The sequence below is a fragment of the Chionomys nivalis genome, chromosome 1 (genome assembly GCF_950005125.1).
Source record: "Chionomys nivalis chromosome 1, mChiNiv1.1, whole genome shotgun sequence".
Taxonomy (NCBI): Eukaryota; Metazoa; Chordata; class Mammalia; order Rodentia; family Cricetidae; genus Chionomys; species Chionomys nivalis.
This window is the reverse complement of record NC_080086.1, coordinates 127,714,133-127,858,311: the sequence shown is the minus strand read 5'-3', so window position 1 is coordinate 127,858,311 and position 144,179 is coordinate 127,714,133. Positions and strand designations below refer to the sequence as shown.

General features: G+C 44.4%; 1 protein-coding gene across 1 annotated transcript; it reads left to right on the top strand.

Moving 5' to 3' along the window:
* Window positions 1-24,656: 24,656 nt before the first annotated feature.
* On the top strand, window positions 24,657-142,486 carry Vit (vitrin). The gene is made up of 14 exons (XM_057778681.1): window positions 24,657-24,687; window positions 46,323-46,392; window positions 62,178-62,243; window positions 79,756-79,912; window positions 87,108-87,241; window positions 92,473-92,550; window positions 99,677-99,862; window positions 111,648-111,692; window positions 113,353-113,421; window positions 118,101-118,248; window positions 132,679-132,782; window positions 136,485-136,711; window positions 138,524-139,037; window positions 142,008-142,486. Exons 2-14 carry the CDS (start codon window positions 46,341-46,343, stop codon window positions 142,184-142,186), a joined length of 1,959 nt encoding a protein of 652 aa, XP_057634664.1. The 5' UTR covers window positions 24,657-24,687; window positions 46,323-46,340; the 3' UTR covers window positions 142,187-142,486.
* The last annotated feature ends 1,693 nt before the right edge of the window (window positions 142,487-144,179 follow it).

Sequence of the window (144,179 nt, the reverse complement as noted above, 5' to 3'; positions counted from 1 at the left end):
AGTGGTTAAGAGCATTGCCTGCTCTTCCAAAGGTCCTGAGTTCAATTCCCGGCAACCACATGGTGGCTCACAACCATCTGTAATGAGGTCTGGTGCCCTCTTCTGGCCTGCAGACATACACACTGACAGAATATTGTATGCATAATAAATAAATAAATATTTAAAAAAAAAAAGAAAGAGACAGGCTGGGCCTATGACAGAATTGTGAAACCTCAAAGCCCACCTCCAGTGACACTCTTCCTACAACAAGACCACACCTACTCCAAAAGGCCACACCTCCTAATCCTTTCAAACAGTCCCACTCCCTGGTGACGAAGCATAAGACTATATGAGCCCATGGGGGCCATTCTTATTCAAACAACCATAGACTGTAACAAGAATGATAAGCTGATGCATTTTATTGCACAGATAAGTCTTGTGAACATATCACTAGAAGAATCCAGGTGTAAAGGACACTGTATTAAATTATTCCATTTACATGAAATGCCCAGCATGGTGAATCCCTGGAGACCCAAAGTAGACTAATGCTTGCCAGGGCATGGAGGAGGGTATTAGGAAGGAAGGACAGCTCTGCAGAAGGTTCTTGAGGATGTGAAAAAAACCTCTAAAATTATGAATAGCTGCATAACCCTATAAATACCTTAAAATCATTAACCCGAAGCCTCAAATGAACAAGAATTATGAAAGGAGCCATGAGAAAAAGAAATTAGAATTTGGTTCCAGCGTACCCTGTCCTTCCTGTAAAGCTCCATGCTCAATTGCTTATCATTCTTATGCACATTCAAATTGTATATGGGCTCAATGATAGTTTGAGGCATTCCTCCAAATTACAGAGATGCACCTTCACTTCCCAACCTCTTTGGTTGTTGATGTTGTTTCTTTTTTAAAGACAAGATCTCACTACATAGAGCTAGTTTTCTTTTTATTTGTCTTTATGTAGATCAGGCTAACCTCAGATTCACAGAGATCCAACCTACTTCTACTTCTCAAGTGCTAGGATTAAAGGCATGCGACAGCACAGCACACCTTTATTATTTCATGTCTATTATTTCAGTCTTTTTTTTTGGGGGGGGGGATTTTCAAGACAGGGTTTCTCTGTGGCTTGGAACCTATCCTGGAACTAGCTCTTGTAGACCAGGCTGGCCTTGAACTCACAGCGATCTGCCTGTCTCTCTGCCTCTCAAGTGCTAGGATTAAAGGTGTGTGCCACCACTGCCCGGCTATTATTTCAGTCTTAACTACTGACTCTCAATCACATGTTACACATCATACAGTAATTATATTTGCATTGATATAGGTGGAACAGAAATTGGCTGCAAACTGATTAGAGAAACATGACAAAGTTCAAGGAGTGCTGACTATAGGCTGAGGCAGAGGCTGATAAAGATGAAGAGCATCTGTGTGGAGAAAGTGTTTAGATAGCAAACCCTGTTGATGCCACTATGGAGACAACCCATGAAGTCAGTATAAAGCTGAACTCAGGGTTATATTGAACTGTAATGTAGACAGAAGTTTCTGTCCTACTCAGTCTCACAGCCATTCAGTACCAAAGAAACATACAGAGGCGACTATTAATTATAAATTGTTTGGTCTATTAGCTCAGGCTTATTATTAACTTGCTTTTACAACTTAAATTAACCCATAATTCTTATCTATGTATAGCCACATGACTTGGTACCTCACTCAGTGAGGCATTCTCATCTTGCTTCCTCTGTGTCTGGCTGGTGACTACAGACTGAGCCTTTCCCCTTCCAAGAATTATTCTAGTCTGGTCTCCCTGCCTATACTTCCTGCCTGGCTACTCACCAATCAGTGTTTTATTAAATCAATACAAGTGACAAATCTTTACAGGGTACAAGAGCATTATTGGGGACTGTACCTTTATTTCTTGGCCACCTAGACCCAAATAATCACATAGAAACTATATTAATTACAACATGGCTTGGCCAACAGATTAGGCATATTCCTACCCAGCTCTTGTATCTTAAATTAGCCCATTTCTATGTATTCCGTGAGGCTGTGGCTTTCCAGTAATGTTATGGCATCTTTCTCCTTTGGCAGCTTCATGGTATCTCCTTGACTCTGCCTACTCTCTCTCTTTATCTCTGTTCAGATTTCCCACCTGCTAAATAGTTGACCAAAAAGCTTTATTTATCAAGCAATTAAAGCAACACATATACACAAGGACATCCCACATAATCTCCCTTTTTCTAGCTAATTAAAAAGGAAGGTTTTGCCGGGTGGTAGTGGCACACACCTTTAATCCCAGCATTCGGGAGGCAGAGGCAGGTGGATCTCTGTTAGTTCAAGGCCTTTTCTACAAGAGTTAGTTCCAGGACAGGCTCCAAAGCTAGAGTGAAAGCCTGTCTCCAAAAACCAAAATAAATAAATAAATAAAATAAAATAAGAAGGAAGATTTTAACTTTAACATAATAATACCACATATATAAAACAGTTATTAAGCAAGAATTATAGTTACAATATTTAGTCCATTTACATTTGGCAAATTAAGGAAAATATTTTATTATCTATACTTTTTGTGAGTTTTAATTTTGTATCTAATTTATCTTTTATCATATTTAAGGAAAACTATAATTATAATTATCTGTCTTCAACTCCATCAAAGACTCCAGAAGGATATACTATTACCTAAGTAAACAGGAAGAGCATTGTAAGCAACTTCCAAAGTTCTAGAAATGTCAGAGACTTCTCGCTGCCTGGACAGTCACCAGATCTTTTGTAACATTGGGGCATCCATCTTCAGCCTATAGACCCATAATATCTGCAGACTTTTCAGTGAAGCAGGAAATGCGAACATCTATTTTGTCTTGTACTGGCAAAGTTTGTCAGTTGCTTTCTCTGTGTCCTGCAGAATGTCTGGCAGTTTCTTCTGTGAAGCAGAAACCCTGAAGGACCATTCTGTCTTTTGGAAAGTTCAGCAGTCACTTTTCTGGAGGTCCTGCATGTCAAGTTCACACAGCATACCATAAAGCCATCCAAGCAAGAGCAGCTTCTTGCCCAAATGGCTAGCCTTGTCACATTGAAGGCACATTTCATAATGAGTTTCTTCAATGCGCATCAACCTCTCTGAAGTAATTGGTGCTGCCAGAAGCAGATATGTCTCACTGTTGAGAAAAGTCTAAGTTCTTAAAACATTTAAAATAACATATTCTTTAGGTCTTTGAAAGATTTGATGAATACCTATCCATCTGAAATATATTTCTGTACATCTACAAAACCTAACTAACATGACAACGGTCTGACTATTATAGATGACTATCTTTTAGTCATAATTTTTAATTATACTTTACATTTTAAATGAGCTGTATAAACATAACACGTTAAACAATTTACATATAACAAAATTGATCTTAAATTATGAGAAATAATGTTTCTCTAATATTATGTGGAGGTGAAATCTGGCTCTCAAAAATTTATTTATCTAGTTAAAGTGTAGACTTAGGTCTGTGGAGGTGAAGTCCAGGACTGGGTCGAGACAGAAGGATAGGGGACCATTTGAGTAGAGCCTGCCAGCGCTGGAGAAACACACCTGAGAGCCATGTGGTTCCAACCTACTTTTCTATGTTTATAGGGGAGGACCCTTTTTATTTTTAGAGGTAAGCTATGTATTGGTCTTAGTTTCATCAGTGGTGTTGGGCAGGTGTCTACCAGTACATGGCCACCTGCCTTTGTGTTTGCACTCAAAGCCGAGTCAAATGATCCTTGAAAAAAATGGAGTTATCCAGGACAAGAGGCAGCCCGAAAACCAGCATTTCACAGAGTACCTTGTGACAGAGCATGGTGTGGTCTCAACACTTACTTAAGAGCGGGCTCTGTTTCCCTTCTCCTCCTACACCCACAACTGCAGCTGAGAGACAGGCATAGGAATATAGCGGTGGGGCTGGAGCCAAGCACCTTGTCTCACTAGGCAGTACTTCTGAACGACACTGCAGCCCCAGTCACCGAATTCTCAAGAGCAGACAGTCCCTTTCTCCCAACAGTAACCCCCACAGCACTATCCTGTCTAGCTCCCCCAATTTCGAGCATCTCAAGATGACTCCCATTGATAGCTGTCCTCAAATGTGCCTACGGTTTCCATGGATGAGCACTTCCGGAGCAGTTCCAGAACAGCAGCCAAGCATCTGGGCGGGTCTGGAGTGGGAAAGTGGGTTGTACCTCCTTTGGCCTCAGGAGAGAGGCCAAGAGCGGGCAATAATGATTAGATTATGCTGTAATGATTATGGCCAGTGAAGGGAAACTTTAATGAAAAAACAAGTCACGTGCTGAGTCAGAAGCTAAGCAAGTTGTCTAGAAAGATGAGAGCAAACGACAACTTGAAGTCTGTAGATCTTAGGATGCTTGATAAAGAAAGCCGAATGTTGTTTATTTTTACATCTATCTATCTATCTATCTATCTATCTATCTATCTATCTATCCATCCCTAGGGATCGCACATGTGTGCAAGTACACACGTGGAGGTCAGAAGACAACTTTCAGGAATTGGAATCTGTTCTCTCTTTCTACCACACGGGTCTAGGTGACGAAACTCAAGTCATCAGGTTTGTCACCGGTCATCTCTATCCACTGAACCATCTTGCTGACTCTTCATCATCATCATCATCATCATCATCATCATCATCATCAAGCAATTCTTACAGATGTTGAAATTTTGCCAGGCCCAGGAGTTAAATAGATGAGTTTACTTTTTCCTTAATCCATTCTCACAAAGCACTTTGTCTACTCCATTTTCATGCATGTGTGTGTGGATAATTTCCTATTTCATCTGCCAACGTGCTCACGCTGACCCTCTGCCCAGGATGACGCCGAGAAATGTGCATTTATCAAACACACCATAGACGCAGCATACTTTTACTGTTGGCTTCATTTTGCCCCCGAGGAAAGCTATTTTTTCCTTTTAAGGTGTTTGCAGCTACAGAATCGGGGCAAGAGGCAAGATGGACCACACATGAAGAATCTGCACGCTGGTTGGCTTGACCTCACTCTTAAGTGTCGAGCCAGGAAGTTTGAAACTAAACCAAACTGCAATGCGTTTGACTGTGTGGTTGGGAATGACCTTGCCTGTGCAGAAATCATAAACTAATGTACCATAAGAAATCCTTTTCGATGAGAAGTACTAGTCGTTGCAAATAATGTTTCATATTTTTAAAATGAGTTCCCAAGGTAATATCTCAAGATAGATTCTACATGTTAATCAGCAGGCTGCCCAGTCCTGTGGCAGAAGGCAAGAGCTCTTAGCCTAACACCCCCACGCTGGAATCAGAAGCCTGCTCACCCCAAGATGGAGAGCCTCTTACCCAGAAAAGAAGCAACTGAAGACTGGCTGGGAGAACCACAGGAGTTGATAATGTGTCAAATAAAGAAAGAGAAGAAAAGGACCACAAAGTGAGTCCTGAGGGCACAGAGGGAAGTGGAGGAGGAAATGCCAGTAAAAGTTGGAGTAGGAAGCTGGACCAAAACCAGAGAATAGACACGGTTACGTGGAGGCCACATACAGGCGTCAGACCGAAAGACCAAGTTAGAGATGGGCAATAATTGGGGCCACCCACCAACCTTGTGGACGTTCTCAGTGTCTGCCACAGAGGCTTGGCTGCAGAGAACTGAAACCCACAACAGGAGATGGAGGAGAAAATGAGAAAGTGGGACTACATGCGCATGAACTTCCTGGAGATTTTTTTTTTAACGGTGATGAAGTGTGACTGTGCATCTAGGCGAGAATGTCAAAGCAGAGTGGGGAAATGTTGCGGCTACTGTTTTGAGACAGGAGCTTCTCGAGCACATGGGATACAGTGAGTACAGGGCTTCAGGAGAGGGGACACTGACAATGCCAAAGGAGACAGTGCCAAGGCTGAAATGTTTAACTCTGTGAGTAGACAGGACAAGGAGCAGATGTCAATTCTAAAAGAGAAAAAAAAAAAAAGATGATGTCGCTCCACATGCAGATAGTTTGCAGAATCTGTTTGTTTGTAGAAAGATGAGCTAGCTTCTTCTGGAATTGCTTTCTCAACCCCCAAGGAAAGCATGAGCATTGTTAACTCAAGAGATAGCAATGGATGCTGTGTAGGGGGCCATTTTGACGGTCTAGGAAGAGACTGGCCAGTGTGAAGTAGAATAGCGGAGCAAACCTATGCAGGGGACAGCAGCTGGACAGACGTATTAGCTGCTCCCGAGGAGTGTGGCTTTGAGTTCAATGTAGTTGACTGCAGATTGGTGCAGGGTTTTCCTGTTTAACTCCAGTTAACGGGATCCAATGTACTCGTCTGGGCTCCCTGGGCAGGGCTGCATGAAGGACTAGTTGTGGAGCTGGGTTCGGTCCCTTCCGAAATTCAATCACATTGTTATAACGAAGCAGAATGAGCCATGAAGTTTATAATATGTGACCATAGAATTCATTCCTGGGGGCTGGAGAGATGATTCAACAATTTAGAGCAGTTGCTGCTTTTGCAGAGGTCCTAGGTTTGGATTCCAGCATCCAAATGGTAGCTCATAACTACTCTTTAACTCCAGTTCAGGGGATCCAATGTACTCGTCTGAATTCTGAGGGCACCAGGCACACAGTGTACATACATACATACATACATACATACATACATACAGCAAAATAACCCTCATAGATATAAAATAAAACAAATATAAACAATTTTCTTTTAGAGAATTACTTTCCGGTAAGGACAGAAGTGTAGATATAGCTGATAGCAAACAGTATAAGGCAAGCCAACAAACAAAAGCTTGGCTCATTGACACTGAAGCTGTCCTTTAATTCCTTTATTTGTTAGAGCACAGATATCAGAGCCCTTGAACAGAATGGTGCAAAAATGCATCAGAGAATGAAACAGAGATGCTTAGCGTGTCTGATTATCTAGCACAGCAGGATTAAGTTCAAAAGTGAACTTGGGAGCTGCACGTGGGAGCACATACCTGTCCCCTCAGCGTTCTGCCAATTAAGGAATTTCTTACTCAAGGCCATTAAGGAGGATATTTTGGTAATGTCGATACAACAAAAATATCAGAAACACAAAAGATGAAGTCACATCACAACCACCGGCCATCCATGACCCTCTGGTGGGTCCTGCACTGGAGAGCCAACAGTCCAGAAAATACTGGGTGTGGACTGTCGATTAGATTAACATTTTATCCTTACGTAAACTCACAACACTGATGACTGTCCTGTGATTAGGTAAGAATATGTCTCTAGTTTTCTTTAATTATATTTATTTATTTGTTTTTATTTGCTCAGTGTGTTTGTGTGTGTGTGTGTGTGCTCATACACGCCACACACGTGTGCAAGTGGAGCAGAGAGGAAAACATGAAGGACTTGTTCTCTCCTTCTGTTCTCCAGATCCTATGGAGTGAAATCAAGTTTCCGGAAGTCATCTTTCCCTGCCAAACCATCTTGTTGGCCCCAGAATACACCTGTTCTCGTGAAATGCACCCGGAAGGATTTGGAGATAAAGAACCCCAGTGTGTGTGACTTCCCATCAAAGGGATGAGGGAATGTGTTCTATATGTAGGTTAGCGTAGCCTGTCCTGTTTAAAGACAGCACAAGCGGCAAAGAAAATGGGATAAATGTCAACAAAGTGAATCCAGGTCTAAGGAATATGGAGATGTGTATTAGTTTTGTTTTTGCTTATACTTTGTAAATGATATTATTTTCAAATAAAGTTAGCAAAGACTGTAGAACAGATATAATTGATATAATCATAGAATGTAATAACAGAAAGCTCCTAGAGATGCCATCACTTGAATCCTTCCTTACATAGACAAGAAAACTAAAACCAGACAAGTGTAGTGGGTTTTTATCAGGAACACACCAAACTCCAGCTTAATTCTGCTTGTAAAGTTAATAGTGTACCTCTATCCTATGACCTGAACGTTATACTCTTGGATATTTACAATACCAGTCTAACATCCTGGTCTACCATTGTGAGAGGCTGAGGATCGCACCTACCAATTGTTGTAAAATCCGTGTAATGATTCCAGATACACAACACGACAAACACACGTCTCCAAACGTTAGAAACAATTCCCCCTTATCTGTAAAAGCTTGAATAATGGTAATATTTAGTCCTCAAAGGTTGTTGCCATTGTTATTTTAAATCAAATTCACAAGGGAAACTTTTTACTTGGAATTTGCATTGTGGAGAGGCTTTTTAATATGTTGACTTGGTTTAGCTCATTGTTTGAATAAATCTGATGGAAAGTTTTAAATGGCATTCTTTATTGCTGCAAGGGAAGATTGACGTGGGGCTATAATGCGGAAATCTCCTCAGGCAGTTCCACTGATGGTGATATTGTACAGAGCCAATGAAAAAAATCACAGTCAGAGTGTTTACATTAAAAGACCTCTAGTCTTTGTTAATATGCTTTATTTATTCAATATAGAAATTTCTTAATACTTGATTTTTGCTTTAGCAGTCATCTATGAAATAACTCGTGGGAAAGAGCCATACACTACCTTTAATCACATACGTGTTATTCTTCTGTTCCTCATGTCTTCCTAAAAATTCCCATCTCAGGGCTGGAGAAATGGCTCAACAGCTAAGAGATCTTCTTGCCCTTGCAGAGTTCCGTTCCCAGTACCCACATGGCAACTCACAATTGTCTGTGAATCCAATTTTAGGGGATCTAACATCCTTTTCTGGCCTCCAATGGCACTGCATGCACGTGGCACACATACAAACCAGTAGGCAAAACTTCATACACTCAAAAATAAGAGATATTTTTAAAGTAAGATTCGCCTCTCTGGGCAGAAGAGATCACTCAGTGGCTAACTAAACGCCTGTCCACTGCTTCTCTAAGGGACCTGAGCTTGGATCCCAGCACCCACATCCAGGCAGATCCCAATCAGCCAAATTCCAGGTCCAGGGGATCTGGCTTTCTTTTGCGGCACCTGCAGGCACCTGTACTCCCATGCGCATGCCCACAGACATACAAATTAGAAAAACAGAAAGGAGGCAATGCTGCATCACTCCACCTTAGTCAGAGGAATTCTCTTGAGCATTCTGTCTGCTGGGACATATTTTCTCAGTTGCTCATCGGGGTTCATTTTCACTTTGACTTAGTTTAATGAGATACTCCGGTTGACCTTAGACCCTAGATACTCTATACTTCACGACGTTCACCATGGGTCTGCTTGTGTCCAGTGTCTCTGATGACAAGACAAGGTTAATTTTTATCATAGTTTTCCTACACTTATGGTGCCCATTTTCCTCCTCAGCATGAATTTTAAGCAGCTTGACCTTACATTTCTAAATGTATTTTTCTTTATATCTATTCTACCAAGGATTTCTGGGACTGTGGCTTGAGAATTTTTGTTTTCTTGATTTTTCTTTAAGTGGAATATTTTAACCATTTTTCCTTTTTTTGTATGAGACTCTACTTTTATGCATGCTGGTCATTTGATGCTGTCCCAGAGGTCACTAATTTTCTCTTCAATAATATTACTGTCTGTTCTCTCAACTGCAGCTACAACAATTACTGTGGACATGCCCCCCGAACTGATAAACCTGCCATGTCCAGCATGTGCCGATCCTGTTCAATGCATTTGCTTTTTCAGATATTATTCCTTCATCTCCGGAACCTCTGTTGGTCCTGGTCTTTGAATTACAGTTTTCACATTGTCGTTATCTGTCTGCATGCTCTGTAGATGTTTTAGCATCTTTTAAAGTTATCTTATGGTCCTTGTCTTCTAATTCCAAAATTGAGTTGTCACTCAGTCTGCGGCTGCTGGACACGCTGCTCCATTCTCATCTATGGATGGCATTTTCCTATGTCAATCATGTCTACATCTGTAAAAACTGTGCAATGACACTGAAATACCACGGATTACACGCTGAAGAACTCTGGATTTCATTATTTTCTTCTGAGGGGTATTACATTTTACTCAAGCAAAAATCACGGATGGATCACCTATCTCTTGATGGCTTGATTAGGTTTTAACGGGGTCATCTGTGTAAGCCTGGTCATGAAACTTCTGGTGGTTTTCTTAATTTTTGGAAAGTGGCCTTTGCTCCTAGGTCATGGCCCCTCTATGGGCTCAGTGGAGAAGCCGAGATGATTACAAATCTCACCTAAGTCGGCAGGGCAGGAGCTGCAAGGTCCGAGTCCCCAGATGCAGTGTGTTATCGGCCCTCGTCCTTATGTTCTTTTCCCTCTCTGACTCCTCAACAACTCATCCCACACCATCGGCCACAAGTCTGGAAGATGTTTATAGATGGCCCAGCTCCCTGACTATGGGCTTCTTAACCTAGCATAGCTTTATATATGAGAATAAGTTCTATGTCATCACTGGAATTATTTCCTCAGTCTTTGCTTGTGCTAAGGTACGTAGGAAACAATTTTCAGAAGTTGAACGCTACAGTGATTTTGACAGAGACTAGAATTCTGTAGTAGCCTAATGGCTCACAGCCGGGCAGAAATCATTTGGCAACAAGCAAGTTTCCCTCTTGGTTAAGGCTCTGAAAACAAAGTTCCTTACAGAAACTCATTATCTCTTCTCTGCCTGCGAGCCTTCACTCTCCACAGGTTTGCCCAAAGGAAGCGTTTGAGAGAGCTGAGGGTAGTCTCAGTTTTTGGCAGTTGTTCAAATATGACTGCAGGGGGTGAGACTTCTAGGAAGTTCTAGAAAAAAAAAACAACATCCACAGGAAGGCCAAGAAGGCTGACCAGAAACCTCTGAAGCTGTTTGCTGCTGGGGAGACTGAAGTTGGGGCTCACGTCCTGCCTAGTCAGGTGCACTTTGTCATCATCTTAGCTGCTCCACAGAGCCCTCAGGTCAGGGTCAAAGGTCACGTTCCCCCATGAGAGCAATGTTGAAATATGTAGTAATTTATTCATCAGACCTCGAACTCTATGATCTAACTAGCTACTTGAAGTAATTTCCCAGGAAACAGAAATGAGAGAAAGACATGTGCGGTGTCCTTCACCTGTAACCCCAGCACTCAGGAGGCTGAGGTAGGAGTCGAGGGCAAACTAGACTACATAATAAGATCCTGAAACAAGTATGCGGTGCGGTGGTGCACACCTGTAACCCCAGCACTCAGGAGGCTGAAGTAGGTGGATGGTCACATATTTGAGGCCAAATGAGACTGCATACAAGGCCTTGTCTCAAAGTGAGTTGGGGATAGGCACAGGAGAAAAAGAGGAAGAATACTTGGGTAGATTTCGTGAAATTTTGCTAAATCCTGGTGTTTGGGACTTCCCCTCTACTTGGACTTCTCCTGTTCTTCCACGAATAGAAGATGGGATCTGACTGAATCTCACATATCCGATGAGCCTTTGGCCAAAGCCATAAACATTTACAATCCAGTCATCAACTCAGAGTTCCCAAAGAGCATTCCAGTACTACTGATAGATATTAAAGAGAGTCTGAGCTATGAAGAAGAAGCAAGTTTTTTTTTTTAATTCCTCAAATGACATTAAGCGCAAACCATTGGACTAGCTTCGCTATCAGAATGAGCTAAGGACACTGGTCAACAGGCCAAGCTCAGACTTCTTAAGGACAAACTCTGTTTGGTGCCTTAGGTTTCATATGCAGCGAAGTATTCCCTTGGCACCAGAACCTATTTGCTGTGCCTTGGTTCCAAGGATCACATGATCAGATTTCACCGAGTTTGAGTGGAAGGAGCTTTGTCTGGTGAAATTCAAAAGCAATTTTTTCCTTTAAGCCAGTTATTTACTGGGATATTTGAGTGATTAAGATGAAAGTAAAATAGTGTAATCAGTGAATTTTTGATCGGTAAATTAAACAAGGCAATAAAATAGCTGTGCTTTTATAGTAGTTTGGTTTTATGTTTGTTTGTTTTGTTTATTCTAGATAAGCCTGGTGTTTAGTAACCCATTTTCACATAAGTATTGAGAAGAAGTTCTTCAAATTATTTATTATTTTGTAGGCTATCCAAAGTATCTAAAATATTAGACTTTTTCTATATCTGACCATCTAACTTTGGGGGGGATTATAGAAAGGGCCATTTCTGTTTTTCATTTAAAGAATTCTTTTTCATTTTACACACCAATCCCAGTTTCCCCTCCCTCTGCTTCTACTGTCTCCCCTATCTCCTGCCCATCCATCCACTCCTCAAAGAGGGTAAGGCCTCCCTTGGGGAGTCAACACAGTCTGGCATACCAAGTTGAGGCAGGACCAAGCTCCTCCCCTGAATCAAGGCATCCAAGCTCCATATGAGACCTGGAGTTTAACGGGGATAAAACTTAACTTTGGGATTTACGGAGTTCATGAAGACTCCGTTATTATAGCAAGCATCTTGTGCCCTAGCAGGACTGTCCTTGGGTCTATTGGTCACAAAAGAGTGAGTAAGGAGAATAGAGAAGGACATGAAGAATGTTCTAGTCAGGTAGGAAGATGCCGTGCCATCCGGAACAAGCAAGAAGAGCCGGCAGTCCCCCAACTCTGCCAGAGGCACAACAGGATGGCAGAAAGGCGTGGCAGGCCAGACGAGACACCCAAGCACCGATAAAACTCATCCAGGAGATTAGATTCATGGAGAATAACAAACTGGAAGGACAAGCCTGGAAACAAAGGAATAAATGAGAAATTTCCACACCTATCCAGATAAAAAAAATTGTGGCAATGGAATATTTTTTAGCTATGGAAAGAAATAAAGGACTAGACCATGCTACAGTACAGATGAACCGTAAGGACACCTTGCTAACCAAAAGAAGATGACCACAAAGGCCCTGTAGTGTCTGATTGTGTTGCAGTGAAACGCTAGAACTGGGTAATTTATGGAGAAGAAGTTGATCTTGGATGGCTATGGGCTGGTAGTTAGACGGAAGTGAAAGATGGATATGGGAGGTTGGAACTCTTCCTGGAGGGATGAAATGTGGTGATAGATGTGCCGCTCCGTATCTGAGAGCCTTTGAGTGAGCTGCATGCTGCAGAGGGATGGATTTGATGGTAGTAGCTCCGTTTGGAAATGCTCCCACTAGATGCATAAGTCCCTGAATTTGCTCCCAAACACACAACATCAATCCCTGCCTCCACCTACCAGACATTTCTTTTAATAAAAAATAGTGAAATGGAAGCAGGAGAGGTCCCAATGCTCTGATCCTGTCCTGCTGATCTGTGTGAATGGACACCAGAGATAGACACAGAATATTTGCTCTGAGGTGTCTGCAGAGGGTATCAGTAAGCTAAGGATGCTATAACAATGACCATGGGCTGGATGCTTAAGTAACAGAAATTTATTTCTTACGGTTCTGAAAGTAGGTGAAAAAACAAGGTCAAACTGCCTACACATTAGGTGGAAGGTCCTTTCTCTCTGTATTCACACATTGGAGAGAGAGGGAGAGAGAGAGAGAGAGAGATCTACTATATGAGGACACTAATCCCATGATGGGAACTCCCCCCTCACCCCTTATAACTTCACCTAAATGTAATTGCCTCCCCAGGGCTCATCTTCAAATGCCATCACATGGGCCTTAGGGCTCCAATACACACATTTGAGGGTAGTCAAAACAAAAGCAAAAACATTCAATCTACAGGAGAATTATTGAGGTGATGATAAAAATAGTTAAGAGAAATTATGACATGTTCAGAAACAAGACAGATCCTCCATAATGGTCTAACTCCTGCCTTCTTCCATCCTGTGTCCTTAAACATGTTTATCTGAGGGAACAAGAAGGCTGGGGCAAGACACTCAGGAAAGATTAAGGAGCAGACTGAAGTATCTTTGAAGGTGAAAGACTGTCAGTAAGCAAACGCTGAATACATATCCTGAAACTCAACGAGTCCAGTGATGTCTTTGTCTGAATTTTGAGAAACCTCTCAAAGTTAAGCTTATGGAGAGAATGTGCTCCCGGTTCCCTGGATCCATGAGATTGGTATGGCATGGTGACAACACCCTCAAGCTGGCCACTGGCCACTAACTTTGGGGTTTCCAGGAAGTGTGCATCCTCTTCACCGCCTGCCCTGTGGCCATGACCATCTTGATCTGCTCATGGTGCCCGCTTTCTTGTTCATCTACTAATGAAGTGGTTATAATCAGCTCTCATCATAATTAGGGTTCGTTTAAGTTCAAGTGCTTTGTAATTAATCTCTTATGCTAACTTGTTTTTGAACACCAATACATCACAAAATATGCGAAAGCAAAACAGTTTTTCTTGCCAACAAATTGACTGAAGCTTCTTTGGTTTATGAGCAAGGCGGAAGAGTGGATCAGGCTCCAAAAGAACTCTCGTGGCTGAAAACTGGCTCTTAGGCTGACATTAATATTTGTACTTGGAGGTGCTGGAGAGATATCTCAGTGGTTAGGAGCTCTAGCGCTTGCAGAGGGCATGGGTTCAATTCCCACCATCCACATGACAGCTCACAACTGACTATAACTCCAGTTCCCAGAAAACCGACCTCTTCTTTTGACCTCCTCAGTACAAGTATGGATGTATATGCAGGTAAAACACCAATAAACACAAAATAAGATATTTTGCACTTGGAAACTAGGAAAAGCAAGCCGACCCCAAAATATACCTTTGCCCATGCTTCTCAGCTAGCAAAGTATGTTATCTCAATTAGCCTGTCGTTCTTAATGAGAGATCAGTGGGAAGGGGAAGGGATTGATGGCTCTCACCTGTAATCCCAGCATTCGGGAGGCTGAGGGAAGAACATTGCAGAGAATCTGAAACCAGCCTGAGCTATGTGGTAAATTATAGGCTAGGCTACAGAGTGAGACCCTATCTCAAAATGTAAACAAGCAAAAACCATGAGGGGGTTAAGAAAGGAGGGAAGTCGGACGGAGAGAAGGAGAGAGAGAGAGAGAGAGAGAGAGAGAGAGAGAGAGAGAGAGAGAGAGAGAGAGAGAGAGAGAGAACACAATGTTTTATTTTTGTACCCGGTTAGCATGTCTTTACTCGAATGAGGATTTATGCAGCAAACTCAAACATTGCTCTGGATAACGCCATTTATTAGCGTCATTTAATCAAGAGAGACCTTGGGTGACATGTTTTTATTGTCCTTTATTTTATTGTTGTCTTTCCTGGGACGGTGCCTGTGGCCTAGAGTGTCCTTGGCAGCTCAGGGAAAACTATAACTTTGTCTTCCTTTTTTTTTTTTAACATGAGGAGTTATTTTATTCAACTACATAATTAAGCCAAGTTCCTTATTTCAGATATTCATTTATTACTATAACTTTGGATAATTCACCCATGATCTTCTGTGTAGAAAGGATTTTTTAACTGTTTTTTTATTCAACTATATATTTTTCCACTACTCTCCTTTCCTCTCCACTCCTCTTCTCCCTTGATCCACATGCTCCATATTTATTCAGATATTGTTTTTCCCCTTGTCCTATGTAGGGTAGATCTATGTATGTCTCTTAGAGGCTCCTTTTTGTTGTCTGTGTTCTCTGGCATATCTTTAAAAAAAAACCAAAAAATAACAAAAAGAAAGAAGGAAAATAAGGTAACAACCTATCTCAAAAGACAGCAATGCCACTTTGGGGCATGTACCCAATGGATGCTCAACCATACTACAAGAACAAGTGCTCAACTACGTTCACAGCAACATTATTTTTCACAGCCAGAACCTGAAACAATCCCTCCACTGAAGAATTGATAAAGAAATCATGGTACATTTGCATAATGGAGTACTACACAGTGGATAAAAATAATGACATCTTGAAATTTATGGGCAAATTGCTGGATCTAGAAAACTTGATAAAAGAGTGAGTTAACTCAGACCCAGAAAGACAAATAAAATATGTTCTCACTCCTAAGTGGCTTTTAGATATAAAACAAAGGACAAACATATAACTTTGTCTTCCTAGCTGTTGTCATTAGCATATCGCTTCACGTTTTCTCATGTGTAATATTGTTGGCACTTTGGGGCGTTGCTTGAGGATTAAATTAATTTATACAGGAAATGCGCCTAGTACAGTACCTGACTTCTGAATGTAGATTGAAGCCCCAATCCAGACTGCCGAGGAGAGAGGGAGAACAAGCCAAAGATGCTCCAGAGAGTTGTCGTTGCACTTGGGCTGTTGAAACTGGTGATTTTCACTCTGCAGCCTTGTCAGTCATGACCAGGGCTATGGCACACAGCACAGCACCTTGGTGCAAGGCACCTAGGGGGACGGCGGTCGTCACCCCGTGGCAAGTGAGAGAAAACTCACCCTTGCCCTAACCTTAGGGTCTCCAGGCTCACAGTTCTCTTGAGCCAGGAGACTTCCAGTCCAGGAACTCTACACATGTATGCTAGGACTGTGATGGTTGGAATGTGTCCCGCAAAAACCACGTGTTGGAAGTTAAATCCCCAGTGAAACAGGGTTTGGGGGGGCGGTGTAACTTTTGTGACGTGATTAGACCACAGGGGAGCTACAGTGGGTTCATGTCAACTGAGCAGGGCTTGAATGGCGTGCAGTGGCGTGTACATGCAACCTTAGTTACTCCAGAAATGGAGGCAGGAGGATCTCTTGAACTTAGGAGTTTGAACAACACAAGAAAGGCCCTGTCTCAGTAAAAAACCAAATGAAATAAAATAAAAGAGCACAGACTCAAGGCTGCTCATCTGGTCTCTTGCTTTCTCATGCCCTCTCTCAACCTGCTGCCTTACACTGTAGGAAGACAGCCCATGGAGACCCTGGTTAGTGGCCACCACCTTGCTATTTCCTTCCTCCCCCAACCTCTGGACTTGTGAGAAATTCCATTAGATTATAGATTATGCAGTCTGAGGTGTTCTACCACAACACAAAGCAGTCAAAGGGTCAGAGATTAAAAACAGGTTTTGGCCTTTTGGGTTCGTGTTATTTTGTGGTTGGTGGTAGTGGTTGGAGGTGGTGGTTTTGGTGGTAGTTGTTGGTGGTCTCCATAATGCTTGTCTCCCAGTCACTTTGAGGGAAGCTGCAGTAATTTCACTGTCTGCTGCAAGTACACATAGCCAGGGACACTAATCTTCACCTTCTGGGTATTGAAAGTTTTCCTTAAAATATCAGTACCAGAGAGGCAGACTAGAAATGGCATTTCAATATCATTTTAAATTTGTATTTCTTTAATGTTCTCATATGATTAAATGCTTTTTTTCTACATGTTTATTATCCACTTATTTTGTGCATGTGTGCGTGTGTGTGTGCGTGTGTGTGTGTGTGTGTGTGTGCATATTTGTTCACATCATGCACAATGGGAGCACACACACACATACATTGGCCTCTTTTCTTCCTGGTAGTTCATTGAGGTTTTCTCATTGATTTTTAAGTATATATATTGTTAGTGTATTCATCTTTTCTTATAGTTATCGCAAGCATGTTCTCTAATTTGATCATCTGCCTATTGATTTCTCTATGGTGCATGTGCAGATTTCTTTTTCTTTCTGGAGCACATTGCAGTTCTAATGCTAATGTTGCTAAGCCTATTGCGCTTTTCTTTGTAGCCTCTTCTTGGCTTGTGTTGCAATTTCAGTCACGTCTCCTCTGGGGCTTTGCCCACCAAACAGAAATCCTATTCATTGTACTCCGATGGGAATTCTGAGTCTCCACAGTGTCACTGCCGCCCCCTGGCCACCTTCGCCCAGACACAGATGTCACCTATTGTACACTTCTTCCCAAAGAGTAGCCTTCTTTTTTTCCATTTTAACATTAACACTGAAACATTATAAGAAATATGTTGATGTATGTGACTGGGCTGAGTGTAGGCTTCGTTGAATCCCTTCTATAGAGAGACCTGGGCCCTCTTTTGTGCCGTTTAGAAAGCACTTGGAGGCCCTCATTTGTGCAAGTGACAGGGAATTTGTTTACCTCCAGACACATTCACGCCTTCGCTCCCACCAGAATGCAGCTCCCATTGCTTCTCATCCACGTAGACTTACAGGCCAAGAAAGTGGGTACCATTAGAAAACCTTAGGATTTACCGTGAACTTCGTCTCCACCATAGCAGGAAATGCTGAGGAAAAGATAGAACTTCTGGAACCTCTGATCGTCTCCAATAAAAAGGCACAGGAAATTGTCATTAGTAATAATCATTTGCATAGCCTTCCTGGTGAATGGGGTCCTTTCTTAGCCAACTTTATCCCATCTGACACTCAAAAGAGCAAATTACTTTTTTCCTTCTGTAAATAAAGAAGTTGAGTGTTCACGAGCCAAAAGTCATGAATACAGATCTCCTAAAACAAACCGAATGCTATTTCTTAGTTATTTTCTATTTCTCCTCCAATTTTCCATTCATGACATCATCTTTTTAATATATGTTTTTATATTGAAATAATTTCAGATTTATGTGGAAAAAGTCTTATAAACATAGTTCAGAGAAATTTTTGCTATTTCTCTGGCTCCCTCAAATATCACCATGTCCTGTGGCTACAACATTATCAAAATGGAAAGTTACCCTTGGTGCACTACCATCCCTAATCCATACACTTCATTTACATCTCACTGGTTTCTCGTTACTGCTGTTCCTCATTTTTCTGCTCTGGGGTTGAATTTAACATTGTGTTGTGCTTAGATGCCATAGTGTCTCAGTTTCTCTAATCAGTCCTAACCTTCCATGACTTTGGTAGTTTCGAGAGGTATCGACCAGGAAATCTGAAAATGACTCCTTTGTTTGGATTTTTCTGCTATTTACTCAGAATTAAAGCCATTTATCAATTTGGGGCAAGATGTAACCGAGGGAATACGTGTTCTCTGTGCCTCGGTTAGGTATGCACCGCCAACTGCTCTAATTATTCAGACTGCTAAGTGTGATCACTAAGTTAGAAGGGTTCTTCCAGGCTTCTCTGCTACACAGGTCCTATTTTGACAGGGTCTTACTATGTATCCCTGGCTGTCCTCGAGCTCACAGAAATCTGCCTGCCTCTGTTTCCCAAATATTAAAATTAAAGGTGTACATAACCCTTTAAAGAGTGAATTAAAGCAGTCTCATTTTGTGTTGTAAAAGAGTGGCACTAAAATTTTCAACAGAATGATAGGACAGAGAGGACAGAAGAGGCCTGAGAGTCTCAGCAGGCTGGAAAGGAAAGTAAATATAAGATGTAAATTGGACCAAAAAAAAAAAATGACATCTACAGACACAGTTTGAAATTTAGAGGGAAACCCTTGCATTTCTGTGACATAATATGCAATTCCAAAACAATGGTGAGGGAGTGATGCACATAAAAATGTCATCAATCTAACGGAAGACAGGAAATGCAAATCAGCAAAGACAGAAAGTTAATGAAAGATACAAATAAGGTACACATAAATAACCCCAACCATGGCAATGATCACAATAAATATAAATGGATCAAATTTTTTAAAAATGCAGAAACAACCTAGGAAAAATTAAAAATCTAACTGAATGCTGTTGACGAGATATATGATAAGCATAAGGACAAAGAAAGGTTAACAGTGAATGAATGGCATGCCAATTGAATTACTGGTCCTGATTCCTCCTCCTCTCATAAACATTCATTCACTCTTTTGCCAAAGTCTGTCCTCTCTCCCCCCTCCTCTACCAGTGCTGGACTAGAACTCAGGACCTAGAACAAACTACTTAAATTTTCAAACACCGAGCTGCAGGCCCTAGCCTTTGCCATTTCCTTTTCATGGGCAACTAGTCCAAGGCCCTTGACTTTGTCCTCATGATAGAATTTTAGCTGAAAGAATGGGTCAGACCCATCAGGCCACTTCTAAGAACCCTAACCTTCTTATTGCCCTCTTATAGCATTATCGTTACTATGAGAAGATCTCTCTGGTATACGCTGTCCCCCAAAACAGAAGGGGACACTATATAGCAGAGACTTTCCAGCTGGCCCAAGGCCCACAGAGAGAAACACACCGCAGAGCAGAACACAGCCTATGTCAGCAGAGCTCCAGTTAACCACGCTCTGTGAACCCGTCTTTTATTTTCGATTTGACTGCTCACTGGGCATAATGATGAGCCACAGGCCTATAATCTCCTGCTCCCCATTGTGTACCCTGGCTATGCACAAGGTGCTTTTGTGCTTGCAAGCCTGCCAGGTCAGCAGTGCTACGCATTTGCTAGGATGCACAGGCAACTTTCCAATTCCTGTCGTCGGTCACTAACTAGGTCTTTTAACCTCTTTTATATGCCATGACAGTCACGGTGACTTATCTGGATTTATTTTTTTTGTCTGTTTATCCTAGATTATTGTGAGTATTGCCCAGTATTTACAGTGGGTCCAACTTGTTGGCTTCTGGGCAGCATTTGAGAGTAGAAATCTTTCAACCTTTTTTTTTTTTTTTTTTTTTTTTGCAGTTGGCTTTAATGACCTGAAGAAGAAGATGCATTCAAATGTCCAACCATCTCCTTTCCTTCACTGAATTTACCTTTTGCTCACAATTAGTGGCTCATGGTTAGTATGTAATTAATTTTTCCTTTGCCATGCTCTCACCCTCTTTCTTTTAGTCTTACATTGCTTGGCAAAATTCTCTGTCCATCTGTTCCCAAACCCGTAAGTTGCCCCATTCTTCATTTGGCTCCTGTTCTTGGAAAGGTAAATTCTTCTCATAATAACCTCTTTGCTTCTGACAACCATGGAGATATAAATTTAACGAAGGCTAATTGGGCTGGTGGATTTTCCATTTTCCTCGATGCCGCAAAGGTGTGTGCTCGGCGCTGCTCAGCAGCCTCTGGGACACGGAACTATCATCTGATTCCAGCAGTGAATTCCAGCTGCACAGGGAGAGCATCCGAGCTGTTACAGAAGAGTTCAAGGCAAATTGTATTTCTATGAAAAATTGATGTAGCATCAAGCACGATAAAACCCGAGATATTTCAGTGCGTCTGTTTTATGAAGGCATTTCTTCATAAAACTCTTGTGTTTTCTACCTGCACAGAGCAAACGTATCAGGCGTGTTGGAAAAGGCTGCCTCATTACATAGACTCTTAACTGCCAGCCTGCATTTTTAAAAGTCACATAAAAGAACGGCTGTGCAATGTGGAGATCGCCTCATATGCTATGGAGCAAAAACGGGAGAAAATGAGACAGTATTTTCAAGAACCATCAAGCTCACTGCTTATGACAACAATAAAAAGTTTCAACAGGGAACAGTCTAAGGAGAGACTGAAGTTTTTGTGCTGAGTACAACATAAGTCTAGGACACCAAGCTTTAGTGTATGTCAAGCGATTTTTGAAAGAGCATGCGCTTACAAGCAAACAGGGGTGACTGACAAGCAGCACTTTTCTTGAGGAAACCATACAGCCCAGTTTTACTCTCTGTACCCTTTCTATCCACCCAGAAGAGCCTGCTGTAGCCCAGGTTGGCCTTGAACTCACTACTTGCTGAGATGTCCTTGAGTTTCTGGTCCTCCTACCTCCTCCCCCGGTGCTGATGCTGGTGCTACAGACCTGCTCCACCACAGCCAGTTCGGGCAGTGCTGAGCATGGACCCTGGGGCTTAACGCACACCAGACAGGCGCTCTACCAACTGAACTACATCCTCCTCCAACCCCACAATTTTGATCTCAATTATATATTTTACCCTATGCCAAGCAAGGAGCAACCTCAAGGCTCTTCACCAGGAACCTGTGATACTGTGGCTCTGAAAACCAAGTGAGGATTTCCTCACAGTCACCAAGTTAGCTGATTTAGTTGTAGGCATTACTGCTGTTGCAGAAGTCCAGGAATGGGGAGTGGACACCGTTGGCTTCCATGAGGCTCTAGATTTTTCTTGGATGATATTTATTCCACAGATCCTGATACTTCACCCTCCTCACTATAAGTCACCATTTCTTTTTCCAATCATGCATTTAGTTCGTATTTGCTGTATGCCGAGGTTGCGTTGGATTCAAGAGCCAAGAATGCGTCTGTGAACAAAACAGATAAAGCCTTTCATTCCAGGTCTATATTTATCCTATATTCATCACAAACAAAACCAAGTGGAAATATTATTAAAGTCGATAAATACTGTAAAAGAAAAATAAATCAGAGAAGAGGAAAAGGAAATGTTTGGAGTGGGTGGGGTGGCACATTAAACAGGACAGCTAGGACTAGCCTCACTTAGCTGATATTTGCACAAGCCAAGAAGAAAATGAACGTGAGATGTAGTAGGAGCTGTGGGCTGCGTTCCTGCCGCCCCAGCTCATGGTCGCCTGGCTAGCTTATGCCCCAAAATGACACTCAAACTGTATTCTTTTAAACACTGCTTGGCCCATTAGCTCTAGCCCTTACTGGCTAATTCTCATATCCCGATCAACCCATCTCTAATAATCTGTGTAGCATCAGTCTTACCAGGAAAGATTCAGCATGTCCGACCTGGCGGCTTGCTTCATCGCTTCTGGCTCTGAGAGGAGCTGCCCTGCATCTGAGCTCACTTCCTCTTCCTCCCAGCATTCTATTCTGTTTACTCCACCCACCTAAAGGCTGGCCAATCAAATGGGCCAAGGCAGTTTCTTTATTAGCCAATGACCTTCCTCCATCAGTGAGAGCCACAAAAAGTCCCGCAGGGAAGACTGTGGGGAGGGAGGTGCAAGGCGAGCTCTAGGCCCTTTCTTGGGGTGCTCGTCTCTCACCCTGTGCATCTCACATTTGCTTCTTGAGTTCTCCGTGTGTTCCTGAGCTCACTGCATCATGCACCAGAGTGCATGGTGGGCAATAGAATGCATGTATTCAACCGTGTGCTTTTGGATTTCTGTCCAGAGTAGCCACCTTGACCTGCTCTCAGCAGAGTGACAAGGCCACATGTCTGCCATGAAGTCTAGATTCCTTTTTTTTTTTCGGTCAATATTATTAAAATCAAACAATGTTTCACTACTCTTTAAAGGAATTACTCTCTTTTGTTACTTTTAATTCAGTAAAGCTATATTACATAAATTTTGCTATTACAAAATTTTTGTCATTTTCGTTCACAATTTGGTAACACCATTCACATCTGGCACACTGGGAAACCATCGCTTCTGTTTCCCAAAATTCTCTCAATCCACACATCATGATTTTCCAATTTCCTTTATCTCTGAGAAGCTCTTCACATATTTTCCCACGCATTTATATTTTACTTGTCCTTTATTCACCTTAAGAATTTAAATTTAAAAGTAGTGAAAAGGGCAGTTGTAAGCATTAAATCAGTCTCATTGATTGAGAGTAAGGAAGCCTTAAATAATAAATACAATATCTTGTTCCAGTACGTGAATGAGTTTTGGGGAAACTGCTCACACTTTCTGAGGCTGAGGTCCCTTATCTGTAAACTGAAGCTGACATTACTGGCCCTTAAAGTCTTCTAAGTATCAAGAACATGCTACAAGCTATATATGTCTATACACTTCTAAGTATCAAGAAACGTGTTACATGCAAATGATAAGCACCACTCCCAGGGAAAAGTGCCAGAAAATATGCACTCCAGCATTTTTATTAGCTCCATTCAGTTATGCTTCAGATGAAGCCACCCTATCACGAGAGCAGGACCACCCACCTTCCGCGGGGAAGCATCTCCTGTTGTCCTGCTGCCACCAGGATTTGTTGAGAGAAGAAACAAGATTGAAAAATAATTTCAGGGCACAAATGGGAAGGACAAAAGGAAGTCTAGTTGGCATGACAGCCGAAGTCGTGAGAAGAGAGTGTCCCCACCCAGTGCCGGCAGATGAGGACAGGGGCATGCCAGGAATGGGAGAAGTCCTCTTCTTCAGCTGCGCGAGTGCATCCTCCCCAGCAGGAGGAGGAATGGTTCTTTGCTGCCCTCTGCCCCGCTGGAGAAAAGGATGTCACACCACACTGCTAGCCAGTGCAGCTTCGACACTGCCGGGTGGGCTTTTACTTTACTTTTGGGTTGGTTTAATTTTTTAATATGCTTATGTATGTTTTGGCTCCTAATCCCTTTAGTTCAGTTGATGTCACTAATGTCCAAGTAACTAAAATGGGCAGTTTCCCTCAATGATATGAGATATGCAAGAGATCCAAGAAGAGGGTTTTGGGTTTTTTTTGGGGTGGTGGTGGTGGTTTTCGTTTTGGTTTGGTTTTATGTTCTGTGAAACATGAGTCGGAGTTCCCGCTATTATTATCATGTGTCCTGTTACCAGCAGCCTACACTGCAATTATTTCATGGAGCTCGCCCTAAGCAGCAAGGATGGAAACAAAGCAAAGCAAACAGTAGCTTCCACAGAAAGGAAAAATGTGTGTTCTCTATGCAAAAGGGAGAGGCCAGTAGAATAAGCTTGGCGTGGTTGCAGTTTTCTGTCTTCAAACAACTCAATTCAGCTACATTCATTAGTGCTGAGAGAAAGAGAGACAGAGGGGGGGGGGAGAAAAACAACTGCTCCGCTTGGATAGTTTTAAAAACATATATTTTAAAAAGAAATAACAATTCCTATCTAACTCCTCCATTTCTGTGTCTCAGAATACCTAACTGTAGAATTCGCTGACTGGATGTGTGCTTTGGGTAAGAAAAGACTATTTAGAAATCCTTCGCTCAAAACAGCAAGTGGGAGTGGAAATTTGAAAGAGGACCGCCTGCCTAATTCAGCACTAAACCCAGTATGAGAGGCGTGTGTGTGTGTGTGTGTGTGTGTGTGTGTGTGTGTGTATGTGTGACAAAATGTGCCTTCCAAAGGGCTGAGAGGTAGATGGGAATGTTGGCTTTGCTCGTCTAAGAAGCGAAAGGTTCCTGGACCTCCTCTTGCTTCTTCTTTAGAATAATTTGGATGGGATTTGTGATGCAGAAAATCTTAAAGAAAAAAGGATAAGCCTTCTTTGTGGTGGAAAGCTTAAGGGAAAAAAGTCACTGCTTTCTTCAAACAAGGTATGTCTGGCGAGGGCTAAAGGTGTACATGTACATATGGCTGCTTTCCATTCGTAGTTATAAAAACATTACAAAGTACTTTTCATTGATAAACAAGCATAAATGCCGAAACCAGCCGGTAAATTTCAGTTTAAAGAGGATTGTAATAGAAGTAGATGCTAGTTAGCTGTAATCACCATATTGTGTGTGTTATAAATAAACAACGCTAAGCTATTAATGTTAGAACAAGGTTTTTGCTGTGTCACTAAAGCAACTTAATTATGGTTAAAGTAAGTTAAAAATGCGATATTTGTGTGGAAACTTTAAGTGACTTACTTCTTTCTCGCTTTCTTTACAACTTGTTTCCCATAAGGAATATAGTAACACTAGAGCAGCTCCTTAACGTGTGAAAAGCCGTGTGAGGAGTGAGCACAGGGTTGCGAAGCCGACTCTCCATTGAGGCAGGTCTCCTGGAATGTGGCTAGATGAGCAATCTCTGACTGTTTACAATAGCAGGGTTTGCTTAGGCTGAATGCTTCTCTTATTGATAAGCCTGAGAAGGGGTTGGCATTGTTAGCCTTGCATTGTTCTGCTTTGCCTAAGAAGAAAGGATGTGCAATCTCTTTTAAGTACGATTGTGTGGAACCAGTACAAACATGAAATAAATGCCCAAAGCACAGGTTAAACAGGGAATCCGACTGAACAATTAGACAGGAACCTTTGCTCCAAGCAAGTCACAGAATTTCTAACCAGCCCCAAAGCAAGGGTGGAATTCAAGATTTTTCTTGGAGTTTATTATAAAAATAAAAGTAGGCATTCTTGGCCACGGTGGTTGTTTAGGGGGAAAAATGTGTTTCTGCTAAGAAAACAATATTTACCATTACGTTGTGTTTCAATAAATTTGGACGTTTTGGTGGTAAAGTTATGAGGTTGTTTTTCCCTGGTCCCTTGAAGGATGGAATGCCCTGAAGCAAAGAAGGATCAAACACTGTTTGTTTGGGTTGTTTTTTTCTTTGCTGAATGTGTGTGTGTGTGTGTGTGTGTGTGTGTGTGTGTGCCTGTGTGTGTGTGCCCACTAGTAAAAAGTTGCAAGGGTTCTTCTTTTACTTATTAAATTAAAATATCTTCTTTTATCAAAAACAAGCATTAGACCAGGACTCTTTAAGACTACAAGGAATGCGTTTCTATTGCAATATGCTAACTTACCAGGTTCAACTTCATTTAAATATACCTGCTACCTCCCTTGCAACGGGAAAGGCTGAAAAGGAAATACCTCAGGAAGGCTGAGAACTCCCGCTCCGCATCTCTGCTGAAATCGCATTTGTGGCTGTCCTTCAGCAGATCTAATTATCTTCCCAGCAAGTTACCAATCGCAGGGAGAATAGGTTCTTTCAGGGAAACTACAGCGGATGGTTTGAATAGTGCCACAAGAACAGTAAGGCTTGTGCTGTTCTCCACTGTAATTCCTGTAAGACACGTGGAACACAGGAAAGCTGTGTGGTCTGACCCACTGTGCCAAGCCAGGAGTCTTGAATAACTCTAGCAGCCCTGCCTGAGCACTGTGCTCCCTTGAGAAAGACGTGGTACACTGCTTGACTTTTGTTACCCCTTTTGAAAAATAGAAACGGCAGTGCAAGCATCTCCTCCTTCCCAGGGCCAGCATGAGGCTTAGTATTATTGGTTGGCAGCTACAACAGGGGTTTGAAGATGAGTGTTTTCTATAGGCTGGTATTTTTCTATACAGTCAGAGAAAAATTCTAGTGGGCAGAGTCACTGATTGATATCCTCCAGGAACGTCCTCTTGGTGTGTACCCACGTAGCATCTCCTCCCCAAACCATCCCCCAAAGTGAGCCCCGTATTAGAGTAGTGGGTGCTGGGCAGAACACAGTGTTCTGTTGATAGAGGTTTCTGTCCCACCAGGTCCTGCAGTCCTTCAGTCCCAAAGAAACACATAGAGGTCTACATTAATTATGAACTGGTTGGCCTATTCACTCAGGCTTTTTATTAACTCTTATAACTTACATTAACTCATAATTCTTGTCTGTGTTAATCATGTAGCTTGGTACCTTTTATCAGAAAGGCATTCTCATCTTGTTTCCTCTGCATCTGGGTGACGACTGCAGACTGAGTCTTTCCTCTTCCCAGAATTCTCCTGTTCTGGTCCCCCCCCACCTATACTTCCTGCCTGGCTACTGGCCAATCAGCATTTTATTAAACCAATGCAAGTGACAAATATTTACAGGGTACAAGACCCACAGCAGAGGTCTGCCAGTAGAAGGTTATCTAATGACCCCGGAGACCTAAGAAATAGGTGCCTTCATTTCCTCATATGAACTATAACACAGAAAAGGGAGAGAAGATGTTCTGTTTCATTGTGCAGACTCCATATACATTAAAATAAGAAGTATTAAAACAGACTTACAGAAACTGTATTTGAAATATTTGTATTTAAATGACTAAGTAAAAATTGTGTGTGTGCTCTATCAACTTGACCCAAGCTAGAGTTAATTGGGAGGAAGAAACTTCAGTTGGGAAAATGCCCTTCACCAGATTAGTTTATGAGCAAACCTGTGGGGTATTTTCTTGGTTGACGATTGAAGTGGGAAGACTAAGCCCACTGTGGTGGGGCCACCCCAGGCACTTGGTGCTGGATGGTATAAGGGAGCAGGCTGGTCAAACTATGAGGAGCAAGGCAGTAAGAGGCATTCCTTCATGGCCTTTGCTTCAGCTCCTGCCTGACCTCCTTCAGTGATGGAGTGTGACTTGAATTATCTGCTTTCTCCACACTTTGCTTTTGGTCATGGTATTTTTATCACAGAGATAGGAACCTTACTAAGACAATAACATATGAAAATGAAATTCAACTGTTCTTCACCAGATAATTAAAGGAAGTATGTGTGTGTGTCTGTGTTTATCCACAGTATACTTAGGACAGGATGGTCCAAGTCGTAAACCTATGTGTCCAAATTTTTTCCTATTCCCTGGCATATACATGTGACTATTTGCATGTGTTCGTGTGAAGATAGTTAGATGTCAGAGTTTAAAGACTCTGTGAGAGACCAAGGCTGAGGCCAAATGGCCTTGCAATGTTAGGGGGCGCTATGGAGACTGTTCAGTCAACAGGCTCTGACCCTTCAAACTTTGATAAGCCGTGGGTCCCAGTGTTCTTATCTGTGAATTAATCCGTACCTCACCCTGTTGGCACCCAAATGTTAGCAAGTATTTTCATTGAAGTGATGACTTAAACAAGAAACCAGAGCTTGAGTGGAGCCAGTCATGTGTGATTGTCTTCAAACTCTTAAACATTAACTCTTTGGGCGGGATTAGCAAATGACTTGTGAGTTTTTGTGTAATTCTTGTAGGTCTTAGAAATCAGTTGCCACTCAGAGAGTCTGAACTTGTCCCTCACTCAGCTAGACAACTTTTGGTGTCTGAGAAAGCTCTTTGTCTCCTCTTCAAGATGTGTTTTTTTTTCTTTCTTTTTCTTTTTCTTTTTTTTTTCTTGTGGTGGCCTGAAGACAGGGAAATTCTTGAGTCTCCAAGTACCAGGAGGACAGGAGAGGGAGAAGCTACACAAGGAAAATGCTGCTTTATAGAGGTATTGGAAGTACTTGGGCAATAGCACTCAGATTCCATTCTTACAGAAAATGCATCAAGAGAGAAATCAGACAATCACAATAGACACCAGAAATCACTTTTTGTTTGTACTCGTTGTTAGACAGTAAAATCTTCATTAAACACCACACGCACACACACATACACACACACACATCAGCCTGAAATCACCCAGGTGAGCTCCTATTTTGCAGACCACAAGTAGAAAAGCTGAAGGAAAGAAAATCTCCCATGCCAGCATGTCCATGGTCACATGTTCACCACGGAGCAAGGGCTATTTCTGTTTTGTTTATTGTGTTTTCCATGGTTACCTCATCCATAACACAAACAGTTGTGGATACCGGTCATAGAATTTGTTATTAATCAGCGAGGAGCTTTTTCGTAAGCCTTCCCGAGGTCCTTAGGGATGAGTAGAAACGTTTGGGCTTCCTGGAAAGTATCCAAAACAGGCACCATCTGATGCTTGATGGAACCATCCATAAAAATTGCGTCACATAGCAATGTGGAAATGGCAAGGTTCCACAAAGAGCAGATGTGACAAGGTAAAAATCCACTGCTGAGCGAGGGATGTCCAAACCCTGTCCTGAGTCAAGCCTGCAGCCGGCAACATGCAACACAGAAATGCTGATGTGCTTTGGACTCGGCTTGAGAAGTTTTTATAGTCATATTTTGTTCTGGTCTTAGAATTTATATAAAATTAAAATTAGCTCCATTTCTAGTTCATATTTTTTTTTTCATTTGAGGTTTTTTCCAATTCTTCTTGAGGATTGTCAGGAGTTGTTTCTTGGTCATTTGACTCGTCAGGTAACACAACCTTCTAGAAAACTTTTAAAAGAATCGGTGGAGGGGCCTTACAAACCCCAAGAGAGGATAAAGGAGGAAAAATACGGAATTGCTTCCTTTCTAGGCATTCCAGTCAATTGGCAGTATCATAACGAAACACTGTAGACTGACAGCAAACATCAATTTCCCGCAGTTCTGGAGAATAAAAAGCCATGATCAAAGTGCTCAAAGGCTGGAGTCTGACACAGACATGACTTTGGGTTCATAAGCAGCCATCCTTTCATTGAGTCACCCAATGGCAGAGAGTGGATTTTCTCTTGAGTCTGATGCCATTCATGATGGCTCCCTTTCTTGACTTACTTCCCATCACACTGAGTGCTGGTATTTCCAACTGTGAGTTTTGGAAGACACGTATATCCAGAGTCTCATGCTGGGACCCTCCAAGTACTTAGTCAAATGGAAGCCATGAGTCCTTCTTCTCCATCTTAGTCCATTGTGGCTGCTGTAAGAAATGCCACAGACTAAGTGGCCTACAAACAGAACATTTTATTTTGAGTTCTGGAGGCTGAAATGTCCAAGATCGAGGCACCCATGGAGTCCATGTGTGGTGAGAGCCAACTTTCTGCTTCGTACACAGCATGCTCTCACCATGTGGGCACATGGAGGAGGGCAAAGGAAGAGTTGGGTGCCGTGTTCAGTCATTCACCACTTCATCCTCTTGAGACAGGGTCTCTTGCTGACTCTGGAACGAGGCTAGCAGGCAGCAAGCCCCAGGGACGTTCTTGTCTCCACCTCCCACAGCACTGAAGTAATAGACATGTGTGAACCACACCCAATATTTTCCATGGGGGTTAGGGATTTGAACTTGTGTCCTCATGCTTACCCGGCTATACGCTTGCTGACAGTGTCATCATCCCAGCCCCTGGTGCCTCTTCTGATGATGGTTTTCCTCCTATTCATAAGGTCTCTAGTCGTCCCCAAAGGCCCCAACTCTCAAAACTACTGCCTGTGGGGCTGGAATTGTATGTGAGCTTTGAGAGATGCTAACATTCAGATCACACCAGTTTCCTTCACCAAAATACACAAGAATCAAGCCATAACTTGCTCCAGGAAGCATCCTATTGAGAGATTCAACTGCTTGCTCTGTTGGGTTCTAAACTAATATCTAAGTGGTCATATTTTGTAGATGTGGTAATAGTGACGATGGCAGTGTGGACAGAACAACCACTCATCACCCAATGAGAACACTCAGGAGGCAGAGGCAGCCCGATCTCTGAGTCCGAGGCCAGCCTGGTCTACAGAAACAGTTCCAGGACAGCCAGAACTGTTGCACAGAAAAACCCTGTCTGGAAAAACAAAAACCATATAAACAAACAAGTAAAAAACAATGACAGCAAAACCCAATAGTATTAACAGCCTTTCATTCATTAACTCATGTAACCCTTATAATAAGCAGACAAGGGTTGATGCCATCTCCTTACACAGATAAATAAACTAAGACTGAGAAGTCCTTAAAGTTTGAAGTCCTAGATAATAAGATCTCAGGCTCAAATCCAGAACGCCTAATGCCAGGCTCGCGTTCTCAACACACGGGGTCTGGTTTGTTGTGGTTACCGTTTAAAGTACTTTCAGAACAGTCTCTGCTATCCTGAACACCTAAATTTCAAGCCACACTTCGAGAACGGCTGTCCATGTTGCAGTTGAGTCCTCTCCATAATAATAAAGAAAGGGGAAGAGAATCACAGGAAGAGATTGGTGTGTTGGGTTGCGAGTGTTCTTGAACAATCTCCTGATTTAAGAATCGCTTTCCAGGTCCTGGGGTGGAGACATGGAAGCCTTCTGCATAGCCTGTGTCTCCAAAAGATTTCCTTTATCTTCACTGCGGTGAAGTTAGCAGTTTGTTATAGAAGGAAGAAATCACTGCTCCTTAGAGCACAGACTAAAGAAAACCACTCTTTACATTGGCAAAACTTCAGGAATGACATCTCAAATTCTTTCTGTTGGTTGGAAGAAAGCTAACGTTTCATGTAGCGATGCAACAGAACTTGGTGGGAAATCACCATTCAGGCTGTCACAAGAAGAAACCCTGGTTCCTCCTCCTCCTCCTTCTCAGTTTTTGAAAGGGTGGGTTCTATTCCTTGAGGAAGTATGTACAGCTTCCAGGGGATCAGGGTTCTTTGTGTCCCAGACAGAGAAAACACGCTTAAGAAATAAAGGTGCAAGCTGGTTTACCCAGACCAGCCCTGCTTGTGTAATACTCTGAGGATATCTGTATTCGAACAGGAACGAGCCACTCAGGAAGGCCGAGATAACAATGTTTGACAACAGCAATCACTATTATTTACTGGGCCGCCTCCAGTGTGCACCCCCAGTTCTCAGAACTGGGGAAGAAGAGTGAACAAAGGAGCTTCCATTTTTAGGAGCTGCCAATGTTGGGGCATGAACTAGAAAGTGTGTGTGTGTGTGTGTGTGTGTGTGTGTGTGTGTGTGTGTGTGTGTGTGTGTGTGTGTGTGTACTGCATAAAACACAAGCAAGGAGTTTGGGGGATGTAGGAGCAGTGAAATGGGAAATGATTTTCATTGCACGCCTATTCATGAGAATAATGGGAAGTGCCATAAAAAAAAAAATCTCTGGGGAGAGCATTTCAAACTGGCAGATGGATCTAAGAGTCATGACAGCATGACTGAGTGGGTCTTGGGTGGGTCCTGAGTGGGTCCTGAGTGGGTCCTGAGTGGGTTCAAGTTTGGTAGGTCAGGGTGGTATTTGGAGCTGAGTGAGGACAGGAGAAATCGCGGATACATTGTAAATAAGCAGAAAGAAGGTGTCCTCCTAGTGCCTTCAACATTCCATGAATACCCACACTGTGAACTCGTGCTTGGAATAGCTCTTGCCTCTGCTCTGAATAAAATCTGATTGGGTCCTTAATATTTCAAGCTGTGCCCCAGAGGTTATCAATCACCTTGGTCAAGTTTTAACTTAATCATGTGAGGTTCATCGGCATGTTTACAATACTCGGCAGCACTGAAAAATGACATTGCAAGTGTATAAGTTATACACCGCATTCATGTGGGCGCTAACCAAATTCTCACTTTTGCTGTGTTATGCTTACTCTTTTCCCATTGGCCACTAACAGCCATTTACAGTTGCTAGGCTGGTACTGTTACAGTCTGGTGTCCAGATTCCCCAAGCTATGAAGTATTTAACAACTGTTTTAGGTCCCAAAAGACAGCTATGGGTTTTTTAAAGATGCCCTCATTTTACTGGGGATCTCTTACCTACAGTCAGATGGTTGTAGGTGCTCTGGCTTGGGGCTGCAGCTTCCCCTCAGTCCCTGAAAGGCTGGCGTTTTGTGTGCGGTTTCTTCTGCCTTCCATGTTCCTGATTCCGTAGCATCCAGTGACCCGCCCACCCCAAGAAGACTGTCTCACAGAGGGAGTCTGTTTTCTTGACTTTAATTTTGTTTTTGTTTGTTTGTCAGCTTGGTGGGCTGGTTTTTGACACAGTGTCTTACTATGTCGTTTTAACTGGCCTGGAACTTGCTGTGTAGACCAAGCTGGCCATAGACTGGCGATGGTCCTTCTGCTTCTGCCTCCTGAATGCTGAGATTGTGGGCATGTGCCAGGTGCCATGATGTCCAGCTACACAGGAAGTCTTGGTGGTTGCGCATTCTTCCCTGTGTTGATAGACAAGTCGATCATAAGTCAAAATCAAGTCCGTTGTGTCCCGAGTCTGAAGGACAACTACTTCCCAGTGATGTCTCTGGGAAACTAAACTGGGTTTCCAAAGAGGTGCAGAAACTGGAACCCAAGCTTGTTCCCTCCTCCACTGTCCCCACAGACTGGGCCATGCCAAAGGACAGGGAAGCCAAGAGAAGCACTCAGAGACTGGAGGCAAGAATTTCTGTAACTGTTTTGGCATTTTGCTCCCCTCCAGCCCCTTCCAGACGCATGAAGGGAGCATTCAGCTCCTCCCTCCCACCCCACTTTAGGCAACAGTATGAGGAGACCACCTTGGGACACAAGAACAGTCAGATGCCGGCACGGAATCCTGAGTCCGAGAGTTCCTCATTTTGACATCCCATCATAGTCAACTATGATATACTCAAGTATCTTTTTATGTAGGGGTAACAAGCCATTTGGATTTAAAAATGATGCCTGTGTGTCATTTTAGCCCTTGTGAGGAAGAGAACATGAGTTCAGACCCCAGTATGATTCTAATTATGACAAGTTTTATTATTCAGCGCGTATGCTTTACAGCCTGAAGTTTAACTATTGTCAAGCAAGCATTTTAAACGCGTCCGACACATGAGTCGTGTGAAAGGAAAGTGGGGATCTTGCAGCGAGTCATGGGATGTGAGCCTCTGAAGGCCTGCGGGGTTTGGGCTCTGACATTCAAGTTCTGGAATAGTCGCACAATCCTCAATAATCTTGAACAATTTAATCACATTCTCTACATTTCAATTCCCTGAAAAGCAAACGAATATTTTCTTTAGAATATTGCCATGAGAAGTAAGTCCCAGTGAGTGTGGCATATAGCACCGAGTGAGCTCTGGAAGGACAGTTGTTACGGGGTATTCCTTAAACTTCTAGAACTCTCTGTGACAAACCAGCCCCAGTGTCACAGGCCTATAGTTCTAGATAGTCAAGGAGGCTGATACAGGAGGATTGAGGCTGTCCTGGGCAACATAGTAAGACATTATCAATCTGTGGGTCACAGTCCCTTTGGGAGGTGAATGATACCTTTACAGGGTTTGCATATCAGATATCCTGCATATCAGATATTTACATTATTATTCACAACAATAGCAAAATTACAGTTATGAAATAGCAACAAAAGTAATTTTATGGTCGGGGATCAGCACAACACGAGGGACCGTATTAAAGGTCACAGCATTAGGAAGGGTGAGAGTTACAGCCTTATCTCAATAAAAAAAATAATAATAAAAATAAACAAATGAATAAATAAATCATTCCGTGAAGAGGAATAAAAGGACAAAACTCATGTCACATAACAAAAATTATAAGAAGAGGCACGTGGGTGAGGATAAGAGCTCTTTAAGGGCTAAGAACAGTCTGGTGTGAGGCTGGGTGGGTTCCCTTAGAGAATTTAGTATCTTGCTTCTAAACGAGCTCTTTCTGTTTGTCCCTGGCAATTTCCAGAGTTTAATCCTCCACAGCCCTTAATTGTTCAGCCACAGTCACTCCTCCACACCCTCCAGTTTCCACAAGCCTCTCCTCAATGGGATTCAAGAATGTGCCTTGACTCTGCTCTGGGAGAGCCGAAGCCCTGTCATCTGAGACGAACCCATTCTTTATCAAGAGGCAGTCGGGAAAGCATGGGTCACACAAACACACCCTCCTATTCCCACCTCAGCTGGAAGGCCGACCCAGAACTGGACATGTTTTTCTGCTCCTCAGGACTAGGGCCACATGAGAAAGCACAGAGTGTTCACGCCAGGGAAGGCTCTGGGGATCCCAGTTGAATCGAAACAGATACTCAGCGCTCAATTCACAGTAGATAGCCCTTGGCAGTCACTAACCGCAAAAGTCCAAGAGATAATTCGCAAATAGGAGGCAGAGCTAATGTGGTGTCAAACGCATTAGGTAAAGCCATCTCTGATGGGAGAAGTTCATGTTTAAGAGCTGCATGCGATTCTTTATAAGCCTTTCTTGGTTTCCGGGGTAACCACGACGTACTCTCTTGGCCCACCTCATTTTAGAGGGTCTTGTTTCCTTCCCCAGATTTCGAATGGCTCTTGGGAGGAGTTCTGTAGAACTCGTTGGTGCGTGCCTGCACACCAGCGTATCCCCCACTGGCAATGTGAGACCTAAACTACCAGTCCGGAATGTAATTGCTATTTGCAGCTTCCCTGGAAGTCACTATTGCTGGGAGCCTTTGTGGATGTGGTAAGCATTGCCATATGGCAGGTTCTTAACGAGGTACAAAACGATCGTTTCAAACACATACCAAAAAAGGCTTTCCCTTTTAGGGTTTCTGAAATGTAAAAAAAAACGCCACATAGATGAGTGGCAAAGGCGTGTCTGTCATTGAAACACACATGAGCTGTTTAATCCAACCCGATGACCATGGATGGGTACCTCTGCTGGGGATTTTCTCAGTGATCAAGATTGATCTGCAGACTAAGGAGATGGCCCAGTGGTTAAAAGCCCCTACTATTTTTCCAGAAGACCTGAGTCCATTTCCTAGTCCCTGAGTCAAACAGCTCCTATAGACATCAGAGGACAGACACCTCCCTTCAGGTACCACCCCTTCCACACACACACTCACAGTTTCTTTTGAAAACCAGCCCTTAAGAAAAGACTGCACCCATAAGGAGTTCCCACCTTATCCATCCATGTGTATGTGAGACTTGAGGGGAATCCCCGGGTGGTAATATCAGCTCACGCAACATTTTCATAAACATCAGGAGAAACTGCCAGTTACAGAGATTAGACAATTCTGACTCTTTATTTGTGGGAGGATGGCTTGGTCATTGGGGGGTGTTTTAGCTACTTAACTAGCTACCAGCCATGAGGTGCCAAAAACAGGGGTATTTCCACCTAGCCCAATTGTAGTAACCAAAGGTCTTCAAAGTTGTAAACATCCCTTGCTGGTGCAGTACTATCATGACCTAGGGAAACTCCACAGCAATGTAGCAGCGATTTGGGGGCACCCATTTCCAGAGTCACTGTGTCCCTTCACCATGCATCTTTCCAGACCCTGGCTTCAGGCTTCCACGCAGCCTCTCTAGGAAGCACCTGCTCTGAGGCCAACAGAGAATTGCATGCATCCTTCTCATCTGAAGCCTCGGGGGAAAAGAGACCTAACTAAAAAATAAACACGAGGAAAGGTTTTAATCCAAGCCAGAAACAGAAACTAACTCAAAACTGGCTGGAGTAAAAGTGTCCAGAAATATGTGTGTCATGCCCGAAAGCCGAGTCCAGCTGGATCTCTCTCTGATGGAAATGCGACCTGGGAAGTGGCCAGAAATGAAAGCGCAGCTCCCTGCCTCCCTGCCCCCTGCCCGAGACTGTGCCCACTGTCACCTCCCTCATCTAGTCTTGTTTTGTCATTTTTTATGCAGGGTCCCACGAGGTCTGCAGTTCAGCAATCCCACACATCAAGGCTCTCAATGTCTCAATTCTTGGGGCCCAGGGAGATTTCCAAGGGTCTAAGGTGTCTTTTCTTGCTAGATTATCGGGGTTGACCAGGTGAGCCACTGAAATTCAAGTGAATGTTCTCAGAGACTGTGTTTGAACTGTTGACGTCCTTGATCTTACAAGACTGAAGCTATAGATGTCTCTGGACTTTGAAAGTGAACAGCATACCAATAAGAGTGGAAATTTAGCTGGGTGGTGGTGCACACCTCTAATCCCAGCACCCAGGAGGCAGAGGCAGGCAGGTCTCTGTGAGTTTGAGGCTAGCCTGCTCTACAAAGCAAGTTCCAGTACAGCCAGGGATACACAGAGAAACCTTGTCTCAGAAAAACAGAAGAGTTGAAATATTCCCTCATAATAATTAGCTAATAAGTTATGGCATAGTTTGAATTGTACAATAGTGGCTATTTGAGAAGTCTGATATAATTAATACCACGTGTACTAAACTGGGAAGTTGGCCTTCTCAGTAAAGTGATGTGCAAGCATGAAGGAAGGCTTCCATCCCAGCCCCAGAACCCACTTTTGAAGCTGAGCATCATGGTGGCACACTCCTGTAATCCCAACACCGAGCAGTCAGAATCACGAGAATCCACGAGGACACTGGTCACCCAGCCTATCCTATGCAATGAGGTCTAGGCCATGTCTCAGAAAACAAGGAGAAAGGACAGTGACTGAAAGATGACGTCTGAGGTTGTCTTCTGGTCTCTACATGCCCACACATACACATGCACCCCAACACATACATAGATACAATCAACACAACAAGATGAAGACCTGTGCTGTGTGACGTGTGACACTGGACACGTGAGCTCCACTGCTCTGAATTCTAAACATTTTAGTGCCCATTTTGCCTCTTCAAAGAATTTTTGTGGGTCCCAGAGAGAAACACTACATGGTTTATTGAGAAAACACTCTGGACTCTGTGGTATGACAGGTGGCGTTAGTCTTCTCTAATTAAAGCCACGGACAAGAATAGGGACTAATAATTACAGAGGTAGAAATAATCCCTCAGTTGTAACTGAACTGAATGGGAGATTTATTATCTCATATAACAGATGATCCAGAGTTGGGCCCAGGGGACAGGTGGTGCTGGCGCACGCCGTTAGTCCCAGCACTCGGGAGGCAGAGGCAGGCAGATCTCTGTGAGTTCAGGGCCAACCTGGTCTACAAGAGCCAATTCCAGACAAAGAAATCCTGTCCCAAAAAAACAATCAAATAAAATAAAAACAAAACAAAACAAAAGACAGAGTTGGGCCCAGGCTCCAATCTTCCAGTCTATTTCTCTGCAATACCTGAGGATGCCCAGAAATACCCAAGGTTACCCAATGTCTTCTTATGCTAACTTTTCCAGAAGTGTGGATTTTCTTATGATCACAAAATGACTGCCAGTAGACCTGGAACCTTCTGCCCCCTTCTTCATTTCCAATGAGAGAGGCAACTATTATTCCCAAAACATAAGATTAAACTGTTTCATTTCTGCCCGTTTTTCAGGATATAACCCACTTAAAGTAGTAATTACTACAGTGTGAGTATTCTTTAGCTGAAACTCCTGGGACCAGAGCCATTTTGAATCTGGGACTTTTTTTGGGAGTCTTGAACGCCTTGATAAAATGAGATATCCCAAGGACAGGACCCAAGTCCAAACTCAAGACTCACATGTTTTGTGCACATCTTGCATACATAGCCTGAAGGTCATTTTACACCATTTTAAAAGTACATGTGTGCATGAGATGAAGTTATGTGACATGGGCTCTTCTAGCCCTTCAAATCGGAAGACTCTGGTAGCCCCCTCACAGGGCCTGTTGGTATAAATCTACAGTGACTACAGCCATGGAGACCAAGCACCCAGATCTATAACCTGTGCAAAGGCCACCATCCACATTGAGGCGACCTCCACCTTGCAAAGGACCCTCCAAATGCCAACCTCCTTTTCCTTTCTTCTGATCATCTCATGTTCGTCAGTGACGAGTGGCTAAGGATTTCCAGGCAGGCAGAAGACTGCAGATGTGGCCTCTCTCCACACAGAGACCTCTGTCCCCTGGGAACTGCAGCATAGTGGAAGTAACATTCAAACTCTCCATAGCTGTTAAATGTTTCCAGATGGATGCTGGCTCCCTCCACCTCATGGACCGAGCATGGTCGGGTGCTCCTCCACACCATCCCTAGATCAGACCGACGCCACCATTATATCACCTCAAGATGTCCAATGGGGCAGATTTTTTTCCAAGTGAGTGGCTCAAGTAGACCTCCAAGGGGCTTATTAAAAATGATGAATGCAAAAAAAATTATTCTTAAGCCTTCCGTGTCTCCCTGTTGCCTACAGGAATGATCTCGCATTCTTTAGGCATGACATTCAAGGCTTATGCAGCCCCTTCCTCCCTCTGTAATAATCTCATTCCTCTTCCATGCCTGGCTGAGTCGCTCCCTGAAGTTCAGCGAAGTTGTTCAAGCTTATTCCAGTCCCCACACGCGAGCCATGTGCCATCCACTCAATCTTTCCTTGCCGGTAGCTCTGAGAGTAGATAGACTCACTGCCCAGTGAAATTCGTGTGGGTGCCTTCAAACAGTATGATTCTAGCTTAGACCAACTGAATCAGAATGCAGAGGTGGTTGGGGGCGTATAGGAGAAAGCAGGCACGACCTAGTGACCAGCCTTCTTGGCACACTGAGCGTCTAAGTAAGAAGCGTGGCCCCCCGTGCTCCTGAAGTGGGAACGCTGAGTTCTGAAGTATCGTGAGAAGGTGGTAGCTGGCCTGCAGAGGAGTCTTCCCTCTCCTTCAGTGTGCTTCTTCCACAGAAAGACCCTGGCGGTGCGAGCCCTCACTATCCAATCCGAGCCAGGCTTCCACTGTACAAGTGGTTACTCATGCGCAATAAAGCAGAGGCTGTTCCCTGGTACTGTCTCCAGAGTGATTTCTCTCTGTGCCCTTTACTAACCCACAGGCACTGCTGTCTCCTCTGGAGACTCCAGGTAATGGCAGTACAGAAGGCAGGGCCTTTGATCTGGGAGTTTAGTTCCTCTTCCTGTCAGCCATGTCACCTTGGGCGAAGTCACTGACTCCTGTGAACTTCCAGGGCCTTCCTAGGCTGTTGTAAAGATGAACCAGTTAATGCATCCTCTACACTTAGCATGTGCTCCCATAAACGTTAGCTATGACTAAGCACACGTCGGTCTCCCTCTGGAAGGCTCCCAGCAACTTGATACAGGAACATGCATTTTGTCTCTACCTGCTTAGACTTTCCTTTTTCTATCGTTCTTTTGTCTTTATTTCCTTTAAATCATGAACAGAAGTATGAATGAAGATGGGTTTTGACTTTAGGAAATCAGGACGATTTGTACAAAAGAGGTGGACCATGGGCTGAAGCCTGGACGATGGCTAGGTTTGTGAGGGGCCAGCGAAGGTGGTGAGGTGTTCCAAGGAGACCATACGAGTGAGCCATGGCGCTAACGTACATAGACAAATATAGAAAATCCACAGGTGCTGGAGGCAGAGGAAAGAGTTCTGAGAGAGAATTTCAGTTTGATGGTGTTTCAGGGTTACCTGGATCACATCTTCAGAGTCTCTCGTGACTCCCCAAGGAATTTAGGCTTTCTCTTTAGAGACTGATTGGGCTGTGAAGAGTCTGGCAGGTGAAGGCACTTCTAGATCTGTACTTCAGAAAGCTGCTGCTCCTTGCCGGGCAGTGGTGGCGCATTCCTTTAATTCCAGCACTCAGGAGGCAGGGGCAGGCGGATCTCTGTGAGTTCGAGACCAGCCTGGTCTACAAGAGCTAGTTCCAGGACAGGCTCCAAAGCCACAGAGAAACCCTGTCTCGAAAAACAAAAAAAAACAAAAAAAAAAAAAGAAAGAAAGAAAGAAAGAAAGAAAGAAAGAAAGAAAGAAAGAAAGCTGCTCCTTCCTAATCTTCCTAATTGGAGGGCGTGGGGAGTAAGGCGCAGGGAGGGCACGGGCAAGCAGGTCAGAGGTTGTGGCTGTCCTTGTCAGATGTTGGACATCATGGGAAGTAGGTAACTCCTCCCCAGAGGTCACATCTTATGACAGCCTGTGGCTTCAGCTTGGTCTCTAGTTATTGTAGAACTATTTAATCTGCTAGTGAAAATGTTGGTGATATGGGTGCATGTAACACACACATACACACACACACACACACACACACACACACACACACACGATAAGACAGTATCCTCTCCCAAACTAGAGGAGTTGATCATTGTTTTATCTTTATTTTCCTTACTAATTTCTGGTTTTGTCAGTTTCCGCACACAGGGAAACCTTGAACGAGGTGATTATGATACATTCTGCACGGGCCACGTGAGCTGTTTTCCTTCTGTTTGTCCTATCAGTCTCGTTCCGCCTTACCGAACAATATTCCTCTCCGACCTCTTTGGCTTAAGTAGCTTACCCTCTTACCTGTGAGCATCAAGCACGCTAGCAAAGAGACCTCAGGAAAAGTCAATTTGGCTTTTGTTTTTAAGTCTCAATAAAACACATTTTATGCACACCAAGGAGTAAACAATATGCAGAAACAAGAGCCATAAAACTGGACTTTGAGTATGTGACCTTAAAGAATTGTCCGGCCCATTGTAGACCTCATACTGCTTCCCTCTAAAGTTGGAACCACTAGGTCAGCCCCCACTTTCTAACCAAGGTCACGGTGTAAGAACAAGCCTTAGGCATTTTCTCAGCAAACGCAGATTGGGGCCCTCATTGACAACTCCCTCCAGAACTTAGGAACCAAATGATCAAGAGAGACAAAGGGAGGGGACAGAGATAGAGTTCAGTTCGTAAAGTGTTTGTCCAACGCACAAAACCCTGGTTTTCCTTAGTACCACAGAAACCTGTTGTGGTGGCAGGGAATTCAAGACCACTCTCAGCTACTAGTGAGCTGGATTTGAGAGGAAAGGAAGAGAGGGAGGGAAAGGAAGATGAAACAGCATAGGGAGCTCCTATTTTAGAAACACACGGGAAGTTTCTTAAGGACTGCAAAGAAAATACAAGGTATGACTAGTTAACCTTAACTGTCAACTTGACAAAGTCTTGAAAATAAAATCTCAGAGGTATCTCCCAGTTCAGATTGGCCTGTGGGTGTGTCTGTGGGAGATTGTTTTGATTGTTAAAAACATAGGGGAGCCCAATCCACGGTGGGCAGCACCATTCCCTGGGCAGGTGGTTCTGGGCTGTATGCAACCCAGAAAGCAACATTCCTCTTTGGTTTCTGCCTCAGTTCCTGCTCTAACTTCCCATGATGATGGATTCTGATCTGTAAGCTGAGATCAATTCGTTGTTCCCTAAGCTGTTTTGGGGCAGAGTGTTTGCTCACAGCCAGAGAGATGAAATTAGAACAAGGTGCTAGCATTATTTATTACAGATTTCTCCTTTTCTAGCTTCAGGCACTGATATCTAATTGAGCTGGCTGTGCTAATCTACTCACACTAGTGCATATTTTTCTTTCACAACCCAGACTTTATCTCCCTCAGCAGAACTCCAGATTGGGGAACTTTTAAATTATAGCTCACAGCACAATTCATAATTTATGCACAAGTAGCATTCTTTTGGAAGCTCTTCTTCAATTTTTGTCCACACTCCTGAGAGCACAGGAGGAGTTAAGGTTCCCAAGTTGCTGAGTACCCTCCCCGTAAATTCATGATACTGGCCCCCTTCCCTTCTGCAGAACCTGAGCGGGCTTCAGTCCTGGACTCTGGGGTACCAGAGAGACAAAGGCTTTAACACTTCCCCTCTCATTTAAAAAAACCATATTAACATTTAAGAGTGTGGAAAAAAAAAAAAACCAGACCAAGCAAGGAAGGAAAGCGCAGGGTTGAGGAAGAATCATCAACACACTCTCCAGAAGACCAGAGTTTCTGGTCGGTTCTATTGTTCATGAGTCGTATTTGGGTAATGCCATCATTAAGATGAGAAAGGTCATTTCTTGGATCTGGTTGGTGGCTATCCATGCAGCCCCATATGTGAAGGTAATGTATGTCCTTCATGACCTCTGTAGCTCTAGGACATGCCTGGGAGCATTCCCCTCTGCTCTCCCATTTCTCCCTTGGGTTTGTGTGTAGACTACCCTGGAAAATGTATGGTTTGCTGGGTTTGTGTATATCCGGATTGTCTTCCCTTTGTTTTGTTTCTTTGTTTTCTTTTCTAGGAAAAGGAAACAGTCCTTGGTACCCATTTATTTATATAACATGTATTTGCTGAGCATCTATAAACTCAAATAAAAAGTCTCATCCTCATGGAGTTAGCATTCTGTTGAAGGAACCCAACACTAAACAAATAAAATGAGTAAATTATAGAGTATGTCAAAAACGATAAGTAACTAGGAAAAAATATAGCAAGGTAAGAATAGGGCTTAGCAGTGGATAGAAAAGGAGATTATGACTCTAAATAGGACAATTGCATAATGTCCCTTAAAAAGGCAACATTCAAATAAAGATTTGGGAGAAAGATTGCTCATGTTGGGGAAGAGCAAACAATTAGTGGGACAGCAAATGTACAAGTGAGACCATGGGGTGAAAATCATGTTCTAGCAACAGTCAAGAGCCCAGAGTGCCCTGGACTGAATAAGTGAGGGGAAGAATAATGGGAAATTAGGGGGAAATGAGATCAGGAGGAAGAAAAGTGATAACATCCAGTAGAACCTCGGGCCTCCTGAGAAGAGTTTGGCTTTTCTTCTTAGGATGGTTGGAAGCCGCTGTTCAGGTCTGAACAGAGGGATGCCACAGATCAGTCTGGGTCAACAAGGGTCATGCCAGTTAACCTGCCGAGAAGGCTAACTAAAGTTATCTGGATGGACTAGGGTATGGCCTAGACCAGGTGCACTCATAGAGACAATAATTGGCTGATTCTGGATATAGTATGAATGTCGAGCCAGCGGGCCTAGCAGATGGAGATGTGAAATGTGAGAGAACAAGAAGGATGAGTCTCCAACACTGAGTAGTAATGGTAGTGCTGGCCATAGGCAGCCAGGAGGGACACTTCGCATCCTGCACCTGTCTCATAAGAACGCCCGCTATTTATGGCTGAACCCATGCCTACTGATCAGCAGTGTCTCACATTAGTAAAATTACTTACTGCACTAGTTCCAAAATATACTACAGCCATTTCAGAATTCAGTTAGCAAGAAGATTGTATGTCTTACTCTGAAATTAAAGACCGTTGCTCTACTGTTAACTGGTGGTCAACTATTCCGTTGGGAAACCTAATTCATCACAATTGTTGCTCAGAATGAACAAAGGGATGCCGGACTGTGAGGCTGTCACTCTTTGTAGCTAATACAATTGTTTAGAGCAATTCTTTCACACATCAAACCGTTTTAAATCCATTGATATTTGTATTGACATTTCATTCATAACTGAGAAGCACTTTGTGCTAACCCTTCACAGATCCATATCTAAATATTGACTATAAGCACAGACATTTCCCACCTAGGAACATCACTCTTGTGGCTTAAAAATGAGATTCTGTGAGCATCCATATCATAGAAACTGGCATACTGTGCAACTCAGGGTCATTTCCTTCCCAGTAAGCAGATTTACCAGAAAACTCCTGGGCCACAGCAGAGTATAGAGAGATGAATGCCAACTTCAGGCAGCCCTGTTGCATGGGGGATGCTGCTTGCCCAGAGAAAAGGAGTGTTTTGTTACCAGTGATACTGTTCAAACTTTTTAGGTGATAATGCTAACAAAACACAGGCCAATTTTATGTCTGTGTTCTCTGCCATATTCTTTTCTATTGAATGAATTGAAGGCAGATGCCTCCCTCCTACTCCTCTGTGTGTTCCACTCTCGTCCTCTCATGGCCCTGTGGACATAATTTGGAACTTCTTAAGTCTTTGTTTCTTGATCTATTCAATGATGACCTTCAAACTCACCATGCTGACTTGTCATAAGGATTCAAAACCAAATGAAGTATTGAACAAGTGCAGGGAATTGTAGTATTGGTGAACCTTCAAGGTCTCCTTACAACTTTAAGAGAACGGAGGTGTAGTCTTTATAGAGAACAACCTTCTCATGCCCACTGTGCTTTCCAGCTCCTAGAACTCTGTTTATGCTGATCCCTACATTGGGTTCCCTTTCTCCTATTTCTGTTTTGAAACTGTTCATTCCAGTCAGGTGGCCTAGCTGCTCCCAGAACTATGAAGCTTTTCCTTATTCTCACAGATGACATAATCCCCTTCCTTTCTCCCATCTAGGCACTAAACAGGACAGACCCTGCTTAGCCTCCTAGATCAGATGAGATTGGGCACATTCAAGGCAGTATACTTGTAGACTCTCCTTTCTTCCTTTAATGTGCCTGTTCCTAGGCCCAGACCAAGTGAACTAAAACTCAACATTTTAACAAGATACCAAAGGGATTAGTGTGCGCTGTGAATAGCAGCCCTGCTCAACAACTGCTTCTTGAATTTGGTTGCATGTTGAACTATCAGAGGAGTTTTAAAGCTTTCCTCCCAGAAAGTAGAATTACCAACAAACTCCCAGGCCACAACAGAGTGGCATATCTGTGCAGCTCCACCTGTGCAACTCCATCTGTGCAGCTCCATCTCTGCAGACTCTATCCTCAACAGACTCTAATTCAGGTGATATGGACATTGATAGTCTTTAAACTCCCAGTGACACCAGTATGAAGCAAGATCAGAGGCCCACTGCTCTGTAAACACCTCTTCCACTTCCTCATGAGGCCTTCGGCTCGCTCATGCTCTCTGATGCCATGGTTGTTTGCTTTCACAGATGTTTTTCCACCTCTGTTAAACTATGCATGTTAAGAGTGAGAACTGACTCTTTTTATTGATTTTATTGAGCTCTACATTTTTCTCTGCTCCCCCCCCCCGCCTCTTCTCTCCCCTTCAGCCCTCTCCCAAGGTCCCCATGCTCCCAATTTACTCACGAGATCTTGTCTTTTCTACTTCCCCTGTAGATTAGATTCATGTAAGTCTCTCTTAGTTGTCTAGGTTCTCTGGAATTGTGATTTGTAGGCTGGTTTCATTTGCTTTATTTCTAAAAGCCACTTATGAGTGAGTACATGTGATAATTGTCTTTCTGGGTCTGGGTTACCTCACTCAATATGATGTTTCCTAGCTCCATCCATTTGCCTCCAAATTTCAAGATGTCGTTATTTTTTCTGCTGTGTAGTACTCCATTGTGTAAATGTACCACATTTTCCTTATCCATTCTTGAGTCAAGGGGCATTTAAGTTATTTCCAGGTTATGGCTATGACAAACAAAGCTGCTATGAACATAGTTGAGCACATGTCCTTGTGGCACGATTGAGCATCCTTTGAATATATACCCAAAAGTGGTATTGCTGGGTCTTGAGAAAGGTTGTTTCCTAATTTTCTGAGAAATCACCGCATTGACTATGCATGTTAAGAGTGAGAACTGACTCCTTTTATTGATTTTATTGAGCTCTACATTTTTCTCTGCTCCCCCCCCCGCCTCTTCTCTCCCCTTCAGCCCTCTCCCAAGGTCCCCATGCTCCCAATTTACTCAAGAGATCTTGTCTTTTCTACTTCCCCTGTAGATTAGATTCATGTAAGTCTCTCTTAGTTGTCTAGGTTCTCTGGAATTGTGATTTGTAGGCTGGTTTCCTTTGCTTTATTTCTAAAACCCATGACATCCAAAGGGACTATACCAGTTTGCACTCCCACCAGCAATGAAGGTGTGAGAACTGAATTTTAATACAGTTTTATCACCTTTTTCTTTAAGAAGAGCCATATTATAGGAATTTCATATTTATTGAAGGGTTGATTTATTTGTAAACTTAAATTCTTCCTTTGATACCATAAATATGGCTGTTGGCCAAATCTGAGGACAATTGAGACACAGTCTCAAAATCGAGAGGTTGTTTGTCAGTCCTAAAAAAATCTCTAGAAAATCAGAGACAGATAACTAAAAAGGATTTTCTAACTGAGAATGGACTTTCTGGGTACCAGTGCAGCCATCCTGCTCCATCTATGCATCTTCCTGTAGAAAGCCAAAGCTTTGAATCCTGACTCAAGAGGGCAATGCAAAATGATGCAGAATGTCCCCAGATACTTCAGGCATCCGATTCAGAACTCCTGGCTGACGGTTGATGATATTTCTCTTTCTCTCCAGGGTGCCATTTTGATATTTATGGGCATCGTTGTCCCCATTATGAAGTCATCTGTTACTAAAGTCTTGCTCGGTGAGTACTAGTCTGTGTGGATCTGGATGCTCTTTGAATCTGGCCAAGAAAGGTTTTAAGCCAAGACAGAACACATGAACAATAACAGAAGTTTAAGTGGGAATGTTAAGAAAAGATCAAATTCAAGACGCCTCTGTGTGTGTGTTCATCTAAAGCAAATATTTATATCATATATGTGGTTTACATGCTACATTTACTATACACACATATCTCCGTGTTTTCTATCAACAAACACGTAAATATAGTTTGGATGTCTTTGAGGAACAGCAGACCTACTGGGCTCCAGACACTGCTGGTGTGTTTAGAACTAAGCCGGGGGGAATATTCTGTCTTTAGTACCCACTGTCTGGGGCTTTGCCAGCTGACATAAATCTGCATGCTATCCTGAAACAGAGGGGCACAAAGTCCGTATAGATAGTCTGTATTAACATGTTGAGGCTTTACCACAAGCTGGGTAACCTAGAGCAACAAAAATGTGTTGCCTTCCGGTTCTGGAGTCTTGAAATCCAAACTCAGTATGTCAGTGAGGATGGTTCTTTCAGTCAGTACTGAGGGAAAAGGTCTTCCCCAGGCTTCTTCCCTAACTTCTGGATGCTTTCTGGAAATCTCTGATGTTCTTGGTTTATTGGTACCACACTCTTGATCCCATCACCTTCACCTGGCGTCCCTGTGTGCCTGCCTGAGCCTGTCTTTTCCCTTTTGGTAATGACATCAGTTTTATTGGATCAAGAACTCCAGTATGACCTCATCCCATTCAACCAATTATCTGTGCCAGTCACCTATTTTCAGACCAGGTCATATTCTGAGAAACTGGGGATTCAGACTTCAGTGCATAAATTGCATGGGGGAAGAGATGACGTTTAGTGCATTCCAGAATGAACATGTTCAAGCCTGTTCAGAGGGAGTTGCCTGGATACAGTTGAGGACTGGGAAAAAAGGGTGACATAGTTTGAAAAGCAATGAAATCTCATCATGGTCGGATGATCACTGGGCAGAGAGAGGATATGGGTTCAAGTTCTGAGACACCATCAGTTTATTGTTAGCGGTGGTTCTCAACCCTCCTAATGCTGTGACCCTTTAATACTATCCTCATGTTGTAGTGACCCCAACCTTAAAATTATTTCATTGCTACTTCGTAACTGTAATTTTGTTTCTGTTACAAATCATAATGCAAATATCTAATGTGCAGGATAGCTGATATGTGACCTCTGTGAAAGGGTCATTCAGCCCTGGGGCTCATGACTCATTTTGAGAACCACTGTCTTAGAGCCACTGTCTATCTGTAAATGAAGTAATCGAGCCCGGGATCACCCAGCTCTGTGTCAAACGTTTGCAGGGTGTTAGGACCATTTCTGACCAAACCATTTGTTCCTTTCTCAGAGAGGAACATTAGGAGGTTAGAGAGGAACATTAGTAGGTCATTGCTCACCCCGGTGCCGCCATATGCTGTTTCTGTCACATGTTGGAGGGAAGACCAAATAGGCTTTAGGGTACCCATCCAGGAGCTCTCTCCCCAACTACTGATGTTCTCATCTGGTTGGGCAAGGTCCAAGAATCAACTACCCAACATGACCTGATGTGGGAATGATTTCTTTCTAATCTGTTGCTTTCATTGGTTAATTAATAAAGAAACTGCCTAGACCCATTTGATAGGCCAACCCTTAGGTGGGTGGATTAAACAGAACAGAATGCTGGGAGAAAGAAGCCGAGTCAGGTAGTCGCCATGATTCTCTCACTCCAGACAGACGCAGATGCAGGTTAAGATCTTCCCTGGTAAGCCACCTCATGGTGCTACACAGAATATTAGAAATGCATTAGATCAATATGTAATAGCTAGCCAATAAGAGGTTAAAACTAATGGGTCAAGCAGTGTTTAAAAGAATATAGTTTCCATATAATTATTTCGGGGCATAAGCTAGCTGGCGGCCAGGAGCCATGTGGCAGGAACGCGGCCCGCAGCTCCTTCTACAATGACCACAGTTACAAGGAGGTCATGGTCTAGACTGGATGTTTCCAGTCTCCTGGCATCTTGTTCAAAGAATTTAGGAAGCACATATAGGAAGCAAAGTGGCAAAAAAAAAATCATTCAGAAGCAATGTGACCAAACAGAGCAAACACTCTACACGAGAGCAGACGGCTCCTTGAGTCAAAACATTGAACGGTGTCTGGTTAATGCCTTGGGCATCTGGGGTCTATGACAAGGAGGAATTGGTTGCTAAGGGGTGTGCTGTGGGTGATTTAGTTTTAATTGAGTGGGCATACAGTCTTCTCTTTGAAAAGATTTATTAATTTTTAATTTTCTGCAGTATGAATGTGTGTGAACACGCACATATGAATGCAAGCACCCACATAGTTTAGAAATTAAGTCAGTCTCCCTAGAGCAGGAGCTACATGGGGCTATGCTCTTTGTGGATTCTGGGAACTGAATTCTCAACCTCTGATCCATCACCCCAGCCTCTGGTAAGCCCTTCTTTACCTGCGCATGCTGTATCATAATTTGCCTGATACTAATCATATACACACCCAGTTATGCAGGAGCATGCGATGATAAATAGGGGGTTGTCTGTAAGAGTTCACCCAGAAGACATAGTTTGGCTTACTTTGCATGCACACAAAACTGACCAGTTCAGGCTGGACCAGTCTTTTGTCTTTAACTACCTAATGTTACGGAACATTCTTGAATGGAAAATCACCCCAAAAGAGCGTTACCAAAAGGTTGTTGAGAGGAGCAATTAGACTGTTCAGAGCGGGTGTATGCATTGCCTAGCGCAGGTGGAGTCCCAGGTTGCTGAGGCATGATTAGAAGAGGGATTGGGGATAGCTCGAGCCAAGTGGAACTCGGCTCCGATGGTCTTTCCCTGCCCTAGGCTGCTTCATCAATGCAATTATTTCATATGCTGGGCCTGCTTTAGTAGTAAAGGGAGCGTGCACCTTGGGAGCACAGTCTTTCACTTCCTCATTACTTTGAGCTACAGGTTAACAAGTTTTTAACGTTAAAGAAGTGGAGGTGAGCTCCCTCCTGTTCTCCGTTGCGGTGCAAGGTCAAGGTGAAAAGGAGAACCGCATGCGGGAACCTCTCAACCTCAGGCCCTGTCTCAATACCTGCGTCCAGGAGAGCAGGGCAGCCAAGGGTTGGAGCAGCTCACAGGCCGGGGACCTGCATTTCTCAAAGCTAGATCCCTGTCAGGTCTTTCAGCATCAGAGGAAATAAAAAGATTGCTGCTCCCTGCACAGTCTGTGGAGCCAAGGCAGAAGAATCCTGGAGAAAGATTTGAGGCTGTGACAGTATAGGTTATGGGAAAATCACTTCTTGGATCCTGGAATTTTGGTTTGGGGATTCAGGAACACGGTGATCTGGACCTCAGATACCACCTACATTGGGATCTCCTGGATTTCCACGCGGTGTTGTTGAGTAGGTCGGGTTTAAGCATGGCAGACAGGAAGTGCAGGACAAGCTGCATTGGGGCCACAGAATCAGCAAGGGGGAGGCCATGGGCTGGTCTCAGCAGAAGTATAATGGGGTCATTCTTCCTAGAAAATAAACCTTATTCAAAAGGCCAATAAAATTCTCCTAGGGAAAAAAATGGAGGTGAGAATAAAAAGAATTTCCTAAAACAAAATGAAACAAATTTTAACAGGGTGATTCACACCCTGCCTTTTCTTATGTACCACAGAACCAAGAAGGGAGACTTAGCTACTCTGCTCCCTGCCTCTCATGGCCTGGCCTTTTCCTCACAAGGATGCTCATACAATGAAAGCAGAAATAGGGTACCCTGTACCTCAGCACAATGGAAACCACATATGACAATCCCACACTACATCATGGAAGCCACATTGACAATCTCATACTACATCATGGAAGCCAGATATGACAATCCCACACTATACCATGAAAGCCAGATATGACAATCCCACACTACATCATGGAAGCCACATTGACAATCTCATACTACATCATGGAAGCCAGATATGGCAATCCCACACTACACCGTGGAAGTCACATATGACAATCCCACACTACACTGTGGAAGTCACATATGACAATCCCACACTACACTGTGGAAGCCACATACGGCAATCCCACACTAAAAGTGCAAAGTCCTTCCTCTATGATAATAAATAAGATAAATATGTCTATTCTTGTGCTGAAATTCCTAGTCAGATCAGTTAGGTAAGGAAAAGGTTAAAAAATAAGTCACTGGGATCAAGCGATAACTTGGTGATTAAGGTATATTATTCCTACAGGTGAGCTGGCACCTACATAGGGCAGTTACCAACCCATTGTAACTCTAGCTCTGGGGAATCTGATGCCTCTGGCTTATAGAGACACCTAAACTCAACATCTCCCCAACACACACACAAAATTAAAATTAAGATTTAATTCAAAACTACTAATTAAATTTGGAAAAAACTCAGAAAATGTCTACGAGAATAGAACACATGACATGTAGAAAACACCCACCACCAACCCTTTAGAAGTAGTAAAGAAACTCAGTAAATGTACAGAATTTTGCTGCCTTTGTGTTGTTGTGCCAGAACAACATGACAGGAGGAAAAGATTAGACTGGGTTGGGGTTTCAGACCATAATGTCAAGAAGAGCCTGGTGGGACTGGGCTGTTAGGCTCATTGCAGAAGGTGTGGCAGGGGCTCTGTGGGTCACAGCAGACAGGGAAGCAGACAGAGAAACAGAACAAAGGGCCAGGCACAACCTTCCAAAGTCAGCCTAGGTGACCTGTGCCCTAATTCCATCAGCTAAGTCTGACCCTCCAAAGGTTCTCAGCCTCCTACATAACACCACCAACTGGGGAACAATCAGTCAAAGCAGGAACCTATGGGGCACATTTCAGATTCGAAATATATTTTGCCCTTGCCTCCAAAGCTCATGGTCATCTTATAATATAAACTGTATCTAATCCAAGTTAAAGAGGCCCCGAAGCTTTAACAGTAAGTTTGAAGTTCAAGGTCTCTTCTGAGGCACAAAGCAAACTATTAATTATGAGGTTCTGGAATAGCAGAAAGTCATGGCCATCCAGTATATAGTGATAGAGCATAGGTATGCCCATTCCCAAATGGACAGACGGAATATAGGTGGGAAAGAGGGGCCGAAGGGAGGCTGAAATCCATCATGAAAGCAGAAACTAGGTAGTTCTGTGCCAAACACCTGGTGCCCCGGTAGCTGGACTCCAACAGTCCTGGGCATGGCTGCAGCTATGGTCTGACACTTGTGGCTTCTTTTTGGACATCTCCACGGGCACCTGTCACTTTCCTTAGCGGGTATCCCACGTTCTTGGTGGTTCCAAAATCCCAGAAACTGGGCTTGAGCTGTGTGTCACTTGCTAAGGTCCCTGCAGAATATCCAACCTGTCTACGCGTTGCCTGACCTCCTAGGCTTGTCTCAAAAAGTGTGGTGGACACCTCCATGGCCCTGTGAGTCTCACATTTTGCATGTCTATAAAATGAGGAACATCCATACAACGAATGCTAGAATGCTCAACTACTGGGCCAGCTCAAGATGCAGCCAGGACCTCTTGGACCATGGCTTCAGTGACTTCTGAATGCCTCGGTGCCCGGGCCTATGAAAACACTGGCAGCCCTCCGTGCAATGCTCATTTCTTTAACAATTACTGTTTGTTTGTAACTTTAAAGGAACTATCTTTTTGGCTCCCAAACATCATGTTTTCTACTTTTCCTCTCCTGAGCTGAACTAAACAAAGTTGAAAGCATTTTGAAAACTTATTTCAATGTAGTTTTCAAAGTTACTGTATTTACTGCTTTTCTTGATGTTGTTACCAAGTACCTGAAATGAAGCAACTTAAAGGAACAAGTCTTTACTTTGGCTAAAGTTCAAGGGATACACTCCGTCAGAGCAAGGAATTATGGCAGTAGGAGTTTGAGGCGACTAATTACAGTGTGAGCTCAGTCCGGAAGCAGAGGGTAGTCAGAAAGTGGGGCTGACTAAAAAAATTCAAGACTCATTCAAATGATTCATTTCTTCCAGACAACCCCCATCACCCAAAAGTTCTCCACCTTCCAAAACAGCACTGCTAGCTAGGAACTAGGTGTCTAAACACATCAGCCTACCAGGGACATCTCACAGTCAAACCACAGTGGATATGCCAATCCAAGCAGCATGGTACTAGAAAAAGAATAACGGGAAGTAAAGATGGTCCAGGAATAAACTTATAGTCAGTTCATCTTTAGCAAAGATAACAGGAAAAGGATAATCTCCTAAATGCACTGCCCTGGAAAAATATGATATTCGTGTGCAGAAGAATGGAATTAGATACTGAGCTCTGATCCAATTCTTAAAATCAACCAAAAGTAAAAAAGTCTTGAACATAAGACTTGAAACTGGAGAGATCTTGAAAACAAGCCTAGAAAAATCTCCTTGAAATTGGTCCAGGCAAAAAAAAAAAAAAAAAAAAAAAAAAAAAAAAAAAAACCAGACTCATTAGACATAACCCCGAAAGCTCAGGCAACAGAAGCAAAACTGACATATGAGGTCACCTCAAACAACTTCTGCGCAGAGCGGGGAGTAATCAATAGAGTGCAGAGACAGCCTGTGCAGTGAGAAAGAATATTTGCAAGCCATGTATCTGATGACAGGTTAATATTAATATTATAGAGGATCTCAAAGATGTAAATAACAAGAAAATAATCTAATTTTAAAGATAGACCAAAACAGACATTTCTTAGAAGGACATAGACAAATAGCTAGTAAATAGATGTATTTTTTTTGAAAGTTGAGCATCACTAATCATTAGGTAAATATAAATCAAAGCCACCATGATATATCACTTTATATCTTTTGAATGGCCTTTATCAGATGGGTGCAATCTCATGAGTTGATGAACATTTGAAAAAGAGGCAGTCCTTTGTCATCTGAGTGGCGTGTGTGTGTGTGTGTGTGTGTGTGTGTGTGTGTGTGTGTATTACACTGCTAAGGACCTTCCTCCCTTCCTTGTTGGCTTCCCTTCTCCCTCATCCTCTATATCTTGTCTTTGTCTCTTATTCCTTGCTTTTGACTCTCTGGGGCAAATATATTTCCTTTGTGCTAAGAGCTTGGTCTTGGAGTGTCCTGAGTCAATACGGGTCCCTTTGGCAGATATATAAAATTGTACGCTTATGATGGCATTCATTATAAAAAGTGGTATGGAGGTTCCTCAAAAAATTAAAAATAAAACTACCCTGTGATTTTACAACCTTTCTTCTGGGTACATATCCAAAAGAAACAGAATTAGCGTGCTCCAAGACATTTGCACTTCTGTGTTTATGACTGCACTGTTCACAAGAGCCCAAGCACGGACTCAGCCCATGTGTCCTCTGGTGGATGGATGGGAACATTAAAGGAGAGCAGGTCGGGAGAAAACAGGAGCCAGATGGTGAGCAGGCACGATGAAAAGCTGTCTTTCTGGACATGTTATCAAACTCACAGCAGCTCTGGTTATGTGCACAAGACCTGAACAAGGTCAAGCCAGCCAAATTTCCAGCACAGGTTTGTTAGTCGGCTCCTTCACCCTCTGAGTCATCTCTCCAGCCTTCTCTCCTTTTTGTGTTCAGGCAGAATCTCTTGCTGAGCCCAGTGCTCCCTGATTCAGCTAATCTACTTAGACAGTTTGCCCAGGGGATCCTCTGTTGCTGTCTCCCCAGTGACGGGGTTACAGGCAGCACCACACTTGCCCAGTTTTTGGTAGAATGTGGGGATCTGAACTCCAGACATGGCACCTATGTAGAAAATGCTTTACCACTAACCCATCTTCCCAGCCCAGATGTCTTTCTACATCTGGCTTCTTTCAGTTAGGGTAATGTCTCCACACCATACACTTTGGCTGCAGGACAGAGAAATTAATCTCTAAACAATCCGGACACTTCCTCCGTGCTGGCTAGCTTTCATAGTGCCAGAGATATTGTGCCAGTTTGGGGAAGAAAAATGTCATAGTCTTACCCAACACTGTATCATGATACTACACCGCCAACGTGCAAGGCAAGATTACACACTGGTGTAGGAGTGTATACTGTCGTGGGGTAATCAACTTCTCTCTGATTGGCGTTGTGTCCTGTTCCAGAGGAAGGAATTCATGCCTGGTGCTATAAACCTGGTCAAAAGTCCATGGCTGAAGAGGTCATAGGCCCTAGGGTAGAACTTACCACTGTTAGTTAGTTAGATGACGATGATTTATGTTTATAATCGTAGACCTAAACTGTTCTCAGCCTTTGTCAGGAAACCTTTTTGCAGTGGTTAGTACTCAATCCCCAGGACCCACAGTTGGAAGTAAAGAATCCACTCACACAAATTCTCCTATGAGCTCCACATAGTACTAAGTTGTATGCAAGTGTGCTCTTCCCTGTACACACACACACACACACGAGGGAGGGGAGAGAGAGAGAGAGAGAGAAATAACTGTAATTTTTTAAGGTGGAGAACAACCAAGGAAGGAGGACACCTAACGTAAACGTCAAACCGCCACATACATGTATACATACCTGCACATACACACACATGTGCATCCCCACACATGAAAACAGGCATACACGGGCACACGCAGAAAGACAGACATAGACAGAGAGACAGAGAAATGATGCTGTATGAACTCACATAGAAAACCTAAACAGTCAAAGAAGAAGAGAGTAGAGGATGGGTTGCCTGGGTCTGGGGGATAAAAGCCATGAGGAGGTGTCATTCTTGGTGAGATTGGTAAATTCTGGGATTTTTTTATGCATACCATAGTGACCAGTTCCTGGTACTGTATTGTTCCAGAAGAATAGATCTGAAACATTCTCACAGTACAAATTTTAAAAGAAAGAAGAAATAGGTATGTAAATGAAGCGATAGATGCACCAATTAGCATGACTAATCATTTACACAGCACACCAAGATCAATGCATCAGATTGAGTGAGTGGTTGAATACTACAATTTTTATTAGTCATGATATACTAGAACCAGGGGAGGGAAGAGTAAATATGTCCATTATTGAAAAAAGAAAAGGACATTACTACCCCTGAGTTCCTCTGAGTCTTCAGGTGTCTTCATCCGCAGCATCTCCTTCTTCTGCTCACTGGTCAGGGCCATTTCCTATGTCTTCCTAGCACTCCGACCTCCCCCACTTCACCCCTAACTGGGTATCAGGACAGCCTCCCACCCAAACCCTTAGTCCTTCTTCACTTTCCACCGTGCCTTGCTGGTCTCCATGATGCCTATTCCTTCTTGTTCATTTGCTTTGCTTTGAGACAAGGTCTCACGGCCATTAGGGGGACTGGAGGTGTGAGCCGCCGCACATGGCTACGGAAGTTCATTTCTCAGGACCATTCTCTTAACTTAAGCTCCTTGGCGTTTCTCCTTTCCCTGCAGTGTAGAGTCCTGGGTCTTGAAGGTTTTGAGGATGAGGCCCTTGTGGTCCTTCCTGCTTCCATCTCTCACCACAGCTTTTACCTTGAACTTCCTGGAGGATAGCAGCATTTCTCATCCCCAGGCCTTTGAAGATGCTGTTCCCATTCTTGGAATTTGCTGACCCTCACTCCCACACTCAAAATCCTCATTTGGTCCTCCAAGAAGTTTCACTGCGAAACCCAGTCTCAAAGAGATGGGCTCACCTACCTTGGTGGCCTATTTATTCTCTTCTTTATTCTCTTGGTGGCCCATCTTTATTCCCGTTAGAGCTGCACCTTTGACCTTTTGGCATTCTGCCTCAAGCAAACATCCTTGAGACAGGAGCAGTCTTTCCCTGGTGCTCCACAATACCATAGCCATTCAACATCATAGTGATCCAGAAAAGGATTGTCGTTAGGGATACTGAATTCTGAAGGCATCAGAGCCATCCAACAATACTACCAAACTCCCAAAATTAACACCAGTTACTGAGTGTTAGAGTGGCGTTTCCTTTCCTAAGGTTTATTTTTATTACTTTTATTATGTGTACCATGTGTGGGAGGTCTGTGTGGAGGTATATGCACATGAATTCAAGTACCCACAGAGGTTCCAGGTCCCCCTGAAGCTGCGGTTACAGGGGTTGTTGTAAGCTGTCTGATGTGGGTGCAGGGAATCGAACTCAGGTCCTCAGGAAGAGCAGTAAGTGCTCTTAACCACTGAGCCATCTCTCCAGCCCATGTTTCTTTTAGATATCCTTAAGTGTACTACAGAATTGTGTGCTATTCATTGTCTTAGGAGCTCCAAGTAACGCCAACATTTCTACTGGAGGGAGGGGACAAATTAAGTCAAAAGCAGGTGTGGTTCCAGCCTCAGATTTAGGCAAGGTGTTAACTTTGACCTGGGTTTCATTTCCAAAAACAAAGGGCAGGGGATGAATTCCAAAGGTCCCCCTAAGTGTACCATTATATGATTTGAAGCCTGCCTTGATATTGCACAAAATTATAGAAAATAAAGTCCTGTGTTAGCTGTGAAACTCTGACTTATTTCATGCACCCTAAGGTTCCAAAGAGTAAATATATCACAAGTCAAACATTAGGGAACTTGAATGACTTTAAGATGGTCTGTTTTATAGATAAAGTTTCAGAAAGGTGCTGTGGACACTAACTGGATGGAGAGCCTAAAAGATCTAACAAGAAATTTCTGTGCAAAAAAATGAGTTGTTTCTGTGCAAAAATAAGGCATTTCTGTGAAAGTTCCAGGCACCTAGGTGCTTCCTGACTTGCTTATTGATGAGCTAGCCTGACATTTTATGTCTTCCCGGGAAATTAGATTATAATTCATAACTTACTAGAAAACACAGATACAGACTAATTATGCCAATAACTTCAGAATGAACTTTCATTATAAGTCCGTATGACTATAATATGACCAAATTAAAAATAATTTAAAGATAAACTCTGTTTTTAATTGTAAAAGAGACACATGTCACATGAAATTTATGTTTGTACATGTAAGTGATATGATACAGTAGGGAGAAATGCAGAACATAGAATATACATATAAATATATAAATCATGATTTCATCGTTATTAACATTTTGGCATATTGTTCCTGGTCTCTTTCCTCTGCCTCTATTTTAACTGTCAAAATCATTGCTCACATTCGAGCTGAGCACTTCACAGCTGATTTAGTCACCTCCTGCACATCATTTGTAACAAATGCTTACACATTCCCGATTGTTGGGACATTTCCAACATTCTGTTCTTTCCAGATAGCCATTAGAAATACTCTAATGAGAATCTTTACATAAATCTCTGTCTGGATCAAAGAAGATAACTTGAGATATAGTCCCAAGAGGGCAGTTTCTATGTCAGAGGAGATAATTTCCAAGGCTCTTGAAACCTATTATCAAATTGCTTTCCTATATGGTTCTGCCTGCACCAACAGAGCACAGGAATTCGCTAATCCCAGTTCCCCACCAGGATTAAATGTAATTTTGTGTTCTGTGCACAAGGACATGACACAGAAAAGCAGCCTCTCATCTTCTTTTAGCCTGAATTTTAAACCCTTGATGAAATTCCATGTTGTTTCCAGTTTAGTCTTTTGTGTTTTCTCTATTTATAAATTATTGGTACAATCAGTTATTTTTAATCGAGTTTTAAAACAATTATTCCTCAGGTGCCTTAATTTTGGTTAGTTTGCTCTCACACCAGTGAGGAAGTGAGAGCAGGAAGTAGCAGAACTTTTTAAATTAGAAAACATAATTTTAATATTTAACTTCCTTTAGATTTCAAGAGCTACTAAAAGAAAGACAAACAGGTTTAGGATTTCCAAAAACAGAACAGAACTTGTGGTTGCTTCAGAGCTTTTTATTCTTGCCTCAATTTCCTCCGGGTTGGTAGACAGGAATGGTCTCTGTGGGTAGGTAACTAAAACTACCATTTGAAAAGCCTTGGTTTGCAGATCTGCCTGTTTCTCTACATAGGCTTGTGTGGATGTCAGAGGGTGCTAGTCTTTCCTCTATGGCCCTCCACTTATTTTATTTATTTATTTTTTTTTTGAGACAGGGTCATTTTCAGCTCTGTGATTGGCTAGGTGCTAGCCAATGAGCTCCAGAGATCTTTCAGTCTCCGCCTCCAAGTACTGGTGCTAGAGATTCAAACCCCTGTACCAGTCTTTTACATGGATGCTCAAGACCCAAACTCTTCAGGTCTGCGTGTTTGTGCAGACGGCCCAAGTCATCTCCCCAGCTTCCCAGCGTGCTACTTAAAACATAGCAAGAGATAGCTTGCAAATAGGAAAGGAAACGTGCCCCTAGAGATGGAGCATGTACAGGCTGTACTGAACAGTCCCTCCCTGGAGGTCGGGATTCTAAGGTGTTTTAATTAAAAGCCTATATACTGAAGGGAAGGCAAGGAAAGGGTTGTGTGCATGGGACAGTAAGAACTTTGTTACTCTCTGTTGGTAAACCGGAACAAACATGCATGTGCTCACTCATTCTTGGGTCTTGGGTGACTAAACAAGTATTGGTGTGGTCTTGATGAAATATTTATGGTTCAAATGACACCAAGACTCCTAAAGACTTCCCAGTGAGCCACAGGCCCACGTGGCTAGTATTTAGCTTTCCCAAGAATTAACCCTCAAATTTATTTCACTTCATACCTTCAACTTCACTATTTATTTGTTTGCTTCTTTGTTTTTGTTTATATGCTTAGTATATCCTTTACAAAATGTTCCCAGATTCTGCCTGATTCTTTCTGCATAGAAGATGAAAGAGGGACCTTTATGCAGAACTAAGTGATACACAGGCAACTATAAAAATCAGACCGCCAGGAAACTAGCACACACCCAACCCCCAGAAGTAAATAACACCTCAAAAATGGCAGCCTTCATGCTTCTCGGCTGCCTTTTCTGCTCTCAATCAGCTCTCCTGCATGTCTCTGCTCCTGTATGGCCAAACAGGCAACTGCCCGCACTTCAACTAGCGCTCAGAGCCAATCGCAGGCTAACGTAGAAGCTGTGTCATCGGCACCGGTTACCGTGTCTTAGCGAGTTCAGGCTGCTGTAGCCAACTGTCATAGAGTAGTAGCCTACAAATGCTGGACGCTAATCTGTCGAGTTTCTGGAAGCTGGGAAGATAAAGACACCAGCAGTTGACACCCCTTTCCATGATCGGTGGATCTAAACAGCTGAGACCGCTTTTGTAAAGGCCCTAATTCCATTCCTTGTAAATTTTTATTTCTTGTGTGTAGGATACACGTGTATGTACGTGTGACCTGTGTGTGAGCGAGTGCAGGCCTGCCACAGTGCACTTGTAGAGGTCCAGGCACAACTTTGAAGATGGATTTTCTTTGAGACAGGGTCTCTTGGCTGCTTGCTGTTGCATACATACTACAGGCCAGCTGGATACGGAGTTTCTGGGAAAGTCTTCTGACTCCTCCCATTTCACCATAGCAACAAGGGTCCATGGGATTGCAGATTTAAGTTACTGTGTCTAGCTTTACTTGGGTTCTGTACATTAAAACTTAGGTGTTTTACCCATGGAACCATCTCTGCGGCCCCATTCATTCATGACAGGGCTATCTCCATCCCCTCCCAGATGCTTTGCTTTTAATACCATACCCTTAAGGGTTAAAATTTCAATTTAACAATTTTAAGGGGGCACAGTCATACTGTAGCAGCGACTGTATAATTTTCTCAAGTACTTGGTGATGTTACTACCCTTTCCTTCAAAACTAGCTGCCAATTTAAGGGTCCACTTGTACCTGAATTGAATATATCTTTGTCTATTGAGAGGGGAGGGAGAGGGACAGGAAGAGGGAGACAGAGAGGGAGACAGAGAGAGAGAGAGAGAGAGAGAGAGAGAGAGAGAGAGAGAGAGAGAGAGAGAGAGAGAGGGAGGGAGGGAGGGAGGGAGGGAGGGAGGGAGAGAGAGAGAGAGGGGGGGGGGGGAGGGATTATCTTGTGTGTTTTTTTAGACAGAGCCTCACTATGTAGCCTTGAACTTGTGATCCTCCTGCCTCAGCCTCCTGAGTGCTGATATAACAGGTGTGTGTCCCCAGTCTGGATTCAAGTGTCTGCTTAGATTGTTGTGTTTTTCTGTGCTCGCTTCCAGAGCCCCAACTCTATCCAGAAAGCAAGTCATCTCCAAATGTAGCTATAGTGAGGGTGAGATAAAAGCATACTTTCCTGGAGTGGGTGAGATGAAGGGATGCCTGGTGATATGGAGGTGCCTGGTGATATAGTGGGGTACCTGATGAGATGGGGGGTGCCTGGTGAGATGGGGGTGCCTGGTGAAGGAAGGAGCATGGAGGATTTAATGGCATTTTTGAAAGCAAGGAACTGCTTTTCTGGTTACAACACTAAGTGAACTTGTAGAAATGGAGAAGTGGGTGTTTTCATACATCGCTAATAAAAAAAAATACTATGAAAAATTGTTATAGTACATACCAAAATTTTAAGTGGATGTAAATTTCAAACAAAAATTCTATTTAGAAATTTGTTTTAATGAAATAATGAGAGATCTATGCAAAGATGAAGCTATTTACATTAAATGGAGGATCAGTTAAGTTGCAATACATGCATATAATGCAATACTCTGTAGACAGTTAAAATGATTGTGGGAGCCAGGTGGTGGTGACATACGCTTTTAATCCCAGCACTCTGGAGGCAGAGGCAGGCAGATCTCTGTGAGTACGAGATCAGCCTGGTCTACAAGACCTAGTTCCAGGACAGGCTCCAAAGCTACAGAGAAACCTTGTCTTGAAAAACAAAACAAAAACAAAAACAAACAAACAAAAAGATTGTGGTAAGAACATTTAATGACAAGGAAAATGTGTATATATGTGTGTGTGTTCATGGTGTGTGCATATATGTATATATGTATATTGAAATAATTTGTAAATGGTATGAGCAAGATCAAATGTTTTAAGTACTTATATAAATGTATGCAAAAATGCATGCATACAAAAAAACAAACTTCTGAGTTCATCCGTATCTTCTTTATTGCTTGTTGCATTTTTCTAGAAGGATCATGCATCACTTTTACAATAAAACATTATTTTTTGTTTATCATTATTTTTTAAAGTTAAAGGCTCAGGTTTATTCTGTATACTTGAAAAAGAGCCAGGAAATGTGGCTTTAAGTTCTTCGGTCCCCTGCTTCACTGGTTACAGAACCCATGAAGTCAGGCAGGCAGTGTCTAAATGCTGCTGTTTGAGGCTCTGTTTCTGGTTCTGAGGCAAGTACAGGGCCAGAGCTGCTAGATCACAACAATAGTGGTCCATCCTCAGATCTGATAGTCTCTCCTTCTCCCCTCCTTCCTGTTCCTTCTCCAGTGTCTTCTTTTCAATACATCCTCTGCTAAGGCTGTTTATAGGTCTCCGTTCAGCCTTCCTGTAGTCATTCTTATGTGCGCGCACGCATGCACACACACATCCACTCACACACACACATGACATGCATGCACACATTCACACAGGCAAACAGATGCATCCGTACACATGCTCTGCTCCGAGTGTGTAGCTCTATGGACGTGACAAACTGAACACTTGGAAGCCCATTGTGGACCTGAGGAATGGTCACAGAAAAAGGGTGGGTGCTCACCCTACACCCAGCTTTCATTCCTGGGACCAGGCCCCATACACACTCTGCTTTGGAAAAGGAGCTGCAGCCCTGGTGTGTTGAAATGAAAAGGGGGCAGACGTGGCAGATACTAAGAAGGTTTCCGGAAAGGTCTTTCAACAGGACTAAGACACTCTACCAACTGGATCTCTTACTTCTCCTAATACAAGAAAAGATTCATTTCATCAGTGAAAATGCCTCAATGCATTGCAAATATGGGAGACTGTAAAGAAACAGTGCTCAGGGGAAATGATACTAATTAGGTTCATTTTGTCTTTATTTTCATCACGTAGTTTTGCTGGTAACTGGAATACATTCAAATAAAGGCACGGCAAAGAAGATCAAGAAACCCAAATTCGGTGAGTAAAATCAAAGTCCATTTGTGGCACAGGCTGTGTGCCCCATGTGGAGAGTGGGCTCCCTTACATCACAGCAGTGGTTCTCAACCTTCCTAATGCCGTGACCCTTTAGTACAGTTCCTCATGGTGTTTTGACCCCAATCATAAAATTATTTCATTGCTACTTCATAACTGTAATTTGCTACTGTTATTAATCATAATGTAAATATCTGGTATGCAGGGTATCTGATCCGTGACACCCGTGAAAGGGTCATTTGCCCCCAAAGGAGTTGTGACCCACAGGTTGAGAACCATTGTATTAGCATCTGTGAGTGGCAATGTTTGCCCTTGGCCAGGGTTTTTCTTTCTATGTCGGTTGCTTTACATTTAAATGGAGATATGTCTTATTCAATATCTACCTCACCCCCCTCCCCCATTGCTATAAATCCTGATTTTCAAGTAAAACCAATGTGGTTCCACTGCAGCAGGAAAACTCAAAATTCACACATAGAGCCAGGCAACTCTGACCTTCTGTGGCTGGTGTCTCGATTCCCCATGACAGAAGACTCAGGATGGCTGGCGCAAAAGTTCATCGAAGCTTCCTGTCTACCAGCATGCCTGGAAGAAAAGAAAGACCAGGGAAATTAAGAAGACAAGAAAAAGGAAGTGTTCCCTCACACTCTCACCCAACACGGATCTGGTTACATTTCTCACTGGCTGCAATTTCAACACAACTGACAAAACCAAACCACTGGGAAGATTGCCACAGAACTCTGATTTGTGTGTGTGAAGGCAGTGTGGCCAGCAGCCTGACGCTCCTACCGCCATTGCTTTGATAAACCTGAGCTTGTGGTTTGTAGGTCTTTAGAGTTGGTTTGTAGAAAGAATGCAGAAGAGTTTGAGCCCATGAGCCAGAGAAGCACTATCATGCCATAAACGGAACTTAACAGGCTGTTCTGAGGGCTGCTTGCAAGATGGCAATGCTGAGAGAAATAAACGCAGTGGAGACCCAACTCTCGAGGTTTCAGAGGGAAATAAGATACTCAGCGGAGAACAGAATTAGAGTTCGTTCATGCATTTGAAGAACTTGACTGAGAACAAATTTGAAAGTGGTGAACCCAGTTTGGGCTGGAGAAACTTCAAGACAAGACAGTATTCAGGTGGTACTGAGGTCACTGCTCACTGCTCTGTAGTGAGCACAACAAGGGACACAGAAGGACCTGAAAGCTGCGCATTTGATAAGAAGAGCCTGAGTGAACTGGAAGTTGCAGAGAGGCAGTTGTAAGTGTTAAGCGATAAACACTATGAAACAGAACCCTCCTGCTCTGCATTGTGGGGACAGGGAAGGTGTGCCAAGGGCAAGAGGCCACGAAGTCTTCAGCTCATGAAAATGAAAATTCATCAGAAAAGAGTACACCTTCACTGAGGCACCTCTGAAGGGCTTCCCTGCTCCAGGCTTAGGAAATTGTCTTCTCAAATAGAGCCAGCAAGGCACACAGACGTGAGAGAGATAGCTGGAGTCGAACTCAGCAGCATTGTTTCCCTAGTGCTGGTTTTGCAGGGAAGTGAAATGCCAGAGTGTGGGCAGCAAGAGGGCTGTACCACCGGAGCTCCAGGGTCAGGCAGTGTGTGGCTGGGTTGGGGCCTCTACAGGGCAGCCCTAAAAAGCCATCGCATGAAATTGGCATGTGATGCCCCAGTGGCAGTGAAGACCCCGGTTGTTGGAGATCCCAAGGTCATGGAACATCTGCCAAGGAAAGCTGCAGGAATGGAGTGAGATTGGTTCAAGGAGGGTCTGAGTGTGCTGCAGGTGGCAGAACTGGAGGAGAGAGGCTCCCTAAGTATTTTGGAGATCAGATGAATTCATCACTAGTAACAGGGACTCAATGTGGAGCTGTCGAACTTGGTCCTATCTATTCCTTGTCACGCCTCCTCCATTCCTCCCTTTGGGGATGGGAATGCCTACTCCCAGACATTATATGCTAAAAGCATAGAACTTGATTTTGACTCTACAACGGCTCACAGCTAAGAGATGTCCTTGGTCTCAGAAGTAATTGGACTGTTGGGCAGTGTTGGAAGTATTAAAGAATATAAGGACTTTAAAATTTGGAATAATTATAGTTTGTGTTATGAGATGGCCATGAGCGTAGGGGTCAAGGGGCAGGGTGTACTGGTTTGAATGTGTAGTATCTCCCTTAGGTTGGCTGTTTGGATATTTTGTACTCAGTATTGGTGCTATTTTGGAAGGTTCGGGAATCCTTAGGAGATAGGCCCTCTCAGGGAAAGTAAGCCACTTTCAGAAAACCTTGAGGTTTTTTTTTTATGATAGATATGTAGGTAGGTACATAGGCAGGGAGGGAGGGAGGGAGTCTGGCACCAGTCTGTCTATTCACAGCTTCCTGAGTACAGATACAATGTAACCAGTCACTTCCTGAACAGATACAATATAACCAATCACTTCCTGACTACAGACACAATGTAACAGTCACCTCCTGATACAGACACAATGTAACCAGTCACCTCCTGATTACAGACACAATGTAACCAGTCCCCACTATTATGGATGGTCCACTCTGGAACTGCAAACCTTCACTCATGGGGAGAGTGTGGGTGGAGTGGGAGGTGAATTACTTACAGAGGGACAATGCTCCTTTTTCCAAAAACTATTTCAAACAAGTATTTAAACAGCTTAAGGCTAAAACCTACAGCACCTTCATGTTTAATCCCCTAAACACCCCCTCTCATCCATAATCCTAAGCAATATACATCTCACCCACCCCCAAAATATAAATTTTCATTTACAAAAGGAAATTGTTGAAGGTAAGAGAAATAAGCAAATGAATTCATGGTTCTTTTAACTTAATTTTTAGGCTTTGTTTAATCTTTGAACTTGTTTGTAAATTACATATTTTAAACAATCTAACTTCAAAAGACAGAGGACCATAGCTGCAAACAGCTCCTTTAAGACACATAAGTGGGACCCTGTCCTGAAGAATTTTACCCACCCCTTGGGCGTGCACTGTCTTCTGGACAAACCCCAGCTTGCTTCACCCCGACTCCTCCTGAAATTCTTTGCTATGCTGAAAATCAGGATTGTGATTTTATCTGAAAGAACTCGGCAGGCTGCACAGGCAGCAGCATTGGGACATTTTTCACTCCCACTGGATTCTGGGTTAAGGAGGTAAATCACAGAAATACCTGGCAGATAACACATGCAAACAACAAAAAGAAAAAATGAATTTCATTGTTGGTTAAGATAAGTTGACCAAAAAAGAAAAAAAAGTCCAAACTAATTACTACTCACGTGAGACCAAAGTCTTTCTCCCTTAAGCAAAATCAAGCTGTAATTTAGTGAAGCTCCAGGTCATTAGATTGTATGTACACCATTTTTGACTTGGCTCCTAGCTGTCCAAAACAGCCACCTCACCCCCATTCTTTCCACTCAATAAGAAAGGATGAAAAAAGCACATACTAGCTTACAATAATAATAATAATAATAATAATAATAATAATAATAACAGTAACATAACACCTCTACTTAAATACTGATTCGGTAAGTAACAATCAGATGGAAATGTCTTGATTGCCGCATACACATGCTTCACTGAGAGTAAGGGATCCTCTCACTGGGGAGGACGGACAGAGAGAATGATGGGAACTAACCAGCAGAACAAGACACAGATGGAAATTGTGCAGTCTGAGTGCGCTGGGATTTCTGGATCCAGAAGTGAAGGCATGATGGAGGTTTATAGGCAACTGTAAATAAAGGCTTCAGACAAAGCCAAGTCTTCTGTGCTCCCACAGCAAAGGCTTTCTTTACAGGCATTAAATTTAAGTGTCTTGAAATCAGCAGCATGGATAATTTGAAATAAAAGAGAGAAATTTGCTTCATACAACCACCCCCTTTTTGTCCATTTTCTTAAAAGCTACCATGTGGGATTTCCTGCTGGAATGAGACCGAAAGGGCAGCCATCCATAGACTCTTAGGTGGAAATACTCAAAAAGAAGCAGTTGTTTATTTATCCCATCAAGACCAAGAGCCAAGAGGGCCAGCACTGGGGCAGATGTGTGTTCAAAACAACGATTGGGTTAATAGAGAGACAAATGCACACCCAAGTATGGATTCCTTTGGGTTATTTCCAGTATCTTCATTAACTCTGATACAAAAAAAATCATGAAAATTTCCATGATTACCATGACAACAGTTCTCAGTGACTATGAAAGTCTGTGTTAAGTAACCCAAGGGCAAACCCCTTGGAGAGTTCTCAGATGGATTGAATTTCTGATATGCTAAATTCTAGTTGTGTTCTCCAAAGCTCCCTTGTGATGCAGCACATTTGAATCAATAAATGCCTGAAGTCTTTTCTCTAATTAGAAACTCTAGCACAAGCATTAAATAAGGGAGGGAAAAGACACGATAAATGTAATAGAATAGTCCCAAGCCAGGGGCTGATCTGATTCTTGACCTCAGGAGTATTTGCAAATTATAGTCTATAGCTTAAGGCCAGGGTAATTTTCATTCTTCCGATTCTTGTCTGCAGCTGGACTAGGTAACTTACGGCAGGGAAGGCACAGTGTTTAGGCATTCAGCAAGGATGTACCAGAGGCCAGCTCAGCACCAGGCCTGGTGTTAGACACCCAGATACAACTGAATCAAGACACACATTTCTCTTCACAGAGCTCACACACCAGTCAGGAAGGAAGAGGAGCAATACAGCAATCTATAACATATAAAGGACTAACATACTATGAGACTATGTGTGGAGGAATTGTGTGCCAACTCTGATAAAGCAAATGAGGGAGTGGCAATACAAAGGATCGGGTGAGGGTCGGAGGACATGCCCAAGGCCTGAAGATTTTTTAAAAGGCTTAAAAAATTGGTCAGGCATAGTGTTGCATGCTTATAATCTCAGTCTTTGGAAAATTGAGGTTGAAGGATCATGAGTTCAATGCTAACCTGGTCTACAAAACAAGATTCTGTCCCAATCTCCCCCCCCAACCTCCAAAAAATTTAAAAGGAAAGTTTCAACTTGGATGAAATACACAGAAGGAGTTGAAGGAGTCTGGGCAATGGTAGGGAGTTAGCTGTTCTGTGTGGTGAAGGGTTTTACACCTCTGTGGGAATCTGGACTTCATTATGAGGCCATGGGAGGCAGCGGGGAGTGGCTCAGAACAGGTTGTTTTCTTTGCAATTAGCTGAAATCCAAGCTCAATTTGTTTAAGTAGAAAAGAGGATTTGAACAGGACCTGGAGTAACTCACAGAAACCAAGGTAAGAAGCACAGCTGGAGTTCCCTGGGACTGGTGCCCAGATGGGAAGGTCACAAGAACCAAATCAAAGAGCCAGCACCTTTGCCTGTTTCTGAACATCCCCATGAATCTCCCTCCTACCCCTCCACCAGTCTCCCTTAATCTCCCTCCTGATCCCATCCAGAGAGAGAGAGAGAGAGAGAGAGAGAGAGAGATAGAGAGAGAGAAAACTGAATTACATCCTTCTAAACTGGTTGGGGTCTGACCTAATCAGGGCAGTGTCATTCTCTGAGGAGACAAGAATGAGGAAATTTGCATTAAGAAGATGAAGCAGCCCTGCCTACCACTATAACAGCCTTAAATACCAGAATATGAAGAGAGAAGACAGAACACAGCCAGTCAGTGAGCAGACATGATGTGTCCATGTGCCTGAATAGAAATACATGGATGCAGAAGACAGTTCCATGTTCTCACATTTCTTGGAGAAGTTACTAGATGAAGCTGTGCCTGTCTTCTGTGTACTTCTATGCAGAGCTAATTCTACAGGTATTGAAGGGTCCCAGTACTAAGGAGGCCTTGAACCATGAATTCAGAAGATCAGCCTTTCCCCTTGGCTGAAATATAGGGCAAGAATTGACCTACAATGGCCTATTTTGCTGGCCTATAATACATTCATATTCTCAAAGAGAAGGAAGGTAGATGTCTTCCTTGTCACTAAACAAAGAAATCTTGGCCACCTTATGTTTACAGTTGAGATCTCAGAATCTGTCTTATAGGGTCTTGGATTTTAAATGCAAAGCAATAGAAGCAGGTCCTTGAACAAACTATGTAGGGCCCAGTGGGAGAGCAGATGAGCTTCTCAAAGTTCCCAGACCAGCCATAGTCTTACTGACTTAGAACCTACGGGGGGACTGCAGCCATCCATTGTCTGATGAGCGAGGAGTTTCTGACACGCTTCAAAAAGTTGAGAGTCTGTGGATGAAAGGCTGAGACAAGACCTATGCTGTCTGTAGACATGATGTGAGACCTTCTAGAGAGATCCTCCGTAGTCCTCTGCCCCCCTTTCTTCTGGAAGCTTTCATGTTCCACCAGTGACTTTTTTTTTTTTAAGATCAAAAGTCTTCACAACCGGCAGAGATGAAATAGTGTTGGGGAGACAATTTGTTAGTGTTGCTCATCTGAAAAGTCTCAGAACCTTCCAGCACATCAGATGTTATCCGAGACTCCTGGAGGCTCGAGTGCTAAGGACTGCCACTGGTTGTCAAAGCCAGCCTTTAAACTCTAGCAGGTGGGGTAAGGCATGGCACAGGAAGTGGGAACAAGGGGAAGTGTCCCTTGGCAGTGTAAGAGGGATGGAAGAGCGAGCGCTGACGAAGTGGGAAGCAAAGTGAGGTAGAAGAGATGTAGGGAAGGCACAGGAAGGAGAAGAGCCTCTGTTGGTTCCTCTGGTTTGGCCTGAGAATGCTGGCATATCAGTGTATCCGTCTATTCTGCCTACTCATAGGGGTGACGCCATCTTCGGTAGGGAGCTCTTCTCTCTTCCTAACACCCTTGGTTTTTTATTTCTTTTCCTTCTCATCCTTTTTACCTTCTTTCCACATCTTTGGTTGGCCCATGGTCTCCAGTTGTCTCTATGGATCTGACTGAACTTTGCTGGGGACCCTTTGGATTTAGAACACAATACTAAGAGAGTGCTGGAGAAAATCTGATATGAAGGCACCGCAGAGAGGGATGTGGGGACGGAATAAGGAACAGCCATGCCACAGACCCTCCTCAGGCTTCTAGGTGACCATTCATTCCAAGTCAATGCTTTGCTTTCATATGAGTAACAGCATTCAGTATATAAACATTTTTTAATCCCACTGAGTTCGACTTTTTACTTGATTTTCTAAATCAAATCAAGTCTAACTCCAAACTGGCAGCCGTGGAGGTAAAGAGGGAGCTGGGAATTCAAATTCCTTACTTACAGTGGTTCCCCCACCCCACCCCACTGCTGCAGCCCCTAAAACGTTTGAGTGTTGTCTGGAAGATTCAGGGAGATTGTTCACGTGGTTTAGAGCCCAAGTCTGTCTTCCACAAAAGGTGGGCAACTCCGTTGTTTCCTGAACACCAGCTGTTGGCAGAGATGAGGAAACTTTGTGCTTAGGGCTTTCCCCTAGGAGACATGTATCACACTCCGGCTGCTCTGAGACAATGCTCCCCCAAAAGCTGCTGAAGACGAGGAACATTTCCCCCAGGGAAGCCTACTGACCCACTCCTATGCACCCAACCTAGAAGCACTATTTGTTTGTTTATTTGTTTGTTTTCTCTTCATGGCCTTTGAGCAGGAAAAAGCCAATTCCTTCAAGTAAGGGGGACTTAGAGATAGTAATTCCCAAAACACAGGGGGAGGGTTATCTTTGGGCCACTCTGTCCCCTGTGCTGCAACCTTGATGCCAGGGGGAAGAGCACACAAAAGTTTAGCCACTGTCTTAGAATACTAGAAAGAAAAAATTACATATAGAGAGAATTAGCATGTTGGTGACTTAATAAATTAACTTTCTGTATGCAGTCCAAGGTAAAGTTGACCCTGCTGTACTAATGGGAGTTTTAACACTTTCTTCTTAGAGGTGACTTTTTTTCAAGGCTCTCATTTTCTCGGTACATTTTGAAGCTATAAATCTAACCCTGCCCAGAGGCACCTTCGTGGTAGGTTCAGTCAGCATAAGCTTGCTCAAGCAGTTTTTAACAAATTTCCCAAATGCTGCTCCATTTCTCTTGACTGTCGAAGGCTCCGCATAATGACAGAATGGTTGTGGGTTGTGACCCTAACTTCGTTAACCAAAACAAGCCTACTTTTCAACTCATAGGCATTTCAGCCCAGACTGTAATAAACTCATCTTATGTTTCCACATAAGTTATGGCCACCAAAGACTCTAGAACAATCTCTACTTGACAGACTGTCTGTGTTAGGCAGAATAGTTTTTAAGTTGTAAAATCTCATCAGTAGACTTTTTCACACACAGGGGAGCCCCAGAAAACCTCTAGAAATGATCAGCTTGGGCAGAGCAGTGGCAAGAGGGACAACAGTATTGCCCAGGGGATAGCCACTGTGGTCAACATCACTGGCTGTCTATTTAGAAAGCTCAGACTTCAGCAAGCATCCAATCTTATACTAGACAAAGATGATAATAGTCCTTCTTGTCCCCAAAAAGCATGAGAAAAGACTTTCCTGGCCCCAGTGCCTTCCTTCAGCACACGCTTATAACTAGGTTGGATGCCTCCTGCGTGTGTCATACACCCTCTGAGTCCTACTACATATTATTTTAAGCATTCTAATGTAGTCTGCCTTGCCCAAAAAAGTCCCAAGTACCGAGAATCTATAATCAGTCCTCATTAGGTAATTGTTAGTTGGATACACAGAACAATGGACAACAAAAATCACCATAAAATAAAATGTGGTAAAGGTTACATGAGAATAACAAACAAGGAGTCTACAATAGGACTCATGGTGGTTTCGCAAAAGAAGATTCAAAACAAGACGTGAAAACCAAGAGTTTTACAGGCAGAAGTAGGCTGGGAAGCTGTCTACCACCACTGAACTGATTTTGTGGGGAGCAAAGGTGGGGTGAGGTCAGGAGACAGTGGAACGGCAGGGCAGGTTCTAGGTGTGGGGGAGTCTGGGGGTGCAAGTAGAAAGTGGGTCAAGGCCCATTAGGCAGGCTCTGCCTCAAGAAGTTGTCTTTTCTTTTTTGTGGCTGGAGGACGGGTACTCCTGAGGGACCCCTGAACAGGAAATGTACAGAGTGGAGACAGCAGTCAGCGAAGGGAGGAAGATGTTCTCCACAGGCGCAGGAGCCTCATTCTGAGGAGTTTCATTACACAGGAGTCTGCTGAAATGGGCTTAACTTGGGGTGAAGCGTACAGTCTTTAGTTTAGACATTCACGCCCATCAGTTAGTCCTATTACCTTGTAACAGGGTGTGGAAAAGCAACTTTGAGAGGATGGATTCTCTCCAGACACACTGCTTGGAGAATGAAGAAGTCATTGTTCTGGGTCTTGGTTATTGAGTGTGTTGAACACTGGCGAGGAAAAACAGCTCCTCGGGTGGAGGATTGCGTAGAAGAGGCACGTAGCTCTGTAGCTCCTTAGGGAGATTCACATCGAGCAACTTGTAGTTAATCTTCAGTACCTGCTCCTTCCTGAGACTGCTGGCCAGTGTTGGTTGTTTTCTACACAGATGGCCGCATGTACCTTTCCTCAGATTATGAGGAAGGCAAATTGTATTTCTAGACGTTCTTAGGATAGGCGGGTAAGAAAGAAAGCTGACACTCTGTGTGGCGGATTTTCAGGGAAGCACAAACTCTATAGTACCTGGATCTCGGAAATAACAGGAAGACAACAACAAAGGAAATTGCTCTAGTGAGTTGCTTTGCATGTGTTTGGGGGGAGCATACAGACGTATGTGTATGTCTGTGTATGCACACACACACACACACATACATACAACCTATTTATTGTACATATCCTGCATTCACTCAATAGTATCTGTTTGTGATGTTTGAATTTAGAAAGGCCCTGGAAGATTAGACTAGAGAAACAACGACTTATTTTAACTTCAGTTATGGAAGAGGCAACAGCCAGGCCGAACTAACAGAACCTTGACCTTAGGACCAGAAGGGTGAGTCATAAACATTGACAGACACCCCAAAGCTGGTGCCACAGGGAAATTATAGATATCTTGTCACACATTGTCCTTACTCATTGTCCTTCCATCCATCCTTCCTCATGGACAAAGGCATTTTCTCAACCTGGCAGGAAGCAATGATGAGGAAAGTTATACACTTTTTAAAGGGCTTAGAGCTTGAGCATGTCTTAGTGTATTGATAGGAGCACCTTTTGTTGAGCTTGGTGGTACACACCTCTAATCTCAGCTCTTGGGAGGCAGAGGCGGGAAGCCCTCTGAGTTCTAGGCCAGCCTCATTTACACAGTGAGACTGTATATTAAAAACAAACAAAAAATACAGGAGCTTTTTATTCAACTGTCTTTCTACTGATGTCTATTACATGTCTGTCTCTCCTCCGAGTGCCTCTTATGTAGATTCTTCTTGACAAATCTTTTATGACCAAGGGTTTCCCATGCTGCACACTCACAGTTAAATCCCAGCTCAGTAGAGTGTACGGTGGAATCAGATTCAGAATTACTGGATTCAGATTCAGCCCTACCATTGAGAAGCCGTAATTTCAAGGTTTGGAGTGACATCATCAGATATTATCCCTCAGACATTGAACAAAAGCAATGTTGTGCCCATTTTTAAAAAACAGTCTGGGATTCTTCCAGTGGCTTCTGTAGAATCTGAGGCTTATACCCTCATGAATGTCTCTGTCTAGCCATTCCTATCTTCTTGTGACCCTCCTGTCCCGTTCCCCCTGTGACACAGTACTATACTGCCTACAAAAAGGAACGTCCCTAGAAGTGACATTCTGTCATATTCTGACCCATTACTATAGATTTTCAAGGGCCAGAAATGGGTTTCTCCTCATGGAGGAAGATCTTCCAGGACTTTACTTCCTGCCCCTCTGTCTCTCTCATGTTCTGCGCTCGGATGCTCACCCCACAAACCACCCCACAGCATCTCTCTTCCTCGTCAGAACAGTACATCCCGTCCCCATAAGACTTCAATGGTTCAACTAACTTTTCAAGACATTATTTTCCCACTGAAAAGAGTATTCCGCAGTCCTAAAAGAGCTCTGATGAAGACACCCATGGCAGGCTTTGAACTTGTCAAGTTCCATGTGCTTTGGTCCCTGCTGATGTCTTCTCAATCACTTTGCTCTAAGACCACAGGCTTTGGCATGTTCTCCAAACCACAGAGACTATTCCTATATCAAAATCTTAACCCTGATGCTTCGTTCTCCTAGATCTTTGCTGTCTGGTACCTTGTCACCATCCATGTAACTGTGGTAAAAAATTAAGTGGAAGCCCAGGGATGAAACCCTTCAGTCCCTTGCAGCCAAGGAGGCTGAACATGAGTCCGAGGACAGGAGAAAGCCACCGAGGACTATTGAGCAGGGGAATGATAAAAATCCGATCACATTTTTTTTTCAAGACTCACCATGCTGTTCATGAAGAAAGGATTGGGACAAAGGGTGGGGCTAGCCCAAAAAGGCCGGGAAGTGGGCAATTATGTTAGCAGTCCAGACATGAAATGTGCCCTGAACCGGGGTTGCTATAAAGAGAAATTACAGAATCAGAAGTTAAAAAAAAAACAAACAAACAGGATTTTCAAATGGATTACTTCATTCATTCACTATTCCACTGAACACCAGTGAACAAAATAGACTCCCCCCCCCTCGCCAAAAAAGTCCCTGCCCTCTTGGAGTTTATGCTCTAGATAAATGATGATCCAACTGGAGCTAAGACCCTGAAAAACCTAGTAGCGATTAAACAGACGGAGCAGGAGGAATGGAGTTCAGGTGTGGGCAGTGATCCACGCCATGTTTCAAGATGGTACGCACTTAGGAAAGTGAAATATAGTATTGGGAAGCCCAGAAATCCTTTAGAAGGGATTGGGACAAGGGCTCAATGAGCTTCAAACTTTTCTTAAAGGCAGCAAAAAGCTACTGATGATAATTTTTGAGTAAACTCTATATAATAAAAAACTGCTCAAGAAAATTAAAAAGAATAATTTTAAAATCATCCCAAATAAAGAATGCACATGACCCATTCATGGAAGGTCAGGGCCAAGAAGGACACGCTTGTCTTCAAGTCAATGTTCTTTTTATTTCATTAAACTAATAACTCTCCATGTAATTTTCTTTAAAGTACAAATTTTAAACTAGTTGAATACTGCAGCCCAATGAAATGAAGCCTAATATGAAAACTTTTCACACAGGAGCTCTTCTATGTGGTAATTCTTCCTCGTTAGCAGCCACGGAGTGAGCTTACAAAGGCTTTCCCTAATTAATAAGGAATTCCATCCCAGAAGTAATGCAGTTTTTCTAAGATCACGGAAAAGATGAACAGTAAAATAAGAAGTCTATGTAGGTCTGATTTGACCTGCCAGAAACCTGGCTTATTGGTTATCACACCTGCCAAAAACCACCATTATTAGTTTAGACAGGAGGCCCACACAGCATGAACACTTGGAGCGCTCTCTCTCTCTCTCTCTCTCTCTCTCTCTCTCTCTCAAGATTTTTGCTTTATTTTGTTCTGCTTTTGAGACAGGGTCTCACTGTGTATGGTCTCTCACTGTGATCTACCTCTCTCTGCTTCTGAGTGTTTTGATTACAGATGTGTGCCACAATTCCTGGCTTCCTCCTTTAAGGTCATAATCATACATTAAAATATTGGCTCAGACCATCAATTCTCTGTTCTGAAATGGGACATCTGTGATAATATGGATGGCATACAGGAACCTGATTGCTCAATCCATTTGGTTTGCAAGCGATCGTCTTTCCCCTGTGGCTGTACTAGGTTCCCTGGGAAGGACTTCTCGGCTGCCACCGAGATGCTATAGTATGAACATGGTGGTGGCTTTAGGAAGAAAAGTAGCCTTAGGACCCGTCAGAAGGAGCTGGGGAAAAGTAAAGACAAAAGCAGAGCTTATAGCCGGGCCCAAACTGCCCGGTAAGCATCTTGGGATGCCCTGGGTTTCGGCGACTTCTGCCCTGTGTCTCCATGGCTTCCCCCGCCTCCGAAGCAGCAAGATGGGAGCGGCTTTGTCTTGCTTTCTTTGAATGTTCCTGGGAAGAAATCTTTCTAGAACTTATGTGTGTGTGTCTGGGGATAGCGACAGAGACACCTTTCACCCTGATGTCTGATGTTCCCTCACTCCTGAGCAGGATGCTGCCGGGGCTTCCTCGCTTATTCTTCTCTTTAAAGACACCTGTTTCATGTGTTTTGCGGATAAAATCCAAAACTAAGAATAGGAAAGTATAAAAATTAATGTAAATGGTGTATCGTAAAGGTTAAGCCCACTTACAAAGCAAAGAGAAGTCATTTCATCTGTCTCCAAGTAGAGACAGATAAGATTCATTACAAGAAAACAGATCTCTTCACAAGCAACTGGGGAAATACCACAAAAAAATTACAAAAATATATTTTCATATACTCAAAGAACTGCTGTCAGAAAAATACAAAACGCCTTATTTTTTCCTAGCTGGGCACTGACTACACTTTCCAATGATCTTGGCAATTACTCCGCAAAATTTAATTAATTCACTTTCTCTGGCTTCATTTTCGGTTAAAGTTTACCAAAGTTGTGTGGGCATCCACCCTTTATTTGTTTCATTCCCTGGGGCAAAGTTATTTCAGACACTCAACTTCGCTAATCAGTCCGGGGACAGACAATATATTGTGTTTGAAATATCTCCTAAGCGGGAGAGAGAGAGAGAGAGAGAGAGAGAGCCACACCAACTCCAGTGTCGTCTGTGTGACATGATATATGTCATTATACCGGACGGGAGCTACGTGTCCTATGGGACTAGGCTTCCTGGAGGTCAATGGCAGATAGCCTGGTATTGGCCGCCCTTGGGGCACAGATGGGTTTCTCAAGTAGCTGGCTATACGGAATATGAGCTTTGCACAATCTCTTTCATAATAATGAATAGACAAGGATCATTCTCTTCAGGAACAGCTCTGAGATAAGGAAGCACAGTATGGGAATGTATAAGACTACAGCAGAACCCTTGTCATACACGGGGTGTATGATGAGCAAGGGAATAGATGAGTTAATGTTGATGGACAAAGACTGTTATATTATACTTTAAACTTTATGGATAGGCTTGCTAGATCCCAACCCCCATGGTGTCTTCTGCATAAGAAGGTACTAAAAAGTATAGTTCAACAGGTGCAGAGAACTGATTAGGCATATTTGGTCACTAGATGAAATAAAGGGTTAGGAAGAGGAAGGGCCATGATAGCGATAATGAGACAGAAACTTTCTATTCATAAGATGAAACCACTTGTCTGAGGTTTACAATCCCAAGGACAAGATTTCCTCTTCTAAGGATGTTTTATGTCTAACACCTGTTCCTGATAATATGCTTTTCTTAAATATCGTTGATGTGACTAAAAGAAGCTTTCATACTGTGCCAACCAATGATACATGACCTTTTGATTTGTTCTTTGCTTGAATACTATATAATGAAAACATGAATTCAGTAAAATCGCAGCAGATTCCAACCACTCTCCTGTGTGTTGTGTCTGTCTGTCATTCGCCGAACTTGTGCCTTCCTGTTACCAGGACCTGCTTCTCTGACGGTCTGAGTGTGGCTCCTCTGAGCCGGTCCGTGGCAAGAGAGAGAGAAAGAGAGAAAGACAGGGAGACAGAGAGAAACACCAAAAATGTTCCTCAAAGAAAAAAGGAAGAAATTTATTAACTTGAGGCAAAATACTCCCATGGGGCATTTCCATCTGTCTTTCTAAGCACAGATTTCATGGTCAGTCCTACAGTATGCCCTATTTAAATACCCTGAGTATTCATTCAATACATTTCCAGATCTGGCTTCACTTATTCCACCCCCAAAAGATTGGGTTAGCCTTCCAGAAGATCCAAAATCTCAGAGTGTTACAGTGTAATCGGAATATGATCCCAATCCACAGGGTTTGCTATCTCTTCTTTCAGATAACTAAGACCCAGAAGTCTGCTGTTTTCTTCCCTTCCAAAGGAGACGTATTTAAGAGCAATCTGTGGAGGAAATGGGAATTGAGGGCCTCCGTTAGACCCTGGGACCAAGCAGTGGGGAGAGAACAGTGGCATCTTCTGTCCCCAAATTGTCTTTAAAAAAAAAAAAGTATAACTCTAAGACTCCAAATGGTAGACCCAGCCTTGCGTATCAAAGTTTAAAAGAACAGAAGGTTAAAAAGAAATAACTTCGGTGGGGGGGATGCGACTAAATGTTTTAAGCACGGAGCTGCCGTTCTTAATGTAGACCACAAATTGCTTAAGCCTGTGATCAAGCTCAACCCTGGCTCCCAGGAGGAGCGCCATGCTGGCCCAGCCCTGAGTGGCAAAGCCGGCGGGAGGGGGGCTCAGGAGGGAGCAGGAGTTCAACTTCCGATCTCCCTCCAACTTGAATGAAATGTAACTGCTCATTCGGTTCCACTAGGGTTAAGGAGGGGGAGGAGCATGCGCTTTGGGGTACAGCTGGAAAGCATTAACAACTCTGAGAGCATCTCAGTAACTCAGAGGGTGGGTGGCCTGGCAGAGCTCCTGGATCTCGGAGTGTAATCACAGGCTCTTAGCACTGGGAGGGGTTTAATTTCCACCTCCTACCCAGGATAGAAACCCCTTACAACTGCTCTGTTGCAGGCTTCCACCAAAGGCCCCTTCATTGCCTCGTGGGACGGCCCATTCCTACCAGGGTAACATCAGTTCCTAGAAAATTCTTGGCAAATTTACCTCTATGGCAAGTTTACCTTCCCAGTGCAGCCCCCCTCCTCGGGTGTCAGGGCTCACAACAGCGCTGCTAGGAGAGACAAAGGACCCCTTCCCTCTGAGTTCTTCCTCCTCAACGGCCCTTTCTGTCAATCCTGACTTCCACTCAATGTCCTCCAGCATCCGTGTGAGGATGAGCATCCTGGGCTGTACGTGTGGTTTAGAATCACGTTTGGAATCTCTTCTAAAAACAGGACCCAGACCTGAAGGCATTCCTACAGGTAGAGTCACCTGGAGCAGGTGTGCTTGTTTGTGGTGACTGTCGCACTATGTAGCCTTGTCGCACTATGGAAGCCGCTGTGGAGAACATGCTGGTCCTAAAGATCGCGTGCCTTTGCCTCCTGAACGGTGGGATTAAAGGTGCGCACCACCGCAGCAGATCTTCAGAGCACACTTCTTAAACTTCCGACTCACAACCCAGTTGTGAAATCTTTGTTACCTGAGTATGCAGGTGTATAAAAAGATACATAAATAAAATACTTATCAATAATTATAAAATTATCGTTTATTAATGACAGAAGCAATTTTGTGTTAATGAGATGGATATGCTTTTTTGTTTCTACAGTGAAAGAATTAAAACTTATCTAAATATCGGATACTATAGGAAATCTTTAATACTTCGCAAAGTTCATCAACATTTGAACTCTGTAGTCACCCACAGGGAGAGCTCTACTTCTTGTAGACATGTAGCATAGGGACTTGGAGAGATGGGTTGGCCTCTGCAAGCTTTTGCTGCTCCATCCTGTGGACCTGAGTTTGGTCCCCAGCCCTCACACAGCTCTAACCACATGCAAGGGATCCAGTACCTTCGCCGGCCTCCTCAGACGGTCTGAGAATGTGTCCATACACACACACACATGGACAAGTGCAGTCACGCACTCAAGAACAAAATAAAATTTCTATCATATTCTTTCTCCACTGCCATCCAACTTCATGTTCTTTCTCTCTTTCATTTTCTTTTCTTTTTTTTTAGAAAAGTTCTCACTGTGTAGACCAGACTGATCTTGAACTCACAGACCTGTATAAACCCACAATTTACAAAGCTGTGACTTGGGGGGGACCTTTCTATTTTGAGGGGAAAAATCTTTTCAGAGAAGCATCCAACCCTTTTTCAGACATCGCCAGCAAAACATTTTGTGAGTATTCTCAAGTAAACTTTCCAGTCCACAAGGCCTTCCTATGTGACAAAGAGGAAGGCACAGGAGACCAGAATGGATACACTCTGCTGGAGGCAAAGATGGATCCTATAGCAAGCCAACGTCTAGGCCAAGGAGATTCTCCAGGACCATAGCTTTCCCTGACCAAACACCTTCCATGTCTTCCCACATGGCTCACAGATGCCCTGAGGCTGGGCCAGCCTTGCTACTTCTCTCCCCCTCTTGGCTGCCCAAGCCACCTTATCTCTGCTATCTTTGGCTCTATAACCCCCACTCCTTTGTTTGTCTCCCGGAATGTCTTTCCTGCCTCCTTTAGGAGTTTTTTTCTTCCTGGGAAAATCACAGGGCTTCGAGAAAACCAGTAGTTCCCTCCTTCCACTGATTCCAGATCACATTCTGACGGCTGGAGGTGGCTCTTTTCTCCAAATTATTTTCAATGAACTGGTTGTCCAAACCAGAATAGGAGCTGGCCTTTATTATTTTTCTCTTTTAGCATAATTAAATACAACGGATGCCATCATTCTTTTGGTCTGAGGAACATCCTCGCTATGTCTTTACCCTCATCATATGGAAGGGATGGATACAGGGTTAATTCAGACTCAGACTTTCACAGATTAAGTAAACGAATACTTATGACCTAACATTTCACCTCGTATAGAAGCTGACACAGCAAGGGGGTAATTTTGACCTCATTTTGTGTTCCCAGCTGTACCGCAGATCAACTGTGATGTCAAAGCTGGAAAGATCATCAATTCTGAGTTCATGGTGAAATGCCCAGCAGGATGTCAGGATCCCAAATACCACGTTTTCGGTACTGGTGTCTACGCATCTTACTCCAGCGTGTGTGGCGCCGCGGTTCACAGGTGAGTGACTGCGACCTACTCAATGATCAGTGATCAAAGAGCTAGCGGGGACCCTCCGGTGCAGGGTTGCTGTCATTAGCACGCAAAAATGTACAAATCTGGCCGCGCCTCCTGCATTCCGTCTGGAAATTTGTCCGAGAAGTCATGCATGGTCCTGCGTCTCCTTTCACAGCGCTCTTACAGAATTTAACTGATTCCCCTGCCTTTCTTTAATTTTAAATTTCATAATTTTTAAAAAAATTGCAAATGAAAACAAAATCACACACCATAATTAATCAGACCCCAAAACTTTATGATTCTGTCAACATGTAGACAGTTAGGACAATCATTTGGAAATGAAGCTATGAAATGTCACATCAGAGTCTATACTGTCACTGCTAAGTGTATTTTTATGCATATATCAACCACCAAAAATAAAAAATCATATTCTGAATCCTGTCAATAACATATGGACATGTGGATACAACATAACATACAAAAAAGAGAACAGAAAGGGGGCTAAATATTAGGGGATAAGGGAGAACTGAATGCGGATGATAGAGACGAGCTATAGAAGCAGATAGAACACTGTTATACCCCCGCCCCCTTTGGTGAGGAAGGAAGAACTGTATTCTTTCATGACCACGGCAAAGAAAAGAAAGCTCTTGACCCTGTACAACACAGTTTCTCCTGCCTGCAATGTGCAAAGAAATGGTGGGCATGGCCAGAAGTTTGGGGGAGAAGCTACCAGAGCTATGGTGACAGACTGGGGACAGAGGAGGGTGACAGGTGGTTCCATTTGTCCAGGTGTCACTTTGGGATTGAGGGATAACAAGAGGCATGACATGCTTTGAACTCAGTCACAGCTTAAATGAAGAAAGGCAAAGTGATCATCACAGACTCCATAGACCTCTTTTCCCTATGTCGGGAGCCAAACACAGTGGAATGTGTGTTTGTTTAATATCTTTGGCAATCAAGTGAGCCTGCACATGGCCAACACTTTGCCCAGGTAACCTAACGTCCACACTCTTCACAGCAATTCCCCTCTGAAGTGTCTGCTGCTGTTAGGCAGACCTTCAAGATAAAGACAGGGCCAGATGTGGCTGTGCACACCTGTAATTCAGCATTTGGAAGTATAAGGCAGGAGAATCAGGGAGGACAAGGTTATTTTCTGTTGCATGGACTCCAAGGCCAGCCTGAGCTATGTGAGACCCTATCTCCAAAATGAAAAACACACAAAAAGACACCAGACGAATATAGCCTGTGTAGATCTTCTAAGGCTATATTCTTAAGCCTCGGAGTAAGGGATTGTAAGCCAGATTCACCCAGCTACTCATCACTGCTGCTGGCACAGCCTTGGATGCAAGGCCTGGATGCAAGATAATGTCTGAATCGTTCAGGTTTCTGGTTTCTTTTTTTTTCTTTTCTTTTCTTGATTTGCACAAACACTAATTGGTAGTTCTGCTGAATGACCTAAAAATCCCCTTTGATGGCAGCTATATTAGTCCACTATGAAATTTGGAATAAGCAAACAAAACAAACAACAAAACGCTGCACATAAGATACAGTTTAAGAATTACCAGGAGATCGTATTAGATATACTTATCCTTTGGACATAGCAATAGGAGGAAAAAGGTTTTGGTGGAAGGAGGACTACAAACACTCTATTGAAGATAAGCTGTAGAATATTCCAGAAAAGCAATGCTAACTTAATTCAAGAAAAGGTAATGAAAATAGTTTGCATCCCTCTAGAAATCAAGATCACACAGGAAACAAGCTTATATAGGAATCTACACAACAAGTACATAAACACACAAGTACATGCTCCCCAACATTTCATATAATATTCATCCCTGCACACATTTGTTCATGCATCCTATGCTGATACACAGACAAGAATGCTTGTGTGCATTCTTACATACATTTGCACACCCATCACACATCACCAGCATCAATAGTATTCTATGGTCCATACCTGCACAGACAGTGTGGTATCTGTGTAGGCAACGATATTTGCTACAGAAGCTGAGCCTGCCTTAAGTGGTTTTTGTTTGCTTGCTTGTTTGTTTTCCAGCTGTGATCCTGAATGGCTGATACCTCACTTTGTTTCTTTCTTTTCTTTTTTCTTCTTCTTTTTTCTTTCTTTGCACATTCTGGCTTCCTCTTACCCTTATCTTTTTTTGTTTTGCTTTTTGTTTGTTTTTAAGCAAAACAGAACCATATAGTAAATTTGGCCTCACCAAAGATGTCATCCAAATGAAGTGTAACCTTTCCATGGTCCTCTTTCCTCGCAGCTTCATTTCAATTCAAGACTACCACTAGCACCCATTTGTCAGAAGAGGAACTTGGGCACAGTGAAGTTAATGTCATTGCTAACTAGCTGCACAGAGAATTGCAGAGTCCCTGTGTCCCTGACTTCCAGCCCAGAGCTCCAGATCATACATTTACATAAGAACTACAGGGCCCAGCACCACCCAGTGTGTGGAGTGAGGGAGGCCCTATGTATACTCTGCAGGAGTCATGGACAGAGAAGGCTTTAAGAGGAATGGACACATGCCTAAGGAGTAAACCGAGAAGGATGTTTGGAGGAGCAGGGCTCTGCAAGCCCAGTGTGCAGAGCAGGACGTAAGAAGTCAGAACAAGACTCGCAGCTTGTTTGTGAGCAACCGAAAGTCATTGCGGTTTCCTTGGACCCGTGTCTGAGAGAGTAGCAAAAGATGAGGTATCACTACCCATTGGGAGGATGAATAGAAGTCTTCAGGGACTAACAAGAATTCAGATGCTATTAGCTTTGTTTTCTACAAACGGAGAGAATCTGTTTTTCAGGAAGCCAGATTTGAGACATACCACTCAGGTAGTGTGCTCTGGGGAAGCTCAGTTCCTCCCCTGCCAGAGTCTCTCTTCCAAAGGCAGAGCAGGCCGGGCGGCGGTGGCGCACGCCTTTAATCCCAGCACTTGGGAGGCAGAGGCAGGCGGATCTCTGTGAGTTCAAGACCAGCCTGGTCTCCAAAACCACAGAGAAACCCTGTCTGGAAAACCAAAAAAAAAAAAAAAAAAAAAACAACAAAAAAAAAAAAAACAAAGGCAGAGCAGGAGGCAGCCAAGAACAGACCTGGCCTCAGAAACCCAAGTTAGCTTGGATTAAAGGATTTGATATTCATACATCGTATCATGAACAACCGTTTTCTCGCAAGTGCCTTATTTTAGTCTTTCAAAACAAAGGTATATTGGTCACATTGAAGCATTATATCTGGGCTCAGGCTCATCTCAAACAGACCCTTCATTTATTTATTTGATAATTCATTCATTCATTCACTCACTCATTCATTCATTCATGGGGGAGGCACACATGGCATGTCCTGTGCGTGGAGCCCAGAAGACAATTTGGGGGAGCTCTGTCCTTCCACCTTACTGAGACGGGGTCTCTCTTGTTTCTGCCATGCCTCATAATTTGGGCTAGCTGGCGCATGAGCTACTCTGAAGGCTCCTCTTCAGTCTCCGCCTCCAGTCTCTCCATAGAAGTCCTACTACAAATACACACTGCCTCATGCAGCTTTTTCTTACGTGGGCTCTGGGTTCTATCTTGGGTCATCAGGCTAGGCTGGTGTTAGCAATGACACCAGTGCCATGCAAGGGAACACACAAACTAAGTGACAGTGTCGCAGCAAGTCAATTCCTACTGTAAAAAGGATGAACCAGAAGCCGAAATGGGCTGGCTACACACCGGGGCCCACGTGACTCTGGTGTTTTATGGAGTCATTGACTTGGGTTGTGACTGCATCTCATCCAACTGGCGGAGCGCGACTTCACCCTGACACAACAGGCTAATTCACACTCATGAAACATGAGTCCTTCCTGGGCTATCTTTGATTTGAAAGAGAGAGAGAGAACCCAGAGGGAAGGGAGGGAGGGAGAGAGGGAGGGAGGGAGGGAGGGAGGGAGGGAGGAAGGAAGGAAGGAAGGAAGGAAGGAAGGAAGGAAGGAAGGGAGAAAGGGAGAAAGGGAGAAAGGGAGAAAGGGAGAAAGGGAGAAAGGGAGAAAGGGAGAAAGGGAGAAAGGGAGAAAGGGAGAAAGGGAAGGAAGAACAGAGGGAAGGAAGGAAAGAAAGAAGGAACAGGGGGCTGGAGAGATGGCTCACTGGTTAAGAGCACTGGCTATTCTTCCAGAGATTCTGGGTTCACTTCCCAGCACCCACATGACAGCTCACACCTGTCTGTAATTCCAGTTTCAGGGGATCTGATTTGATACCTTTACACCAATGCACATAAAATAAAGTTAAATAAATTATTTTTTTAAAAGAAGGAAGGAAGGGAAGGGAAAAGAAGGGAAGGGAAGGGAAGGGAAGGGAAGGGAAGGGAAGGGAAGGGAAGGGAAGGGAAGGGAAGGGAAGGGAAGGGAAGGGAAGAAGAATTCTTCACAGCTGGCAAGTACCTTCACCCACTGAGTCATCTAGCAGGTTCTAACCCAAGTACGTAAAGGGGCAGAGGTGAAGAGAGCTCTTCCTGAGACAGAGCAATGGGGAGACCATTTTCCCCATGCAAAGCCTCTTCCTGAAGATTTTTGAGTGTGTGCCTATCCTCAGTACAGGGGCCACTCAACATTTCATTCAGTGGTCTACCCTCCCTCTAGGCCCTCAGTTTATCTCAGACCTCAGGCACCAGGGTCAGGAAGGAGGTGAATGTCGAGGCTGAGCACACAACTGTGCAGAGCTGAGGTGAACATCAAAGCCAGGCACACGTCTGTGCAGAGCTGAGGTCTGGTGATCTGGTGGTAAATATTTTACAGCCCATTCTCCAGAAAGGCGTCAGAAAGCAGACAGATCTCACTAGCCTGCTCTTAGGACGTTTGGTCTCAAACCCTCAATGTCAAGTCAACTGGGTCGTGAAATCCTAAAAGCTTAACAACTCGTTCCCCAGAGCTGGTGTAAGAGCTCCCTGTCCCAAACCACGGATAAGTCTTCTTACATAGAAAAATAAAATGTTATGGTTCCCACAAGAATTTTTCCCAGGGGCTGGAGAGAGAGAGTTCAATGGTTAAGAGCACTTGTTGCTCTTCCAAAGGACCCAGCACCTACACAAGGGTTATGAGTGTGTGGCTCACAAACACCTGTAACTTCAGTTCCAGGGTTTCCGATGCCCTCTTTTGGCTTCTGTAGGCATCAGGCAGGCATGTGGTATGCATATATGCAAGCGAAACATCTTTAAACACATAACGATAATTTGTAAATTTGCTTTTACATTTTTTTCACTTGTTTAAGAAACAAGCTTAATTCCAGAAATCTTTAGAGGTGACGGTAAATCACCAAGTATGTTTTGAGCACAAAAGTCTAAGATGGCAGCAGAAGCAAGATGGCGTCGGGCTCTCCGTGAGGAAGGGCACGGGCAATGAGGGGACCCAGAGAAGGCGGCAGCACAATGTAAGCCACGTGAATGGGATGGCGAAGGCGGCAGCAAGCAGAGGCTAGCCAGACTCCATGGTGGAGCAGTCAAGGCTACAGGAAGTGTCAAGGAATCAGAAGGGGAGATGTCTGTGCTCCTGAACCCTAAGAAGTACCACAACCAACAGGGACAAACTTAGAGTTTGAGATCAGCGAAACCGGCCCGCTTTCAAATCCCTCTTGCAATGTGCTGGTTACAAAACCTTGAGTGACTCATTCATTGGAGCAGCCTGCTTCTAGGGAACAGGAAATAACAGGGTTCCCTCCGCCGCAGGACTCTGGAGTTTGCTGGGAAGGGCGGTGAGACAAGTGTGAGATGATTTTAGAGCCATTAAGTGTTTTACACGTCAAGTGCTATTATCACTTTCTTCATGGCCATGGGGAATTGGAGTGTTGAAAGTTGTTGAGTCACTGTGGAGTGGGGAGGGCCGGAAATGGCAACCTTACCCCTGGAGTGAAGGGTCTGTGTTGATGGGAGCATCCTGGTACTTTTGATTCATACGTTATAACTTGCAGATACCCGAGAAGCCATGGTAGACTCCAGAGCAAGGTAACCACATTGCAAAGGTGCTGCTTAGGACCTGAGGTGGGCCTCCTGCCTCGCAGATAGCTATGCCAGTCCCTACACATCAGGGCATAAAACCTGGTAAAAATCCTACAAATCAAGGAACAATTATCAGCCTTGGGAAATCCGTTCCTTTCTTCCTTTCTCCTCATTTTTCCCTCTTCTTCTACCTCCTTCCTCCCCTCTTTCTCCTCCTTCTTCCTCCCCTTTTCCCTCAAAGAACTAGGTACCATTAATAATTTTATCCTGCTCCTTCAAGTGACTGAACTCATTCTGGAATATGTCAAAGTCAAATAAGAAATGGGCGCAAAGTCTTACTTCAAAGAACAAGGGGGAAGCTTAATGTGGTAGCACCTGTCATAGTCGCAGGTCCTCGGGAGTTCAGGAGCCCAAAGCCAACCCGAGCAACAAAGTGAGACCTACAAATACAGAGTCAATAAGAATACAGAAAGTCACTAGAAAGCCAGGATGGGTTGGTGGGGGAGGGAGTGCGGTGAGACAAGAAGGTTGAAACGTTAAGGCCAGCTTGGTCTACACAGTGAACTTTGAGGCTAACCTGGGACACATAGGGAAACCTTGTCTCCAAAAAAGCAGAAAAAGGAAGGAGGGAGGGAGAGAGGGAGAGAAGGAAGGAGGGAGTGGGTTCCTTGGACAAATGTCTGAGAGAACAGAAAAGTCTTCAGAAAGAGGTGTCACCACCACCCATTGGGACGCTGAATTCTTAAGGGTATTTGAGATGCTGTTAGCTTTGTTTTCCACAGAGATCTCTCTAAGGAAGCTCCATAGGATTAAAAACTAGGGAGCAGGGCAGGGGAAGGACTAAGTGTATAAGCATAGACCTTTAATCTCAGCACTCAGGAGGCAGAGGCAGGCAAATTTCTGCGTTTGAGGTTAACCTGGTCTGCAGAGTAAGCCAAATTTACCTAGCAAAACCCTGTCTAAAAAGAAAAAAAACAAGACTGAAAATACACAACCAAAGAGTAAGACTGGGAAAGCTAGGGGGCAAGAGAATTGTGTTGTAAGAGCCAAGAGAATGAGGACATTTGACCTGGAGACCAGGGGCCCAGGCCAAGGGTGGAAACACCGTCTTGGGGATTGAGCTGCAAGGTGAACCTTTCGTGCGTGGGGGCAAAGACAGAGACTGGCTGCTGTGCAGGTAACAGGCAGTATTTCTGTACCTTCTTCTGTGTAAGATTTTTTTTTTCTTTTCATAGTGGTGTGCTGGATAACTCAGGAGGCAAAATACTTGTTCGGAAAGTTGCTGGGCAGTCCGGGTACATAGGAAGCTATGCTCACGGCGTTAAGTCTTTATCGTTGCCCAGATGGAGAGAATCCTTCATCATCTCAGGTACGGTCCCACCCTGAAGACAGGATACAGGCATCCGAGGGGGCACCAGGATGAAATGCAGGCTTTCAGCTGCTTTTTAGTTTTTGCTTATAGCCACCTCACTTCAGAAATATAGAAAAAATTCATTCTAAAAACAAGAATTATGAAATAATTATGAAATCATATTTACATGATAAATCACTGCAAAGTCAAACCTGGAAATAATGCATCAGTTGCTCATCTTAGCTGCATCATAGCTGTCTGCAAATCCAATCCCACTTCACAAAAGTGAATCACATTTATTAAGTTGGGTTATTTAAAGAAAAAAAAAACTAGTCCTCAGGTGGGCCAAATGAACCCCATATCTAGAACATTCTTCCATGAGCTCTCTGGGACATGGAGAGGTGGCAGCATGGGAGAGAAAGAGCGAATCACAGCTTTATTTTAGATTGTTTTGAATTTTTGTTCAATTCATTGCTTCACCATTCAGCTCAACTTTCTAGCATCATGGAAGTCTTACAGATAATAAATTCTGACTCTCTCCCTCGCAAAACTCCTGGAGTGTAGTTTCTCAGTGGAAAGGCAACCAGCTCTCTCCAAGCCGTTACGAACGGTTTCTTCTATCTTTGTTATTCCTTCGAGCCAGGCTTTTATTTTGAAAACAAACTAACGGAAAACTGAAAGGTGACACAATGACCGCCCGTCTTTCTTTCACCCAGATTCCTTAATTGTTGACATTTTTGCTTTGCCTACTTGCATATCTACCATTTTAAGATAACTTTTCTGGAAAATGTTGTGAGTGTCCTTGACATTTTACGTGTAAGTGCGGCTCTGCATACGAGTCTCTAGGAGTGCAAATGCTTTCTGAGCAACTATCGTGGTACCACATCTGCAAGCGAACATTGATGCACCACTGGTAAAGAGTTCTTATTCACGTGCTCCAAATCGTCCTCAGAATAATTTATTCCCTTTTTGTGATCTGTACCATGATCAAAGATTAGACCTAGCATTTAGTTGCCAAATCTCTTCGGTCTCTTTTAATTCCCCCACCCATGTCACATCTTGTCATCGTGAATAATAAAGACATCTATGAAGTCTAGACCAGTTGTCTAGGAGTATGTCCTACAGGATGGACCCAAAATGGGGCCAGCTGCTTTTTTTGTCTTTGTTTTGGTTTTGTTTTGTTTTGTTTTGTGGGTGTGTGTGGGTGTGATTGGATTCTATTTCAATAGACATTTCTAACGGTATATTTATGTTTTATGTATATAAGTGTTTTGCCTGCATGTATATATGTGTGTGCCTGCTGCACACAGAGGCCAGAAGAGAAGATCAGAACCTCTGGAAATGGAGTCACAGGTAGTTATGAGCCATCATGTGGGTACTAAGAACCGAACCCAGATCCTCTGCAAGAGAAGCAAATGCTCTTAATCATTGAGCCATCATGCCAGCCCCCCAAATATTTTGAAAAGAATAGGTTATATGATCAAATCTTCATGGTGTCACAGTACAACGGCCATATCAAAGAGTTATACGGTCAGTTTCTTTCATTGTTACTGATGCCAAATTTGATTGCTTGCCTAGTATAATATACTTCTCCAGGGCCATAATGTGTGTAATTAGTTAGCAAGCAGGGTGATACTTCAAGAGCTTGAGGAACTCATTCCCCAGTAATGTTTACTCAGCAGTTTTTACACTCCTTGCCCATCCTGGCTTCATAATTAAGACATTAGTCAGTGGTTCTCCAGTATCCCCTCGGGGTACCAAAATCTGCAAGCTGCTCAAGCGCCCTCTGTACAAAGGTCTGCGCACAACCTATGTCCCTCTCTCCCGTCGCTGTGCCGACTCCGGATTCCTTCAGTACCTAACAGTGTGGTTGCTGTGTACATAGCTAGTCCACTCTATTGTTTAGGAAAGGATGATGCAAAAACAACCACCTGCAGCTCAGCGCAGCTGCAAATTGCTTCCAAGTATTTTAATTGCAGATGAGTTGAATCACAAATTCAGATGCTGTGCAAACAGGGCAGACTGTAGCTGCAGAATTACGATGTTTCCTAGTTGGGTCATTCCTTCCACAGTAGTGCTCCCCTTAAGCCCTCTGCATGACTGTGTTTAATGTAGACTACGGACTCACTCTTTCTCTTTTAAATATAATATGTTATTATCCACCACACCCAACAAACCTTCATTATATTGCTGTGTCTCACATCCCCTGAGATTGGCCAGTAAAAGCTGCTCATTCTGGTGCCCTGTCAAATCTGATTTGAAGCAGAGGATGACATCCTATGCTCACCTTACCCTCTCCTTGCACAAGACCCGGCCTCCTTGTTTTCTCTAAGGAAGTTCCATGGGATTTAAACCTAGATTCTTATTCAAAGCTGCCTGGCCTCCAGCAAGACTGGATGTGATGGGATTATCCTAAGGAGAAATTCCCCCACGGAAACAGAAATGCCTCATTATACCATTGCTCTTCCAGACAAGGTGGTTTTCTTATCCCCATCAGGCATCCCGGGTCCCAGCCCTTATTTCCTCCATCCATCAGAATTGTGACAAAAGAAAAAACAGATCCTTTAGGATTCTCCTCCAAATGGGCAGGCAACCCCTGTTTCCCCGAGCCTGTTAAGTCATACAGATGAGCCTGGTTTCTTTATCAAATCATGGAAGGCCGTCAGCCACAGAGTAAGTTATAACTAAGAACTCAGAGCAGAGACCAAATGACAGTGTCTAATTGAGAAGAGAGAACTATAACCTCCACATAGGAATGCACCAAGCAGTTCCCGCCTAAGCGAGAGAATTCAGGCTAACAACTCAGCCTGCCATCCACGACATTCCTAGAAAGGAGAAGCATTGAGTGTTACAGACGTTTGTGGTGGTTGTTGTTGGCTTTTTGTTTTCTCAATAAAATCAGTTTAACAAGTTTATTCCCTAGAAATCTCAGCTTCCATCTCCCTCGCTTAACAGAAAATGACTGTGGCCAAAGATAATAAGCGTGTGTGCTTACACAGTGACTAGGAGACCTCTTCAAAAAAGATGTTAGGGAGGTCACTGTCTTGTCACGCTGTTGCTAAGGACACCCTGTGAATCGCAAGTTCACGGCCGGTCGTGGCAGAGCCCTCTTCAGAAGGCTCAGGTGTGACCTTTCTCTGGGTTTTTATTTTTAATTTTCATAGGTCACTGTGCTTCTTTAATTAATCTGCCTTGGGTATCTGGGAGCTGTCAGGGAGAGATAGGGTGTGTGGTTTGGGTCCTGATAATCCCTGGATGGTGCCAGCTTGTGCGAGGCCAGCGTAGGTCCCCTAACAACTGCCCTCGGTGGATACTTTGATCCATACTTCAGACAGCTGAGCCCATGCTCTCTTGCCTTCTGAACAGAAATACTAAGAACGATCCAGTTTTAGTCACGAGAAGACTTAGAGGGTAGAGGCCTCTTTCTACCTAGGCCTCTCTATGTGTGAACTCATTGTGGCCCATAGCCAGGATGCCAGCAGGAGGTCTGAAGCAGCCTCAACCAGGGAGTGCTCAGAGCAGGCCAGGGCATGGCTGAGGGCTTGGAAATGGCCCCTTCTGCTCCCCGGCAGCTTTAATACGATGAAGTAAGAGGCACCTGTAAGCCAGATTGTTTGCCTTTGCGTGGAACGTACAGCTAATGTCTGAATAAAGTTTTGCATCTTTGTGGGCATATGCGGCTCTAAACACTTTCGAATTTCATTTTTCAATGCATCCCTGTAACTTTTTAGAGGTTGTGTCATTATTTATATTTTCTCAATGAAAAAAATAGAGTCTTGAAGATTATAGCAGCCAATTAAAAGTAAAAATAAGGGCTGGGGTATGGTTCAGTGGTAGAACCTAAGCACACGAAGGGCACTGGGTTTGATCCCCAGGACCATAAAAATAAAAATGATATGAAAAAGTAAAATATAAATAGAAAGCCAGTTTTTCTTAGGCTCAGGCACTTTCTGAGACCTCACAGTTCCTGAGTCAATAGGATGCTTGGCTCATTCCCGGGCCGTGTTCTGACCTACTTCACTCCAATCCCCATAATGACACCGCCCCTTACTATTGAGAGACGAACGCTTTCATATAAATATGATAGCAAGTGCCCACCCCCAACCCCCACTGAAGACAATGATAGGTAGCAAGACCCTAAACATTAAGATATTCCTGCACGGGGCTAGAGAAATGAATCAGTGGTTAAGAGCCCTTAATGTTCTTGCAAAGAACTGGCATTTGGTTCCCCATACCTACACAGAAGGCCTCATAAATGCCCATGGCTATAGTTCCAGGAGATCCAAAAGCTTTTACAGGTCTCAGCATGCACACTCACATGTGCATGTGCGTGCACGCACACACACACACAAATAAAATAAAATAAAATAAATCTTCAAAGGTATTTCCTCATGTCATAACTACATGAGATACTGCTTATGTCCTGGGACCTTAACAGCTATGCGGAGACAATTGAACTTGTAAGGGGGAGGGGAGACTGTGTGAATTCCGTTGGAACCTTCCATTTAATTGTAGAACAGGCCCACTGTCCGGCATCTCTTGGAAATGAGATGACTCGGCAGGAAATAGGCTTCTGGGCCCATTTCAGTCGTCCCAGGCTTGATGGCTGCTTACTTCTCTACCAGATCATTGCTGGTCCAGCTCTGATGGCCCGGTGTCTTTCCTTTCCTGTTTCTACTGTGTCCTTGTCAGACACGACTGCTCTTTCTCCTTGCCTTGTACCTGACGTCTCTCCTTAAGTGGCCACCAATGGTTGTTGTCAAGGAGGGCCCATATACAGCCGCTCTCGAATGTCCGTGATGCCCTGGAATTCAATGGGTCCCCCGGGTCTGTGAAAGTGAGAGGCGACCATCCATCCACAAAGGGCCAGTCCCAGACCTGAAAGAAGACTATGTGGAATGTTTTGCATCCATCTCCTGTTGCAATTGAACATCCAAAGCCCCGTAGATGAAATCATGTTAGCTTACATGTCACATCTTCGAGAGCAAAATAAGAAACTGCTAATGTTAAGCAGCTCTGAGTCATGGACATTTTATGACTTCCATTCTGTTATTAATAAAACAAATGCTCCGTGGGAAAACAAAATGCCACTTGACTTTCCTTTTGGAATCAACAACTCGGTGCAAGCACGGGTGACAGATGCTGCTGAGCTCAAGAGAGACAAATTGGAAAGAGATAATTCATTTATCGGCGCGGAAAGATCTAGAAACCAGCCCCGGAAATAAATTTCTCTTTCTTTTCTTTTGTAGAGAGTAAACCCCAAAAGGGTGTAACCTACCCATCGACTCTCACATACTTGTCATCCAAAACCCCAGCTGGCAAAGCAGGCAAGTGGTCACGAGTTCTTTCATCCACGCTGCGTGAGTGCATGAACGTGCCATGGTGTGCTTTAGGAGATGGTGTGGGAATTACCGTCTTACCGGGTCAAGCCCCGCTGACCCTGGAGATGCTTTCACCAATGCCAGGAACCTGGCACCAAAACCAACGGGGCCAGAGAGCTGTGGTTTGGGAGTGAGGGGTTTTTGTTATTTTCGCGACTGGAGCGTGTCTCTTTTCTGTGTCACTTTCATTCAGAATGACTGTCCTGGATGTCATTACTGTTACTTTAGATGATGATATGACCTTATGTCTAGAAATGTTTCCTGGCAACTAAAAGGGAAGAGGCTGCCTCTGCTTGGCTATAACGCAAAGGGAAGGAGTGAGAATGATGGGACCCACTCACTAGCAGCAAGCAAACATGCTGTGGATCTGAATCAGGACACAGGGCACTTCTGCGGGGCTCTCCTGAGCCAGCCTCCACAGGAATGGCAGAAACTAAGGAATCCCTTTCCCAGGTTTCTACACTAAATCAGACCTGTGCCCTCCATGATGCTGGCGTGGGAGGCACTTGGACTTCTCACTTAGGCAGGGGCTTTCTCACAGAATCTGGCATTCCAGAAAGAAGGCGGGTGGATGGATCTGGCTCATTCTACTGGTGGATGTAGGGAGGACATGGCTCTGGAATTTTAAGAGCTAGCATTTCTTGAATATTTGCTGTGCACAAGGCACTGTGACAAGACCTTTCCCTGATAGTTTTTAGTCAGCCCGCGTTGCTACCAATATGCCCTGTTCTTAGCCCTTAATGCACAGTTTGCAGGAAACACAGCTCGGGAAAGCTGGGTAGATTTTCATTGACCAACAGCAAGGAATTAGCAAAGTTGGGAGTCAAACTCTCAGACAGCCTGGCTCCAAGCATTTCTCCCTCGATCACTGTGCCAGATCTTCTCCACGGGTACAGACTCCTGCTCTGAGGAGCCTTCGCAGACACATTGGGAGTTGCCTGCCTTTCATCCACCTCTCCTATACTTTCTGTGATCTTTTAATCACTGAAGCAATCAAGACGCATTTGAGTTGCAAGAACACAGCCATCCCCGTTCACCACAGTGGGGTGATACCTTGTGGGCTGGACCTGAGATGTGTCCTCTCTTCCTCTGGTGGGGACAAGGGAAGGAGAGTGGCGGGAGCCTCCTAATAGTTTCTGTTTCATCTGGGTCTGCAACCTCTGCAGTCTGGTGATTTCCAAAGAGGTGAAGTGTGCATAACTGGGTTCTGTTTTATCTAGTCTGCTCTTGTCCGGTCCCTACCCTTTTTCTCCATTCCAAACATACTATCCCAGGAACCAGCAGCCCCTATGCTCAGAACTCTGGGCTTCTCTGTAGACTGCCCTGGGGCCTGAGTTGCTCTGAAGTGAGGTCACCTTCCTTTCCCTTCTCATTCGGTCTGGAGCTGTTGAGGGCCTTTGGCCAGGGATGTGCTAATGGCACCGATAACCTTAGAGATCTCAAGGGTAGAGAGAGTTGCCAGTGCCAAGTAATGCCTGGACTGTGTGCAGTACAAGTGCCAAGACCCTCTCTCCTTATACTCTGTGTGCTTCTAGCCTCCCAGAATACTCCCCTAGTATCTCTGCAAAACTCTTCAGGGGGTCCAGGGTGTGCGTGTGAAGATTCTGCCTCAGATAGACTGGCAGGACGTGGACAAGCCGCATCCACCGGCAGCTTCTATAGGCTTGGAAAGGCAGCAGGAGGGAAGGAAGGAACTCTCACCTGAAGACCCCTCGCACAGTGCACAGCGTGGCTCCCGGTCCCTCCCTTTTGTTGGTCCTTGCCCTCCCTCACTGCTCAGGGAGACTTGGGTCTAGTGACCACGCAGATTAACCTGGAATGGTCACAGGTGTGAGAAGCTCAGGAACGAATATTTTGTTATAGAAAGGAGTATTCAGGTACTTCTGGCTTCAACCCTCAGTCATAACCTGAAAAACGGGAAGGGTCCCCGCACAGCCATCTGGTGATCACAGCTAAGAGCCAAGTCCTCTCTCTGAGCCAGAGCCCTGGGTTACAACAGCCTGAGGCAGAGAGCGCCCCTATCTTCCCCCGCTTCAGATAAAGCTAACCAAAGAAGGGTTTAGCAATTTCCCCAAGGCTGTGATAGTAACTGGTTCCTTAGTGGCTGATGGATTGCATCATCCTAAAGCAGGAAACAGTTGTGGGCAAAGAGCAGAAAGAAGGCTCAGGTAAGAGACACTGCCTTGGGGTTTAGGAATCCATTAGCGCTCAAAGCCCCAGGCAGAGGTCTGTCCAAAGCTCCCCTTAGCTACACCAGCCATGGCCACACTGAACTGTCCCCGCCCACCACACACTTGCCTTTGTGCCTTCATGGTGGTTTGAAGTAGTGCAAGTGGGCCATGCGATGTCCCCTCCTACTTCTATTTAAATCTGTAGAGTACCCAGAAGTCTCACCATTAAAGCAGGACCATCACGGATGACACTTGTGCCCATTACCACATCACCTCAAGCTTCTGTGGTGTATCAGCAGGTGTTATTATCTGCCCCTCATTTCCAGATTGCCCACGCTTAACAGCATCTCAAAGAGTTGCATTTCTTCATTCACCCGTGCCCTCACTTACCACTGAGTACCTCCTGGGTCAACGACGAGTGTGCCAGTATCAAAGGGATGCTTGGGGTCTCGCTCTGTCTCTTTGAAAGGACATGCCTGCATGGAGTGAGTTCTTACTAATTAAAAAGTAATCGCAGTGATAATCATGAAAGAGCAGCCTCATTGCTACTCTTCCTACGTGATCAAATTCCTTCAGAAACTGGACAAAGCAGAAAAGAGGTTCTGCTTTTCAGGATTAACTATGGCTCAGGTCTCCACACGCTGCATAAAATGCTTACTAGGCTCTTAAAAGAATGAGCTAATAGGTAAATTGGGCTAGGATGGCCCCCCAAAGTATAGCCACCATCTTCAGTGGCCAGTTATCTCACTTGAATCCTGGAAGGTACCTGATTTGTCTTGCAGGGCTCCCACTGGGGACAGATATTCTCTGGCAATGTAAAAGGCTGCCTCTCCCAGGCAGTTAGCCACCCTAAAGTGGGCAGCCTGCCACCTCCACTTGCTCTGGGCTGGATCAAAACACGTAAGTGTTGATTTGTAGAAATACATCAAAAAAAAAAAAAAAAAAACTGGGGAGGCACATTCTTGGTATCATGGCCGAAGAAAGCTGAGGAAATCTGTTACTGAGAAAGAGAGACAAGACAACACTCTCCCACCTCCCCTTGTCTGTGACTTAGCCCTGCCTTGGAAGGAGGCCCTACGCTTTATGATATCACCTCCCAGGCATCCTCTGACCTCACGACTGTATCCACCCTGTTGTCACTGCTGACAGTAAGCTTTGGTGACCAAGGCCAGACTTCTACTTCATTCCCTGTTTAGGAGGGAATGAAAGAAAGAGCATGAATTTCGGTTCAACCACACATGAGTTCTAACCTTGCCTCTGCCTCCACGTGTCCCTGTAAACCGGAACTCTCCTCTTCACTGGGAATGCTTATAAAAAAAAATCCTCCAAGGCACCAACAGCTAGTGGTTGACCCGTGGGTCTTAGATCTCCTGCCCTGGTATGCAGCCCTGACGTTCAGAATGAGTTAGTGGTGAGAAAACCGAATCTTCCCCCAGCACTCAGACCTGTAGGCATCTTGACTTCTGTCCTCATCACGGCCCCCAAGGCACACTGCTGTCCCGTGCAGAGGGGAAGCATAAGGTAGTATGAAATGTCAGCTCCAACCACTTATTGGATCCTACATGTGCCAAGCACAGTATGGGTGACTTATACACTTCACCCAAATTATGGCAGGAGCCCTGCCAAGTAGGCATGACAGGCCCCACACATAAAGGACAGGTTCGGATAGCTTCAGAAGCAAAGCTGGCCACAGTGGGGCTAGGAGCCCAATCTGGCCCGGGCTGCAGTTCTTATATTAAAGCTCCATAGCCCATCTGAGATCCGGTGAATCAGCCTCTCGGGGAACAGTTCCTTGTGACTGCATCGGTAACTCTCCCTTGCTCTGGGGCTTTGTCTGCAGCTATGGAGAAGGTGGCCATACCTAAATCAGCACATACTGAGAGCCTGAGGCACGTCTGTGAGACCCTTTGGAAGGAAACTACACTTCCATCCATCTGACAGCACTGTCACTGAAACTGGCTGGGTGTTGTGTCCAGTTGTTCAAAATGAACCCAGGGTGTAATATTCAGTAAGGACCTGGGAGAAGTTAAGACCGGAAGAGTGGTATCCTCTTCCTCCATGGTAAAGATGGTTCTAAGCTGCTACAGAGAAGGAGTAAAACGCAGTCCACATAGCACAAGAGTTTTGTTTTTTTTTTCTCTTGGGTAAATTGATCAAGTGCTTGAAAGCAGCTGGGTCCTGCCAAGTAACCCACTGACTGCCCTCATGTTGTTTAATCTCTAGCTCTCTTGAAAAGGAATATTCACAGAGATAGCTGGGGTAATCTGGAGCCTAGGATCTGGCCAACTGGAAGGGATAATTGTGATTTTCAAACTATAATAAGCCTATGATGGGAAGATGTTCTAGCCAAAGCTTTATTTGCTGCATTATAGCTGAATTAATTTATTTGGGAGTAAAAATATATATGCTGCCTGATTATTTATATATGTCTTTCGACATGAATCATTGGATCCTGATCCTGTTCATTGAAATCAGAAGCAGTTCTACTCAGTGCTCCCCCCGATGAAGCAAAGCCATCCTGGGCCCACACCTCCCTCAAGAGGCGCCAAAGCCTTCTAGCAACAGCATACGGCAGAGGATCCCTCTTGAGAAATGAAACACTTCTCTAGGACTTACTATGAATGGTTGTCCTTTAAAGAAAATGTCATACATTGGGCAGGTTTGGCTTTGCCCCCTGATGGTACAGGTGCCAGCTGAAACCTGGAAGGCATCCATGCCTCTTTAACGATTGTCTGGCCTGGTCTTCTGACTGATTTAAAGATGGCTAACTGTTGGCAAGCAACAGGGTTAATGAAAATGAGAAATCTGCCACCAGCCCACAAAAGCAGATGGGATGGCTGGATCAAACCCTGGGGCTGGATTTGGTTTTTGTCTGGTTCACCCTCCAAATTAGTGGTGTGATTCACTCCGGAAGGTGACAGTGTCAGGATGCGTAAGGGAACAGGTGCCAGTGCAGGGCAGTGTGTCTGAACACCCACCAAATGTTGGTCCGCAGGGCCTGTAGCTCTAATACTGTTCTCCTAGGATGTCGACATGCACAGTGCTCTACCATATCAAAGAACAAGTTGGGAAGAGGAAGAGGCATCTTTTAACCTCAGGTGTTACCCCCTTGGCCTGCTTTTCCAGGTGCCTAAATGCATCAACCCTAATCACAGTGAATACTAGAGCCAGGGTTTTATGGTGGGCTGAAAAGCTCCCCTCAAAAAGATACCAAATATCCCAATCTGTAAGCCAAGCGCAACCTTATAGGGAGAGCAGCACTTTTTGCCAGTATGGTTAAGGGTCTTGACACTGGGTAATTATCATGGATTATCTGTGTGGGCCTAAAATACAACCACATACATCTCCACGAAGAAAAAGCAAAGGAAAATTATGTCACACCCTGAAGAAAGGAGGTTATATGAAGACAGGGCAGAGAAACCAAACAAGGATGCTAACTTCAGAGACAGCCACAGACCAATCCAGATGAACTTGACTGATGCGAGAAACACATTCAACCCTCGGGCTTCCTTGAGGAGGCTCGGTGCTACTGATCCCTTAAATCTGACTCTGTAGTCCTTGTTTTGGAATCCTGGCCTCTAGAAGCATAAGCAAAGGAATCACTGTTGCTTTAAGCCACTAAGTTTAGAGTTTGTATAACGGCAACACCAGAGCACAAGATTCCCAGTTAGAGAATTAATACTCCAATGGGTGCCCAGTAGCCAAAGGCAATAGACTTAGAGCTGAGGGGCCGGTAATGGGGCTGGGCGAGGGGGGGGGGCTATTAGGTCTCTCTACAGCCCTGGCCCAAGGTTCCCAAGATCGTTCCCAACTTGTGTGGAGTAGCCTCCTTTCCCTAAACTTTCATTGATATTCTTAGCAATTGGAACTTTAACAAACTTAGACTTGCTTTGCAAGAAGCAATTGGAACCTTGTATCAGCTCTCCATGCTCCTGGAAATGACTTCCCACTAGGGCTTGAGAGATGATGGTTCAGTGGTTAAAAGCACTTGTGCTTTTGCAGAGGACTGGGGTTCAATTCCCAGCACCCATGTAGAACAACTCCAGTTCAAAGAGATCTGACTTTCTGGTGAGCTTCACTGACACCACACTCAAATGCATACGCCCACACATAGACACACACATAAATACATGACTAAGAATAAAAATAAAATCTTAAAGGAATAACCTCGACTCATACTCATGCATGCAACCCAAATTAAACTCAGTGAAACAAATACAGAACATCAAGTTGGAGGGACCTTGTTGGGAAGAAAGGGATTTGGGGTGATGGGAGACGGTAACAGGAAGTGGAAATGCCCAAAAGTCAGTATATACACATAAGAAATTATCAAAGGATGAAAACATGTGAAGCAATCAAAATCTTCCCATGATCCTTGCTATTTACTTAGCTCCATTATCCCAGTTATTGGTAAGATGTCTGGGGCCAAGTGGAGTCAGCTGACTGGTTGTGAACCACTTTAAACAGAAATGCGTTCCCTAAGAGTGAGGCATAGAGGAGGCCCTGGAAGTACCATGTATCCATAGGCCAATTGCAATTGAGAGGGCAAAGCCATAGAAAGGGAAGAAGGGAGAAAGAGAAATGGAGGTTAGGAAGAAGAAAGAACCAAGACAAACCACTCCTTAGGGTGCCTGGCAAAGTAACTTAGCAACTAATCTTGTTCTGCCTTTCCTCTGTCGCTACGGTTTTGAAGTGTCACTAAAGTGCGTTGTTTAATATTTGGTTGCTTGTTGGCTCTGAAAATGCTCTAGATCCCACCTTCCACTATAACTAGTACAGGTCTCTTCTAAAAGCCCGTGGTGTTCAGTAAACATTTATTTGACTTCTGGTCCTAAATCCTACAAGCTTCTCAATCCTACAGGCTATTTTGTAGGCACCAATGCAATTCTGTTTCCTTACAGGTGAGGCCACAAAAGCCTATGAGAACCCGTCTGTTACAGGGACAACCACACAACCTGTCTCCCTGACACAGACTCTAGCCATCCCGGTAGCTGAGGGCGTCTACAGAGCCACATCAAAACCATTCACAGCATCTGTAACCAGCAGCCCCAAACCCCAACCCGTGGGCCGCAGGAACCAGGACATGGGTGAGTAGGTGGGTCATGGATTGTTGTGTGTTACAAGGGCGGGTAGCGTATCCCGAGTGGAACAACTTGGTGGGAGCCTGGTGTAGAGTGGCCATCCCTCGCCTTTTCAGCTAGAGATTAGGGAACCAGTGAGACCATCACAGGCGTGGAAGGCAGGCTGTATCTTTCAGGCTCAAAACACAACTACTGTTGTCGTACCCATAAAGACAGGACAGTATGCGAAGCACTATTTTTACAAGATCACGGTTCCCCCAAAAGCTCAGCTGAAAAAGACAGGAGGTTTAATTCTCAACATTATCGCATTGCTGGATTTTATTGGTCTCCGTAAATAATAAATGGTCCACACCCTAGAAGTCTTTAGATATTAGGAATAAAGCCAAAAGAATCCCTCTAGGAAGCCAGATAGCTGATGTGCTTCTTGTCACATAATTCAATTTCGAGTTTCTACCGGGTTTCCATCTTCACCACCCTGGGATAAAGAGCACCTGTGTCAGATCAAATAGTTTCCGGACAAAACGGGAGGGGAGGGGGATGGGAAATTGTGCAACAGGATCGCTATTATCGTGGAAGATTTATCTGAATAGTTCCTGTCTGGTGACACATTTTCCTGCTTGGAGGAAATTCCCAGGCCTTGTTTTCAGTCTCTCCCCTAATTGTAAGTCATTATTGCCATGCAGCAGGACCCTCCCCAGACACCCGTCTCCCTATCCTTTTATTTCCTGCAGGAGAACGTACACTTCCAAGGCACTGGGCCCTTTTCTAATCAACTGACACAGATTAGCTCACTAGATCACAGCAGCTCTGGAGGGCAGATCTATATGACTTCTAACTTGAGCGACCCCATTGTTGCGGTAAATAAACTAAGGAATAAGGGAACGGGAACAAGTCCTAGGTCCCACGAGTGAGCAAGCAGAGCAGGAATCCAAACACCAACACCTGGAACTCTTGCCATCAGCAAACACATCGGTAAAAATCTGAGCTGTGAAGTGGCAAGATCGGAGGCTTCTGGGCTTCCCTAACATAGTCAGTGACTAACGGTAACTCTCAGGCTGCACAGCACCCATGTGCTCCCTGGGCCTAGCATATCACATGCTTTATCATATTCTTGGCACTGACTCCACTGTAAATGTTCCATTTTATAGGTGCCTCATGGGGGAAGTTGTCACCTAAGGGTCCCAGATCAGAGAATCATAAAAAAATAATTTTGGAAGTTTGGAAATAAGTCAGACACGCTCCCCACCCCATCCCATTCTTGTTCAATTGCACTAATAGTAACACAAACTAATGACATGCTCCCCACCCCATCCCATTCTTGTTCAATTGCACTAATAGTAACACAAACTAATGATGCCCGGCAGCAACAGGAGAGAAGCAGCCTGCGGTGCTGGGTGACCAGGGTTCATAGGAGTCCCTGGAACTGGCGCTTTTTCTTTATGACATCCCAGGCTCTTCATTCTTTCAAATACACTCGAGTGTCTGAATCAGCTGTCGTCTCTCCCAGAGGGCTCCCGTTCTTATGAAACAGACAACAGTGACTTGTGGCTTGTTTACTTGGCTTCTTCGGGCAGCTTGGGAATCTTGATGCCAATTTGGCTGAAAACTCCTCAAAAAACCTGAAGTAGTGACTCCCAACCTGGCAAAGCTTTGCTATTCCTGGCTTTGGGACAGGGGCTTTGGACAGCAGCCTCCCAGCCCATCACTATTCCTGTTTCTTACTCACACAGCACCCGCTTCCACACAGCTCACACACTGTTGGGTGCATCCCTGGGGAGAGAGAAGCCTCTGTGCAGCAGGTGCCATAGATGCTAAGACGGGAGCCCAGGTAGGGAGAGAAGGAGGAGTTCTTAACCACTGCATGGCCCAGCCAAAGCCGTTCTGCATGCAGGGGAAAAAAAGCAGATTTGGATGTCCAAATGCCTTTGTCCTTTTAAAATAACAGCTGTATTGAGACACCCTTCACATCCCATACAATCCACCTCTCTAACGTTCTTATTCAGGGGGCTTAGTATATCCATAGTTATATGGCCATCATGACAATCACATTTCTAGAGCATCGTCATTGCTCCCAAAGAAACTCCATTCCTGTGAACCTGAACCTAAGTCATTACCCCTTTGTTCCTAGATCAGCAGTTCTAGGGTTGCGACCCCTTTGGGAGCCAAATGACCCTTTCATGTGAGTCACCTAAGACAGAAAACACAGACGTTTGCATTACTGTTTGTAACAGTAGCAAAACTACAGTTATGAAGTAGCAACAAAAATGTTATGATTTAGGGTCACCATACCATGAGGAACTTTATTAAAGGGTTGCAGCATTAGGAAGGTTGAGCACCACTGTCCTAGATAAACATCTATCTACATTTATGAATGACCCTCTTTAAAAAATTTATGTCAGCGTGAGATTGTTACTTTGTAATTTGAGTCCATAGTTCTCATGTGAACTTCGTAAGTGACACACGTGCTTGTAGCATCAAGGGATTGAAGCCCATGTCCTTGCTATTGCTCGGTAGGACCTCCAGGAAGATGGCCTATGAGCGTAACCATTAACAGTATTTTAGACTGCTTTGTGTCCTTTTATAAAATATACTTAACATAAGACTATATAATAAAGTAGGCTAGCGGTGTAAGTCGGTGAGGCCCCCAGGCTCCATTCCCAACATCATGGGTGCCTTTCTTGAAGCATAGCTGTGCATATTTGCTATGATATTTTAACCCAACTACATGAAATCATCTTTAGTAAACAAATAACTACTTTTAAGTTCAAACAGGCTGAAATATTCTGCCAACGACAAGAAAACACGGCTCACAGTGTTGAAAGACAGATCACTTGTTATTGTACTTGTGTGACTTAAACGAAGAGCTGAGAGAAGTGGGTGTGCCTGGGCGTTCAAGCAAAGCCTAATTCATTTAAGAAATATTTGTTGAATGTCTACTATGTGTTATTGGACAACATTCTAGGATACATCAGTGATCATCCCACCCCAATGCACTAAGATCCACAGTCAATCTGTTCCGCGCAGGACACCTGGTATATATACGTGGAGCCAGAATACAGACTGCCTGTGTTTTAGGCCGGACAGTCATCTTTGTCCTACACTGAAGACTAAGGCATCCTCTCAAGCAGGACACAACCCCTTAGACTCTAAGTGATTCTCAACCCTTAAACAGAGTTCCTCATGTTGGGGCGACCCCCAATCATAAAATTATTTCATTGCCACATCATAACTGCAATTTTGCTACTGTTAGGAATCATTGCAAGCATCTGATATGCCACCCCAAGGGCATTGCGACCCAAAGGTTGAGAACCACTGCCTTAGCAGGAGGCTAACAACAAACTATGTATATATTTAGATGCAGAAGAGACAAGAGTGCTCTCAGCACATGAAAGCAAGCTTAGGCGTGGGAGGACTCCCAGGCAGCGGGTGCTGGACACACTTCATGGCCCATTCACTGACCCATGAATATACAAGACAAGACATCAGGAAAGACCAAGCCAGAGTTGGGAGTAATGAGCCAAGACCCAGGGGCACAGGAATTTCTCTCACGGGGCAGGAATAAGGCTGTCCTCATGGGAGAAGCGCACCCAGCACCAGAGAAAGCCACCCAGAGGGCCAGATCCATAGCTATTCTTAGACGAGAGTTCTGCAAAGCTAGACAAGCCACAGGTCCAGCTGGCTCAGCTGGGCTCTCTCCATTTTAGCAGGCAGAGTGGCAGCTTGCAGCATTGTCTTCCCAGTCAGATTCACTTTGAGAAGCATTTTAGTGGCCACAGCTGGTGTAGCCTTAAATGTATGCACAGTACAGATAGACCAGAGGGGTAGAAGAAGAGCGCCGCCTAGTGACAAGACACAAAAATGGCAGGGCCATTCATTTGCCTTCCAGTCCTGTGCAGGGACTGGGTGGAGAGGGAGGAACTGGGGCAAGAGGTGACTGGTAACTACCAGCACACTCCCTTTGACACAGAGTGAGTTCCAGGACAGGCAGGGCTACGCAGAGAAACTCAGCCTTGAAAAACCAAAACCAAACCCAACAAACACACACAATTCCTACTGCAAACTGAAATACACAGTTTGGGTAAGACTGTGGAGAAATGACAGAAGTCACCAAGAAAGAGTCGTAAGGAAAGTGCTATCCAGGTCGTGGGACGTGTTCACGTGATGGGAAGTGAAGATTTACTTACCCGCCATTAGGAGTACGGTAAAGTCGCCATACAGCTGCTCAAATGCGTTACACGCACACAATGGAATGCTTGCTATTCAGCCGCAAAGAAAAATGCAGCTACGGCGTTTTCAAGAAAAATGGGGGGAAGTAGAGATTATTACTTTAAGCTAAGGCAGAGTGCAAAAGACAAACATCCCGTGTTTTCTCTCACAGGTGAAATATAGACTTGTGGGGGAGAGGGGAGGGGGTGGGTAGAGGGAGGGGGACAAGTAGAACAGGGACTAAGAGAGAAAGGGTCTAAAAGAACAAAGTGGAGGAGAACAGAAGAAAGAGGGTACGAGGGTGGTGGAATATGTGTGACCTGAAAATGGGGAGGATTATTTGGGGGTACAACAGAGGAAAGGCACCTCCAATAGGGGAAGGAGGCCTGGGGAAAGACAATGGGAAGGATGGAAATACATAGGAGCATAATATAATGCTGTGTATATATAAAATGTCATAATGAATAACAATTAATAAAAGTAAGTAAATGAAAAGCCGATATGCGTGGGCACTGGCTGGCGTGAGAAGATTGGCCTGTGGAAGATTGCTCAGTCAAGGAGGTGAGCTATAACAGGGGCTACCGGCCTGGTGCTGCGCTTGTGTGTTGTACTTGAGAACATGTGTGCAGAACGAGGGATGTATTTCTACATACCAAACCCAGGGAGCAGCCACTGCTGGATAAACAGCACATAATGGCTCCTCGTCACACAGTATGTAGAGAAGACTTCTTTACAGTGCGCCTGTGTCACTTTTAGGGATAGTGCGGATAATAAACCGCCTTGACACACAACTAAAGCAAAAGCAAAAGGAGAAAAAAAAATCCACCGTGGCTAGACCTAAAAGAAACTAGAATCTTCTTATTACCTCCTACGAAACATGGGTCTTTCCCTCAGCTAACTTCTTCCCCAAGGGGGCTCTGTGTTTCTCTTTGCAAACTCCTCCATCTCTTCAGAGAAACTGCCCAGGAAGGGATGAATGCTGAGCTCCACGTGACTCTCCCAGAGTCATCGAGGCTAACCCATTGGATGCTCCTAAAAAACGACTGAAAGCCAATGCTGTTTGTGCCGACTTCATGTTTGCGCAACTTAGGCAAATTGTTAAACGCTACGTGACATTTCTGTTGAAGGACTACTTTAACCACCCCACCGTGGCACAGTTGAGACGAATTATGTTTACGAACAAGGAAATTTAAGAAATATGGCCCTTACAAATAATAGATTTATTTTGCCAGTCATAAAATGCAAGGGTATTTAGTGTTTGGAATGTCCAGCCACTATTCTAAATTCAGTGTACTTTATTTGTTTATTTATTCATTTATTTATTTGCCTATCTACCTATCTATTTGTTTATTTATTTATTTTGCATTCCAATGCCTCCTTCAGGGCAGGTTCAGACAGCGCTGGGGCCTTGTCTTGGTTCTGACCTTGGTCCGGGCTTGCTAGGTTGACTCACGGAAAGAATGAGAACAGCCAGGTTCCCGTTCATGCTCTGACCAGGCCAGCTGCGATTTCAGGTCTGTGGTCCCCCACCGCCTACACAAGCAGCCGACACAGTCCTGGCTCCCGTCCAGGAGAGAGCTTCAGCGTCGTCTTCATTGCTACTCCGCATGGTTCTAACTGCCCAAGTCCTCCCCGTTTCAATTTGGCAAAGGTAGAGCCCTAAACCAGTTGGGCCAACAAAATGCCCGGCTCTCAGGTCCAAACCTGTGAGGAAACCTGTACAGGAAAAAAGGAAGACGGCAAGTAACCCAGGCCTTTGTCCTGTCTTCCTTTCCCAGAGGCGATTTTGTACAGGTTTAGAGATTCCTAAGGATTCAGTAACGAGGCTCTCAGAAGCCTGAAAACAGATATTCTCTGAAGTTCCTGCTTAGGGAAACTCATTCCAAAGATCAAGGGAAATCTTTATCATCTCCCGAGAAAGAGCAGAGCGCATCTTGCTTGGAGACATCTGTTGTGCTTGCGGGGGAGAGAAATGCATTCTCTCCCAGGAATGCGCTTCTGAATTGCGACATCCGGGCTCCTGTCTCTTCGCTGACTTCGATGACTTGGTGCTGCCACAGAAGCCGAATTGAATCACCCAACCCCGTTCCTCATCAAGAACAATGGGCGCTCCTGACCATTAAGCCGCGTTGTCAGCCCCACAGCTTCTGTTTTGTTTGATACCTGACAAGAGAGTAAGATTTAGTCCCCATCCCTCCCATCCCCATCAGGATGAACTGGGTTTCTGTAAACTACACAATGACACCTTTGCCCATGTATGCTCTGTAGTCTTGGCTTCAGAGCCAGAACTGACCAAGCCATGGGGCATTCTCTCCTCTTGTTCCCGTGGCCCAGATTTCTGCCTCCTCTGCAGTCCCCACCCCTCATGGTGGAGCCAAACACAGATGTTGGGGTTCAGTCTCAATGAAATTTGCATGTTTCAGGGTAGGAGCGTGAGGATTAGAATTATTGAGCAAAAGTAACAGAGATGTGAGAGAAATAAAAGGCAGAGACATGGGAACAGCATCAGAAGAGAAATTCAGTGAATAGTGAACCACCGTGAATTCTCCACACACTTAAACACTTCACTCCAAAAGGGGAGTGGGGAGGCAACAGACTTCATTAACAAGATATAAAGAATAGACCCAGTATCCCGCAGGCAGCTACTCCCCGGAACCCTGGCAATCTCCTTTGAAGGAGCAGGAATAGCAAGGTGGATCAGATCCACATCTACACTCCAAATACTAATTAACCAGACCCTAGGTCAGGATTGCTTGTCTGTCAACTTTGAAAGAGCAGAAACACGCTCAAAACTCTCTGCTCTTTACCCTAGTGGGGACAGGCTCACATCTGTGGGCCCCACACCCAGACTGCAGAAACTGTCTGAACCAGAGCCATTCTCAGCAAGGGACAAAATAAAAGAAGAAAGTAGTTGCTGGTTGTGTGTACATCTGCTGAGCCTGTAGAATGCCCAGAGGTCCCCAAAGATGCCTAGAAGCCTACAGGAGCAGGGGTCAGCCTAGACAAGCCGCTGCTGCTTCTAGCTATGCATCCTAGAAATGCATTTTCATGGTCACCCTTGGTTTCTCCAACTCAATGCCGGGTCAGCAGAGTTTGGCGTGCCAAGTCATTTCGACCTTCAAGAAATATCTTTGTTTAGTCTGCTCTCAACAAGACAAAAAGGGGGCTTTTATCAAGTTGGAGACTCAAGGACTTATACTATCTTATGTCCCCTCCAGAGAGTCCCACCTAAGCAATCTCCTCAGAATGGCCTCTGGGATAAAGTGTAAATACCGAGATGCACCATATGAATCAGCTGTGCACTGGGGGTGGCTGGCAACAAGGTCACATTCCCAGTCAACGGCTCCTGTCTCCTTTTTACTGTCTGACCACCTTCGGGTTGATCTGAGATTCTCTCCTACTGAACACATCTGGTCTCGTTCGTTTTTTCTAACCAAACCATCTTCCAGTTCTTTTGTTCCATGAGTTTCTACTTCCTTTCCCGTCTCTTTTACGTCTTTAGCTTCCTTTTAAGCCCACGTTCTGTCCATTTCTGCAGCTCTTTTCCTCTCTCCCATTACCCTCCTTAGCTTTAACTGTCAGCTTGACCCATCCTGGACCCACCTGAGCATCTCAGCTGAAGGAGTGCCCGGAGCAGATTACCTGTGAGCTTGTCTGTAGGAGGGTGTCTTGATTTTTAATTGATGTAGGAGGTCCCTGCCTACCATGGGCAGCACTGTTCCCTAGTCTTGTAGTCCTGGGCTATAAGACAGCTAGCTAAGCAGAAGGAAACTAGAAGCAAGCCAGCAAGCACCCGTCTTCCAAGGTTTCTGCCTTCAAGTTCCCACTTGAGTTCCTACCCTGACTTCCCTCGATGACAGTCTACAGCTAGAAAGTGTAAGATAAGCGAATTCTTTCCTCCCAAGAGTGGCTTTTGGTCAGAGTATTGTAGCATAGCAACAGAAAGGAAGTTGGAATGCTATCATTCCCACAGCTGGCCTGAGTCACTCAAACTGCCCCTCCCCCGGAAGAACTCTCAGCATGTCCTTGCCTGGGAAAGACTCACAGAAATGGATAGCCACGAAATCTCAGAAAAGATCCTGCTGGGATTGGGGGGGAGGGTGGCTGGGGAGCACCCCGAATAAAGGCAGGTGAGTACACCTGGGCTTGGTAGGTCTCCACCAGCTCTCACTTCCAGTGGGCTCACACTTGTCAGGCAAGCGCCCAATTTCTCAGCCCTAGAACTGTGAGATCCTGGAGTTACAACAAACGATTCTCTACCCAAACAAAAGCTTTTTGAGGTCCTCAGTAACCAGAGGAAAGCTGAGCGTCAACTCGAGAGATACTTTCAAGTCTACAAACCTCAACCTAACGTCTTGTTGTCTCTGGGATTAATTTCTCCCATTCCTGCAGCGGGTTCTTCTGTCAGTGCATGGTGGAACATTGCACCCAAAGCAGAACACCGGCCTTGTGTCTGGGAATTACTGCTCTTTTGAAAATAGTGCTGGCCCAGAAACGGGCAAGCTTTGCCTCACAGTTGACTCCTGTTTTACTGAGCCTGTAACTCTCAAGTCCTCACATCTTCTGTTCTTTTGCTTCTAGAATAAGTAGGTCACCTGAATCCTGACTATGCATACTTGAGTATGTGTACCCAGGTAAGATTATCAAGTGTGGCCTCTTGGGCTCTGTTTGAGTCAAATAAGCTTCTCCAGCCTGGAAACTTAAGCACAGAATTAGTGTTTCCATGAAAGAAAAAAAAAGGGTTTCCAGGTCCCAAATAAATAACTCTCAGTGTGTATTGGAGGGCATCCCGTTTGTAAACCTGGGGCCATTGATGCCTTGTTGGCATGAACTCATGCCCAGGGCTAGCAAATGTCCCCAGTGGTTTCTAAAAGTGCCTTTGCAGCAGGCGCTGGAGTGCCAAGGCCTTGGGCACAGCTGCTGGTCTCTGTTCTCTTCCTGTGTGGGTACAGCAAGAGAAAGCCTGAGGAAAGTGTGCCGCCCTCTTGCCCTAGGGACACACAACCAGGAAAGGGGACAGGAGGCCACTAGCATCGCCCAGCTCCGGGGGCCTGCTCACAGCCAAACTTCTACTTCCTCCTCAAAGCGCACCAGAGGCTCACCAGGGAGGAACATGGGGACTGTCAGGCCACCTGGGCTTCGGGCCCATAAAGCTTTATAGATCCGATGGCTATAAGTTGCAGCTCCCTCTCAGGTCCTACGCTAGTGACTTCCAGATGTTCAGGGAAACAGCAGGCTCTGAAAGCTGCCTCAGTACCACATTGAGTCAAAGAAGCAGGATCATTATCCCCGGTCTTTTTGATGATTTAACCACATTAGCAGGAGTTACAGTGCCAGGCCATGCCTTTCTGTGGTGCAATCAGATGTGTGGATGTTTGGATGGATGGATGGATGGATGGATGGATGGATGGATGGATGGATGGATAGACTAATGTGTGGATGTTGGGATGGATAGATGGGTGGATGGATGGATGGATGGATGGATGGATGGATGGATGGATGGACTGATGTGTGGATGTTGGGATAGATGGATGGATGGATGGATGGATGGATGGATGGATGGATGGATGGATATATAAAGAAAGATTAAAACTCAGTTTCAGGAGCCTACTGACCTGGGCTCAAAGTTCAACCAAGGAAATTTGTGTGTGTGTGTGTGTGTGTGTGTGTGTGTGTGTGTTCCAGTTTTCTCATGTGCAAATGGGGTCATAGGTGTACCTAATTCAGTTAATATTAATTACTACTTTCAAAGTGGTTCTGACTGCCATTGAGGGAGCTCTGGTCAAATATAGGTGGTTCCTGGGTGTTCTTCCTACTGGAATTCACTCAGAAGAGAATACTTCCCTTAGATCTAACTCTGTGAGATGGCCAAACAAATACTGTCATCAGAATAATTCCCCATTTTGTGGAGAGCCTTTCACTCTTCAGAGAGACTCCTCTGAGTCTTCCCTGTGGGAGTCAGGACAGGATAATTCCTCATGACGTCACAGGAGAAGACTGCAGGTGAACTGTGGACATGGTGAGTGGGGCATGCCCTGTCTCTTCTTGGCAGCCTCTGAGGGATGGTCTTCTGACTTCTTTCTTCCTGGGCCACCGTGTCCCTTTCTGACACCTGAACACAAATGTCCTTTGACACATTTACTTCTCACTGCCGTCAAGTCCAAAGCACACCAAGTCTCAGCTGTCCAAATATTTTTCAGGCCCTGGCTATTAAATGAATGGGAATTTTGTTCAGATTTGTCCCAAGCGAGACGAGAGTGGCACTGATGGACAGGCTTTAGGGACAAAATTAGGAACCTGGGGTCACAAAAGCCATAATGTGCTCAGCATTCTAGCCCTCATGCTGAGGGAAGTTTTAAATACTTAAAATAAAATAGCATTGTAAGAACTTTGGGGGAAAACCAGAGAAGCGACCAGTATCTTTTCAGAAAGGAAAATAGTGCAGTGTTGATTTCCACCAGCAGGTGGCACTAGAGTGATAAGGGTAGAGTAACAATATTTAAAGATAGTTTTGAAGGTCTTGGTGGTGGCAACAACCCCACCCAACCTAGTCAAAGCTTGGAGAGGGTGCTTCTGACTCACTCAGAACCAGTGATGCCCGCACCAGGTTAACCTAGGTCTTACCCCTCAAGGACGTACATAGAAGTTTAACCTTTTTAAAAGTTCTCTGGCCTCGTTACATGAAGAAAAAGATACTAAGTCACACTTGAGTGACTTAGTAGTTCCAACCTCAGCAGAAGAGACAGCCTTTAGAGAACAAAAACTGCTCATGCCCTCGAGACCTCTGGGAAGGGCATGAGGCTGGGGCAGGGGGCAGATAGATAGAGAAATAAGCCATTTTTGTCTTGTGAGGCTTCCCAACATGCTTGCACTGCCTCTGAGCCCCTCCTCACCTTCCAGATTTCCCAAATAAGAACAGAGTGTATTGGATGAAAATCCCCCTTCTCCACCACCCTTTCTACTTCACAGCATGTCCGTGCACTAGAACCCAAGCTCCATGCTTCTTTGCTCTGAGGCATGAAAGGAGAGGAAGCTCAGAAACTGGCGGAAGAGGCCAGCTTTGGAATATAAGCCAAGCAGATGGAATGGGTGTGATTTGAATGGTATTGGATGCATATTGGAAGGTTAATAAGTATGGGTGAATCAGTGGGTGGAAGGATGGATAGATGACTGGAAAAGTGGGGAAAATTTTTAACTCAAAATACTTCAGATGCCTAACAAGGAAAGCAATTCCACGTTCTCGGAAATCTAGAAGTATTGAAGTACAAACCAGCCACTAACACAGCAGGGACTATACAGAAGTATGTTGGGGTGTTTTTGACTGGATGAGCTTTTTGGGAGTCAGGGATTCCTTTTAGTCCTGTGTCCCTTGGTGAAGAGGGAACGAAGCACACGTCTTTGGTTTTAAGAGCTCCGTGTAGAAGGAACATCACTAAGATTTGTACTGCTTCCTCCAAAATCTTGATCCCGTCTTCCACCGCTGAACTCTCTGCCTGGGAGACCGGGAAACAACATCCCAGCACTTCCCTTCAGACCGTATCCTGGATCAGTTTTAGTAACTTTATTTCCTTTTCTGGAAATTCAGGGGAGACGGACCTGTGGAAGCCTGGACCAGTGCTTTTAGATTCAGGTAAGTACCCATTTGGCCTCTCGAGCCCATCCAGGCAGATGCCCAGCCCTGGAGAACGAGGATGGCCTAACAGTCCAGCTGCGGTTCGGGCGGCCCGGCTGTTTAAAAGCTTCCTCCTGGGACCTTCGGATCCTGGTTTGGGTCCATTCAGACTTTCCAAGGGATGTGTGGGGCGATACGGGTTCTTCAGAAGGGAGAGAGGAAACAGGAAAGCAAAGGCTGGCAGAAATGAGTTCCCAGTGAGATGGGCTTAGACCCTCATTTCTTGCGGCAGCGTGCACAGTTGTGCCCTAATTCAGTCCCCTTTGAAAGTGGTATTGAGGAGGGCTGCCTGGTGGTGGTGCACACCTCAGTCCCAGTGCTCAGGAGACTGAGGCAGGTGAATCTCTTGTGAGTCTGAGGCCAGGATCGTCTACATAGTGATCTCCAGGCCAGCCAAGGCTCTGTAGTGGGACCTTGTCTACAAAACAAACAAACAACAAACAAACAAGAAAGAAGAAAATGGCCTGAGGTTTTTCATTCTCATCAATGGATGTGTGTGTGTATGTGTGTGTGTGATGCATGTTTACCACATTAAATGCTTGACCCTCTAACAAAGTGTTCCTGTTCTTGGGAGGAAGATTTTACTGGCAAGGGGAGACAGGGATAGGAAGGTCAAGCCTCTGAACTTGCTCCCCCTCCACTCCCGACACAATGTAGAGCTTTGAGATGTGTCCCTGGGAGGCTTCTGGCTGAGAAACACTGTAGAGCACCAGAAACGAACTTTCCAGTGGTGTGAGGAAGTGGGGCAAGCTGGCTGACCTTTGGGGGAAGATGAAGTCATGTGCTTTGCAAACTGAAAAAAAAAAAAAGGAGGAGGATGCTCGCTACAGCAACAAAAGCAAGGAGGACAGAACCTCACACCTGCCTCCACTGCCAGAAATTTCCAGAACTGCCAGGCATGCTGAAAACAGGGAGACGTGCTTCCTGCACGTATTCACTGCCTCTGAGCACCCCAGTGGTTGCAGCCGTCCCAACAGAATGTGCACTGTGCCTGTGGCTTATCATCACGCTCTGCATCCATAGCCCTCACCAGACATCCCGCCCCCGCGCGCCCAGCTGAAGCCCCATGTCCACACAGCCTTTCCAAGCATCCTGTACCTCTGTCCCTAGCCTCAGAGTGCTGGGGGTGAGACCCTGTCTGCTCCTCTCTTCTGTTCGAGCTGTGCTCCACTCTGGCACACACACAACCTTCTCTAGATCGCCCTGCGTGTGTCTAATTCATCTTTGCTCAGTGCCTGTATCACCAAAATTTTGCCAAGGACCTACGTGTGCTGAACATAGTAGGGGTCTGAACGAGTCAGACTCATTCCCTGACGTCCACAATTTCAGAATTTCAGAGATAATAATGTACCCCAGCGTGCCTGTAACGTTTTCTCATAAATAAACCAGGACTTAGATAGAACGAGTTCAAACAAGAGCAGATCAAGGTCCTCCAAGCATCCAACAGAGTACTCTTGGGCATGCTGTCAGGACTTACTTTTCTCAGGATGGGGCCAGAAGGGAAAAGAGGTTGCTATGAGCCAAGCCGGCTATGAATGTCCACTCTGTCCCCTTCTCTGGGGTAAGGCCAGGTGTTCCTATGCTTGGAAGTCACAACAACTTTAACTTCTCTTTCCAGGATCTGTGCCCGAAGAAGAAGAAGAGTTCAGCACACAGTCTTCGGAGCCAGTGCCCCAGGGAGATCCAAGTGAGTTAGCTGGCAGCTAGAAAGCCAGGATGGTTTTAGCATCTGATTAGCGCTCTCTCCTCTACCTTCCATTGGGACCGACTTTTCTCCTACCACAGATCTATTTATCCCTTATCTTCTGTCGCTGTTGTAAAGAGAATGGAGAGCTTCTGAAGGATTTAAAGTATCTGCATGCGGGGGGAGGGGGGGAGAGGATTGAGTCCTTTTTAAGTTCACTATGGCAACAGGGTGAAGAATGGGAAGGGGTGGGGGAGCAAGGCGGATGAGAAGAATTGCCAGGCTGGTCGGCAGGGACAGGGGTACCGCGGAGGTAACAGAAGCTAGAGCTTGGAGCTAGAACCAGAAATGAGAGAAATAGGCAGATACAAGAAATATAAAAAAGGAAGAATCCATAGGATTGGAGTGGGGGAAGACAGTTAAACATGACATCCGCGGGACTCGAGGGCTGGAGTGGGGTAAGGCAGCTAGAAATGGCATCTGCAGGCAACTTAGCTGGTAAAGGCGCCTTCTGCAAAGCCTAATGTCCTGGGCTCTAGCCACAGTGGAAAGAAAAAGGCAACTCCCAACAGTTATGTGTGTGTGCTCTCCTCTCCCCTGCCCCCCTGCCACACTAAGTAAACACATAGATGTCATTTAAATTTTAAAAAAAAAAGACTTGTGCAACTGGATGAAGCAGGCTTGGGGACAGGAGATTGTCTATGTCTCTCGTTTGCTATGAGAGATTCAGTCCAACAGCAAGATCTGAGGCTTGGATGGGAGGGGACAGCCCAGACAGAGATTCAGAGTTGGAGACAAGGTGACAGCGCGGGTCATTCTTTATCACATTGAAAAGAAAAGGAATGTTAAGCGGATATTAAAACACTTCAGAATTTAAAAAATAAAAAGTTCAGAGTTGGGACATTAACTGTGGCTCAAAGCACAGACTACACTGTGGAGCAATAAATGTGCTGTAGATGAACCAGAGAAAGAGAGGACCCAGATATGATGAGCCACACTAGGCAGGCGAGAAGACACCCAGAAATACCACAAAGGAGGGGCTAGGGAACACAGGGAGGGTTCTATCTTCCAACATAGCAAAAGAAAGCACTTGTAAATCCCCTTAAGTGGTTGCCACAGCATCTATCCCAACGCTGCTGTAAGAAATGCCCGTGGTATGTTTTAGACTAACAATGCCCATCTCTTGCCTACTTCCTATTGCATCAGTCTCTCACTAGACTTGCTACTGCAGTAAGGTCAGAGGACCAAGAGCATCAGCAAGTTGCCCTGTTAACTTGGAAGAAATGAAGAGGCAGAGCCTGCACCCCAAACCTACTGAGTCCAGAGCCAAAGCCACTTGTGGCCCTTGAGAGTAGCTCGCAGACAGTTTTGTGGGAACTGCATAAGCACCTGTGACCTGTGCGTGGCTCTGATATTATCCAAGGTTACAAAATATGGACCTTATATTATATGTATTGTATAGCACAAAACATGAGTTCATCTATAGAATTGTACCACACGGAACTGTACTGAAGAATTAAGAAAAATTGATTCTCGTAGATGCTACATTTGACCTTCCTCCCTCACCCTGAACCTTCCCTGTGACCATGGATAAGACACTAACGCTGAGCTCCACATGGCATGACTCTACCTGTTAGTACTGATGTCATCTTCACATCAGCATGCTGTCATTTCCGTAGAAGCCCGCTGGGTCTTATCCTGTATATACCTTGAGGCAGAAGAGTAGCCATTAAGACGTCCTGTGAGTTTGGAGGCAGGGGCTTTTGCTTCAGTAATAGAGTGATTGCCTAGGATGTACAGTAAGACCTTGTTTTGGTCCCAGAGAGGATTAAATAATTAAAAAAAAAATCCTGGGAGACCTAACATAGGTGACTTCTGCATCAGCCGTCAGCAGTCAGGCCAGAGGTCCAAGAGAACGCACCGGACAAACTGCTTGCTGTAAAAATGAACACGGTGTTCCTGAACATAGCTCAAGATGTAAGAAATGAGTAAGAACTGTCCTTGAGGAACCAAAACAGATGCTACCAAATCCGTGTACTGTTTTCGTTGAAATAAGTGAACCAGGGAAACCCCGTTATTCCGTCCTAGAATGGGTTTTCCTCTATCTTAAAAGGCGATGTTGAACTAATCTGCTGGTGTCTTGAAGGAAAACCTTTATTCTGAGTGCTTCTCAAACTCGAGGGTCCTCTTTAAAGGCAAAACGAATTCTGTACCTCTGAGTGGATCCCAGGAGTCCATCCATGTTTCCCGAAAACTGTGTTAGTGGACCGAAAGCCCTGAAGAACATTACTGCCACCTGCTGGCAATAATTCACATTGCAAGGCAAGACCTAGAAAAACACCAGGTGGCCATTTGGGAGTGACATTATAGTAATTCTGCCAGTCTTCTGTTTCACCCCTGTCTTTAGCGGATTCTTTAAACCACATTTGGTTGGATTGCTTTCTTTCCTTCATCTTCATCTCAGCATTTCGCTTAGAATATAGGCAACTTGGGAGAAAGCCAGCGGGATAAGGAAGACTGGAAAGCACTTGGGGCAAAAGGCTGTGAGATTTGCTACACAGATAGATGGAGCAGAGGGAGACAAGCATCCCTCTGGTCGCCTCAGGACCTCCTCTAATTTCAGCAGCTACTTCAGCACGTTCTTCGATTCAACTTTTCTCCATCCACCAATTCTGCATCTTCACTCGTTCTAACTATTTCTATTCAGTGTTGCCTCCAACTTTGTTAGCTCACAAGCACTTAGTATTTTCAACAGTCTCTTCTTGTCTATGGCGCCTTTGTTAGTGGAGGGCAAGCAAAGCCAGCCCCAAAGAAACCATGCGTCCTTTATAGAGAACACGGCAGCCATTAGGAACATGCAGGCTTGTCTGCGCAGTTTCTCCCCCAGCCACAAGGGGGTGCTGGCTCTCCGGTGTTCTCGGATGCTCCAGATCAAAATTCTTTATTCTTCAGGTTCTCTGTAAAAGTGTTTTGTCAAAAATACTCTTGTCTCCCCAAATGCAATCATTCAATAATTCATTCCTCATTCGTTTTTTATTGATCTTAAGGCTATATGGACTCCCAATAAGGTCCTCAGCTCAGCAATGAACCGTTAGTTTTATCATACTGGGTTAGCACCACGGCAGAGGGTAACAAATACTGCTTTGTTAGTCCGATTAGCACTGAAAGCTGAAACTAACTTACAGCCCCACCTTCCCTGCCACCTTTCTCACAACCATCTCAAACAGCACATCTTCCTTTTCCGCAGTTTCGATTACCTGTCGTCACCTGCAATCTGAAAATATTAAATAGAAAGTTCCAGAAATAAATAACACTAAATTTTGAATATAATATATTCCTGTAATTATTCTGCTTTGTTATTAGTTATTATTAGTCTCTTAGTGTGGGTAACTATGAATTAAACTATATATATGGTTTACATATGAATGTATATGGTTTAATGCATATTATATATTCATAATATACTATATATAGTTTAATTCATAAATTATAAGTCTATATAAACTATTTATAATTTAATTTACAACAATGAATGTGTATCACATAAATACTTCCAGTATATGTATCATTCATACACATATACATATATACAGAAACAAAATGTATATATGGTTTTGTTGTGCCTGGGGATTCAGGCAAACTCTGTGTTCCTTAGACCCCAACCCCAGGAGACAAGGGAACATTGGTTTGTTTGAGGAGGTCAGACATCTATCCTGAACATCTACCTTACTCTTTCACAATAGAAACGGGAGGGATTCAGCAAAGTCACAAAACTGTCTTACAAATGTATGTGGATCACTCCCTCCACTCTCTCACCTAGGGAAGTGAGAAACATTAACTCTATAGTTCCTGTCCCCACCCTTTCCATTCTGGCCTTGTGGGTTCTTTCACACCCCACATATTTCACGAAGGGTGAGAATAAAAGGCGAGAAGTTCTTGACACTTGGTCATGGCAAATTCTCACATCTACGAGTCTGTACTTCTTTGCTTGTGTGGGCATGCGTGTGAGGGCTGGGGGATTAAGCACACATGTCTGTGTAGGCCCCCTCACCCATGTGCATGATGCCATGTACCTGCTCTGTTTTTCTCCACCTCGTTCCCTTAGACAGGCAGACAGGGTCTCTCACTGAGCCTAGGAATTGCTGTTTTGTCTAGCACGGCTGTCTGGCAGGCTCAAGCATCCTCCTGGCTCTATCCCACGCAGCACAGGCATCTACACAGCCACACCCAGCTTTTGATTTGGATGCTGGGGATCCCAACTCAGTTCCTCATGGTGCTCAGCAACGCCCTCACCCACTGAGCCTTTCCCATGGCTTCTAGGCGTTTGCGCTTCTGTGGTCTGACCCTGGGAATCCATCTTGAGGTTCTTCCCAAGTGACGTTGGGTGTCGCTGTCTTCTGAAGTCTACAGTGGTGACTGAGCCATGGAATTTTAAAGCAGGTGTAGAAACAAGAACAAGCCCAGGGATCCAGGACCCTGGTGTTCGGGGAAACGGAGTTTGCACCTCTTCTACCTCTTTTCACTTTCTTCTCAGTGAATTCTCTGGGCTTGTAGTGAACGAAAGCCACAAGATGCCTAGAAGGGAGCCGTGCAAGCCTTAGGCAGGAACACAGAGAGAGAAGATGCCTAGGTAGAAGCCCTCAGACCCAAACAGAATCACAGCATCTTTTTCCATCCCGCAGACTGCAGAGTTGACTTGTCCTTCTTAATTGACGGGAGCGCCAACATCGGCAAGCGCCGCTTCCAGATCCAGAAGCAGTTCTTAGCGGACGTTGTCCAGGCTCTTGACGTTGGCCCTGACGGTCCTCTCATGGGTGTTGTTCAGTACGGGTAAGTGCAGCTAATGCTCTGAGCCCGGTTTGCCAATGGCACTGCACAGCTAACTTCAACCACAAATATCAATGTGTTCTGAATCTCTCATTCATTCTCTTCTCTAATGCAAATGTAATTTAAAAACCAACAATGGAAGCGATCCATCTGCCACTGAAGAAATATGAGCCTTCCCAAAGGGAAGAAAAGGCTAAAGGTACAGGCTTGGGAGTAAATGCCATTTGCACTCATGGTTGATGCAGAGAGTGTTATGTGTAGGAATCAAGAGTGTCGGGTGCAAGTAACAAATAACCTAGTTATGCTACCACCAGTCTCTCTATCTCTAGACAACAAAAGCTAAGTCCCCTTTTAGCCCTGACTGTGAAAACATTTGTCTGAGGGGTTGCAACTTTGGCTGCACTTACCTGAAGGAAAGACTCCAGCTGCCATGGAGCTTCAGGTTTTGTGTTCTCTTTCCTCCAAACAACCGTGGGCTGCTACACTGTCCACTGGGTGACAGAGAGTTTCGTAGTAGAGCGGGGGGCTCCACCAGTCTTGAACGTGGAGATTACTGACCCCATCCGTCTAATTATTTCATTAAGGGTAACATTTAAGAGGCCATAGTAACATTCCAAACTCAACCTTCTTTTCTCTGAATTTGGAATAATAACTCAATCTTAGTTTAGGTATGGATGGGGTCCTCCTTACAACAGATTATAGATATATGGCTGATCACCATCAAAAGAAAAAGCAGGCATAAATTTCCTATTTGTAAGCACATTTCACACAGCTATGAGGGGCAAGGTCATGATCATGCTATCCACAAAGGGGCGTCGCGTACCCATGAGGCATTTCTTCCATACGTACCTGTCATCTAGCCCTCGGAACTCAAAAGAAACAGAGTTCGACTATCTTGCTTCACAGCTGCGCTGACCGCGTGGCCATTCCTTCTAAAAATTATGAGCATTCCAACGTTCCAATACCTCCATACGTTCCCTAGCTGGCAAGCAGCCCGGGGACGACCTGGGGCAGCACATTAGTTACAAACGTCATATGGAGGTGTTAGCAGGTTCTTCTTTGAGTTACTAGAAAAATAAGTGAAAATGCTTTCTTTCCCAAATAACTTATAACAAGTACTCAAGTCTAATACACTTATTCCCATCTTCTATTTCTGTCAGGGAGAAGTTAGGAGCTTGGCTAACTGGCACCTGCAAATAGGATCCAGTCAGAGATAATCAGTTGCTGCTAAGTCACCAGTGTCCTGTCACCTTGTAAGGTTTTGACTTGAAATCAGGGGGGAAAAAAAAACCAACAACAGCAAAACAGAAAAAAAAAGTGGCTTTTTGGTTATTGTTCTCTTGTTCTCAAAACATCACCCCATTTTCTCTCCTATGTTACTTTTGAAGACAGCAAGCGCAGGGCCTACGAAGAGCCAATACCAGTATTTACTGGTAGATGGTCTAGTCAGTTTTACCGGAGGAGTCAAAGCTTGCTGTGTTGTCTTGCGTCAACAATAGCTGGGTAAAAAGCTGGCCGTACCTGGGTTTCCGGTATGATATGAATAGGTCAAGGGGGAAAAAAATGGCCCCAGATGTTGTGTGTTGATAAGAATGAGAATTAAATAATAAATGTAGCAGCAAAGCAAAATCCATAGAAGTCCCTTCCACCCTGCTGAGGCGCGAATGTGGCCCCAGAGTTTATGAGTTGGAAGTTTCACTCTCAGAGCGATAGTGGTGCAAGGTGGGGACAGCCAGGGTGCTTAGCAATGGACTCGCGTCATAATCAAGGGACCACGTTAATTATCAAGAAGGTGGCTTTGTTATAAAAATGCCTCTGGCCCTCCTTGCCCTTGCTCCTGCCTCCCACAGTCTGCTATGGGAAGGCAGAGCACTAAACCCTCCCCAGAAATGGGGTCTTTAACCACCAGAAATACAAGAAATACAATTATTCCTAATATGACACCCAGTCTGTAGCATTATGATATAGTAACACAAAGCAGAGAAACACAGCCCCTCCTGCAACATTCTCCTGTGTTTCCCCGAACACGGTCACCATTTGGAAGAAACTGTTTACATCCTTGTTTTCCAATTCCACTCGCTAAACACTGTCCGGTGCCTGCCTTTTCTCCGTCTAGGGTGCTTATTGTTTAATTTAAAGCATTTAGGGCAAATGTGTGTCTATCTTTCCATTTTAATGCCCATATAAGCCAATCTGTCATCTTCGCCTTGCCCATAGCAGGGTGTGGAGGAGAGCATGGTGAACTGGCTGACAGGGACCTGAGTTCTGACCTTAGCCTCGTTGGGGGGCTTTATGCAAGCATTTAACCTCTCTGTGTAAATGCCAACACCTGTAAAATATGGGGTCAGCGGATGATTTATTAGGGCTCCGCCAGCCCTAGCATTGTATAATTCAACGGCTGCCTCAGAAGATAGCCAATAAATGAACGCTGGGCTAGCAGGCCAGCAAGCTGCTGTTCTTGCATGCAGTCCCGAGACCCTATTAGCTGTGATCCATGATGAAATGAAGGACTGCCAGGGCTGGACAACCGCTGTGGACTGAGAGCAACAAAATGGAGGGCGTCCTGACAGGGTTGAAGGGGATCACGTTATCCAGCTGAAATTGCTCTTGATTGCAGGTGCACAATAATCCCACCTCCCAGCTCTCTTCAATTCTTCATCACTAAGTAGCGTTAGTGCAGACTGAGAAAGGGAGTGACTAGGAGACTGGACAGACTGGGCTGTGACTTTGAAAAAGGAAAAGCTTGTCCGGTGGGGAATCTGATTCCCCTCACAGTCTTGAGAATCTCACCAGGTCCAATTGCCTTTTGTGTGAGTCAAGGGTCTCCAGAGGAACAGAACCAGCAGGAAATAGGATTGTCTGACTCGGTTTATTTGATTGGCTTACACAATTAGAGCCTAGATAGTCCCACAGAAGCTGTCTGCATGCTGAAGAGCTGAAGAAGTTGGTTACTGCTCCAGTCAAGGAGCTGCAGCCTGAGAGCCAGAGAAACCAACGATAGAGACTCCATCCGAGGCCAAATGGATCAGAAAAATGCACCTCATGAAAGAGTAGACACCAGCCCCTTCTGCTTGAAGACTTTAATTATTTGTTATTTATGTGTGTGAAAGAGAGAAAGAAGATGCAGGCAAACACATGCTGCGGCATGTGGGTAGAAGTAAAAAGACAACTTGCAAGAGATGGTTCTGGATTCTACCAACGTGGTCCTAGGGACCAAATACTAGGATGCACAGCGAGCATCTTTACTAAACATCCAGAAATCCTTCCACCCCTTTCTCTGCTTTTCCATTCCATCCCAACCTCATCCTGCCCAACCAATAACACACCCTGGCTGGGTCTTCCTAAGTCAATTCATACCCACATACCGATATTCTCTGGGAACACCCCCTGTCAAGGCACACCCAGACATTTGTCATGTGTTTTACTATGGATCCCTCAGGTAAAACTAATTGCCCCACTCTCTGCTCACACACAGCGAAAATCATCCCTTTATCTTGGAATCATGGAGCCTAAAGGCTCCTGGTTTTGCCTTGCCGTAGTGCCGTGAGATCTCCAGCCTTTTCCTAAGAAATTCCTACCCTGTCAAGAACAGCTGCAGAGGAAGGAGGGGAGGTTGAGGAAGACCTGAGGAAACCGAGTGACTAAATGTCTCCACCTCTCAGGCTCCCATCTCCATGTCCACTCTTGCCGCTCCACGCTCCCTTAGAGGAGTTCCTCAGGTCAGAGGACTCAGAATTCAGACTTTTAGATTTAGACTCTGCAAAATTAAGAACTTCAAAGACTTATGCCAAGTAGTAAGGGGAAGTAAGAAGTAAAAGCCCTCAATGTATAAATCTGTGAACTGTAATATGTTGGATTCCTCGGGAGTCCTAACTGAAAGTTTCCTTGGGCACCAAGAGCAGACCCACGGGTAGCCCTAGCGAAGTGTTGTGGTGTGCTCACAAAACTGATGTGTAACTGCTTTTGCTTGCTCTCTCCCTCCCTCTCCTTCCTCTCTCTCTCTCCCTCCCTCCCTCCCTCCTTCCCTCCATTCCTTTCCCTCCAGCCCTCCCCCTCCTCCTCCTCCTCCTCCTCCTCCTCCTTTTCTCTCTCTCTCTCTCTCTCTCTCTCTCTCTCTCTCTCTCTCTCTCTCTCTCTCTCTCTCTCTCTCTCTGATTGTCCATTCTCCTCTTGGAGAGCAGCATCCTCTCCCAACCTCTCACTTTCTGCTTCTCCAGTCTTTCACCTCGCACTTCTTTCCTGTGGTCCCGGCTGACAGAAGGTCTGGCCCTCCACAGCACTGGAATGTTCTCTCTCCCCTCTTCTCTGCCTGCAGAGTTCATAACCCACGACTGTGACATCCTGTCAGCAACCGTGACATTCCTCCCACAGTCATCCTCCCAAACCTCCACTAGGACGGTGGTATTTGGTGCAGACTCAGAAATCCCACATGGCTTTCCTAAGAACACCCACTAAACGCGCAACCATGGGAAGAGGGCAAATATCAGACGAGATAACCCTCCAAATGTCAAACAAAATAGACTTCAAAGGGAGACTTGCTCATCCACCAGGGAAACTATTCATGACTGATGCTTCCCACCAGCCCAAAGGCAGAGACTCAGTGCTGGAACCCAAGGTCAAGGGTCAAGGCCCTGACTTGCACGTGTATTCTAAAATTAAAATTATGCAACTTGACAGGAGTGTGATTGAACTTAATACCAAGGGGTGCACTAACCGAGGAAAGCCCAGTCAGAGCTAATTGCTATAGATGAAATCCAACAGGCAGGGTGACTGCAAACAGCAGGAAGCCTGCTTTGTAGCTCAGTCTACATCCACAGGGAGCTACCCGATCCCTAGACTTCTGATAATTGTTCATTTCAGTCCTGTAAATGGAAAGGAATTATGCATGTTCTCTTGGACTTCATTGCCAACACTAGTGCCTCAAAATAGGAAAAAAAAAAAAAGGCTTTGGAATACAGCAAGATGCTAGTTTTCTTTTTTTTTTTTTTTTTTTTTTTTTTTGGTTTTTCGAGACAGGGTTTCTCTATGGCTTTGGAGCCTGTCCTGGAACTAGCTCTTGTAGACCAGGCTGGTCTCGAACTCACAGAGATCCGCCTGCCTCTGCCTCCCGAGTGCTGGGATTAAAGGCGTGCGCCACCACCGCCCGGCGCTAGTTTTCTTCATTTAAAAATAAATGTGCCTTTGCCCTGAGGTTTACAGCAGCTACCTCTTTGATGGGGTGTGACTTGGGCTACACCTCCTGTATCATCTTGCAGCCTTGGAGATGTTCAGTCACAGACAGTGAAGCAGTAGGCAAGCTGAAGCCATCTGTGGATCCGTGGCGCCACCTATCCGTGGACAGTCAGAGTGCAGAGAGGAAGTGAAGACGGCATTGCATGTGCAGCAGAATAAAGGCCCTTACAGCTGTCCACATGCAAATGTTTGAAGTGTGTGAGCCAAAAGGACCCCGCTGACATGATCAGAGATGGTCACCTTGCTGGCCTGTCTAATAACAAGTCTGTGAAAGCCAAAAGCCTTTCCCAGCTGTTGTCCACCAAAAGGGCACGGACTGGAAGAAGAGAGATGCCTATTGCAGGTTTGAGGACAGAGGAGGCTGTCAGAAGATGGAAAGACTGAGACTCCGATATTTGTTGGGTCCATGAGGCTGAGTGTTTCAGTAGTCCTAATGTGCTTTAGAGACAGCCATTGAGGACTACCTGAGCCACCTCCTACGAGCCAGTCTAATAAATCCCCATACATACATCTATGTGTGTGTACAATACATGATATATAATGTATGGCACTTGATATATAATATATAATTTATGCAATATATTGTATTTAATATATTGTATATGTATTATTATACCATGTGTTATGGTGTATAATAATGGTATATGATAATTATATATAACTATATAATTGAATACTGTATAGCATATATTATATACTATATAGCATGTACCTTGTGTTGTATATTAATTTCATATATTTTATATTATATATATTAAAAGGGGATTTATTAGACTGGCCCTTATATAGTATATACATATACTATATATTTTATATAAATATATAGTATATGCATATACTATATTTTATATAATATAGTATATACATATACTATATATTTTATATAATATATAGTATATACATGTACTATATATTTTATTTTATATATATATATATATATATATATATATATAGTGGCTGGGCAGTGGTGGCACACGCCTTCAATCCTAGCACTCAGGAGGCAGAGGCAGGTGGATCTCTATGAGTTTAAAGCCAGCCTGGTCTACAGCGTGAGTTCCAGACTGAGAAACTCTGTCTTGAAAGAAAATATGGTTTAGTATATATACTATATTTAGTTTACAATATAGTTTATAGGATATATATGATATAATATGATTATATAGCATATATACTATGTTATATATAATATACATTCACCCAATCAATTTTGTTCCTTTAGCTAATCCTAATACACCTTCCTGTGTGGTTCTCTTGAGGTACGAACAAAACAAACGCACTTGGCTTCGCCAATGATTACCCGTGAAGTCCTATCTCACATTGGCTGGGCTTGTGGGGGATCCTCTGAGATCACCCTCCCTCCTGAAAGCAGATAGCCATCTTGGTGTGCACATCAGAACCACTTAGGGAGTCCTTAAAACTCCTGACGCCCAAATCAGACATCAGTTCAGTGACATCACTTTCTGCATGTGGAACCATGGATCCCCAGCTTCTCAGTCGTTCTTCATACAACTGGAGAGAGAAGGCGTGACTATTCCCATGGGCCTGTGTTGCGCTCATGTGCGGCTCATGCTACTGACTCTCATGCCTCCTTCTCGGTGGCCTAGACAGGGCTGTGGAGCTCCATACCACGCCCCTCTCAGACTTTCTCTTCCCTTTCTAGATTTCTTCCTTTGAAGACTTAGCTTTATTTCTAACTATGTGTGTGTGTGTGTGAGGACAGTTATCCATGCAGGGCAGCAGAGGGGGTCAGATCCTCATGGAGCTGCAGTTACAGATGATTATGAGCTGCTGGGCATGAACACTGGAACCGAATTTGGGACCTCTGCAAGATCAATACACGCTCTCAACCGCTGAGACATATCTAAAGTTCCCGTTATGTAGACTTATTTATTCTCCTCCCTTCCGTGCCTCTGGAGACCTCGTTGAGGATCGTCTGGAATTTTAAATCATTCACTAAGTCGCTGCTACAAGAAGAGTGATCCACCGCATCACCACAACATCACAGGACAGTTCTCAGCCTGTGGGTCACACATCAGATATTTGCACTACAACTCATAACAGTAGCAAAATTACAGCTATGAAGTAGAAACAAAATAATTTTACGATTGAGGGCCACCACCACATGATGAACCAGAGGAAAGGGTCACAGCATTAGGAAGGTTGACAATCACTGACCTAGGAGGTTAGACATGCATGACCTCAGACCTTATGCTGGTTTTCCAGCAGCAAATCTGCATTTTTAACATGACTCAATGTGACAAGAGATCGCTTTAGCTGCCTAAACATCCCACCTCTCACTGAGAGAGGCCCCCAGTGTGGTTACAGATTAACATCTGGTATGCAGGTTGCTTCTGTAGGGACTCCGGGGTCATTAGTTGGAATGTCCCATTTCCTCCAGCAGAAAGTGGTTGAGACAAATCTATTTGCTATTCTCTGGGAAATACTGCTATTAATTACATAAAACCTCATCTAAAAGCTCAATTCTGGAAGACCCTATTTCCTCTTTTCTGCTGTTAGGAAATTAAAAGACCAGTGACCACTTATAAGGTTTGTTGCACGAAGTCCCTCAGCAGGTTGGACCAGGCCACTTCCAGTCAGGCTGGCAGTAGCTGTTCCAGTGAAGCTCAGAGCTATTGAGAGGCTGGAGCCAGAATCATTTTCAATAAGAGCCCTCAAGGGGCAAGTCTGCCACATCCCCTGCGGCCACCAGCATGTTCCCTAGGACCTCTTCCTGATCTCATAGGCATGCCTTATTTCAGTGGCCAAGTTCACACCATGTCCATTTCAACCCACAATGAAAATTAAATGGATAAATATAGATTATTTTATAGTAAACTTCAGACACTGTCTGATTAGAGAAAACCACTTTCAAAGATTCTTGCTGGAGGAAATATTAGCTAATTTCTCGACTGGCATAACATTATTTTGAGAGGCTCATCTATTTGTTGAAAGTATAGGGAGGTAGACCAGTAGACTCTGGGACACCAACAGAGCAGTAGGGTTAGGACATTAGCAGAAGTCCTCCAAACTCCACGGCTTCCTAAATCTCCCTGAGAAGGAATCAATAGATTCTTTATTATAGAAACTCCAAGGCCAATGTTTGATTTTCTTCTGGAAGATATCAAGTAACCAACATGGTTTAACAAAAGCCCCTAGTGAGTTTTACCACCAAGGAAATGAGGACAATCTGTTATACCAATCTACCTGCCCCTGACCCAAATCCTTCAGAAACCACCTCTTCTCACCTCTGACAGGTGTTCTTGTTCCCAAAACCCTCTCCCAGGAGCCATTTGCAGGCATGCAAATTAACCTCTGCTGTGTACAGCAATCTTGCTAGCTCTGAATCATTCACTTTGCATTGAGCCTAGTTCTTCTTCCAAATGTAGAACGATTACATGTTTTGCCCTTAAAGTACAAACTTTATTATTTTTCTCTCATTTTCAAAGTAAATCTCTAATCTGCTGAGACAGAAAATGGGGCTTCATTTGATGATAACTTGTAATAAAATTAAAAATTCAAAGATTGCCTACACAAAACTATTAGGGGCATAATCTTTTAAACTTTATTTAAATGAATTCTGTCTGCTCCTGTTTTCTGTTTTTATTTTTTAGAAGTACCTGATGGTTGTTAACTTATAAGGAAGATAATTTTATTTAGCTCACATTTCCAGGGGTTTGAATGCATCACTAGGTTTTGCCTAATTTGGATGAGGAGCTCATGGAGGGTGTTAACCCAGGGCAGGAATTGCAGAAAGAATGGTGACGATGAACACTAAAAAACACCACACTTGTTTCAGAACTGAGTGTACTAGAGGGTTATTTATTTAGGGGTAGACTCGCAGATCACAGTCCTCTCCTCGAACTGTCCAGCAACCGAATCCAGCAGCCAGAAGAGGGAACAAGCGTGCACTTTACATAGGCATTTATAGTGTAAGAGACCACGCCCAAGTGGGCAGGTAACTTAAAAGCTACTGGATGAAGGATTTCCTGCAGCAGGAGGGCAGAAGTACAAATGAGACAAATTTTGAAGAACTATGGAGAGGTGTCAGGATCCTCATAACAACCCATTCTTGTGGGAACTGATCCAGTCCCTAAAGGTCCACGTTAATTCCTTCCAAAGATGCTTCTCCCATCACTTAGTTACCCTCTGCTAGGGTCGAGTCGGCCACCTATCTATTTTGAAGAATCTGCCATGTCAACTCCATCACTCTGAAGACCATGCCCCCAACACATTAACTACTCCAGAAAAGCAGCATCGAAACCCTCGTAGCCCTGTCTGAAGAATAACGGGGTGACTGTGTCAGGCAAACAACCCATGCACCCTAGAAAAGAATAAACACACCCACAGCCTCCTATGCACTGTCCTAAGAGTCGCCATAGCTTGCAGGTTAACAACACACCCCTCCCCTAATGCACTCAGAATGAAATTTCGTAAGCATATTTTTGTTTACCATGTACTAAACTTGTCTGCCCTGTGCCATTGGAAAATATTATTCATGTAAGCTTCATCTAAGTGATTTGATTACATTTTTCTGGGAAACCCTTAGTGGTTCCATGTCTTTGCCCATAATCATAATTATCATTGATTCAGCCTTTGGGAAGGGTGTCAGAGGTCCCCAGTCCAGCCTTTTAATCCACTAAGATAACAAATGTATGTAATAGAGTTTCTCCTCTTCAGGATTCCACAGTCTAGTTAACGAGGCAATATTTTTAAAGAAATGACATTAAATAAAATGAAAAGCAACTTTTATCAAGTGTATGACGGGCTGGACTACATGCCTCTGAAGATGCATTTGCGTATATGATGGAATGCCGGCAGGTGTAGGGTGGGTTTAGCACAATATTGAGGAGAAGTCAAGGCGAGAATTCAGGGAGAGAGAATAGATGAATGAATGCCTCCTACTCAGCTAACCTTCCCTACTCTTACACGGTCCAGCACTCCAAATCAGGGAATGGTGCCATCCACTTTTAGGCTGTGCCTTCCCTCACCAATTACAGCATCCAAAATAATCCCAAACAGACATGCTCATAGCCAAGATGATCTAGACAGTCCTTCACCAAGGCTCTATTCCCAGGTTGTCCTAGCTTGTACCAAGTCAACAATTAGAGCTGCCATAGTACTGTATAGCAGTGTGACTCCCCCACAGAGGAGAAAAACAACAGGCCCCTGCATTGCTGTAAGACCAAAAGTCCAAGAAATTTTTTTTTATTTATTTATTATGCATACAACATTCTGCCTCATGTATGCCCGCATGCCAGAAGAGGGCGCCAGATCTCATTACAGATGGTTGTGAGCCACCATGTGGTTGCTGGGAATTGAACTCAGGACCTCTGGAAGAGCAGCCAGTGCTCTTAACCACTGAGCCATCTCTCCAGCCCCAAGTCCAAGAAATTTAAGTCACATCACAGACCCATGAGAAAACGTTCCACATTTTTAACTACTTTAGTGTGACATTCTAGTGTCACGCTTGCTTCAAAGGCACGCCCCCAGTAGCCTAGCTCCTCCCACCTCACGTTTTCACCACCTCCTCGTAACACCATGTTGGGGGGGGGGCTGCTTGTTCGTCCTGGCTGCTCAGAACCAAAATAATCACACATAAACTATATTATTTAAACATATATGTATATAAATATACACTGCTTGGCCCATTAGCTCTGCTTCTTATTGGCTAACTTTTACATCTTAATTTAACCCATTTCTATTAATCTGTGTATCGCCACTTAGCTGTGGCTTACCTGGTAAAATTTTGGGCATCTGTCTCTGGCAGGGCTACATGGCTTCTCCCTAACTCCCCCTTCTTTCTCCCAGCATTCAGTTTAGTTTTCCCTGCCTAGCTAAGTTCTGCCCTATCAACAGGCCAAGGCAGTTTTCTTTATTAATTAACCAATCGTATTCGCAGTGTACAGAGGGAAATCCCACATCAACACCAGGAAATGAGAGTCAGTCTCAACACAGGAACCTTTGAAAGACAGTCCAGATCCAAACAGAATCTTAGTCATTTAGTAAAAAGATCAAAGGCCAAAGCTGGGAATAGAAAGGATGGAAAGGAGCCAGGCGGTGGTGGCGCACTCCTTTAATCCCAGAATTTGGGAGGCAGAGGCAGGCAGATCTCTGTGAGTTCAAGGCCAGCCTGGTCTACAAGAGCTAGTTCCAGGACACCTAGGGCTGTTACACAGAGACTCCCCACTCCAAAAAAAAAAAAAAAAAAAAAAAACCCAAAAAACAAAAAGGATGGAAATAGCCAGGAGACAGGCAAGAGATGGGTCTGACTGGGTGTAGCATTTGGCATTTTTCTTAGCCTGATAACACTGCTCATCTTTGAGAAAAAGATCTCACAGTTCTAGGGTTCAAGGGCAGGGCACCAGCATCAACTCAGGTCTGCTAGATCTCTTGGTAGGCTGCAACAGTACGTGCCAGTGGGGCATCGCATCGCCAGTCAGCATGGCAGAGAGCAGTTCAGTCTCGTGCTTGCCGTGACTCACAGGCGCTCAAGGCTCCCAGCATTGTCACCATCATCCCTTCCCAGTGCTGCTCCCCAGTGACCTCAGCTCTCTTACCACTAAACTCCCAACACGTGGACTCAAAACAATATCCAAATCACAGCAAGGAACTTGATTCACTCACTAATTCGTTCATTCATTCATTCATTCATTCATCTCCATTCATTCTTGATGCTGGGGATTGAACCCAGAGCCTAACACATGCTAACCAACCATGAGCTAACACAAGCTAACCAGGCATGAGCTGACACATGCTAACCGGGCACGAGCTAACACATACTAACCAGGCACGAGCTAATACATGCTAACCAGGAACGAGCTGACACATGCTAACCAGGCACAAGCTGACACACACTAACCAGGCACGAGCTAACACATGCTAACCAGGCACGAGCTAACACATGCTAACCAGGCACGAGCTAACACATGCTAACCAGGCACGAGCTAACACATGCTAACCAGGCACGAGCTGACACATGCTAACCAGGCATGAGCTAACTTTGATGCTGTGGCTCCAACCTCGGGTCTTGCACCTGCTAAGCACATTCCTTACTCTATATCCAGAGCCCCTGAGGATTTTTTGAACAGCACGGTCTTCCAGGCCGAGTTAGAACAGAAGAAAGAACCCTCTGGCAGATGCTACTGCTGGCACTGCCACAACTAATAGAATTTCATAATAGAACCAAGAATAAAGTTAAGGCCAGCAGAACTGCTGGGACGTGAGGAATGGGGACACGGGGGTTTTGTGAATAAGTACAGGGCTTGAGGTCAGTGGCTGGAGGCGAAAACAGCCCTACCTGGACGACTGTGGGACAGAGAGCCCTTCAGCCTGCTGTCGCCAGCCACTCAGATAAGCACACTTTCTGGGCGTAGCTGAGATTGGCCTGAGCCGTGGAGGAAGGCTGGGAATAAGGAAGGTAAAGGGGTAGGAAGAAAGGAGAGGATGCCTCTACCAGTCTGAAGTCCTAATGGCTTATTCCCTGTGGGCCACACTGGGCTTTCAAGGACAAGCTAAGAACGCACTTCCACACACTTTACCCAAGCAGCTGCTCAGTGCTGGGCTTCTGTTGTTTGTGGAAAGGCTTTTTGTTTGTTTGTTTATTGTGTATACAGTGTTCTGCCTACAAGTATGCTTGCAGGCCAGATGAGGGCACCAGATCTCATTACAGATGGCTGTGAGCCAGTTTGTGGTTGCTGGGAATTGAACTCGGGACCTCTGGAATAGTAGGCAGTGCTCTTAACCGCTGAGCTATCTCTCTAGCCCCCATGGAAAGTCTTTTCAAAAGATTCCCCACCTCTTTAAGACTTGGTCCCACAGCCCACACCAGTTCTGTAAGTACGGGCTCCCCTGTTCAAAAACTGAGAGTTTCAAGACGACAGCATCCTTGAGCCAAGCGAGGGCTCCTTCGAAGCATGCAGCCTTGTGTGGCTGCACAGGAGATGCTGTCCTGGGGCTCTTCCCTGCCTGTGAGTGATCTCATCTCACATCCTTGCTGCACCATGACTGAGGGTGTGCACACACCTGGAAGAAACTTCACCCTTCTGGCACTCCTCCACACCCCCCGCTTGACAGTTTCAAGCCTGTTCTCATCACCCTCCCCCCACACCTGCGTGCTAGTCTCCAGAGAAGGGTCCCAATTCCATCTCCTTGCTCCTTCCGGCTCCAGCTGTCTTGAGATTGCATCAACCTTCTGATGAGATTTCAGTCATGTCACCTACTTGTAGAAGTCACAAGAAGAGACAGGTACAATGGTCTTCCTGGCACCACTATTCCTAATTGGTTTCAGCATTGGGGGCACCCAGGGCATGGCTAGCAGGTCTCTGGTCACCCACGGAGGGTCTAACGTCTGGCACACTTATTGCAGAGGATCTGAGCAATCCGGAGACACTGAGAGCTCATTGCTACCTTCCTATGGTGGAACCCCACTGGACTACAGTAGCAATGTGATTGTTGTGTTATGGGGTTGCGTATGGTATGTTATGATGATGCTTCTACCTCTGAGGAAGCTGAACCTGCAGCCCAAAAGTCAATTGATTCCTCAAGACTACACAGCTAGATTGATAGATTTTTGTAAGTGGAGAAATCATTGTCTTGAGTTGTATACTCCCTGATGACCCTACCATGCTCATAGACATTTCAATCCAATGGTCGCACAGTGGCCCTAGTTAAGCCAAAAAGGATCACAAAACCAAACCAAAAGTCATAAATCTGGGAGATTAACTAGTAAAGATCGGACAGGGGATGTGGGTAGAACCGAGAGGGATAGGAAGAAAATAAGAGGGGGCAGAGGAGGGCAGATGGTCAGAATGCATTAGGTACCCATATACATGTAAGATTGTGTCAAAGAAAATCAATAAAAGAAAAGGAAATTCATTACTGAGGAGATAAACTAAAGAGGACTTTCCTCTGTGCTCCGAGAAGAAACAAAAAGACATCAGAGCTATGACACGGCACAGCTAAAAATATAACTCAAACCTTCCATTCCTGTCCCAAGCCACCTGCTGTCCCTATGGTCCCTGTGGAGGACCCCAGCCTCCGTGTGTCATCATCACCTTGTCCGCCGAGGAACACTTCATGAACACAGCCTCAGGCCTTGTCCCAGCAACCATTTTATTTGTACAGGAAGGCATCAACCATGATTTCTGCTTTCCTCCAAAGGGAATAACTTTCTAGCTAACTTTTCTTTCTTGTTCTCTTTAGAGACAACCCCACTACCCAGTTTAACCTCAAAACTCACATGAATTCTCAAGATCTGAAGACAGCTATAGAGAAAATTACCCAGAGAGGAGGCCTTTCTAATGTAGGTATGTGACCCAGATTCGGGTAATTCTACCTTGTTACCATGGTGCGCCTTCTATGTGGTTGTCTTATAATATTCTATATTGGAGGAGGAGGGAAAAAATAATCCATCAAGAAATGACACGCAGCCTCTGTATCTTTCCGAAAGTGTCTCCATGTATTCGGGTGCAGGGATGTTCAGACACCAGTGCCTCAGAGGCCCTTGCTTCTTGCTTGCAGCCACATTCCTCGGGACTAACAGGACAGCTGTAATGACCATGCCATAGCTGACCTATAAATACCAACCAGTTAGCACGAGGTCTGTCACTATCCCACTAAGGAGGTCCCTTCAGGAGCCTTGTTCCCATCAAAGTTGTTGTAACGGTGACTATGCCAAGAGACGCAAGTCCTGTGTCTGAAGATGAGTTCTCTGTGGCATCTGAACCTTCAGATGGGCGAGTGGCCCTAGAAGTCCAAGCCTAGCTCTCCATGGGGCAGCTCCAGAAGTCCCACTGTACCTGTTCACTCAGAAGAGACTAGAAGGGGAGGGGGGTTACACCAACCATCTTCAAAGGCTGCGGGGAAGGCCGGTTCTACTTTAGGGACACTTCCAAGCATTTAAGGCCAAGGGAAGTCAGATGCCAGTTACGGTGGCATAACTGTATGGAGCATGGAGAAAAACAGCAAGCAGAACTAATATCCACAGAGCATCCTTGATGTGGGAATGATTTCTTTCTAATCTGTTGCTTTCATTGGTTAATTAATAAAGAAACTGCCTAGGCCCATTTGATAGGCCAACCCTTAGGCGGGTGGAGTAGACAGAACAGAATGCTGGGAGAAAGAAGCCAAGTCAGGCAGTCACCATGATTCTCCCACCGGACACAGATGCAGGTTAAGATCTCCCTGGTAAGCCACCTCGTGGGGCTACACAGAATATCAGAAATGGGTTAGATCAATACGTAAGAGGTAGCCAATAAGACGTTAAAACTAATGGGCCAGGCAGTGTTTAAAAGAATACCGTTTCCGTGTAATTATTTCGGGTAAAGCCATGCGGGCAGCCGGGTGCCAGGAACACAGCCCTGCCGCTCCTATTACTACACATCCTTGGAATTATAAAAAGTCTGAATAATGAGTTCCCTCCATCTCATATCTCTCTAGTGACCAGAACATTAATATCTGGTAAGTGCAGAACCCTTCACAGCAGTGCAATGCAAATAACCACTAGCCGAGTCACTGAATCCTTGTCTGCAAAGCCACGCTATCTGCATCGTAAGCATGACAGAGGAGACTGCATATTGTGTTCAATTTATTGTTTATACAAGCAAAATTCCAATGAGAAAACCTAGCAAGGCTCTCAATTCCTGATGATGTCACAGAGGTGTCCTAACCCAGTGGTAGACATTTGCAGAGAACGATATGTTCTTAGTCTGCTTCTGCATCATCCGGGAATTCAGGGATGACTGAGGCCCGTGGGGGTTGGTTCATAGAGGAGCATAGGAAGGGCTGAAGAGGCACAGTGTGGTTCAGGTGTTGAGAATGATTTCTCAAGGTGCTGTGCAGAGCAAGCGACAGTAAGGGAGCTACTACTTCTTCCAGTGTCAGGAAAGCTGTTCTCAAATCCTGACAACAAGGACTTTTCATGAACCTGCTGCAACCAGAGTGCAGCCATGACGAGGGAGCTGTATGCACAGCTCACAGCACCAGTGCCATGCCCTACCCTCCCCATTCACACACACACACACACACAAACAAGTTCCACCCTCACTCCTCAACACCATCAAAGCTGCCAAACAAACACAGCACCAAGAAGCCAAATATACCACAATTCCACAAAGTCACAGCCCCTGCCTCCCTTTCATTTCCTAAACCTCCTTCAAGGAAATCAACTTAGTGAACTAAGATGAAACCAGAAGTACAGGCCCAAGGGACTATGGGTACTGTAGTTTTCAGATTTCAGCCTCTCATTTCCAGGTGGAGAGAATGGGTGTTGAGCACTGGCCCACTTAGGCCACCATATTTAAGACTGGATTGAATCAGAGATCTTATGGCATCTTACAACTCATGCACTTGGCTAAGGGTGCTTACTATTATGCTGGAAGGGACTGCTGGGCACTTTAAGCCTCGAATTCTCAAAAGCCATGTTTTTCCTTTACGACGGGGTCTCTGCAGCCAGTTCACAAAGGGTAGTCTAAGGCATTTCTCCAGCAGTGTTGGATGCAACCACCTGTTGCTTTCAATTGACAGGTAAGACTTTAAGCTAGGGGAGCCAGGATGCTGAGCAAACCCAGGAGAGCACTGAGTACAACTGTGTTGACTCTAGAGTCTAAACAAGGCAACTGTTACTGAAATGAGAACCTGTTTGGGAATCTCCTAGCAACTGTGGCCTTTTATATATCATATACACAAGGACTCCCTTTGGGGAACACACACAGAAGATCCATAGGATCTAAGTTGAGAGCTATGCTATATGCTATGTGCAGCTAGGCTAACTCAAAATCAGCCAGCCGTCTCAATATACACAGAAGGGCCTTTGGCTTTCCATGATAAAACTAGGAAAATTCTGGAAAGCAGGGAAAGTGGGCTGGATTAGTTGAAAAGTCCCGAGGCTCTGGCCCAGTGTGAAATATGCATGTGAGAAAAGCGTGCCACAGACTCCATCATTCCTCACGATTGTGGGGCTCAGCTGAAGCAGATGTTGATCTGGAAATCTAGGCCCCAGGACATCACTAACCATGGAAGACAACGGGCCACACAACAGCTGGAGCACTGGGCCCACTCAGGCTGCAAGAGGCCAGGATGAGGCTAATGTCACTCCAAGTTGACCCCTCTCATCCGGTGTTCTCAGACACAACAGGGACTGTTAGGGGCCTGTAAGAGTCTAATAATGTTATTCCACCAAGGCAGAAAAGGGGCTCTTTGACCTCATGGAAGTCTGCCTCCTCTGCTTGTTAGACCCGAAAACTTTCTCTTTTCCAACGGGAGACAGAAGTTCTGGGTTTTAAAGTGAAGCTAAGGAGAAACTATACAACATTGGAAAGGAGCTGCTGCTGCTGCACAGGACACCTAAAAATAAACTGATTTTTTTAATGTATAAAAAGAAGAAACAGCCAGATGGTGGTGGCATATGTCTTTAATTCCAGAACTCGAGAGGCAGGACAAGAGGATCTCTGTGAGTTCGAGGCCAGCCTGGTTTACAGAGAGAGTTCCAGGACAGATAGGGCTACTCAGAGAAACCCTGTCTTAGATAGATGATAGATAGATAGATAGATAGATAGATAGATAGATAGATAGATAGATAGATAGATAGATAATAGATAGATAGATAGATGATAGATAGATAGATAGATAGATAGATAGATAGATAGATAGATGATAGATGATAGATAGATAGATAGATAGATAGATGATAGATAGATGATAGATAGATAGATAGATAGATAGATAGATAGATAGATAGATAGATAGATAGATAGATGATAGATGGATGATAGATAGATGATAGATAGATAGATAGATAGATAGATAGATAGATAGATAGATAGATAGATAGATAGATAGATAGATAGATAGATAGATATAGTAGATAGACAGACAGATAGATGGAAGAACAAACAAACAACTGAAGTGGGAGTGAGCTTGTCTCCTAGCCCTCTTTGTGCTGCTGTGATCCATTCCTATTTTTGCAGTTACCACAATCACTCCAAGCACAAATTTTCCTTTTCTTCCAGGTCGTGCCATCTCCTTTGTAACTAAGAACTTCTTTTCCAAAGCAAATGGGAACAGAGGCAGCGCTCCCAATGTGGCTGTGGTCATGGTGGACGGCTGGCCCACAGACAAAGTGGAAGAGGTGTCGCGTGTCGCGAGAGAGTCCGGGATCAATGTCTTCTTCATCACTGTCGAGGGGGCTGCGGAAAGGGAGAAGCACTATGTGACGGAGCCCAACTTTGCCAGCAAGGTACGTAACTGCCCGGGGGCCCACCCAAGGGCAGGAGCCTCTGCACTCTGAAAAGCTCTGATGACCTCAGAACTGTTTGCTAGAGCCTTCAAATGGGCATGAAACCCATGAGTAAGGAATGGGACGTCCCACGGAGGAACTGGAATTGTCTTTTCAAAGCCAACACTTACTCTCACTGCGTACTCAGAAGCTTGCGAGCAGAGGGAAAGAACAGCGTCCTCAGTGTCTCACTTAAAATGTCCCCTTGCTCCTCTCATGGCGCCGGGGAGCTTGGTAGACTTCAAATACCCACGAACTCGCACGCATGCACGCACGCAGGCATGCAAAGCGCGAGCTTCATAGTACAACTGAATCCATCTGATAAAGAAAACAAAGGATGTCTACACTTCCCAGATCAGAATGATCATGTTCCTGTGATTCTCTTGGGTGGCCCCACGCTTGCCCCAGGGCCTTGGCATATCAGAATTACACCTTGATACCCACACCACATCTCTCACCCTCTGCTATTTCCAGCCCGAAACCAGCTCCCAAGCCTCAGATAATGCTGCATCACTGGTTCATTCCCCTTTTGAGTTTCCCCAGTTTACTCCGAAACATCTTGCCTGTCTGGGGTCCATGCTCCAAGTCCTTCGCCATTATCCATTGCTGCTGGGGTGCCTTGGAATGACGCCCTAACCTCCCTTCCTGGCCATGCCTGCTATGACCTCCACATACACACACTGTGTCCCCGCCAAAACCTTTCTCCTCCAGAGCCAGCACCACCACTGTCTCCTGCCATGATTTCCCACCGGCTGTCTCGTGGGATTCCTCCTCTCCACACACGAGCCAGCCCTCAGCTCCGTCCCAGCATTCATGTGCCTAGGCTGTGGAAAGTTTCATGAACCTCTTTTCGGTTTTTATACATCAATAAGAAAATATTTTCTAGGAAAAAGTTTAGTTATTTCTTGCTTAAAATAATTTTGTCGTTAATACCAGTTCATTTGTAGTCATGATGTCGGACCCTGCCAGATCCCCAGAAGTCTGTAGGCTCGACGATTGATGACCATTCTCAGGACACAAGCCTCCTCACTTCTAAGAACATACTAACCAACTCGCTCAGGCTTTATTTGACATTCCCTTCCATTTTTTTTTTCTTTTTCTGGAACAAGCTTGGGCACAGACAAATAAACACTCATCTGCCTGGAGGCAGGGTTGTGTGGCAGGCAGAGCTTGGAGTTTAATGACAGATAAAACTGATACTCCCATCTCAGGGACTCAAGGATGTCCCTGCACAGCTGGCCTTTTGTTTCATGATGAGGGGGTCCCACATAGTCCCACAATGTAGGAGTGTCGTGTGACTCCAACCCATGTGGCCACTTAGCAACTGTGAATCTCCTCCCTCGGGGTGCAGGGCTGCCCTGGGAACATCTCTGTTCGTGTGTCAGAACAAAAGCTTTCTTTAGTCCTCCCCTGTGATGGTTGGTACCCATAAACACCCCACTTCTGGCTGGTTTCCAGTACCAATGATTTGAGGAGCCAGCAAAGGCATAAATATGAAGCTAAAGTCAACAATGCACATCTCCCTATGAGTTTGCTCATCCCACCCTTTTCCACTAAGGTAGGGACCCAGCAAAGGGGACTGGAGTGAGCCCAGAGGTTACTGGAGGGGTCTTGACCTCAGTAGTACCCAGACAGAAAACTGGAATAAAGTGTACTCTAAAGTCGAACACAGGAAGTGTGACTGTAAAACCTGCCTGGTGGTGAAGAGTAATGGTGGCAGGCTGAAGGACTTGACCCCTGACCTGGACCACATCTTTCCTTTCTGCCTTCCAGGCCGTGTGCAGGACGAATGGCTTCTACTCCTTCAAAGTGCAGAGCTGGCTCAGCCTTCACAAGACCGTGCAGCCCCTGGTGAAGCGGATCTGTGACACAGACCGCCTGGCCTGCAGCAAGACCTGTTTAAACTCTGCCGACATCGGCTTTGTTATTGATGGCTCGAGCAGTGTGGGGACAAGCAACTTCCACACTGTTCTGCAGTTCGTGGCCAACCTCAGCAAGGAGTTTGAGATTTCAGACACCGACACGCGCATTGGGGCCGTGCAGTACACCTACGAGCAGAGGCTGGAATTTGGGTTCGACAAATATAACAGCAAAAACGACATCCTTAGTGCCATCAAGAGGGTGGGGTACTGGAGCGGGGGCACCAGCACAGGGGCTGCTATCCAGTATGCCCTCGAACAACTCTTCAAGAAGTCCAAACCCAACAAGAGGAAGATAATGATCCTTATCACTGACGGCAGGTCCTACGATGATGTGCGGATCCCGGCCATGGCTGCCTACCAGAAGGGTGAGCACTCCTGATATAAGCGTGGGCACAGCGGCGTTTCTGGAGGGGTAGAGGACCAGGGTCCTTGATACACAGGGAGGAACTGTCTTTGTATGCATTGGCTCTGTCTATGGTTTAAGGAAATGTGAACAGGGAGCTGGAGAGGCGGCCCAGTGGTTAGCTTTTGCTGCTCTTGCAGAGAACCCGGTCTCAGTTCCCAGCACCACATGGTGGCCCACACCCACATTGATCTCTATGGTCACTTCACATGCAGATGTACACAAACATACATTTATTTATTTATTTGTTTGTTTATTTATTTATTTATTTATCTTAATGTTCATGATCAAGGAGAGAGTGTTAGGGAGAGAACAGTGTAGGCATCTCTGAGAAGGGTTCACAGACTCAAATGGAGTCAGCCTATTGGTTCAAGTATCCTTGAAAACCCAAAGCCTGCAGGCAATGAAATAGTAACCCTTTCTTTTATACCCTGTGGTCTAAAACTCCTTCCACATGGGCATAAAGTAGCAGGGGGGAGGGGCGGGATTTGATTCTGTTCTCTGAAAGATTACAAACCTCTAACTTTATTAACTCCAAATCATGTTTGTACATCTTACAGAATAATGATGCTTTTAAAGAAATGTAATATTGCAGGTGGCTATTCATTTTTGCTTTGATTTTTTTCTGGGGGATATATATATATATATTTATATTTATATTTATATTTATATTTATATATATAAATTCAGGCTGGCCTCAAACACAAAATCCTCCTTTCTCAGCCTCCCAAATGCTAGGATTATTAGGACATGCTGCCATACCTAGATGCAAAGTACTATTTTGGCAATGACAGTTAACCAGATCTTGGTCCTTTGGGGGAAATCTTGATTCAAAATATTTTAAAAGGTTTCCATGCCAAATTTCCTGAGGCTTAGTGGGTAAAACCACTTACTGTGCAAGCCTGAGCATAAATTCGATCCCCCAAACCTACATAAAGGTGGAAGGAGAGAACTGACTCCTTTGCCCACATGCTCAGGGTGTGGCACATACATGAGCTGGGTCACATGCATCCCCAGGCATACCCACACTAATAAAAAAAACAAATAAATAATTTAAAGCCTTAAGAAGCCAAAAAAGGTTTTAAAAACATGGAAGATGAACAAAATTTTTTATAAAATTTACAAGAATCAATTGCATGGAAACATCTCCTGTACAGTCAGTCCGTGGATATAAAGTTCTCGTTCTGAGAAACGCTGTGAAATCAGAGCAGGCTTGAAGGAAGCCTCAAGTAATGGAGGTAAGCCAAGAGCCAGACATGGTGGCTCACGCATCCCAGAATTCCAGAGGCAGAAGCAAACAGATCTCTGTGAGTCAAGGCTAGCCTAGCCTGCATTGCAAGTTATGGGCCAGTCAAGGCTACATAGTGAAACCTTGTCTCAAAACACTGACAGACAAAACAAAGGAAACTGAGTGGTTAGCAATTGCTAGAGACCTAAGCAAGGGCACAGAACTCCATACCACGGTTGGCTTTGTTGTTCTGTGCCTATGTGTAATTGAGTTGCCTTCTAGAATATTCTATGTACTTTTATAGATTTATTTATGTATTATTTTATATGAATGGATGTTTTTGTCTGCATGTGTGTCTGTACATCATGTGCATGCAGTGCCCTTGGACACCAGAAGATGGCGCTATATACTCCAGAACTGGAGTTGCAGACCTCTGTTAAGGGCTTTAATGACATGGGGTTTCCTGTCTTAGTGCCCAACTCTGAGATTCAATATGAAAATGCAATAAGGACTATGTCCCCTGGAGTACCAAATCCAGCCAGAGTGACCATCTTCCCGTATTGCTGGTGGAAATTTACCCCAAAACAGTGGTCCTGGGGTCTAGAAAGCCCAGCTTCTATTGCTATTGTGTAGTTTTTTATTGAATCACAATTAATAAAAACTCAGAGAAAGTGGGGCTCAGCCTGAATGTCAAAAAAGCAAAATAGCCAGCCACTGGCTTTTACCTCAACCTCAGTCTGAAAATGGTGATCCTGCCTCCTGGAATCTCAGAATGAGACTGAGGTTGAGAGCTGTCTCCTACCGTTTTATATTCCTCTCTAATTCTGGGATTAAAGGCATGCACCACTGGGATTAAAGACGTGCACCACCCAGTTTCTGTGGCAACTCGTGTGGCTGCTGGGATTAAAAGTGTGGGTACTGCTTCCTGGTCTATAAGGCTGGCCAGTGGGGCTGTTTATTCTCTGATCTTCACGAAAACTTTATTTATTAAAATACATCTGAAATGCCACTATAGTTTTGACTGCATAAAGTCTTTCTGTCTTTAATCAAAGGCCAACAAACAGCAAAGCTGTTCTTGCTGCTCTTTGACAATATTGTAAAACCCACAGCTGGCTCCTTGCATCTGAGACAATAGAGAGAAGAAAAATGGGAACCAGCGCAAACCTGGAGTGAAGCAGTCATTTCTCTTTGCTCCATTCTGTAGCTGAGATGCCCAGTATCAAGTCATCAGGAAGAGCATGCTCTCTGAGACCCTGGGTAGCATCGTCCTTACCTCTTCCTGTCTTTTGGGTTCCTCAGTCTGACCTCCATCTATTGACACTCAATGTCTGTGTCGGGCTCCATCTCTCCTTCCTTTTATAAGGACCTAGTGGTATTGAATTAGGAGCACATTCTCTTCCAGCATGACCTCATTGCCACTTACTTCCTCATTATGTCTGCAAAAGATCCTATGCTCAAATAGGGTCAAAAGACTATAAGCTCTAAAGACAACAGCTATGACTTTTGTTGCTTTGTATAGAGTGATGTTCAAATTGCTTGTTGAATGAAAAGTCACACTTAGCTTATTTCTAGAAATCAGAGCTTCACTGGCATTCTCTCGTTTGTTTTCTTTGGCATATTTCTGATTTGGGAAATCCAGAGGGAAAATATTCATTGCTGTCCCTTTGCTCAGGACATTGTTTCATCCCGTCTTTGTGTCCGCAGGGGTGATCACATATGCAGTAGGCATTGCATGGGCTGCTCAGGACGAGCTGGAGGTGATTGCCACTCACCCTGCCAGGGACCACTCCTTCTTTGTGGATGAGTTTGACAATCTCTACAAATTAATCCCCAGGATCGTCAAGAATATTTGTACAGAGTTCAACTCACAGCCTCGGAACTGAGTTCAGGGCAGACAGTTGGCCGTCTTACTGAATCTTGGGACTATCCGCCAGCATTGCCCCTCTTGCTGGGGCATAAGAAGGGGGCAGAGCTTGGGTAGGGCTGGGAGAAATACATGCATTGTTACTATTTTTTGCCATTTGGTGGATTAAATGCTTCAAAACCTGCCTGTTAAAAAGCTGGCCATTGAGTTCAAGGTTGGGTTCAAATGCTGCACTGTTTGGCGTGTGCTGAAGAGTTCACAATTTGACAGCCGTTTATATCCAGAAGACAGCTGTCATGACAGGTTTGAATTGAGCTTTTCTGAGACATTTGTTTTTATTTCTCATTAGAACCATGTAATCTTCCATACGTTTCTTTTTTCTTTTTGTCTTGAGGTGGTAGGAGTGGTTTAAATAAATGTTTAAAAAATTACATGGACATTTTCTGATAGTGTGATGAGAAATCTCTAGGTGTGGGGGGCATCCTCTGCTATTTCTTTTTGAAAAGAAAGAAAGAAAGAAAGAAAGAAAGAAAGAAAGAAAGAAGAAAGAAAGAAAGAAAGAAAGAAAGAAAGAAAGAAAGAAAGAAAGAAAGAGGTACTAGAGCTGGGTATGCACTAAAACAAAGAGGGAGGAGCTTTACTGAGCTTCTTCTCCTCCACCAAGGACTGGTCTATCGGCTTGTGAAATACACATACAATTCATGCAAAGGAATGTTCAGTGATGAACAGGGAAGCACATGTGTGCTGTCGGATAATGCTCTTGTACACTGTAAAGATTTATCACTCGTATTGGTTTAATAAAATGTTGATTGGCCTGTAGCCAGGCAGGAAGTATTTGTGGGGTGACCAGATTAGGAGAATTCTGGAAAATGGAAAGGCAGAGATATCACAAGCAAGACGCAGAGGAAGTAAGATAAAAATGCCTTACTGAGAAAAGGTACCGAACCATGTAACTAAACATAGATAAGAATTATGGGTTAATTTAAGCTGTAAGAGCTAGTTAGTAATAAGTCTGAGCAATAGGCCAAACAGTTTATAATTACTATAAGCCTCTGTGTGTTTATTTGGGACTGAACGACTACAGGACCAGGTAGGACAGAAACTTCCGTCAACACATGTCTATAATCCTAGCTACTCAAGAGGCTGGGGCAGAAGGATCACAAGTTCAAGATCTGATTAGTCAACTTAATGATATCCTGTCTCAAAATATATAAACATATAAACAAAAAGGATCAGGGTAGAGTACTTGACCAGCATGCACAGAGTGCTTGATTCTAACCCCAGCACTTAAAAAAATATTAAGAAGTTTCCTAAATAAAGATGACTACTTACTAACGCTTTATTTTATGAAAATATGTGGTGGCATGGAGAGATGGTTCAGCCATTATGGGCACTGACTGATTTTTCAGAGGACCAGAGTTCATTCCCAAGACCTATAAGGCAGCTCACAACCATCTGTAACTCCACTTCAAGGGGATCCATTGCCCTCTGTCACCTCATGGGTACCAGGCATGCATGTAGTGAACAGCTATACATGCATGCAAAACACGTGTACACATAAAATATAAATAAATAAATCTTTTTTAAAAGATGTGTTGAATGCTGTTCTGGCTGGAAGCAAAAATAAGAAATCTTGCAAATAAATAAAAACATATCAGACTTTTGGTCTGGTAAATTTTGGTCTGGAATGTTTTTATTTTAAAAAATTGAGGCTATTTTCCTGTGAGAAGAATTTATACTAAGCTTACAAGATGTCTTAATACCCACAAACAATACAGTACTAATTAAAAACATTATAGCCTGGGTTGGGAGCGGCTCAGTGGATAGGGTACTTACTGTACAAGCATAAGGATCTGAGTTCGGTTTCCCAGCAACCACTTAAGAGATGGATGGATGGCAACACATCTCTACTCTTAGCAATGGAAACAGTCAGATCCTAGGGGCTCACTAGTCTGCCAATCTAGCCAAAACAGGTCCAGATTCAAAGAGAGACCATCTCAATAAAATATGTT

Excerpts from the sequence above, each read along its gene's own strand:
- Vit (XM_057778681.1), top strand. The coding sequence starts at position 46,341 with ATGGGCATCGTTGTCCCCATTATGAAGTCATCTGTTACTAAAGTCTTG. Across the intron at positions 92,551-99,676 it reads AACCCCAGCTGGCAAAGCAG|GTGAGGCCACAAAAGCCTAT; the intron begins GCAAGTGGTCAC and ends GTTTCCTTACAG. Across the intron at positions 111,693-113,352 it reads ACCAGTGCTTTTAGATTCAG|GATCTGTGCCCGAAGAAGAA; the intron begins GTAAGTACCCAT and ends TTCTCTTTCCAG.